Source organism: Euprymna scolopes, chromosome 21, assembly GCF_053919585.1.
Source record: "Euprymna scolopes isolate OS-2025 chromosome 21, ASM5391958v1, whole genome shotgun sequence".
NCBI classification, from domain to species: domain Eukaryota; kingdom Metazoa; phylum Mollusca; class Cephalopoda; order Sepiida; family Sepiolidae; genus Euprymna; species Euprymna scolopes.
Window position 1 is genome coordinate 72,714,232 of NC_136502.1, and position 144,179 is coordinate 72,858,410.

The window sequence follows — 144,179 nt, forward strand, 5'->3', positions numbered from 1 at the left end:
TGTAAATATGGCATGCTAACCAATTGAGCCACAAAGCAAGTTAAAAAATGTCAATGCTATTAACTACATAAATCAGAACAGGTGGCTACTGGCTTGGGTAATCTTGACTATTCTTCCTTCCCTCTTTTCCTTTACTTCACTCCATCACACCCCCACTATCTCTCTCTTTACAATTAAATGTAAATCTGTCAGTGAATTTCAGAAAATTGTCTTATTAAATTTTGGTGATGGGGACCAGTAATTTTATCAAAACACCATTTCTAGGTGATGTGAGAATAATACAATGGATGTGTAATGTGAGTTTTAAAGGCAGGTTTAGTTCTGATGACGTCAGATGAAGATTAAATGTGGATAGTATAGGAAGATGTGTGCTGAATAGGAGACTTTGTTGGTTTGGTCAGATTGAAAAACTAGATGTGATGATTTGGATTAGTAGATGTATAACAGTTGGGATAGCAAGAGAAGGCCAAGGAAAACATGGAAAGAGACAATAGGGATGGATTTGAGAGAAAGGAAGATAAATGAAACCTGGTCAGAGATAGGTTAGTTTGACAGGTTATTTGGAAAAGCTGTCCAACGCATGCCAGCATCTAAAACAGATGTTAAACTGAATATAAGGATGATTTCTTTAATTATTCTTATTCTTCAAATCATCTTTAAAGCGTACAATTTAGGAAGTTTTAAGAGGTTGCATGGAATTCTGATATTCCAGAAGTGTGTATCCCTTGATCCTCTGCATTAGCGAATTCACTAATCAAAAAAATGCCAGCATCTTTTGCTTAATGATTCATAGTTAATTTTAAACTAACTTCACTGCTAGATTTAAAATGCCAAACATTTCATACATTCCGACTGAGAAATCTTTTGTAAGATTCTAATCGTCCCTTTAAGTGCAATTGTTTGTATCTCTCTTGCACTTTGTTTACTGGGTATATTTGCCAGGTAGTTTTTGAGATTCTTTTTCATGAGTTCAGTTGCTCCTATAATTACTGTAATGATGGAGATCTTCCTAAGATTCCAGTTTCTTTTCATGTTATTCATAAAACCTTGGTGTTTTGTTATCTTTTCCCTCTCAATGCTGTTTATCATTGGGCATCATTGGGAACACTAACTTATCCTAAAGTTGTTTCTCTCTCCTTTCTTGTCCTATGTTACCATGTCAGGTTTAATAGCCTCGTTTTCTACATATGTAGTTGTAGCAATTGCATAGTCATAGTTGATAGTGTACAACTTATTTCCAACTGTTTTTTTTTTCTGGTAAAGTTATCTATATATATATATATATATGTATATATGTATGTATATATATATATATATATATATATATATATATATATATATATATATATATATATGTTCTCTATAAAAGAACAGCTAGCAAATCTATTTGAAAATTGAAAGTTTATTCTTGTGTAAAATTTTCTAGGAAAGACAATGGAAGTGATTTTTAATATCTAAATACCACTTTAAGGGAGTTATGAGAGCAGAACCCTCATTAAAATTTCAAATATACATATCCTGTTTTAATGAAATGTGAGGCATATGTAGAAAACACTAATTTAGAGTTTTCCAAAATTTCAGCTTTTTTCAACCGTATTAGTGGGCAAAAAAAGGACAGTAATAAAGAAATGGGTAATATGATGGTATGTGTTTGAGAAAAAGCAGATGGTGTTCCACATTCAATCCCAGCCAACACTGGGTCTTCCTGCTAGTTTAATCAAGAGTAATGAATAAAATTTCTGATTTTTCTCCAGTTATACTATTATATTAAGTAAAAAAAAAAAAAAAAGTGAATTATAAATAAGAACTGATATACCTCACCCCCAAATCTGTCCTTTATTTCATGTGATACGACACCAGGTAACGCTTTCAGTAAACATTAATATTACTTGAACGCTTGGCAATCTAGTCTCTTGCTCTCGCTCTCACACACACACGCACACAATAAATAGAACATTTTATGAATTGATTTTCTACGTATTTGTACATCTTTAATGTCACAAGATGTTTTATCGGTTAAATGGTGTAGTGGTTGGCAAAAAATAAAAAGGATTCACAGTTGTTAGACTTAAAAGAGTGTAATATGGGTTATATTTATTTTAGTTTATGTAAAACAAAAAGGGGTGGCATTTCCAAAAAAATTCAAATACATTTAGTTTTGTAAAATTTTAATAACACATATTAATAAATATTCCCAAAATTTCAATTTCTTTAGAGTATTTTAAAGGGTTTTTATACAGCATAGCATATGCACACCCTCCAATTTGAAAATTCAAATATTTCAAATTTGCATTAAATTTGATTCATAGTCATTAGACATAAATTGAATAAAATTCATTGAGTACTTTATAAAACATCTTTAACTGAAGCCTTGAAGTTTAGACATTTTCTAGAATGAAACCCATGAAAATTAGAATAAGGATTCTAGACATAAAGTTTATCAGCATTATATCTTAATTTTAATCTTCATAAGGGAACATAAAATGTGACAGGTATTCTAGTTTCTCTATATATAAATTTGCCAGCATCTTAATTATTTACTTATTCTTTTAGTTTAAATTAAAAAAAAAAAAAGATCCAAAGAAAACTTAAATGACATTTCATATAACGTGAGTCATGTCTGTATCACTGTCAAAGTATTTTCAGTAATTAAACCATCATTTTGAATTTTCTACGCACTAATACTGTTTGTAAAGGTATAAATACGCGTCAGCCCCCTCCCCTCCCTCAAGCTATGATTAAAATAACAACTTGTGATTAATTTTATATCGTTTCAATAAAGTTGACACCCAAGTTCCTGTTATCATCATCAAAGTTAAGCGACGTTGGCTTTGACTAGTACTAAACCAGTGACCATCAGGTGCTGTATGTATAACACTCTCTGCTTATCCCGGCAATGTTTCTAGTTGTCTTGGATTTTTCTTTGCCACTGTACTCAAGAGATGCCAGTTCAGGAGGGTTGTAGTTGGTGATTGTACAACCCTTGCTTCACAATAGACTCTCTGTGCAGGCACTCTTTTTTAGAGAGATATCCATTGTTTATTGAGACTGAATGGCAGTCCTAAGATATTATTTTCATTATTTGGCATTACGTAATCACAAAAGGGTTGATATGTCGTGATATGTGTAAACCTGACGTTCTGTTTGTCTAGAAGCAATAAGTAATTTATTGAACACAATTGTTAGTGGATGGGAGGAGGTAGTATTTTTCTGACATTATTTAATTAGAGATAATTAATAAAATTGATTTTCTAATTGTTTGTTTCTATATTGATTTGAAATGATGTACTTAGGCTTGAAAAAGGCGTGTCTTCTTTTTGCCTTTCCTTTTTCTTTTTCTAACATCATTGGAAAACATGGCGATAAAATTATCTCTCGACTCAAATCAGGAGAATAATAGTAATTAGTACTAGCAGAATGACCCAGCATTGCTCAGGTATCAAATCAACGTTTTGAAAGATGTTTGAGTTGGATTTTTTAATCTTGGCACAATCAACAGACATTCTGAATATTGGAAGACTAAAATAAGGAGTTGGAGTTGGAATTTTGAAAATCCTTAGAGTCAGTTACACCTTATACCTTTTGACATTACCAGCCTATGTCAAATACGTTGAAATATTTCGTGTAAATTTACACAAATACATTAAATTCCCTAAAATTATTTACAATTTGGAAATTCATTAAAAAATGAAAATTACTGTTTCATATATATATATATATATATAAGCTGAATGTCTGTGTGTGTGTGTCTGGTCATGAATAGGCTCCTATATGGTTGACTATTTTAAAAAACTGATTACATATAATGATAGAAGATGTATCGAGATACAGGAATGGGTATGTTTGATCTTACAGAACAGTAGTTCATTAAAATTGTGGGGTCTGCGTTCGCACCTGGTCCACAAAGTATGGAAATAAAAAATTTTTAAATTAAAAAAAAAACGTTTACAAGTGTTTTTGATATAGATGTACATAAGAATACTTTGATAAGTATGTTTTAACTTAAATAGGGATGGTATAATAAAATTGTGGGGTCTGCGTTCGCACCTGGCTTCCATAGAATGGAAATAGGCACAAACTTTAATAAAGACTTTTCATATTTATCTGTGTAAGTATACTTTGATAATTATGTTTCTGTTTGAAGAAATATGGGGTGTTAATATAAAATTATGGGGTGTTTGTTCGCACCTGACCTCCATAGAATGGATATATGTCACAAAGTTTAACTAGGTTTTTTAATATAGATCCACAGAATATTGTGATAAGTGTTTCAGTGTGAACAGGTATGGTATAATAAATTATGGGGTTTATCTATTTTATTTTTACTTTCATCATATTTTGCTTTGGTTTTGATACCCCCAAATTCAACCCAAATTTACAACCCTTCCTTTTCATAACCTATCATACTTTCATAAATCAGAGTCCATTTTCTGTAGGCTGTTTTTGAACCCAGTCAACGACGGGTACTTTTACTAGTATACATATATAACTATTTCATTTACTCACATAAATTAATATATGAAAGTATACATTTATGCGTAAACTTTAAGTATTTACTTCAACAGTGCTCAATACGTATATATTAGTGATGGGACGATTCCAATAATTTTCCTGATTCTAATTCTCTAAATATTTAGTTATAAGGTTTTTTTGTTTTTTTAATTTTCAAATTACTGTAAAATGTAATATGTACATAGATTTTCGCAAACATAAAACTAGTATAGGTTGGTGATATATAGATTTTAGTTTTACTAGTAGTTTAAAATCAAGCCATGTTCATCATTTTGTTATTATTACCAGCAATGGAAAATGAAGTTAAAAAAAACAATAAAAAGAATTGTTTTTGGCATTGGAAAATAGGCATACATTTTTTCAATACTGATACCTATATGAATAAATATTACGCTCGTATTTAAAAAATTTTCTTAATAATCGAGCACTCTTCCGAGGTTCTCTCCCACTAACCTTAGATATTATGTGTGCATACATATATATTTTAGCAGGAAGATCAAGGAGTGATTGAAAAACAGTTTTTTTGCACTCAGCCTATAACATCATATTACCTTCTTTATTCAATTTTTGGGGTGAAACCAAGGATGTATTTGGTATTGATTGGATGTTACAAATATAAGTAAAGTGACATTAATTAAAATAAATTTGTTAAATTTAAAACTTCTCAAGGGACACCCAACATTTGTCTGAAATGCATGGGAAACACCCTCTTGTGGTCTCTTCCTTCAAGTCTTGTATTTGTATTTTTTTTTACTTTCTATAATTTTATTTTAATAAAATAAAATGTTTTATTTCATTTTTGAAGACGCAAAGACGAATGTTGACTTTATGATAATGCTGTATCCTCTTTGATCTAAATGAATTATACTTATCCAACTACTCTGAGTAATGTAATTTCAGTGTGTGTATATATATATATATATATATATATATATATATATATATATATATGTATGGTTAAGAGAGGAGGGATCTTATCTCCGAACAAACAAGAACTACAACATATATATTTTGTCGATTCTGTTGGGTAAAAAGAAATCCAATAGAGTGCTTTATTATTCTATAATGGCAGAATATTAATTTATCATTTTACGCAAGTTTTGCAACTAAAAATTGCTGCATGGAATCCATTCTATCACTCGTCAGCCATTTCTTTCTTTTTTACAAATTTCTGTTTTAGTTGCAACCTTTGGTACCATAAGATTTCAACTTGTGTAAAATCATATATATCAGTTCCTAATATTGGAACACCCTTGGATTCTTCATAAATGCAAGAATTCAAACCCCCAAATAAGTGGATGCACTTTTTATGGTAAGGAGGGAGATAGAACTTGCACAACTTATTGAAGAGGAGGGGGTTGAGAAAAGAATGTTGATGTGTATATGTCATTTATACTAAACACATGATGTTTTTCTTCTAAAGATTAGATAAAACCATGAAACTGCAGTAAAGTAATCTAAGTGCATTTTGTTATTCACTAATGACATGTATTTGTGTTTAGGTAAATAGAAAAAAGTGTAAATATAGGAAAATTATAAAGAAAGGTAAAATATGAATTAGATATAATAAAAATAAAAATGCATTTGACAAAACAATCATGATGGCTAACTACTGTTCACAGGTTGAGATGCAGGATTAAAAAGAGAAAATGAAATGTATGAGAAAAGAAGAAAATTTGAATTATTGAATTAGAAAAAAGTTTCAAGACGGCTTACAAAGGCAGGCAAGCAAGCAGACAGATTAAAAAGATTAAGAAAAAAATATTTAATAGAAATAATTGCTCTTCCTAGTTTCTTGTATTTACCAATTTTTTTTATAAGGGTTTTGTGAGATCAGCTGAAGGTTTGTCAAAATAAGAAATCTTATTAATATTTATATTGAATTAAAATATTTTATTTCAAAAGTTTTAAGATGAAAATTAATAATTTGGATTACCAGTCTCATCTTGGTTGTTATATTCCCAACGTTTCAGACGATTTTACCTCTGAACTTCTTCAGGTGCATCTTTGTCACAATACTGGAAGTTTTACAGAACTTCAAACTGAACCCTTTATTTAATCCATGGCTGTCAGAATGAGAACAATTTATTTTAGTAGATTAAATAAAAGGTTCAGTTTGAAATTCTGTAGAGATTTCTGAATTCAACTAAGTGTAGTATCTGTTCTGATACTGCACTTCAACTTGTCTAGTGTTTGTCAGTGATTTAGAAATCTTCCTAGATTGAGGCAATTTTATTTTTTGTCCAAATCCAGATTGCCCCTTGTTGAGAACTAAATTTTTCCCCATGATTAACCCAACTGTGTCTTACTCTGCTCTCATGAGGAAGCAAGTTAACAGAAACACAAAGATTTTAGAATTCAAAAAGATGCACCTGAAGAAGATCAAAGGTTATATAGGTTGAAACGTTATGAAAGTAACAACCAAGATGAGAATAGTTACCTGAATAATAATTCAAATAATACGTTTAGTTTAATACTGTTTGGCTGATGTGTACAAATGCATTCCTCTCCCACATCTTTTCTCTCAATTAGACCAAATTTTCATATTACATAAAAATACTTGTTTCATTTTTAGTGTAGAGTTCAGTTTACAATGCATTTCTAATGTAAAACGATTCCTCGATTTGATTTCAGTCACTTTTTTGCCAAAAATTTAGTTCACAAATGCATTTTCAGAATTTTGAGAGGGATTTTATGCTAAACTTGCAGAGCAAACTGAATCACTCTCCTAAATATTAAACAGTTTTTCAAAAATTGTTTTAGTTTGAGAGTGTGGTAGTCAACCAATATGATAATTTGAAGGATATTTTTGTTGTTTGCTTGAAGTTTTTGTTGCTTTGTTTTTTTTACAAAAATATTACGGGGGGGGGGGTATGGAAATGCTGAATATTTGAACAAATATATTTTCTTTAGAATTGACGATTTGTTACTTAATTTATCTTAGGAGAAAAAAAAGTCAAAACAAAGGTGAAGGAGAAAGTGTATGTGTATGAATAAATTATTCAGAAATATTTATTGATGAATTTAGTTAATTTCTATGGGATTTTATTTTTAAAATGAATAAAATCTAATTTATTTTACTTAATTTTATTCAAATTTTCTCATTTTTTTTTCAGACCCCCCCCTCTCTCTTTTTTACATGCATGCATGAATGAATAAATTATATATAAGTAGTTACTTTACTTAATTATATATATATATAATTACTTTACATTTTCTTATTTTGATCAAGATTTCCATTCAAACTTTTAAAATTAAAACGTTTTATATATATATATATATATATATATATATATATATATATATATATATATATATATATATATATACAAATACATAATATCACAAAATAATTGGAATATACAGATGAAATTCTCTTAAATATTTCATCAGATAAATCCCAAAAATGTCTTTATGATTTTTTTTTACCATTATTTCTCAATTCCGTTAGTTTATTCTAAAATTTGTCCACACTAGTATTATTGTTTCAGTATTTATTCTAACAGTGCTCAATAGGAATAGAGCTTAGTAGCAGTATAAAAATATACTTATACAGCCTGGCGATTTCCTTCATAAATGAAACAAACGTTTCTGGGTAATTTACTTGCCATGCTCTTGCACATGTAATTGGGCACTTGGTTATTGCTTTTATTATGACTAAAAATATGATCATTTAAATACGATGTAGTAAAGCCCAATTGAATACATAATGGATTCACGACTGTCTTTGTTCTCGTTGAAAAACATAAATTATAATCTCAACATAATTGTCTCTTCAAAAAATTGGTTTAGAATTTCATCCGATATTTTTACATTTAAAAATACATGAGCAAAATAAAAATGGTGTTAACGTCTTTATGAAATTGAAATGTTTTAAATTCATAAAGAAAAATCGAGTCGGTTTTTTTTTTTTTTTGTTTTTTCATCTTTTTTTTTTTTGTGTTTTCATCTTTTTTTTTTTGTTTTTTCATCTTTTTTTTTTTTTTTCTTTCAACCAAAGAGGGGTACGTTATTGTTCGATCGACATTGCGGTGAGGCTTATAGCTATTGATTTGTCATCTTTTTTTTTTTTTTTCGATAACTCTACACGTTTCTATTAGAATTTTTTCCCCCTTTATTTGTTCGATCTCTCGTGTTTCAGTTTGAAATGGCATTTTTTTTATCGATAAACGGAGATTGAATAGACATCTTTCTTTAAAAGAGTTCAGTTGTCTCAAATAAAGAGCCTATGTCATTTGGTCAGTCTCTTAGGTTTCAAGTTCATCTGTCTATCACACGAAATCAGTCTTAAGTTAAAAATTGAATTTCTCTCAGTCTGTCACACTTGGGTTTTAAATAGAATTATCGTGAGTCTGTCACACGGGTTTTAAATAGAATTATCGCTAATTTGTAACGAGTTTGAAATAGAATTATCGTGAGGTTGTCACAATCTAGTCAGTCTGTCATGCTTAAGTTAAAAATAGAATGTTGATCCTTAACTGTTGAGATTAAATCACAATAAGATTAACCGTTCTCGTCTTTCTAACTAATATGCATTGTCTAGCTCTATTAATCAACAATGCTTATTTATTTTATTTTTTATAGTGTTGTTCTACAATTAGTTGTTGCTGTTATCATTATGGACGTTAATTTGAAATGACCATTTTCAGATTTAAGTCGTCACTTTAACATCAAAAGTAGGAGATCACGTTTAGGAAAAGAAAGAACTTCCTTCATATCTTCTCTTAAACTATGATCTTATGAATATATATTCCTATACTAGTACTACTACTACTACTACTACTACTACTACTACTACTACCAAGCTCTACTCATGTATAGAGCACTCTTGTGAAACAAATACTGAAATAGGATAGGTATATATATTATCTCATAGAAATATATATTTTATGTAATAAATTCCAAACCAAATTAATACAATACAATATCAAATTTGTTTGTATTAACATTTAATCTAATAGTGTTCAATGCACTTGTCTAGAGTTGTAAAATTGAAGATTGAGTACGTTTGTGTAACCACTGAAGCTGTAGTTTTTTGTCTGTTTTTCCCCCCCAAATATCATTGGTTACATATGTGCATACATGTATATATATAATATTTGGTTAAAAGAAATATTTTTCTAGTGGAAAAAAAAAAATGAAAGATTCATATATGCCATCCACAGACTGTTTTGCTTGTATAACGTCTCGTCAATGTAGTTAGAATAACACCTATCAAACTTGCAACCATCTAGTTGATTAGTTGGCAACTCTACGTGGCTACAAGGCAGGCAAGTGACATCTCAATGATTTATATTTACATTGTCAACCACTAGAGAATGCTCCTTTTACATAGAGCTTTGTATTGGTGCTAATAGTAGTTGGCGTTATCACTTACCACAGTGCCCAACTCACGTAGGGGAAGGATCCTTATATGCTCACTACATTAATAAAACTTTATTATTATCATTATTATTATTATTAAAATAAACTATGGTAAATGACTACAGAAATGCGATCCTGTTTTTAACATAGTTCTATGACGAAAACACAAAAGCGTTTGTATAATATTGTGTATATAATGTTGTTTCATTATATTTCTGAGAGCGCATTGAATATACAAGAATCTCTCACATAAGTTACATCTAATATTCATAACAATGTTGATCATAATCTGCTGATTCAAAGAGCAATATAAATTTTAATGACAAAACAATGTCTGGTAAAATCTTATTGTGTTTCTAATTCTTAACAGCTAAACTATCTACTAATTTTCACGTGTAATTATCTGACACTGCACGCCACCTCAACAGTTTGCATTTAAATTTAATTTTTTGAAATCTCTTGCACAGCATGAGGCAAAATTATCTGATATATTTGTTGCGTTTTACAAAAGTAAAATGGACATAAGATGCCACTTTGTTATTGTTCACACAGTGAGAGGTTTGCAAAAGTTGTTCATAACTCAAAATATTCAGAGGGCATCAAATAAAATGGCATCATATGGAAAGTTGAAGAATAAAACTATTTTTCATTATTTGAATTTACTTTTATTAAACTCTATAACTGTTAGATTATCTTTCTCGACTTTGTAAGATTGAATCCCATTTTTTGTGTTGACAGCTTTCTTTCTACCAGGCGCCATCATCATCATCAGTCCAAAGTTATTGTTTTACTGTATCTCTAAATTCTTGTCACATTCTTTTTTTTTTTTTTTTTTTTCTGAGTCACAGGTGTGTCTCTTTGTGATACCAACATTTGTTTTTTCTTACTGCACTAATCTTGTCACCAAGATGGCCATGCAGACAGATAATACCTGTAACCATTAAACTTTGTAATAACAAGTGACAGTCTAGGCTGATAAGGCTCTTGCTCTGCAGTAGAATTTCAGGTTGATGACTCCATCTTTTCTCTCGTCCTCGTCTTCTTGGCAGGCAACCTTATTTATTTACTTACCTTATTTTATTCAGCCATTCACTGGAATTGAACCGCTTTTCCTTTGTGAACTTCAAACCCTCTCCCCTGCTCCAATCAAATATCCAAGAATTTTTTTTTTTAAATCTTTTTCTCCTCCTCTTCCTTTTTAATTTGTTCATGCACTAGATCTGACATTATTTTAACTCTACTAATCTTGCTTCTGTTTTTTCATTATTTTATTTTTTGTGGGTTCAAATCAAAATTGTTGCTTTAACAACTTCTCCTCCTTCATGACTTCTCATTATTTTAGGTCATGTTAAACCTCAACTCCAACTAGTTTTTTCCCCCTCTTTATTATTATTTTTTTAACTTTTGCATTTCATCCCCTTGGTAGCTTTCGGCTTAATTAAAGCCCTTTTTTCTTTTTAAATCAATGACCGTCTTTTGAAGACATTGAAAGACGAAGAAGAAACTATTACATTTGAAAAAAAATCAAATTTAAATTTTCCTCAAACCTATAGGATATGATATCAATAGAAAATAAATATTTTTGATCGGTCATATTTCTGCATTTTCATCTTTTTTCATATTAAAAACAAACCCAGATCATTTTAAACAGCTGAAGAAGAAGAAGAAGAAGAAGAAGAAGAAGAAGAAGAAGAAGAAGAAGAAGAAGAAGAAGAAAATAGCCTTTATCCAAAATTGTATTAATCCGACATTGCCCGGAAGTTTTTTACTTTCATTATTATTTCATTTTTTTGGTACTCATGCAGAGAGTGATCCGTGCTGAAATAATAACGTTATTATTTAAAAAGCCATTCTTAACATGGGGAGGGGAGGATGTTTTGTACCTAACCTTACAATTGAATAAAAAACATATCATAAAACTTTAATTAAATGTGGAAATACGATTTAAAAAATAGCGCGGATCACTCTCTGCATTAGCACCCATTTTTTTACCAAATTATTTTTTATCAAGTAGAATTTTTAAAAATGTTTGTTTATTAAATAATTTAATATAAATGATGGAATCCTTATTTTGATGAAGAGGAAACCAGTCTTCTTTAGCTTGTCTATAATGTCTTAAATCGGGTGGTTTTCTTTTACTTATCTGAAGATCATCATAGAAAATCCAGAATTAAAAATATTCATTTTGATTTTACACATACATACATACATATATATATATATATATATATATATATATATATATATATATATATATATATATATATGTGAATAAATTATCTAGAAATATTTTTTGATGTCTTCAGTTGATTTCTATGCGGAATTTTACCTTTTTTTAATACCTTATTAAATTTATTTCTTAGATGGATTTTTCCTCTCGTTTTTATTTTTAATGTAAAAAAATATCATGCATGAATGTAAAAAAGTAACTGATGCTGATTTTGAAATCTCTAAGTATACGAACCATGCAGGAGCTGGAACTGTGCAGGCATGCGTTTCAGAGGGAAGGGATGAAGGGCAAAGTTGGACTTTTCTGAGCATTCGATCTGCGTCTTTGAAATCTTGTATGGAGGGACTCTGATGAGTCTCAAGGGTCAGGGAGAAGAGTGAGAGAGTCGTGCTCATTCTGGATGCCAAAAGGAAAGAAAAAGATGAAGATAAGATGAATGGCAACCCCGTTGCAATGGTTGCCTTTTGGGGGGGAAGGGGGGAATTGAAAAAGAGAAAAAAATGAAAAAAAAAAAGTTTTTTTTTTTTTTCTTTTTATTATAAGAATAAAAAATGAAGCCGAGTCAAACAAAACTGTCTCTCACCTGTTATTTAAGAGGTAAATCCATCCCAAACATTTTTTCCACTATCAAAAAATCACACCCAAGAAGTCTAAGAAGTAAGGAGTAAAAGATGTTGAGGAAGAGGAAGAGGTAGACGATGAAAGAGAAGATAAATTCCTTTTGGTTTTGTTTTTTGTTTGTTTTTTCATTCATTTCTGTTTTTCTTGGTAATTTAAACATTTTTCCTTTTTTGTCTTCATAATTTGTTTTTCCTTTATTTTAATCCAGTGTGAAATTAATTTTGGTTTTGCCATTTTAAAATCAGTTTCCGTTTTTGGTTTGATATACTCATTTTTGATTGTAGTGTTTTCCTTCCTTATTGAGTTTATTCCTATTTTTCCTTAAACAACAATTAACAAAAAAAAAAAAAAAGAAAAAAAAAACTTTCTTTTTTAATCTAAAAATTAAAGTGGTTATATTTTGATTATTCGATCCAAATTAATATGATTTTAACTAATTAATATTAAAAATGTATAAAAAAATATTTTAACCTCCAACATTATAATTATTCTTTCTACTTTTTTTTCAATATTTTCTTTAAAGTTCGTTTCTTGTTTCATGTGTTAATTATTCAAATATATATTTCAATAGAATATTAATCACAGTAAACAACGAGGTGAATGATTAAAAATAAATTGTCAATATTTAAGAAATATTTTTTGTTGCTTTTCCTTGTGTTCACTTGTTGTTTTTGGAAGGTATTTTGGGTTGTTTTGTCGTTTTTGTTTTATTTTCTCGCTTTCAAGATGTTGGTTTAATTTTCCAATTAAATTATTTTTTAAATTCATTTCATTTTTTTATTTTTTATTAACTTGTACATGCATTCACAAACACATCTGAAATATATATATATATATATATATATATATATATATATATATATATATATATATAATATAAACGGCTCCTTCCAGTTGCAAATCGTCTTCCAGTGGATGTTGGCTTTGCTCTCTCCCTTCCCCCCTTTTTTTAAAATCTTTTCTGAACTGTAAAACAAAATAAAGCATAAAATTAAAAATATACATTTTCTTTTTGCCTTCCATATCCAGCATGTCCCCACAAAGACAAACATTTCTGAATATTGCTAATTCTATTGAATTATAGTGATAGTTACAAATACCTAATTTAAAAGCGGGTTCATTTTTATGAAATTGTCAAAATTCGTTTTGTATTAATTAAATTCATCATTTGCTAGAATTTCTTTATAAGCAGGACTTTCTACTTTTGAGGAATTTGGCGGGGGGGGGGGGATATTTTATGATTATTACAAAAAAAAATCCCAACTTTTTCACGCGAGCAAAAACATAAAAATGTTTTTATTTTTGTAAAATTAATCAGATAAAAAAAATTTTAAACCTTGAAAAATGTTTTAAAAATATAAAAATGGCGTTTCTTAATGTAATTAAAATCGATGTTTAGAACGTCGCATAAATCGATTTTTTTTTCAATAATGGAAACGAAACGGAGTTAAAATTTTCCAAATTGAAATATCAATTTGCTTCTTTTTTTTTTTTTTCTTTTTTTTTTTTTTAAATAAATGTTATATGTTTCCCTGTGCCTGCATTATAACGATGACAAGAGTTCTTAGAGGTAAAATAAATGTTAAGGTGAGATTAAATATGCTGGGGTTGGGGGGATATTTATCTTGAATATTTATTTTATATATAAGTGAATAAAAAAAGTATTTGTTCAATTATAGTCAAGTTTCGTTTAACGTAAAATTATATTAATCCTGGAGTAATGTGTTTCAACCTGTATTTAGCAAAAAAAAAGAAAAAAAGTCACATTAACGAATTCCTTTTCGGAATTACGAGCCAAGGAGTGGGGGGACTGGGGTATCATTTTACGTTACACTTAACAAACTACCGACTAAAAAATCGAACAGTATGACCTTTTTTTCCAGAACATGTTCGCAATTAATGATAATTATCTGAGGATTAGGTGTTCAATAGTAATCCGAAGATGTTTGAATTATGGCACGAAGAAGGTTGGATATGTAAATAACGACTCAATAATACAAAAGGGGCACGGTCGAACAAATGCTGTTTTTTTTGGCTAACAAGCACAACTGAACCCATTGAACCATTTTGCCTTTAAACTTTGAGGCCACAGTCAGAAATTACCTATTAGTCTATAGTTTAAAGGCTTCAAAGTTATTTTCAAATTTCGACACACACGCACACACATTATATATATAATATATATATATATATATATATATATATAATATATATATATATATATATATATATATATATATATATAGCTGTTTTTGTTTACATCTGTACTCTTTGACATCTGAAAGTAACTTTGAAGCAGTTAAAATTGGCAAATAGCTATTAATTTTCTGTCTTGGTCAAGCATTATGGTTCTTTTGTTGTTTCTTTTCAACCAAAAGGAAACAGTATTTTTCGACCGCACATTTGTCGTGCAAGACGATGAGGTGAGGGGGGGGGGAACTTACTAAATTCCGATGCGGAAGAACAACAAATATTATATGAAGGGGAAAAGGGAACGTGAAACTTATGATTAACTGATACGATACACACAAGTAGGACGCACTAAGCTCACAAGACAACATTGTATCTACAGATGGCGAAGAATATGAACGGCATATAATATTTGTTTTTTTTTTTTTTAGAAGACCCTCTTTCAACTTAAGAAAATATTAAGTAATTCAAATATATATAAACTTCTTTTTTCCTTGCTTAAACATAAAATTAAATTAATTCTGCAGCATTTTTTTAAAGATCAAAACAAAACTTGAAAGGATGGGTGGGATAAGAAGATTGTGGAGGGGGTAAGAAAAGAAGAATGAAATGTTTTTTTTTTTTAACTTTTTCTTTTCTCTCTCTCTTTCTCATTCGCTCTCTCTTTCTCTCTTTTTTCTTTCCTTCCATATTTCTCGATTATTTGTTTTGTCTTTTTTTTTTTTTTGTTTTTTTTTGTTGTTTTTTTGATAATGCTTTTTTTCTTCTTTTTTTATCGCTTCTTCTCGCTCCGGTTCTCTCTTTCGAATTGTTTAAGCATCCTTGAGTAATTTGGTGGCCCGCTTGTTAGCCTCGTCGATACGACTCTCGTTGGATTCGGCCTTCTGTTGGATCCGATCAACTTGCCTGTTCTGGGACTGAATCTCGTTACCCATATCAATGGCCATGTTTCTCAGATTTCCGATCATACCGCTCACCTCTTTCATGTTGTCCTCCATCTCGTCCTCACGGGCGTCATTCGTGATGCGGGTCACATACCCGCCCATGGGACCCATCTGATCTCCGACCGTGACCCGAGGTCCGTTCGTGTTGGTGGGGCCATCGTCATCCTTCTTCCAAGCGTTCGCATAATCTCCACTCTTTTCAAACGACTTTGCCTTTTTCCAGGGCAACACACACAGGCCACAACACTTCTCCATCCCTTCCAGATTTTTTTCTGCATCTCTCATATCCTGGTTGATCTGATCGAGGCCCTCTTCGATGCGATCCAACTGTTCCCCTTGTTCGTCCAAGTTGACCAGGGTCTGTATACCCGCTTCTTTGCTTTCTTCGCACATGGTCAACATTCTCCTGGTCGCTTCCAGGGAATCGTCCGTTACTTGGTTGCATTGTTGCTGTAGTATTTCCAACTCAGTCTTGGGGTTTGCGTCGGCAATTTCTCCGTTTTCAGCCATTGTTAATCGTTTGAGGTTGGGTGACGCTAATACAACTTTTTATCCTCAAAGCAGTAAAATTCCTCTAGAACTCTTTCTTCTCTCTCTTTCCCTCGGGTGTAAATAAGTTGATGTATTATTTCTTTCCTGGATTATGTGAAAATATTTTCCCTGTTTCTAATTTTAGTTTTGTATGCAAATGAGAATCGATTCACGAAGCCCCCTTTTTCACCCCCTAAAACACTCACTCTCTCACTCGAACCCAGAAAGACAGAATTAAAAGAGGGGGTAAACAAGGATATTGAAGATCTTTTTTTTTTTTTACAATTCCCCCTTGTGTGTGTGTGAGTGTAAAAATATCTGTATGCGTGCGTGTATAGCTAGATAGATAGGCAGATAACAGAGAAAGATCGAATCATACAGATTATTATAAGCTATTATTATTATTCGCCTGCGTAGTGAGTGTACACAGAAGCCTGCAACACAAACACGTCCGACTGGTGAAACTGAAACTAGAAAAGTGGGCGGGGTTAAGTGAGCACTTCTCGTTTGACGTGACGGCGAGAATCTCGCGTTATTTCACACGAAAGTTAACAGTGGGCGTGGGTGGATATATAACAAGAGCAGACAAATCAATCAAATGGCTTTTGGCCAATAAAATATATCGCGCTTGCTTCATGTCACAAACTATTTAGATTTATTAGCGATCTTTAATTGATCGACGTTGCCCGGGAGTCTTTTTACTTTCATTTTTGTTTCGTCTACCCCCTCTTCATTTTTTAATATATGTTAACTATTTCGCTTATTTGTTTTTGTTAAAAAAAATTTTTTTTTTCAAATAAAATTTAATTTATATCACTTAAATCAACTTGTTGTTGTCACCTCAATTTATCAAATTATTGGTTGTAAATAGTTCAGACGGTTTGAAATTTGAGCCTCGTTTTTAGTTTGGAAAAGGTTCGATCACATGGTACTCAGTCGACGAACAGCATATGGCCCAATATTTTAGGCGGCACTTGAGGAGGAGTGTGAAAGGCTCAAGGTTTTCAGTGGTTCAGTGGTTCACTGGTTCATTTAACCATTAAATTACGTCAAGTACAAATTGGAAGCGAGCGTGTTTTCTGTTTTGACTTTTTTTTCTTTGAGTAAATTTCATTTATACTTTTATTTTGTGCTTGTTTTTGTTTTATTTGTTCATTTTAAATTTATTTTTATTTTGATTCATTTTAAAAAATTTTTTATTTCATTTTTAATTTTAAATTCATTTTTATTTTATTTCCCTCACTAAATATTTTTTTGTACATTTATAATAAGAAAATGCTTGCGCAACTATTTGAGTGGACAAAGAACTTTGATTCTTCTTATAATTTCCTTAAAGAACGAAAAATACTTGCATCTACGATGCAATGTAGTGTTTGTCATCAAGAGATGACTCAAAGTACCGTAACAACACTAGGTGTGGGGAAATTTTTGACACCCTTAACACAGAACTGCGAATAAAATATAAAAAAAAACTCGTAATTTCTCTTTTTAAAAGTGAGTTGTTTATTTTCTTTATGGAATATACTTCCAAAATAAACTATTAAAGTTTTAAAAAAATAATAGAAATATTATTTTTTATTTTTAAAAAACAGTGTTTACAAGGTGCCGGCGCGCCTTCATGCAGCCATTTTTTTTTTTTTTTTTTTACGTAATGAAATCAATTGAATTTTACGAGTTAATTTTGTTTCAATTTTTAAACTTTAAAAATCTATCAAAATTTTTCTATTCGTTCAATTTTTACGATATTTTCAGGGTCAGTGTGAAATTTTATGCTCTTTCCAATAAACTGAATATAATATTTTAGATAAACGTTTTTTTTAATCCCCCCCCATTTTGAAATGCCTATTAAAATTTTAATAATTAATTTACTCACCAAAGTTTTATATATCACAAATTGAAGATAAAAGATCAATAAATAATAGATTGTAAATTAAAACAAAAAAAAGAAAAGAAGTTATTTTTGGAAATTTACCTGTAAAGTCCAAAATGTAAAACCTTTTTTAAAAAAAAAAAAAACACATTGATTTTTTTTTTTTTTTGAAGCCTATGTTCTGCTTATATTGTCCAGTAAGTAATGGACGCTGACGACAATTTTTTCTATTTCATTGAATGTTTTCTTTTTTTTAGATATTTAAAAAAAAAAAATTTCACTCGATAAAGAAGAATGAAAATATAATAAATCAAAAATTTATGTATTTCTTTAAAAAAAAATTTTTTTAATTCCTCGAGTGTTTTTTTTTTAAGGCAAAAACTTATAAGTAAAATTTTACTACTTTTAATCTATGGGAACACATATTTCTTCAGGCACAAGGCTAGATGGCTAACACGAACATGTGGTTTTTACTGCCTTCTGTCCATCCATAGTTCTAAACAAAGACAAACGGCTACTTCCGGTTTTCGATAAAGATGTAAAAATGTTTGCGTAATCACGCTTTTTTCAAACAGTTGTTTAAAAAATTCTTTTATTTAAGAAATAAATGAAATTTAAAATATAAATATGGATAAATTCTGAACAATGAAGAATGAAACTAAACATTCAATAGTATATTTTATAGGTAAGTGATTTTTTCGAATTTATATTGATTTTTTTATAACCGAAGTAAAATTTAGTTGATTTTCTTCAAATCTTTTTTAAAGAAAACCGATTTAAAAACAAATATTGCATAATTTGCTATTAAACCTGTTATTATTTTTTAAAATTTAATCTTTACTCCTTTAATTGAAAAAAAAATTAGGGTTTGAAGTAGTTATAAGCTTGTAAAGATAGGAGGTCGAATTATTCAATTTTTTTTCACCGATTCTTAAGATCGGTTTCTGACACTGCTATCGTAACACACAGATTTTTCGGTGCAAAATTCATAAGAGTCAGAAGACATCCATTAAAAAAGGATGTTGCTTGCTTCATCTGTCACAATGGTACATTGTATGAAATAAATATTCTTTTTTGATTACTCCAAGTTTTGTCATTTAATACGTGTAACAATTTGGAGTTTTAAATCAATTTGGCATTGGGGGGGTGAAAAAGTTTTTCATAGCTAAATAGACCACTGAAAACCTTCTGTGCATGTCCCATAAGGGAGCCGTTTTTAGAAAGCAAATGTTTGCGCAGGGTCCACACTCCTCATCAAGTACCCTTTAGGCATTTATTGATATAGCCACCATAAGTTACTTTTCTACCTAACTTATTTTTAAGTGTTCGAGGCGAATCTCGAGGCACCCGAAACTCCGAAGAATTGCCACCATCTTGTTATTCTTAGTCAACAACTCAACATTACTTGTTTCATACTTTAAAAAAAAAACAAAAAAAAAAAACACCTTTAGTGTTTTTTACTCATTTTAATTTTTTTTTTTTTTAATTCAATTTTCACCCCAAACAAGGCACAGTGACACTTTGAAGTAGGGGGCTACTATCAGGGACATAATTTGCGGAGGCATTATGAAGGGAGATGTGTAGAAAGATGTTTGTTCACATTACGCTTGAACTTCTGCATATCAGTATGGAAAAGCAGAATCCCGGAAGGGAGTTCCAAAGACTTGCAGTTCTTGGGAAGAAACTATTGGAGTAAAAGGCCTTCTTGTACCTAGGGAACTCTACTGTAAAGGGGTGGGACTTAGTTGCTTGTCGGATTTGTCTGGGATAGTTACGTCAAGGAGGTACAAGTGTTTGCAGTTCGTCAGAGCATTCACCATTAAAGTATTTGTAGAACAGGAATGCAACATCTCGTCGATGGGACAGAGGCTGAAGCCTAGATGACAGTTCAGGACCTATCAGGTTGGCGACTCTCTTTTGAACCCTGCCCAGGAGTGAGAGACAAGCAACAGATGCATCAGCCCAAATGTGACAACAGTACTCCATACATGGGTGAATGGTGGCCTTATAGAGGTACAGGATACTTTCAGGCGTAAGTAATTTTCTAGCACAGTAGAGAGAGCCCACCTTCTTTGCAGCAGCCTTGGCAATGCTCTCAATGTATCTATTCCAGTTCATATTCCCTGTAAACGTTAGGCTAAGGAGTTTAAAAGAAGTACTTTCAGGCAATGTGTTCTTGGCCATTGCTATTGGTGGTAGAGAAGGTTTCTTGTAGTTATTGAAGGAAACAAGCTTAGTCTTGGCAGCATTGAATGTGACCATCCACTTTTGTCCCCATTCCACTGCAGATTGGAGGTCATCCTCTAGTGTTTCTGCCATTTCCTTAGATATGTGTTCATTTGTTTTCCCCTCATATCTGTTATAGAGAGTGGTGTCATCAGCAAATATACCCATCTCCAAAACCGTTTTATCAGGGAGGTCATTTATGAATATCAGGAACAATAAAGGCCCAAGGATAGACGCCTGAGGTACTCCCACATTTATGTCATATTGTTTAGATGTACGACCGTTGAGGACAACTTGGATTTTTCTCTTACTTAAGAAGGATTTAATTACATTATGTATTCTTCCAGTGATTCCATATAATCTAATTTTCCTTAGAAGACCATCGTGCCATACCCTGTCAAAAGCCTTAGATATATCAAGGGCTACCGCTCTACCCTCCCCTGTTTTGTCCAATGAACGGTATATACGTTCAGAGACTACAGTTAAGATATCTGCTGTTGAACGGGCTTGCCTGAATCCATATTGTTTGTCAGTCAGGAGTTTAGCAGATGTTAGGTGCTGGACTAGGGCTTGATTAACTAAGGACCAAATATTTTGGTGAAAAGCGAGAGGAGGCTAATGGAGCGATAATTTAGTGGGTCAGTTCTTTCACCAGAATTCTTGAAGACTGGTACCACAGAAGCGGTTTTCCAGCAGTCGGGAAAGCAAACCGCGCTGAAATAATAACGTTATTATTTAGAAACCCACTCTTAATATGGGAAAGATGATTCTATATTTTCACCTAACAATTTAATAAACAAATATATAGTAAAAATTGGATTTAACTTAAACAATACTAGTTAAAAAATAGCACGGTAGCAGACACATAAGCATTGTAAAAACTTATTCAGGTAGAGAGAAAGAGTAACTTATCTTGCCTTTGGCAGCATTTATTTCTTTTATTTATTTTTGTGGAGGGTACAAAGATAACGCCCAAAAAGTCGTAAATAAAAAGAAAAATAAGGACATGAAAAAATGGGAGAGAGGTATTTTTAAAACTCTTATTGAGAAGTGGGGGGCTGAAAGCCCGCACCGATCAAAACAGAGGTGTTACTTGCTGTGACACCATCGACCGAGTACCACGTGACCTAACTTTTCCCGAACTGAAAACTAGGTTCGAATTGTAAACCCCTCTACGCTATTTGCACCAATTAAATTCATCAAAATTCCTTTCAAATGTCGAAGAGTCGTGAAGTAAAGTAATTTACTTTTTTTTTCTTTTTTTTTTTAACGAAGAAACACATTAACCTACATAAGTTGTCAGTTTTATTAATGTAAAGATTATTCCCAACTCTTCTTTCGTGTAAAAATGGAAAATAAGTTAGGTTCATTAAATACTTAGTATCTTCTATAATTCAAAATGGTAAAATCAAATTTTACTTTTGACGTAAAATTTAAGTTGAGAATTCAAAACAACTTTATGTAATGAATTCCTACTTTGCGTACAATGTAACAATCACTTTTCTCTCGAAACGTGGTCGCGTGGTTAACGACACGAACTGACAATCTGGGTATACCAAGTTCGAATCTAGTTCGTTCCACAAAATCACTTACACTTAGAATATTGGCAACCTTCACGGCATACAAAAAGACGAAGGGAGTTCATCGTAAACTGTTTTATAGCTGGTGTGACATTTTGCAAAATCATAAACTAACACGGTGTATCAGAATTTTTTGGCAATTTTTGACACCCCTGCCACAAAACTGCGAACAAAATATTTAATTGTAATTTAATTGTAATTTCTCTTTTTAAAGTGGGACCTTTATGGAATATACTTCCAAAATAAACTATTAAAGTTTTAAAAAAATAATAGAAATATTATTTTCTTATTTTTTAAAAAACAGTGTTTACAAAGTGCCTGCGCGCGTTCATGCAGCCATTTTTTTTATGTAAAAAATTGAATTTTACGAGTTAAATTTTTTTCAATTTTTAAACTTTAAAAATCTATCAAAATTTTTCTATTCGTTCAATTTTTAAGATATTTTCAGGTTCAGTGTGAAATTTTATGCTCTTTCCAATAAACCGAATATAATATTCTAGACGAACGGTTTTTTTTTAATTCACCCCCCCCATTTTGAAATGTCTATTAAAATGAAAACAATTAATTTTCTCACCTCAAATTTATATATCACAAATTGAAGATAAAAGATCAATAAATAAAATAAGCTGATTTAAAACAAAAAAAAAAAAGAACAGTTATTTGCAAATTTACCTGTAAAGTGCTTTCTTCGGGTGTTAATTGGATGGAAAGTGTATACTCTGTCACGTGGTATTGCTTTGTCTTACGTCCGCACGAAGAGACAAAGTTTTACTTTTTTTACTTCTATAGAATTTGCGTGGGTGAATATGACAAATGTACGCATAACTGAAATGCTACTTATCCATCCATTTTAATGTCTCTGGCGTATCGCTACATGGTTTTTGTCCAAAATTCAACCGAATTTAAAAAAAAAAATACAGAAATATCTTTATGGTGTACGCCACGGATCGAAAATACAATATTCCAAAAATCACGTAAATCAATTAAGTAAATTTATTTTATATAGAAAATCTTTTTCTTTCTCTTTTTGTATACGATTTTTAGTTACTAGTATATCATGGCCAGTAGAAGGCTAATTTTGAAATCTCGGTAATTCGAATTGAGTAGTCTCCCTTTATTTATTAAATATGGCAAATCAAGATACTGTTCTCGCTTCCTTATAAAATTCGATTTTCTTAGTTTAAAGAAAGAAAAAACAACTACTTGAATTATTTATGATTTTTAGAATATGACATTGTCGTTCTTTGACGGCTACATACATCACAAAGATATTTCTGTATTTTTGTTTTTTAATTAAGTTGAATTCTGGACTTGCACCACTAACTCATCAAACTAATTCCATTTTAAAACCCCATTTTTTTTTTTTTTTTTTTGATTAAAAATAAACGGAATTTAGATGGTTTACATTTTTTTCTTTTTAACAACATACACATATGCTACACTTCACCTTTTCTGTCCTCGGTCAGTGGAGGAGAATCCTTCATGACTGAGACAATTTTTATTTTTGTTCCTATCCAAAATCAAAATCGATTTTGTGTCTAACTCTACCCTCGTGGGGAGGCAAGTAAATAGGAACATATACATAAAAATCATAGGTAAATGCCCCCTCCCTCCATGGAATTCTACTTTTTTTCTTTTTTTTTTTTCTTTTTCTTTTTTTATTCCTTATAGCGATTAGGTGTGAACACTCCAAAACTGGCGGGGGGGAATTCGTATGATGTTGAAAGTGCATTCGTTCACAGTGAACTACCTTTTCTAATCCAGTTATATCTATTTTTATTCCTTTTGGACTAGTTTGCTGCATTTACTTATGATGTTTTTTCTTTTTTTATCAAATACCTATTCTGTAACCATGTCAATGTTTTATGCATAATTTCTTTCAGTCGATGTAGTTACTTCTCTTCCCATTTTTCTTTTCTCACAACTTTTTATTCCTTCTTTCACTGCTCTCTCTACTGTTCATCTTCGTGTTGATTTTGGTGGCAGTAATCAACCTCTCAAGATTTTGAGTTTCTCTCGTTCTTCAATACTTACTAGTCCTCTTTCTCTTCCTTTCTTTTTTATACAGTCAGTATTATCTTTCAGGTAAAGTGGTTATAAATATACAGCATAATCGCATTCACAGACGGGTTCTTGTTAGATCACCTTAAACAATATTGAGTCTGGTCAATACCAGATGAGTGCCTATTTGGAATATCATGTATTATATGTAGGAAGACTTCAATACTTCCCTGCAAGAACTAGAAAAAAAAAACTAACTTTGTTATCTCCCCTGACTCGAATATAAATGCAACTGGTGACCTTTTGTGAATTTTATATTCACTAGAAACTTCCTCTTTTGGAGGGAGCCTGTTCAACCTACCTAGTTTCCAGGTATCTAAATTCTTTTGTGTAGTTTATGAAAGATCCAGAATATCTTACTGATGATATTGCTCAAGTATTTATTCCTTTTATTAGGTTTCTACTATATAATTTAGTTTCAAAGAGTTTGTTGTTCTTTTTAGATATTCTCTTCTAATCTTTGATTTGATGGTATCTGCTTCCAGAATGACCTAGTATTCATAGTTATCACGTTCACCAACTGCTTTATCATATTATTATTTGTACTCACTAGTGTGACAGTATCATTATATGTAACGATAATGATGATGGTAATGATGATAGAAGGAAAGAGCATTGTTAAGAAAGGTTGGTATGGTATTGATTTAATGCACACACAATTATTTGTAGATTTAATGAATTAATAAAGAAAAAATCTGTTTTCTTCCCTAATAATTGGGATAACAGCCAACAGCCATTAAAAACATGCTAACTAAAAAAGCTGGTGTCTTAGATTATAAAATGTCTCCAAAAAATGTCAGAAATAGCACCTTTTTTGGCAATTTGACAAATCTTGTCTCAATGCCACCCTTGTTAAGAAAAACTGTTAACTTAGTTCTTTGAGGTGGTCGAATTTGTTTGGAGATCACCCAAAATATAGGTCACCTGTTATGAGTTTCCTTGGATAGGAAAAATAAGATAGTGAATACAAATTCAAGTGGCCATTAATTGTTCGAGCCTTAGAGAGAAAGAAACTTGGTTATCCCAAAATTTAACCAATTTACTTATTTTTTTACTTATACAAAGTGGCATTTGGGAAACCGGTTGATGACACAAATGAAGCTCAAGAGGAGGAGGGACATTCCCACGTGAGTTATGGTGAAAGGTAGAGACCTAATGAAGAGTGAAATGGGACCCTCCTGTTGAGAGTGGTGGTCAGCGATACAGATTTGAGGAAGAAGAGAAGGGAAATTTTTTCTGAGCTTGGGAATTTCAAAAACTTTAAAATTGTGAAATAAAATTCTGTGGATTAGCCCACCTGATTCTCAAAATATAATGAAAGGCAAAAATAGGCTGGAGAATACATTCTGCTTGACTCCCAGGGGACCCACACCATTGAGAGAAAAAAAAAGCCCTTGACTTAAGTTTCACTCGGTTCCAAGTGACGGAATCCACACTGTGAAGAGGCAAGCCCCCAGATTTAGGATTGACTGTCCCAACTTTACTAATAGAAGCCATCAGTCTCCAAGCATTTGCATCTTGAATCAGAAATTATGAATAATCAGAGTTTTGTAACTTTCAATGAATAATTATCCTGCCTTTTTAATACAACAAGCCCAGTTATCTACTTGTTATTCTTTTCTTCTTTTGGCTTGGAATGACTTCTACTTTCCAGTTACACTGACTTGAGAGATCAAGGCTGAATGGATTGTACACTCTTATCAAAAGCAACATGGTGAGAGTAACAACCTGTCCAACTGGATCCTCTCAACAACCAGGACCCTCGTTGAAGAAACAGCTCTGTACCAGTGACCAAATGAGATCCAGAGCAGACAAATCTAGTGACATCACTCACTGGATGTCATTGGAGAGAAAGAGTACACTAGGAATTATCACACAGGCCATCATCAGAGATTGCTCACCAATCTGAACAGCCACTTGCCATTAACTTCTAACGGGCAATGACCACTGATCTTCACTGGAATTTGGGTGGCAATAAGCCTCCCCAAGGTTAAAGTTCTCTTTGCACTCACCAGTGGAGGTCTGATTAGTGCTTGGTCTTTCCATCCTCCTTGACCCTTATTAATTATTTGAGATGATGCCATATTAGTTGATGCCAGCACTACATTTTTTTCTTTTTGGCGAGGGACGGGGGGGGGGGGGTCTTAACTTACGTACAGTTTCAATTTTCTTGGTTCCATATAGTTTTCCTTTATCTTTTTGCTTTAGTTCTGTTGCATTTTTTATATGGCTGGTTAGCATATGTAGCTCAGTCTTTGCATTCAAAGATTTTCTTTAATATTTGAGCTGTTTTCATTATTACTATCCGTTGTGTCTTCTCAGCCATCCCTCTGATACCAATTTCTCCCATTCTTTTTTTGAAGTTTTTCGGAATTGTTCCTAGTGCTCCTACGATTGTTGGTGTTATGTCGACTTTCTTCATCTTCCGTATCCCTTTCAGCTCTCTGGCTAGTTTTATGTCTTTGCTTCCCTTGCTTTCATATTCACATTGTGGTTTGCTGAGACAGCAAATTCTATTATCTGGCTGCACTTTTCCTTCTTTTCTTTGTTAATTATTATGACATCTTGTCTCTTTATTTGGATGGGTTTATCTGTTTGTACGTCCAAGTCCCATAGGATTTTATGATTTCAACTTATCCTTGTTTGAAGGATTCTGTCATATGCTTTCTTGTAGTTGATCCATGCCATGACTGTTCTTCTTTCTACTTTTTACCTCCTTCAGGTTACTTTGGTATGTGTATAGTAGATCATATTCCTCTTCCCTTTTTAGCATCCTCTCTGTTCTGCGAGAAGTAGTCCGGTTTTACTTGTACTATTTTGATTTGCATCCGTATTGTTTTAATCTTCTTTCTTTTGCTTCTATTTTTTGCTTTAGTTCTTCATGTTTCCCTGTGAGAGAGATTTCCACTTTTCCGACTTTTTTGTCCTCACTTAACACTTTGGCTTCTTTTTAAGTTTGTTAATCTGGGTTTTCCAGCATGAGCTCACATCCAGGTTTTGTCAGTCGATTTTTTTTTCGACTTTGTTACTGTTTTAACTTTCATACTTACCATATTGGCATCTACATAAATTAAATTGTTTAATTCTGTAATAGTCTCTGTTAAAATGTATGGGAGGAGTTTGTTCACTTTTCTATTTCTACTTTTAACTTCTTTCACCTTTGGTTTCTTAGGGATTAGATTTTTCTACGTTTAAGTCGTCTGATGTTTTCTACTTCAGCCTTTTCATTCTCAGTTCTGTTGTTTCATAGTTCTCAGTCTCAACATTCACAGCATTTATGTTTTGCAGGTCTTCTTCGTATGCAGTTCAACTGACGGGTGTTTCATCATTTATTTTGCATTTCCATTAGTTCTAGCTTTGAAAGCCAACTTTTTTTGATAAGATTTGCCTGGTCTGCAATTCTTTGTTCCGTTTTATAGTGATCAGTAGACATGTTCCATAACTCTTTCATTCGCTTTCGATAACCTCATTCTTTAGGGTGGCTTCTGTACTATCACTCCATTATTTTCTTTTGTTGTTCATTTCTTCTTCCGTGTTTTTGGTACATGATGATGATTATTATTATTCATTAATTCACTAAGAGTTCTCATACAGACCATCAACAACGCTCACTCACTGGCAATAACCTGTGGTGTTCCCTGGAGTCTGAATGATAATAAGTCTTCCCAAATTTACAGTGCTATCCATCTCTTTTTATAACCAGTGCAGACGACTTCACATGATCTCAACAGCTGCTTACAACTGATTTTTTGCTGGCATCAACCCTTGTTTATCCATTGGGAAACTTCTCCCTGAGATCCCAGTTTTCTTCACACTCTTCTAGAGGAGGTCTGGTTAGTGCTCTCCCAGACTCTTAACAAGTCTTTCATGTGGTGCGCTCCAATGTAGACGCCACCATTTTATTATTATTATTATTATTATTTACTCACTAGTAGTAGTCACATAGGCCATTATCTAAGACTTCTCTTTGAGAATAACTTGTGGCATTCTCTGGAGTCTGAGTGACAACAAGTCTCTCCAGATTCCTATTATTTTATTTTTTTTCTTTCTTAGATTTTTCACACCAGTAATTTCTTTCTGATGAAAACCAATGCCTTATCTGAGTAACAGTAAGTCTTTCCAGATTTGTTCTTGCTCCAGCTGTTTAATAATGGTTGTTTGTTTAGAAGCCAATAATTTTCCCTAGAGTTGAGTGACAATTTGCTCCTGAAAATTTGAGTCATTTGTTCTCCTAATTGGTTTGCTCCTAAAAATTTCACTCACTGGTTCTCATACAAATCATTAGCAGTGATTGCTCACTAGTAATAACAAGTGGTATTCCCTTGAGTTTATGTGATAAATCTCCTCAGATTTTCAGCACTTTCCATCTCTTTCACCAATCATTGTAACTCATATGGTATTTTATCACAATAGCCGTTTACCATTGATTCGTTGATGACAGCAACTGTTAGACTTCTGAAATTTGAGTGGCATTAATTGTCCTAAAAGTTCAAGTACTCTTCATGCCTTCCCACTGGATACACTCCCTCCTCAGTCTTTTCATCTGGCTTAACCCTTTATGACTATTTTGTGTCGAAGTAGCCGAACATGTGTGCATGCATGTTTTTTCTTCTTTTGGAGGGAGTCAAATTATTGTATTTCTGTCAGTTTCAGTTCCCTTATTTATATATTTGTGAACTTTAGCTAACCAGATTTTTTTTGTTTTCATTTTTGGAAGTTATACTTGGGAAAAGAGGAGACAATCCAAAATTGAATGATTTTAAACTTTTAAGATATTTTATTAAATTTATCTTTTAATTTATAATTTAACTTATTCAAATAAAGTTATTGAAAAAAAAACTGCAATCATTTCAAAATATTCTAATTTGACTGTCGTATTTCACATCTAAATATTTATAATTTCTGAAAGCAAGTTATTCTAAACTTAATCTTATATTTTATTTTCACATTTAAAAAAATATATATATTAAAATTAATTATTTGTTACATTTTATTAGTAAATTTATATAATAATTTGAAATATTGTGTAAAATTTAAAAACATTAAATTCAATAAATGTTTCCGTAAGTAATGTTTTCTGTTCTGTTACTTCGTTTTTAGTGAACTTGTTTTGAATTATGATACATTTTTGGTTTGGAAAATCATAAAAATTTGGATTGTCTCCTTTTCTCTAGTATAACTCTAACGAAAAATAAAACAAAAATACTTCCAGTTAGCTAAAGTACAGTTATGCTATTTATTTTTCTACTTCAACCTACTTGTGACCAGTTGGTGTTTGTTGATTTTCACATTCAGGGAATCTCTTATGTTTAGCATCAATCCTCCCTATTATTCCGATTTCTTTTAATCTTTCTGTAGTTTTTTCTTTTTACTTGTTCCTAGTATTTCTAGAATTATTGTAGTACAATATTTTATGTTCATATTTCTTTTAGTTCACTGGCAAGTTCCAACTATTTTCGTTATTTATTCATGTTTATCTTTTTATTATTTTTAAATTTTAGTTCCTAGTGAAGCCCTATTTTTTTTCTACCACAAATTGATAATATTTATTATGAGATTATTTACTTCCTTTCTTCCTGAGATTCTTATGGATGGCTTTGTTTTCGATGTGAAATCGGCTCTAAACTTCTTGGTCTTTCATCAAATCGATTTTGGAGTTCATATTAAATCCATTGCTCGTTTTATTTCTCATAAAATCAGTTTTTTCTATCACGATAAACAATTTCTCGCACTTGAGGTTATCCTCTATCTCTACAAATTTCTTATTAGATCAGGTATGAAGTATTTTTGTCATCTTTGGGCTGGTGAATTGTCCCATTTGAAGGCTCTTGATAAATTGCAGAAAACATCTGTCATTTGATTGTCTCAATACTTCTTCCCTGCAACTAATCTCTCACAGATCTGATGTTTCTAGTCTCAATCTCTTTTATAAATATTATTATAGCACATGTTCTTAAGAATCGTCTGATCTATTCCCTTATTCCAGCAGGTTTGACTCGTTGGTCTAGTGGTTTCCATCATTTCACTGTTTTGAGACTTCATTATACAGCTTCTTATTCTAGCAGTTTTTGAAGCACTGCAAGGTTATGGAACTCTCTTCCTGCTCACCATTTTACTTTCTACCTACATTCTGGTCTTTTCATAGCTAAGATTAATAGCTTTGTGATAATCATCTTTTGTTCTTGTAAGTTCCTTACATCAAGTGGCTTCATGCGTTGTTACAAGCGATTTCCATTTAAAAAAAAAATAATTTGGTTACCTTCCTATATAACAAATTCTATTTGCACAGGAATTCCTAGCCACACTGATGACGATCGTTAGCAATAGAAAAGAAATGGACAACATGAGCTGAGGGAAAGAAAGGACGAAGAAACCAAGAGATTACACAATGCTCACACTGGACAGTGAAGAGAAAAAGATAACGAAATTGCACACACACATTTAAATGAGGGATATTTTGATATTAATTGCAATTAAAAGAGAATTAAGGAATTGATGCATCCGAAAAAGGACAGAGTCAGTGAGCATGTGAATAAATTTGTATAATTTTCAACAACGAAAATGCTGCACAAGAGTTCAATTAAAAAAATTTTTTTATTTTTTATTTAAATAAAATAAAGGAAAGCGATTTTTTTATTTACTTGATTTCGGTCTTGTCTGTCAATGATTTTCTGCCATTTCCATAAAAATAGTCCATATTTTATGCACCTTAAACAAATACTTTTATTAATATTTTTTGACAGTGTCAAACTTATGAGCAACCGAGTGGTTGTTGAAGGTTGTTCAAGCAATGTACAGAAATGCTCAAAATCGTGTTAGAATTAACAGCACATTTAGTGACAAGTTTAATATTAAAATAGGTCTACAACTAATCGGATTTCATTGTTCTTCATCTTAGAAATGTTGTCCAGTGAGTTTTGTTGGGAAGATATGCTTTTTTTGCTGATGATCTGCGCTTGTCTGTGAAACATTGGAAATCCTGTTAAGTTGAAGGTTTGGGAGAAAGTTATAGAAAATAAAGGTCTGGAATGAGGATGAGTGTCTGTAATGTTGAAAAGTCCTCAGTTTAGTTTGTGAAAAGAGAGTTCAATTTTTGTTGGTACTTATAAGCGTCGAGTACACAAAAAATGCAGTGAAATTTTGTCTACAAGTGTGAAATAATGGAGACAGATGAGAACTCGGATACGGAGAAAGTATATTTGAATGATGAAGTTATCGAGGTTGTCAAAATTTTATTACCTCTGTGATAAAATTTAAGCACAGAAGAGTTGGTACTGAAATGCCAATAAGAAATTGCTGCTAAGAGGTAAAAATTGAAAAAACAGTTGACCTTGTCAGGGTCAATTGAATAAAACATTACTCTTTCTGCTTTGTGCATTTATAGTTCAAAGTTGCTTAATTTTTTAAGATTTTGTATCCATCTATTGGTAGCTCAGATAATAACGATGCTGGAGTGCTGAACGTTCTAGTTTTAATTCTAGCAGATGGTAAGTACCCAAGTCATATCTTTTATAACTTATAATAATCAATAGAGAATTGGATTTATTTATGCAGATTTTACAATCAGGCAAGGCAGCTTGCTAGTTTACATACATATATATATTTAATTCTAGCAGAGGAAGTTGTTAATTTCCCTAAGTTTCATAGACAGATGAGCTTTTAGCCTCTAAGCTGATAGTTTGTGTTCAGTTGGAGTTGTTTTGATTCAAACCAAGGTTTAATTACAAGTCTATCATTTGATAGAAAAACTAGGTGCCATTGTAACCTCAAAATAAAACATTGTTTTAAACTTGTAATCTTATTTTGAAAAAGAAAAAAAAAAATCCTTATTGCAACAGTGACTGAGATCACATGATAGATGACACTAAAGCTAACGTTGAAAACAATGACCAGACAAACACAGCCTGTGTTGCGAACACACACAAATGATAGTTCACACAGGAAATTTCTGCTATTACTAACCAACAGACTGTTATCATTGTCGACCAAGAGAATAGTCTATTATCACACGACACACACAGAAATGATAGAATCTTCCCTTGATCGACAGCAGTTATGCCGTTTGGGTTAATAATGTCAGAAATTCCCTGAACTTGCTCCATCAATGAGATGAAGCCATAAACCACTCAAACAAAAGAGAAATGATCTTCCAACTCTGCAATTCATTTTTATTCTTTTCACTTTTGTTAGCATAAAGCAAACTTTGATATGAAAGTTACAAAAAAAGATTGCAGCCTTTGATCAAATGGAAATATTGTTATTCTTTAATATTGTTAGTTATTCTTTAAGACTGATGGTGGTATTGGTTTTATCTGAGCTTTCCATATCACTATCATTTGTTTTTTTGGTTTTAATCTTTGTAGCAAAAGGTTAAAAATGTAACAATTCCATATAAAATTTGTTTAAATAAAAAGATGGAATTTTCTTAACTTCGATCGGTCAAACTCCAATCTATCTCCCATCATCGCTATGTTGCATCTGTTTGTTAATAACTAAATTAAAATGAATTTTCAAAGCTTTTATTTTTAAAAACAAAATCGTATTAAAAAAAACAAAAAACAAACACTTTAAATATCATTAATTAGTTGAAAGATGATCTTACTACGAAAGAATTTACTAAAACTTGCTTCATTATATATTTCTGAAATAAAGTTTATACAAAGTTATAATCTAAGGGAGTTAACTCGTTTCTTACAATTTATGGGAAATAACTATACATTATTTACTGATATCTGAATTTTTTTTTTTTTTTTTAAGAAAAAAAAAAGTAATTTCCTTTACTGAGAATTATTTTGTAACTTTTCTTTTAAGAACGTTGTTTCACTGATTAAAACTTAAATTTGACAATGCTATATGAAAAATCTGTAAGCTTAAAATTAAAGTAATCATGAAGAACTGGTATTAATACAAATCGAAAACAAACTTGAAAATATATTTTACCAAACGAAGTAACGTTTTTATTTTTAACCGATCTACATAGTTTTAAAGTTCTAAAACTGTCTTAAATTTTTTTATTATTTATTTCAATATGATTTCGTTGATATGTTTGGAAACTAAAAATCCAATATGACCAACCAATATGATGTTTGTTTTTCATTCTTTAAAAACAATATATTAATAAAAAACAAATAATATTTAACCACCTCTGGACTTAAGGTTAGTGTTATATATACTTACCCTATCTTTTAAGCCTGAAATTAGCAAAATTATTTCCAAACAAAATCAGCCACCATTTTGGTTGACTTGTGTTAGACCGTTTCCTCACTTTAAAATTATTACAGATAGGTAGAAAACTAAATTTTAATGTGTTGGTAAAAATTATTTGTATATTGTTTTTGATTCCTCAACTGCTAACTATACTGCATGATGGCCCAAATTTATTGATGGAATTCAAAATATGCTTTGTTTTTATGCCAATGAAATTTATTATGTAGTTAATTTATGTTTGTCCATACTTTACCACCTTTCGTGCACATTTTTAAATGAGATCGTCCAGTTTGCAACTATAGTGATTAATCTGATGTCCAAAATTGATTCTAAAATGAATTGGGTCAAAATGAAATTATGCTGTTCTGTCTCCTAAAACAGTACAATTTTAAATACATTTCAAAAAGTGATATTCGTTTCGTTGATTTAAAAAGAAGACAGAATATTTGTTTCAAAGAGAATTAAATTGCTAATGAAGAGGCATTCGTTTTATTTAAGAAATATTTAGGTGACAATTATATTTTCAAAATATACATTTTCTTAATACTGACAAAAAAAAAAAAAAATTATTAGCAGTAAAATATACAAATTGACATAGAAATCACCATGAAATTCCCATGAGGTTTTGCTAATCCTTTATTAATATCTCTTGCCTGAAACACATTTTGAATTAGAATTATCTACTTACGATTTTGATCAGATGCTAACAAACAAAAACAAAGAATAATTCAATGGATGCTACTAACATTGGCTTGGCAAACCTCTTAATTTTTAAAGTAATTTCTTTCAGTTGTAAATTGTTTAAATAAATGATTATTTTCAATCTACATTGAATCGTTTGTTTTTTTGTTTCGTTTCTCCAATTCTGTCTTCATATTTGTGTCTTTCTACTTACAAATCAAATTCATATGATTTTTTTTTTTTTTTTTTTTTTTTTTTTCAAAGCGTATTGAAATCGGTTTTAAATGTTAAGGAGTTTCACAGTAACATGTATGTTTTTTGTCATTCCTTCTAATACTTAGCAGAATGTGTAAATAATCCTGGCATTGAATGTCTGGCTTCTTTTTTTTTTTTTTTCAATCCGCAGATCTGGCAAAATAATTTGGCAAGCCTAATTCAACCCTTGCATAAATTTTTTACACTATTAAAAAGTTCTGCATTTATCTGTTTGTACACAAATGAAAATGCATTTGAGAAAAACAGGAATAGGCAGAGTACACATTACTATAGCAGTAATTTTTACAATATTACTAGCAGAGTTCGAATCTCACTGAAGGCTAAAGGATTTTTTAAATTTTAAATGGATATGTCTTATAAATCCAAAGAAATTAACATTAAAAAACAAAAGTTTATTAATTTAAGTAACTTTTGATAATCTGCAAAACACAAGTAAAAGAGTGCTTGATATTAGTTCAAAAGGGAATTATTTTTGCTTAAAAATAATCAGATACTGTGCCTCCACCAATGAGCAGATATAAATTAGTTACTTTTTAATTTCATATAATTGTTTCTTTTGGTAGAGATTTTTATAATTCAGATTAAATCTTATTATCTAGGAAATATCCATCGTTTGAAGACTTTTGCAATGTGCATTTTGATTTGTTTCACAATTTGCAGTAGAAATTTAATGTTATCACCTTTGTTTTTAAAAAGTGTTTGTCTCTTTGGGCATCTCATTTCAACTTTTAATATGAATTAAAAAAATAAATATGAATATACAGAAAATTTTCCATCAGCAAAAATAAAATTTCTTTTAGAATTCATTAAATTTAATCTTTGCAATGTTCTACAAGTTCTTTTTTATTATTTACTATATTTTAATTATCAAAAAAAAAAAAAAAAAAAAAAAAAAAAAAAATTTAGTTTTATTTTTTTAACATTTTCCTTGACAATAAATCCCCAGTGTGGGGAGAAGTATCATCAATATATAGAGAGAAATTGATCACATCTTATGAAGCATCATGCATGTGAATATTTATAGAAATATGCTATTTTTAATTAAATAGTTAATTTTACTTTTAAAATGTTAAGACTTTCAATATATCCTCCTCAAACCATTTGTTGGTTTTAACCGCAGTAAAGAAAAGATTGGATAATCAGTAGGGCTATGACAAGAGAATATTCTTTTCATTGTTTTGACTCTCGAGTGTGTATTCATTGATTTCTTATATGCTTTTATATAGAGTGATGTGGTTCTCTGTTGATTGTGTCTGTGTCAGATATATACTCGAGAGTCAACACAATACAAAAAATACTCTGTTGTCATCGCCCTAATAATTAGCAAGTTTGGATTACAATCATTAAATTAAAATTTTCTTTCAGAACTGGCTAACTAAAAGTTATTTTAGTAAAAATTAAAATAAACATTGCAAAAATTCAAGATATGCATGTAGTATTGGTTGCTTACAAATCGGTCAAAAATGATTTCTTTTTTAATCTCATTCTGGGGGTATCTATTGTATCCAAGATAAACTTGGAGAAATAAAATGACTACAGTAGATAAAAACAGAATTTGATCAAAGTGCCTTACAACCTGTAAAATTTGTTTTTGTTCACAAGGAGACAAGGAAAACGATATGAACAATTTGTTCATTTATGCAAGTGTTGTTCTTTTTAACAATGTAACAATTTTAAACTGGAGGTATTTTTCTGATGTGTAAGTAGTTCAAACTTTATAAAAAGAAATATTTAAATTTGGAATGTTGTATTAAAAGTGTGCGGGGGGGGGGGGTCTTTATATATATTTAATTTGAATTGAAAATTTATATGAACATTGTTTAATTTTAGTTCATACTTTTTTTTTTGGTCTGAAAATATTTTTCTTGAATTTTTTGACTGATAATTATTTCATAAGTTTTTCAACATACTACCCATCATACAAAAATTGCTCCAAACAAATAACGATGCACATGACTAGGGTAATGATATGCTTTTTTTTTTTAGGGAGGAGCTAACTTAATAAAATTAGAAATTTAATTTTTTGTTGGAAAAAGAGAAGAGAAAACTGTTGAAAGTTATAAAAAAAATTTTCTGAACTGCAATTTGAAATGTCATTTTTTTTGTTGTTGTTTGTATTAAAAAAATAAAAATCAGAATAAAAGACATTTTGTTTTGTCTGCTTTATTTTTCCAATTTCAAAAAGAAACAAGAATTTTCCCAGATTCAATTCTTGCAAATCACCAAATTACTTTATGCACAGACATATGTATTCACAAAGGACAGTAACTCTGCTAAAAATATATTCATGAGAGATTGCCATGAGGTGATAACCATGACAAATTTCTTTAATAAAGATGGAGAGGGGGGGGGATAAAACTAAAATGGGGGGGGGATAAATCCTGTTATGAAAATATATTTCTGAATTTTTTAGATGAGGATTGATAATTCGTATTACTTGGACTATTGTTCTCATATGGAGTGTTATTTGCATAACTTTTCAGTCACAATAATCTTTGACCTTCTCGTCAAACTTGAGAACCTGCATTCTACCAGAGTGGATTAAATAAAGGATTCCATTTGAACAGAAAGATATAACCTCTGCTCTTCTTTAGGTATATGTCGACCAAAACTGTGCAAATAATACTCAAGATAAGAACAGTAGTTCAGATAATACAATATATTGTATTAAAAAATTTATTAATAAAAAACTATCAAAATGCAATCAGCCATATCCTCATGTTTAAAAAAATCCTGCCTTTGAAAAGAAAAAACTTGACAACTTAAACATAAATATCTTTATACAAATTATTTTGCTAAAGAATTGATGTTTTGGAATTTTTTTAGAAAAAGATAATTTGTGTTATTCGATGCCACCATTGCTCATCTTGAGCATTACATCCAACCAAACATTGTGAATATAAGAATCTGTGACACAATGGATAGAAGTGCTAAGCGGGTATTCTTGAGAGTGATAGTTCAATCCTTAGTATGAGCAACACAATTACAAATTACTTCTACTCAGTCATGGCAGATGGATTAAGAGCTAGCTAACTCAGGCTTTCATTCGACAAGAACCTGAAGATTGGAGGTTACATTAGCCGAAACAGAACAGTAGTTAAGATAATCCAAAAAGAGTTGACATTCTTGTCAGTCATGTAATTCGCACTTGAACCCGTTTGTCCAAACCTACAACATTTGAGATAGAAAAAAATTTTTTATAAAAAAATTCTTATTCGTTTCAAACAACTTTTTCCTTTTGATTCTTTTGACATTTTATCTCCAAGTTAAATTGCTGAAGAGATAAATATTTGTAAATAGTTTGTGCTTTCCCCACTTTCTAATTTTAACTCAGAAAGAATCAGAAAGAAGAATTATCAGGAAGCAAAAATTGTTGATGGGAAGATATAGTGCACGAATAGATACAAAAAAAAAAAAAATGCAAAGAATCTTGTCATTGGAGAGGATCCATTGATTTGGGTTTGTATGCAAATTCATGGAAGACAGCTCAAACAAACCATGTGATCACTAACTGGATAATAATCACTCATCCAAATATAAACCAGGCTCAATGTTGCTTAACTTCAGTGATCTGACAAGAACAATTGTGCCAATATAATTTAGTTATAAACTTGGGGGGGGGGGGGGGATAAAAAAAAAGTTTGCCGGTAATATTTGGGGGGGGGGTATGGGGGTAACTGGAGACACAAGAGTCAAAGCCCAAATTAGTGTTTACGTGTGGCATGTTGGAAGGAAAAATACTTTGCAACAGAACAAAAAATGTGATGGCTCAAACGCCAATTCCACTTCTCATAGAAAATGAATAAATATTTTGTTTTATTTTTATTTTTTTTTTTTTAAATAATTTTCCTGATGGAACAAAATGGCAAATTGCACACAAAAAAAATCTCTTCATATTAAAAATAGCTTTTTCATATTAATGGGGTTTTTTCTGTGTTTCATTTTAATCAGGGTGTTTTATTTGTTTGTTTTTTTGTTTTTTTAAGAGTTAATGGGAAAATGTGTTCTTTCATTTCTTTTTCTCCTAGAAAAATGTAACAATTTATACGAACGCATGTCATTTGGCTTCATTTTTCAGATGCACGAAAATATGCAATTTGTGGATAATTTTGGTACTCGTTAAACTATGTTGTACATAATTGGGATGTTGGGCTTTTTACACATTTTGATATTTGGGAGATGAAGTTACAGAAATATTTAGTTTTATTTTTTTTTTTCATTCTTTTGTACATAGAACAGTGATGCTTGCATTTTGAACGCAACACACTTTATGTTGGACGATAGAGACAAAGCACAACACGGCGAATTCAGATCCAGGGACAGGCAATTCTTCAAATGTTACAAAATCACGCAACATTGGTTGGTTTTTCGAGCCTGAAAATAAATCAAGTAAATCAATTAACAAAAAAAAACAAAAAAACAAAAAAAAAAAAACAAAAAAACAAAAACAAAAAAACAAAAAAAAAAAAAAAAAAAAAAAAAAAAAAAAAAAAAAAAACAAACTAGAACATATACAGTGTTTTTTAAAAGGTAGCAAACACTGAATTGACAACTCTGTTCTTAAATTGCTGATTTGGCAACTATCGGTTGTAAATGTAAAAAAAATTTAAAATAAAATAAAAAAATCACCCTATATATGCGCGCATATGTTTAAAAAAGTTAATGCCTTGTTTTACTTGCTTGTACATAAATGTAGAAGTCCTAACACCTAATATTTTATTGAATTATTTGTAGTTAATTTTTTGTTTTTGATAACCAAAATGTTTCAAGTCGAAATGCAATTTTTTTTTTTTTTTTTGAAAATCGAAAAACCAAATACAATTAGCATGTGTGTTAACATCCACAAAAAAAAAAAAAAAAAAAATCAAAGTCAGAGGTAAAAAATCTGCAAATATTTCTTTTTTTTTGTAAGTATTTTTGCAATATTTTTTAGAAGTTTAAATATTTCTGTTAAAACATTATCAGTTTTTTTTTAAAGTGAATTACCTTATTTCAAAGAAAAATTAAGTAACTTTTGCTACAATTATTGATTTTTATTTTTTCTGAATCTTGTAAGCAGAAAAATTTTGTTCATTTGGTATTTGTTTTTTTTCCTCATAAAATAGATTTTATTGAAAGAGTGAAATCATGACAAAATTATTTTGTACGAAAAAAGGTGCTTGTCCATAATTCAACCTAATTAATATATATACAGAAAAAGCTTTATGTACCTAGTCATCACTGAACGAAAATGTCAAAAACCATGTAAATTGATCAAGTTCTTTTAACTAAAATAAAATTTTATAAGTGAGAGTTTGTGTTTTTATATGTCATGTTTTAAATAATTCAAACTGAGATTAAAAGCAGTCTTATAAAGGATACAATTTACTATTAAAATTGCTAAAAATCAAATTATTCTTTATATGAAAAAACTTGATCAATTTACCTAATTTTTGGAATATGACACTCATTCCATGAGCGGCATGTATACCATAAAGATTTTTCTGTATTTTTGTTTTTTTAATTAGGTTGAATTCTGGACAACAAAAAAAAATTAAAAATTTATTTCTAATCATTTTAGTTGCTTGGAGGACTCATTTTCAAAAAGTTGATTTCAGTTGAAGAATTTTCTATAAATGCACACACGCTTAAATAACTGAAGGATATTTTTTATTTAATTTTCTATAATTTCATAACACAATTTTGAAACAAATCTTTAATACGATGAAAAGAAAAATGTGTAAAATTTTTGTACATATGTTCAAACTCAGTCTTTATCACTCTTCTCAATTAGCCGCTAATCTAAACAGAACATGTGGGGAAGGATCCACAAATCATTGGACCTTACAAAGGGGGTTTTGTCATGATACCTTCAAAGTAGAAAACAATCATGGAATCTTGACAAACATTTGAATGTAATTGTTGAACGAAACCAACATTAAAATGTCTCATTTCATGTCAGTACTTCAGTAACTTGTCATTTAAAAATGAAAAATCCCCTAAACACGTTTAGCATGAGCACAATAAATGAACATTTGATTTCGAAATTGATAATGTTTTAAGGCATTTCATATTCATATGTACATTACTACCTTTTGCACATAAAAAGAAAAATGAGATCGTTCAATTGATGTTGCTAAGATAAAAAAAAATCCTGATTTTACCCGAAGATGAATTGTTCAAAATCAAATTGCTGTTCTGTTGGCTAAAACAATACAACTTTACATAAATGTCAAAAAGTGACATCCATTTTGTTGATTTGAATATCTGGTTGACATTTATTTTTATGGCAAGAGAGGATATTTAAATTGGTACAATTTTAAATAAATATTTTATTCATTTCAAAAATATTTAGTTGGTAGTCTGTTATTTTTAGGTAAGGGATGGGGGAGTAATTTTTAAAAAATAGTATTAACCCTGACAAACATATTTCAAAAAGATTATTACAAGTAAATTATATAGACTGAGCTAGAAATTATCACGGAATCCATACGGGTTGAGTTAGTAAGTTTATCAAATTAACCCGAAACACGAGAAATATCACTGAAATTTCACCATTTTTATCTGATTTTGCTCATCTTAATAAATCATTAAAAAACAAAAATTAAAGCAAAATTTCAAGATGGCTAAGCATCCCTATAGCTTTGCATTTGCATCAAAGTTTGAAATATTTAAATTTTATGAATGCACAAATTTAATGGACAAAGTTAAATATTTGTTATCTTTAGGACTTTGTTCTAATATAAACTTCCAAAATTTGCACCATCGCCAGTTGAAGAAACCAATCATTTTAAATAGGATATTACTTTGATAAAAAAATTTTTTTAAAAAAGGTTACATTCATTGAGTTGAACTTTGTAATTTGGCACACACAGTGAGGATCACACCCACTGACAAGTCAGTATAACATGCTTTGCAAATGAACTAGTTATTGGCTAACCAACCTAAGAGCTAAAAACAAAGCCATTTTTAATAAGTGCTGCACATGCAGAAGGGAAGAAGAGGTGGGAAATTACTCTGGGGAGGGGGGGGGCTTAGTATTAAAAGAGGTCTTGAATGAATGCTCTCCAACTGACTTTATGAGTGTCAGCTATTTGCGATTTCATCGTTAAAGGCTGTAGATATGAAGGTAAATTTTCAGTTTGCCAGTGTCGACATATGGAAAATCTGTTAGCAGAAGCATTTAGAAGATGGCCAATATCAACATAGATTTCTATTTACATGTTTGCAGTGATATTAGAGACAAGAAAGAAAAGAGCATAATCTGAGGATGTGATGCAGATAGTAATGGTCAAATACTTTTTGTATGCAACAGCCACGTGTGAACATCATAGAGAAGCAGCTGTTCAGAGAAAGGCTTTGTATATTCAGCTCAATTTTGGAAAGGGGCCAGAGTCTATGAATGATGAAATATTTTTTCAGATTCATTCCACCCAGGCAATTATAAAGGCTGGCTGTTTCAATTGTGTAGAGGATCCAATTAAATTATCCCTACCTTAGCAAGCATTTAAATTAAAGGAGGGATAGGGGTAAAGTAGAACTTCTTCAGGGTTACAGCAGAGAGAGAGAGAGAGAGAGAGTGTGTGAGTGAGGGAGCTAAGCAATATACATGATGCCAGACCATGAAGGAAGCATGAAAGAGTAGATCGTAAATATACGATTCTGCTGTGTGAGCATTCTAATGCTAGTCAGAAATCTAGAGCTACAAAGGGGAGTAGGCAGCAGTTGACAGAGAGAGTGAGAGAGTGTAGCCAGCCGGATAGAAAAGACGACCTACTCTTTCGATGAGGGATCGCACCCGAGAATGAACCGTTCGGAAACAGGCAGAGATCGCCTGCCAGCAGGAGCAGAGACAGAACGCAAGACGCTGACAGGGATTGCCGTGATCATTAGGAGAGAACCGAGTATGGAGAAGAGGTCGTCTTTGCACTTTAAGTAATGGCGCAATAACTTGGGGAGGGGTCTCGGTAATTGTTGGGGGTGGGGTGGGCAGGGGTGCGGATGCTGTAGGTTTCACTTTTACCTGGAACACAATAACCATGGTTAAAGGTTAAACTTCAAAAATAAATTAAAATAATTTTTTTATAAAATGGGCCAGTGTGCAGCATAAAATGGGAGGTTTGATTAAAAGAAAAAGAAAAAAGGCACAAACATAAACATAAATATTAAACAAGGTATTTGATAAATTTCCATGGCTTTTAGATGCATGTTTGCATCTCCATGGAAGGACGTGGTTCAGTCTTCATCGCTTGATACGCTTAGACACATTACCAATGCATAGAAATGTGTATATGTCCATCAATCAGTTTGGCTGCATTACGTTTGAAGTATCCGTTTCGTTCTCTCTCACATGAACTGCTAATTTATGTTCTATAATAAATACATTCTAAATATCTATAAATAAATATTGACAAAAACAAAAAGCGTAATCAAAATCAGCTTTCACGTTAACATTAAAACAAGACAAATTAATTGATCGTAACATTTTGTGCAGATGAAAACTTGAAACTAATTAAGAATTTTATTTACCTCCTCATCAAAAGGTTAGAACAGGTCAAACGTGTTTTGAAAATCCAATGCACTAAGATTCTCTGGCCTACAAAATCTTGAGCAGCTCTGTTGGCATTCCTTGATTCAGTCTCAGCAGGTTCAGCGTCCCAGACTTTGCCTTCTCTTTGAGAAGGAGTTTCTCAAAGAGAAGGTAAAGTCTAGGAGGTTAAACCTGCTAAGACTGAGAATAATACCTCAGCCCAACATAACAGGGCTAGGAAAAAAACAAAACAAAAAAACAACCTACACACTATCAGATTGATTGTCAAGGACGTATCTTTGATTGGTACAAACAAAACATACACAAGTCCTGTCAGGTAAGTAAGAATAAAATTTCTGAAAATATTCTATTCTTATTGTTTATTGGGAATATATTGGCTCAGAATTTATTGGGTGATGGAAATGAAATCAATTTGGAGCCAATTTCACAAAGGACATCAGCTGAGTTTTTATTTTTTTTTTTGTCTGTCTACCAATGAAAAAAGACTCAACTGGTTCACAAAAAGATAAAGAAAAAAATATATTTTGCACAAAAATATGTTCATGTTAAAAAAAAAAAAAAAGAGAATAATTGACTCAAAAATGAATTGAATTAGAAATGAAAGTTTTGTGTATTATCAATTATTATACTAAATGCAAGTTGATCAATAATTTTTTTCCCCCATATACTCAAAATACATGCTAAAATATGCTTTAGTTCTGGGATTAAGTTAGGTTTGGAAAAAAATGTTTTCATTGTTCTAATTAGCTGTAATTTATAATTACCTGAACAAGTCGCTCATCTTTCTCTTAGGTATCTATTTCTTTCACTCCCTCTCATTTTGTTGATTAAACCACTATTTTTTTAATGAAAAAGTGATGCTTTTCTTCAGTGTAGTCATCTAATTTAACTGTGCATCTATACACATTACAAACATAAATTACAAAATGTTTATATAAGAATAAAAAGAATACTTAATATAGAATTTTTAGTTATGCGCTGGTACATCTTAAGTTATTTCATAGTTTATGAATTTTTGAATATATATAGTGGTGGTCATAACGCAATGGGTCACGAGTCATCTTAATATATATATTCTGTTAGTATACCTAACAATCAGTGTTTTCCATTTGACAACTTTTTATACTTTAAAATAATTTGGATTTAAAATTGTTTAACGTCAAGTTTTTCTTCACAATATCAACATCGATATTTTTCTACTAAATAAATCTTAAAATTGTTTTGCTTTTTTACTCTCTCAACCACTTTGGCACAAACTCCTGATTTTCCAAGAAATATCTGAAAGCTCCCAATGTTGTACATAAAGCAGATACCTTATCCTATCAACTATTTTAAAATTTCGACATGCTCTGGAAACTTGTATTAGCTTAGTTTTTTTTAGTTGAGCAATTCTCTATACAAAACCTAACAATTACAAAGGATCAAAAAGTATTATCTGTACTGATACTAAACTTCCTCCGTTTTTGACATCAGTAAAGAAATCTTTCTAGACTGAGACAATTTTTATGTTTATCCCTAATCGATAAGTAAATGGGTACAAATTCTACAAAGATTTTTTTAAATCATCACCTTCGATAATTAAGATTCTTAAAAAGAAACCCAATCAACTTTTTGAGCATAAAACAAGGGATCAGTTATTTTTATCCAAATTCATAGTTATTCCCAGGATATCTATAAAACACCATTCCCAGAAAATAAAAAAAATAAAATATTGATAAAATAAGTCATGTTTATTGAGAGAAAAAAATAAAAACTGTTTTGTAAAAGTTTTATGAAATAGAAAAAAAACTTACAGTTTTGTAAAAGGCTTTCGATTGAGTGCTGAGACCTTCTGATTTTTCCACAAGATTATCAAGCGTTTCTCCTCGTTGCAAAACAGCATCTATCGTGTTGTGCTATGAAAAAAAAAAAAGTTTCACTTTTATTTAACTTTCATCGAAGTAGCCAGCTTTTGTTTTTATATGGACACATTTACATTTTGGAAAGTCGAATACAAGATGTAATTGGCTGAGGTAGAGGAAACAATTCTTTGATGATTTTATGTACTTTTTAATAATAAATTATTTGATGTTTTTTCCAATTTCATTAAACTTTTTCAATACTTAATCACTCTTGACCACTTCAATACACTTCCCAATTTCCTCATTCCACCACAATGTTATCCTATGTCTTAGGAGACCTTTTGTCCAACCACAAGTCTAGTTTGTTACCTAACAATGTCTCTCAACTACTTCGATTATGAACTAGCAGAATGCTACCACTGTCAACCAAGACAAGAGTCTAGCAAGCATATGTGTGCAGTGTAATAATGTATGGAAGTGAAATATGGGCAGTGAGGACATGCGTTGCATGAAGAGAAATGAGATAAAAATTATATGCTCAATGTGTCATGCGAGTCTTGAAGAAAACATTAGATTTGATGACCTCAGACAAAGATTAAATCTGGATAGTATAGGGAGATGTGTGTAACACAAGAGACTTTGTTGGTTTGGTTACATTAAAAGAATGAAAATGATTAGGTTAGTAAAAGTAGAACAGTTAAGGTAGCAGGATCAGTTGGAAAGAGATATAGGAATGAATTTGAGACAAAGAGATTAATATCATGAACTTCCAAACTCTCCAACACATGTAAAATAAATGATTTTTTGGCTAAAAATGTGAACATATGAAAATAAGTTATTTTATTAAAATTTGCTTTTACAAAAAAAAAAAAAAAAGCATAAATTTTCTAGGAAACAAATGGTATCTTGCCTCAGAAACTAATGTTAAAGTGGAACTGAGAGGATAGAAAAAAAAATGTAGAAATTATAACAATCTAAATTTTTTAAGAGATCTATTTCTTGAGATGTAATAAAACTATAGATTTTAATTTTCTAATTAATTTATCATACCCACTCCTTGTGCAATGTTGGTACAGTACCTGGGTAACTTACAAATTACATCTTTACCTAGCTGCTACTACTTTATAGCTAGTACAAACAAAAATATTTTTGTAAATATGATACTTATTTGCATCAGAAATGACTACAATGAATGTATTTTATATTTTTTAAAGAACAAAGAACTTACTTTGAACTAACGTAAATACTCTTTGTATCTGTTTTTTTATAGTTATGTTTTCTTTAAATTGATAAAATATATATCCAGTTAAAAAAATCCATTAAACTTACAAACTTGGGTATTGATGTTGGAAAAACTATTGCCATAATAATGTGTACTCTGCCTATTCCTTCTTTGTCAACCAATCATGTATTTCTTTTTGCATAAAAACAAACTTTTGAAGAATATAGATTATAGCAGATTTATTTAAATTTTTTCATTAAATACAATAAAAGTTCCAAAAATTTGAAAATTTAAACCAAAAAAATGAGCCAAATTAAATTTTACATTCTTAAACTGAAAGAGTTCATTGTTGAGGTCTTTAGATGCCAGAAAGCTTTCTACTCTGATAATTTCTTCCTTTAAACTTTGAGACTTTGGAATTCCTTTGCCATTTCCTGCTTTTCTAACTGTACTAACCTGCACAAGTACAAATCTTTTTTTAGTTGTTGTTTCACAATGTTTCGGCCAACTATTCCTCTGGCCTTCATCAGGTGGTGACCGCGACGGGATAGGAACTCAGAATCTCCTAACTGCAATTACTGCCTTCCGTAGTTGTTACCACCTGACAAAGGCCAGAGGAATAGTTGGCCGAAACGTTGTGAAACAACTAAAAAGATGATAATAGTCCGCAAGAAAAAAATTTTTTTTAATACTTCTGTCGGACTTTCTGTGAAACTGCAGCAAAGTTAAACTTATTAAATATAACTCGAGTTTAGGGCTTACAATCTGTGGCTTTCATGGATTGTATATGCTACATCTGATTGTGTAAAAGTATTATATAATATCTCACATTCAATTTAATCTTCAGTTTGATCGTTTTGGTTTTTCTGATTGATGGCATTGACTTGCCTGGGTTATTTGTAGTTGAACCACTATGGCTGAGAGGAGTAGATAAATAAAGCAGTCATTCACCATAATTCGCATGATCTGTTTGAAAAACTTTTGTTATGTATGACATGGTAACTTAAACCTTGTATTTCAAATTCTGAGTGTGAATGTGTCTTGTTAAACAACCAAATGAAGGGCAAGGGTTGAGTGTAGGGCTTTCAATCTGTATGTGTTGCCGTGTTATATCTGATTACAGAAAAAAAAAAAATTGTTTATAATATATAGTAGAACCCCAGGATACGGTGGCCCAAAGATATGTTTTTTCAGGTTACGATGTGGAATACAATGTTTTTCCGGTCTCTGGTTACGATATTTACAGTGTTATTTATAATTTTATTTGATTAAATACATGTGCATTTTATACTGTATTGTATTTTATTACTAATTTTTAATGCCGTATCCCAGGGTTCTACATATACGTGTGCATACATGTTTCTGCTGAAATTTATTTAGAAAACCACAGCATCCTCAAGCCAAATTTTTTTCACAATGAAACGAAATTCTAGCCTGTGGATTCTGGTTCTTGCAAAGAATTGCAACTGAAATGTGTATGCACATATGTAGTCAATGTTTGGCTAAATAAAAATTATAACGTTCTGCTTGTCACTGAGCACTTTTTGATAAATGTTTTAGTGGATCTACATCTAGGCACTACAGCTAGATGGATGGACGAATCCCTGAAGACCTTTAGTTTGGAGAGTTTGCCTCCAAACTCCGCTACAAGGATATTTGTAAGCGTAACCTGAGGGCCAGCAGTTTTAGCTCCTCAAAGCTCGAGATTGCTGCCTCAGACCGTGAGGGCTAGCGGACTACCATCCGGTGTGTGGCTGAGACATCTGAGAGGAGAACCACACATTGGCGGGAGAAGTGGGCCCGCAGAAAAAAGAGGACAGATTCAGCTTTGACCCCGGCCCAGGCAGAGAGACAGAAAAGCTACATCTACAGCAACTGTGGTAGGTCCTGTGGCTCCCGCATCGGCCTGCAATGCCACACCACAAGCTGCAACCCCTCGACTGAATCAGGATGTGGAATTTCATGATCTCTCAAGATCGGAGCCAACAACTACAGTAATACAATCATATAGCACTAGTATGATGCAATGGTAATAAAAAGAACTTACCAAAATAATTTTTGTTTCGGCCAAGTCATTTTGAATTTTTGTCATAGCATCGGATTCGTTTGGGTTCTGTGTTTGAAAGAAGAAAAATAAAAATGAAATCACATTAAAATTAAATCACATTTTAAAGATCTTTTTGCAAATTTTAAAAAAATTTTCAATACTCATCATTTTGAAATCTTTTTTAACAATAAAAAAACGAGTGGTCAAATGAATTTCGGACACTCAAAATTATTAAAAATGACATCTCTTTTGGCTAATTTCCAAATTTCATTAAAAAAATTCTTAACGGAAACATGGTACAAATGTTTACAAATAAGGGGTGGGGGTCGTTACAAAATCTTACCGAAAATGTTTTATGATGTTCACATTTTTATCACTTTATTTGCTTAAAACTCTAAAAATATATAATGTATGTTATTTACTAATTCATTTGAAAGTATATTCATTTCTGAACAAAACTGGTATTTTGAAGACTTAAACTGCTTTGGTTTTTAAAATATGACTATTTTAGCAGAAACCCTTTGAAATCTGATTATCTAAAGCGTTTTAACGGCCATGTGTAGTGCTAATTTATTATATCATGTATTGTATAATCGATTGTGGCTAAATTAATTTTAGTTTCATTAGTAGGGGATTTTTGTCCATTAAATCACAATCCAATGATTGCAAATTAAAAATCTAAAATTTATAAAATATAATAGAAACTGAAGAAAAAAAAAAAAAAAAAAAATTATATATATATATATATATATATATATATATATATATATATATATATATACCAATACTTGCCACAGGACACCTTTGCATCACTTTTATATCCATTTACAAAGATTAAAAATCAACATATAATGACAGTAAACCTTATATCTAGAATCTTTATTCTAATTTTGATTAATATCTATTACAGGATTTTAATTTAGACTTCAAGCGTCTTCAATTGAAATTCAAGAAATCTTAATTGATGTCAAATGACCATAGAACAAATTGAACAAAAATATGAAATATATTTTGAACACTAAAGAAACTGAAATGTGAAAAATATCTAATACCTATTGTCACAATTTTATAAAAATCCGAAGTATCTGAAGTTTTACAAAGGACTTCCACCCACCCCCTTTGCTCCTAAAACTAAATTAAACTAAATAGTCCATATTACAAACTTTTACATCTAGCAGCATAATGATCGATTAATTCATATTCATAAGAGTAGTGGTTGATGGGCAGAAATCAGAACCCCACAGTATTAATGCTGGTGCCCCTCAACGGTCCATCCTGGGCCCAACTTTCTTCCTAATCTACATCAATGATCTCCCAAAACACATACTTAAATCATTTGTTGACATCTATGCTGATGACGACAGCATCTATGGCAACACATCAAAGGCTGTAAATGACAAAGTTCTCTCTGATTCTCTCTCCTCTGATCTTGAGTGCGTGGTACAATGGGGGAAGAGGTGGCTGATTACTTTTAATGCATCTAAAACCAAGCTTCTATCTTTACATCAACACTGATCCCCATCTGGCATCAATTGAAATGGATGGCTCTCGTCTTAGGGAGGCTTCATGTTTTGACAAGCTTCTGGGATTGACCTTTACTCCTGATCTGAAATGGAACAAGTACATCAAATCTGTTGCCAAGGTCGTCGGATGGTTGGTTGGTTGTTTGTTTTACGGCATATCAACCCTTTTCGGGTTATTTAATGCCGAATCCAAAGATTTTGAAGAAAAATTTTTTAGTAGAATATATTTGTTGTTTTCAAGTCGGTTTCTATTTAACCCATAGTTCGAACCCTAACAGGTACTACCACTCCGGGTCAGAGTGGACCTGGGAGCAATGGTAATTAAAGGGTGGCTCCACACTCCCCAAAGCCCGCAAGCTGGGGCCTCACCACTGGATATAGTTTAAGGTCATATCCAGGACCCCCATTGACGGACTTTTACCCTCTGCAGGGGGGCAGTCGGTGTATTCTAATGCCCCACTGACAGGGCCACAAGGTCGTCGGAAAAATGGTGGGATCCTTCTACCGTTTCAGTAGATATCTCACTGTTGATGCAATTCTCTATCTATATAAAAGCTAATATGTCCAAGGATGGAGTACTGCTGCCATATCTGCCTTGACAGAGTACAAAATAGATTTCATAGCCTAGTGGGGGATGCCTTTTTCTCTTCCCTGCAACCTCTCTCCCACAGAAGGGACGTTGCGGGCCTGTCGTTTTATCGTTATTTCTATGGGAAGTGCTCTTCTGAGCTGCAATCTTTGACAATAAACACCCGTCTAGCTGAAACCATTGTCATTAATTTTCCCCACTCTTTATCTGTGCCTAAATTAAAATGTAGATTCCATGACCAAAGCTTCTTTCTTAGATGTGCACACCTGTGGAACTCTCTTCCGTTTGCTAGTTTCCCACAACATAAACAAGTTCCTGATGAACCGCCCCCTTAAGACACTTTATCAGATCTCCATTACTAGCGATTACTATGATATTATCCCACTGATTACTGTACATGCAATAACCCTTATCGCAAGTGGTGACTTCCTTGTAAGAAAAAAAAAAAAAAATAGTTTAGGGGCAAATCCCGTACATACAAATATATGAACATCTAACTTCATATCAATAGAGATATATTCGATTAAAGAGGCAAATGTTTTATTTTGAATATCAAAGATATGTGGTATTAGTTTTTAATGTGTTTTTGGTTGGTTTTTACAGGAGAAAACTTGTAAAAAAAAAAAAAAAAAATTGGTTAGATTATTTAAGAATAAAAAAAAAAAGAAAAAAAAGTAAGCCTTTTCTTACCTGGTATTCTCTTAAATACTGTTCACATTTTTGAAAAGCAACATCACTAAGCAAAAAAAAAAAAAAAAAAAAAAAAAAAAAAAAAAAAATTAGCATCAGTGATGTTTTTTTTTTCAATCGATAGTTTTGCAAAGGAAAAGGGGGGGACATCAATGTTGAGTGCATTTTAAGTCAGGAATTCAGTATCTTCAGACAGCCTGATCTACTAGCATCAGAGATAAATACAGTATATATTTTGGTTTAAACTGGTTTAAGGAAAAAATACTTATTTGTCAAATTGGCACCATACAGACATCAGTAAATATATTTCCGATGATTGTTATATTTTTGATAACATAATAGGTTAGATATGATGATGTCATTATTACAATAACCAATATCTCCGGCTGCTGCTACAAGATTTTTATTAACATTTCCTTTCCCCAGACAATCTTGGGAACAGAAGTCTTGGACAGGGTTCTGCGCATCACCAATTGCTGACTACATCAAATATGTCCTCTCTCCTAACATGTTACCTTGATCAACAAATCAGAGGCTTTTGTATCCCACCATATCTGCCTTCACCATTTAACTTGCTTATCATCCTGAATGCAGAGGATACCGAAAGATTTGATAAACTCACTAGAGTAGCACATCAGTTTTTCGGATAAGATCAAAGTGTAGTATCTACTGTCCTCAGTAGGATTTCTCCTCCTCCTGACTAAGTTGATGTAATTTACTTTTGTCATAATCCAAGTTGAATTTTAACTCGCATGAAAATCTGGCCTTAGTATCTAACTTTCCCCTCATGAGGAAACAACTAAATAAAGACAAAGAGCAAAGTTTAGTACCTGTTCTAATACAACACTTCATCTTTTCTGTCCTTAGTGAAAGAGAAATCCTTCTAGATTGGAACAAAAATTAAATTTGCCTCAATCAGGACTACCCCTTTTGAGGGAGCTGGATTTTCCCCACATCAAGAACTGACCATGTGTTAACTTGACCCTTTGGGGAGGCAAGTAGATAGAGATAGACAGACGTGCATCAACAGCTTTAATTTACATCGCATTGCTGATCCTTATTTTTAAAGAACATTTTCAGAAATTAGGTTACGAAAATATGATTTGATATGCTCATCCTAGAATGGCAAAATAAAAACACTAAACATCCAAAAACCATTCAAAAAATAAAACAAACAAAAAAAAAACAAACTAAGATTTCAATTATAATTATATCCATTTTATCATCTCATTTTTCTTGAGCAGAGGTTAGATATTCTCTGGCAGCCTTGGTGATCTTGCCGTTTGATTCCATTCAAATTCCATTGTCTAAAATTCTTGATGGTTTGTATCCAAGTTCTCTTTGCTTGCCCCACTTTTCCTTCAGCCTTTCACCTCAAGGTTTTTACATTTTCTTATTTAATCGCTCCTATCAACATGGCTAAACCAACATAGTTGAATGACTGCCAGCTAGTGAAGCTAATGAAGCTTTGGTAAATTCAGCTTCACCAACAGTGTATCAGTGCTGATATCTTAGGTCTGAGCTGACCAGACATTGTATATCCATATGATCACTGGTTGGTAATTACACTGCAGAGAAGACTCAGCACTCATCTTCATACATTATGCTCATAATATAGCTGCTAAATACCTACCCTTCTGGTAGTGAGGATAGCTCACAGTATCAGGACTGGCAAAACTTCAGCACTTAACCTCAATATGCAATTATTTAAAAAGTAATCAAATATTTGAATACAACAAAACTAAATTTACTATGAATAAAAAAAAAAAAAAAATTAAAAAAAAGCAAACTTTTTCTGTTTTATTTAATTAAATATTTGAGTCACAAATTATTTTGTATTGAAATCTTCATTTTTTTCATTTTAAATAAAAAGATTTTACATAATTCAATTAAAAGATTTAGGTTGATACACCTCTTGATATTTTGTTGCTTTTTACAAAAATGTATTTAGATTGGCAGTTCATAGCCATCAGCAGGTTCAAAAAAAAAAAAAAAAAAAAAGATATGTTAGGGATGTAAAACCGTTTCTCTCAACATTCGTGACTCCAACAGTTTGCTGTACTTTTTTGTCTTTATTTCTATTCTCGCTGTACACAGATTTACAAGTATACAGAAATAATTTTTTTTTTTAAATAACGCAATAACTTATGGGAAAACACAATCCGATATATTGTTTATAAATGAGTTATGCTAGAGTGTGTGATAAACGACACCCCTTAAACATTAATGTCTATATCTTGATTAAGTTTCAACATATTAAAACAAAAGTGAGAACTTTTCTGTTGAGACCATCATTGTTGTTCAGTTCAAGTCAGCTCATCTCCGGTCTGTTAACACTACCAGATCTGCTGCGAACCACAAACTGTCACAAACTAACTCAAAACTTCTAAATATATTTTCTTACAATTGGAAATCCTATATCCGGTCTTTGGTCTTGATCAATGCCACACCTGATTAATAGAAACTGACTTTCAGCCACTCTCAGGTGATTAATCATCTTATTTCCGAATATTCATTCTACTGCCTTACTTCTGACAATTTTTTATTTTATATATAAAATCACTTTCTAACATTTCTTGGAGTCCCGGCTCTCGGATATCCATAGTATCATGGGAAGAAAAAAAAAAAGGTAATCAAGTTAAGAATTGACAATTGGTAGAACTGACCTCACATGGAAAAAATAGTTTAATTATTGAGACTAAATTCACAGGATTGAAATGCAAGAACAACTAAAATTTATATCAAAGATATTGATGAAAACATATCTTCTTTTTTATAAGACTTTAATGCTGATATACAATTCGAATATTTACCTTTCATTAATTGTTGGCCATTTTTCTGCAGGAATAACAGCTTTAAATTCATCAAGAACCTATCAAAGAGGGGAAAAAAAAAAAAAAAAAGATTTAAATGAAAAATGCTGCCAATTTTAATCTTAAAACAATCGTCTCATTTGAAATTAGCAGATATACCTGGCACTGCACATACATCATATAAAAATGATACCAGCAAAGACTTGAAAACTGAATTAAAAATTTCTCTGGTTATATATATTATACTAAAATACCTCCTAACATAAAATGGGCAAAATTCCCTGAACAAAAGTTTTGAACCAGTTGTGTCTCTTTATGAAGATGAAAATCAAGAATGCCTAAAATCCTATTTTTCTAGAAAATATCTAAAATTAAGATTTCAGCTTAAGCAACTCCTTAAGAAATTGCAATCTCTTGATTGGCGTTTAATAACTCTGGATCAAATTCAATAAAAATCTGATATTTGAATTTAACCCTTTAAAATACTTCAAAGAAACTGAAATTTGGGAATATTTATGAATTCATATTTATATTAATTGTTAAAATTTCATAAAATTTGGAAGATCCGAATTTTCACAAAAAAGTTTCCAGTCCCATTTTACCTCCTTTGCATTAGACTAAATTAAACTAAATATAGCTCATATTTGGATCCCTTATGCTTATCAGCTGCGTTTCAAAATTTGATCAGTTAATTCATTCAGGAGTGAAATATATAAATATCAACATTTGTTTCTTGTTGATGAAAACCTAGTTGTGAAATACGACAATTAAAAATAAAATGACCAGAAAATTTTATAAAATACCTTATTGAAAAATATTAGTATATATCAAAAATTACAGAAAATAATGAAGTATTTAAGGAATTCAACTAATGAATCGCAGTTTCAAACCACCGCCACTTTTTATCAGAAATTTTCATCTTAATAACTAAAGACTTTGCCTTCCTGGTGTCATAATAGCATTTTAAAAAAAAATAAATAAATAAAAAAAATTTTTTTATTTTTTTAAATTCTAGTCGTTCATTTTCCATAATTTTCAGTGGATGCCAATATTTTTGCAATAATAAATATTTCAAAAATTTTACTGTTATATTTAACAACTAAGTTTTCATAGACAAGCACTGGCTTTTTTCTTTGTACTTTAATAACATAAAATGCATGCTAAAATATATATTAGTTCTGGGATTGTGCTGTGTTTGAAATAATATAGTGGGCTTAAAAAAATTCAAGTTGAAAACTTTAGTAAATTAAATTTTTTCTCCAACTGTTTTTGCAGGGTCCATGTAAGTTTTAAATTGATTTACTATTAGTAAGAAAAAAAAAAAAAAAAGAAAAAAAAAGCTAGCTTGATCTGTGCTAAGAATCACACTACAAAAGTTCAATGTGTTAGCTATTAAAATGAATCTTATATGAACAATTAAAGTTGTATTTCTGTGTCATTTTTGTAGGCGTTTTTTTTTTTTTTTTTTAAAGATAATAGGATTTTGTTCAATGTTTAGGCTTGATTGATTTAATAATTGTTTCCATCAGGATTTTCTTTTACCACAAAATAACATTCGAAAGGATTTTTCACTTGTTCAAAATTTACATTTTTAGTTATACACTGAAATTTGACTTTTGGATCAATAGTACACAAGACGGTAAATTATTTTCAAATTCGGTGGCTAATCGTGCCACCAAATTGAATAATTCTGTTTTGCAAAAATCTATGTACTCACACTAAAATCTGAATATATAACAAAAAAGTTTTTGTCATTACTCTTTATTGATAATAGTCATTAATTTATCTGTCGAATAGAATTAAAATTTAACTTTAAAACAATTAAATTTTTTAATTTAAAAGACTGTATTAAGAAAATAGTACAAGTTATGCAAGAGAAAATTTTACAAAAAGAAATATCTCTCTCTCTCTCATATATATATATATATATATAATTAAGAGAACAGTAGGCATGTTTTATCAGAAAATGGTCACCAATAAATGTAGGTTTTCATGTTTTTATGCATCTTACCTTTGAAAGCAATGAGTGTGCAACTCTTTGTGGATATTCATGATCTGCTATTAATACTCCAGCAAGAGAATCACCTCGAAGATAAACATGACACAAGTAATCTGTAATGGAATCACAAATGGAAAATAATAAAATATAGATTTTGGACATTGGCTTTAATTTAATATAAACAAAGGGACACAACTTTTTTAGTGATAAAAAAAAGTTATATTCCTTGCTATTATTATGACAATTTTATGAATAGATGACTTGAATATTCCTTGCTATTATTATGACAATTTTATGAATAGATGACTTGAATATTCCTTGCTATTATTATGACAATTTTATGAATAGATGACTTGAACATGCTATAAAAATTTAACCTTCAAGATAACCAGACATGGAATTTGTACCTATATTAGCGACATTTGCCCTCTATTTACCCCACAATGATAGTTATTTTTAAAAAGCATCTGAGAAAATTGAACATATCTTCCTTTGATTCTTCTGCCAGCATCCATGCCTGTGACTTTAATCTTCACGATCGTTGGGTGGTTAATTCACTTAAACAAGGCCGATGATGTAGAGAAGATTTATCAGAATTTTTCCTTTGCCTACGACCGTACAGATTAACAAACTTACTTGCATGCCCGATTCTGACAGTTTGCAAACCTCTTTGATCTCTTCCTAGTAATTTGCCCTATACAGTACTCACTCATCGCTTAATTGTCTCAATCAAACTCAAAACAAAATTCAATAAGATCTCTTGTCTCTTCCCACTGTAGTTTGTATAAATACTGGAGGGTTCATTCCTGCACATTCCATTTCAAAAAAGAATGTAATATATCTCGTATAACCAATTGGTTAATTACTGATATTGAAAGCTTCATGCAATCCAAGAAATTTCAATAGAAAATAAATAACCAACTGTGGTACACCTTTGAATGGGTCACCACTATTTCTCACAGAAATCACTATTTCAATTGCTTCCAATGAAATAGATTCTCTGAAAGCCATATTTAGAACTTCTTGAAATCACTTGAAAAAGAGTTATAGAAAATGTGAAATAGTTATGCTCAATCTGTTAAATTTAGAGTGACTGAGCAGAAGATAGGTTCCCAATAGGTGGTTCTGAATAAATGTAAGACCTCAATTCCAACTATCATCAATAAACTCAGAATTTAATAAAGTCAAACTTTTCAAAACAAAAATCTTTTCACCAAATTTCACTTTTTGTGATTAGAGCTACTCTTGTATTTCTCCCTAATGCTTTGAGTAACATTCATATATCTGTCCAAGATATTGCCAAAATTATCCAGAATCACAATGTCAATAAAGCAAGTGGCCTTGACAACATTCCAATCATAGTGATTAACAAGTTGCAACTGGAACTAGCTCTTAATCTTAGAGAGTTGCTCAATTGACGTTTAAACAAGAAAAACTTCCCATCACTTTGGAAAACTTCATTAATTTGCCCAGCATTTAAAAATACTCTATTATTATTATTAAAAAAAAAAAAAAAAAAAAGATCAGTCTTCTTTGAGTCATGAACAAGTAAATTGTTTGAATTTATAATAAATCAATTTGTTAGCTACCTCAGCAAACCAATCTACTCTGACAAATATAAATTTCATCCTGCAAGTTTAACAGCTGAAGTGTCAACTGTAATATCGCACAGGATCAGCGAATCTATTGATGAAGCCTTCATGTTTAGAGAAATAGCTCTTGCTATATCAAACACTTTTTATAGGGTTTGGCACAAAGGTCTGCTTACTAAGCTTGCTAGTTGAATATCTAGAAATATCTTTACTATCAAATCCTTTCCTTGATAAGTTCATAAAAAGTTGTTAATGGTCAAATGTCTAGGTTTAAATAGCCTATGAAATCTGAAGAATATTCAAATTTAATCCTGCAGATTTTAATCAAAACATGCAACATGAAATTAAAAAATAATTTTTTGGATCATTTTTTGTATATTTTTCATTCATATTTATATTCATTTTAAAAATTGGCCCACAATTGTTTAAGCATATCAGTTGTGAAATTTTGTCGATGTCTAATGAAAAGATTTAACACTAATACATATATAAGTAGCAATACTATACACCATAACATTCAGCGTTGGACAAGGCACACAAATACTTAATACTATTTAATTTGACACTCAGTTTTTAAACCAGTAATAAATACATTTTTCCTACCTCCATTAAAATAAAACTTATATAACTGGATTCATAATAAAATTTACTTTAAAATGGTATTTTAATATTTTTGTGATTTTTATAGTCAAAGAAATTGCTATTTAAATCCAACTATTAACGATGAAGCATGCCAGCATAGCATGCATGCTAGCGGTAGATCACTTTTTGCAAGTAAGCGGTTGGGGTGTGTTCACATAAATACTTGAAGTGGAAGTTGTACCCGTCCATGACATTTCTAGTCGTTTTAGCTAATCAGGGAAAAGAATTGTCTTTGCTAAAGAATCCGAACAGAACATGTATATCTTTCCAGTCAAAAATTAGAATATCTCAAAGTTAACGCTTTGTAATACAAAGCTAATTAAAGATATAAACGGTGTTCAAATGCTATGTAATAGCGGATATTTTAATTTCTTTTGTCATAAAATTTGAAAAGAATTGAATAAAAACTTTATGCACAAATCGATAGAAGTAGTGACATCCACATATAAACATGAGAATTTTGTGCGTCATAATGCGCATAAAAAAATCTGTAAACAAAGTATTCGTCAACTAACTTACGAACATAAAGTATTCATTTTATTTTTGCTATTTAGAAAACATAAGTTTTTAATCATGGTAAGGAAAAGATTTTTTTTTAAATATAAATTTCTTTGAAAAAGACTGACCGACAATGACCATACTTTTAAACGGGTTAAAACACACAAACCATTATCCAGTTAAGTAAAAGAATAACTTTTATTGGGGTTGTTTTACAATTCACAGAGGTATGAAAAAGTGGTAAAAAAAAAACAAATATAACAAATAAATGTTACCAAAGGCAAGTTACTCGTCTACCTACCTCAATAAATTTTTGGTTTTGTAAATGTTTATTCTGTTAAAAAAAACAAAGTAGTGTCGAGTATTACATGAGAACAAGAAAAAAATGGCTGCAATGTCTCTTGAAGTCTCGACAATGACTTAAAAATAAAAAATTATACAAAATACTGGTAGAAACTCACCTGATAATTATCACAGTAACTTGAAGCCCTTAAAATGAAATTTAAATATCCTAATTAGTTTAATGTACTTGAAAACAATTGTAATCTGTACAAAATTTCCTTTCATTTGATTTACTACAAGCCATATTTTGTTAATAATTTCTTTGAATTGCGCCGTGGTGGCAATCTTGGATTTCCTGGTCACCATCTTGGATTTTCATGGTGTAATGATGACAAATGATAATGTCCATCAGAATATTTCGCATGATGATAAAGCCTTACCTCCTTTTTTTTAAACTATTTTTTATGATGCTTCTACTTAAAGCCGTTAAAATGAAATTTAATTATGCTAATTAGTTTAATGTACTTGAAAAAAATTCTGATCTGTACAAAATTTCCTTTAATTTTATATGCTACAAACCATATTTTGTTAATTTCTTTGAATCGTGTCGTGGTGGCTATCTTGGATTTCCCGGTCACCATCTTGGATTTTTTATGATGTTATAATGATAAAGTTCATCAGAACAATGATAAAGCCTTATTTAGCATTTTTCTTAGCCGTTTTGATGTTCCTACTTAAAACTGTTAAAATGAGATATGCTAATTAGTCTAAGTTATCAAGTGAGATGTCGTAAGTAAAGCCAACTGAACCTTCATGGTATTATGACATGTTCAAAATTTCATATGTTAAAAAGATCTAAAATTACAGCTTTTTAAAGATAGGTTAGTCTATAAATTGTGCAAATTTCCTACCATTTTCAGTCACAAGCTTATATGTATTTGAATAGGACTGACTTAAACCAAAATGTCCAGTAAACCACATGTTTGATACTTTGAATGGTCATAACTCCAGTTCTAATGGGCCAATTGAAAAAAAAAAAAAAAAAAAAAAAAAAAACTAAAGATATTTCTTTGCTTTTTATGCTCTTTTCAATAATGCTTGATTTGAGTTTATTCAATCTAAAAAAAAAAAAAAAAAAAAAAAAAAATATAAGCACCATGTATATTTCATGCAATAAATGTCATTAAGATATACTTGAATATTGTGACATTTTGCAAAACAAAAATACAAGCTGGGCAAAATATCAAAGTCGCACAACTAGAAACAACTCTCCAAATGACAGGTTAAATGTTTCAAAATTCCTTTAAAGTAATTTTTCTAATGAAACTTCATCTTAAACGGTCAAAAAAAAAAAAAAAAAAAAAAAAAAAAAAAAAAAAAAAAAAATTATATATAAGTTAAATGTTCAAATTCTTTAATTTGGAAGAACCACAATAATTGGCAAATCCAAATTAGCCAATCAAAACATCTGATACCAGTACATAAAAAAGGCTTATTAAATAAAATTTGGTTTTTAAAGAGTAATATAAGAACTTAAACTGTGGGAGGATTAGCTCTTCCCACCTTCTCTATAATATAATTAAATGAAAAATGTCAATAAAATTAATATTAAAATCGTTTTAGAATACAATTTTGGAGTTATAAATAAGTGGTGAAAAGAATTACATATTTTTTTGTATTAAATAAGGTTGTTAATAAAAATAAATAACACAGAAAGTGGTTGATTCTATATATAAAGATGCTAAATGACTTATTTCCATTGCATAAAAAAGGGGTAGGAGAACTTATAACTTGCCCTTACCTTGTTCTTTGACAGAAGACCTGGAAAATGGGGCTGATCGTTCGACAATGATCCGTGTTGTAAATTCCATAAATTCTTTTACTCTAAAACCAAAATATACACACATATATATATATAAATATTCTCAAAGTTAAAATAGAAAGTGGTTTATATTGAAAATCGCAAAATAATGTGGTCAAGTGTTCAAAAGATGTTTGGCTAGATATAGAATTTTATTTAAGTAATTTTAATTTTTGTTCATTGCATACACAGATGCAGTTTTCACATTTGTTACCATTCACTAAGGAATTATTAAATATGAAAATTATTTCAAAAGTTTTTTTCATAGTGGCAAGCACCATAAAATATTAGTGTTTAAGATGGTGTTTTAAATGTATTAATAGGTCCAGATTTAAGTTATAGACCATGCAAATGAATACTGATCAACATATACAATATGTGATAGTGTACTATTATTTCTCCATATAAGATAAACACTATTCTGGTGACAGGATCACAGGTAAAATAATCTGGGGTCTGGTGTTGCCACATCAACAAAATCATGAAAAAACATCAGATATAAAAACTATGTGGATTAGAAGAAAGAGGCTCCTTTGGTAACAAACACGGGAGACCTGTGCAGCATCCTGGTAGCAGTATACAACAGACCAAATACAGGTAAATAAGTATGATCAGCACAAAAAGATCGGTCAGAGGAAGAAATGGAACAGAAGGGAAATTAAACAAGTTGTGAAACACAAAAAAAAAAAAAAAAAAAAAAAAAAAAAAAGGCTCCTTTACAAATTTATTTTTAAATGAGGTCCTCAATTGTTTAAACATATTTTGAAAATAGCCACAAATAAATGTTTTTAATCAGAGAAGAAAAAATGCATTAAAAAATTCCAAAGAGTTAAAAGCAACTGAGAATCATACAATTAATGCAAGTGGAAATAAAAATTGTACTCACGTCGACCTCTGAAAATAACCAAAAGACGTAAGTTCATAGGAACCCTTCAATAAACGAGCTTTCTCCTCTCCTTTATAAAGGACTGACAACGCATAGAGCTTCATTTTGAAAAAGTCTGTCTTGTTAGCTTAGGAAAAAAATATCGGATTCAGATTATGAAGAGGATAGAGAAGAGTGATAGTTCCTGTGGTATAATCCAAGCAAAGGGGGGGAGGGATCAACCAGCAATCCCAGAATGCCACAAACTCCTCCAATTCCCCCTGCTTCTTGGGAGATGGCCTTCAAAAAGGGTCACAGTAGTAGATCTGTGGTTTTAACAGAGGATACTGGAAAAAATAAAGAATATAGACATTAATGAAACAAAACATAAGAGAAAGAAATAAAATGTAAATAAATGTTATTAAAAAAAAAATAATTGTTTATTCATGAAATTTATCTTAATGTTTTTTTTTCCTGGATTTAAATTTTAATTTTTTAAGTTTTGTAAAAATTGTCCAATAATTATTCATGATTATTGTTTTCATTTTTCAATTAATTTTTTGTTGAATTAGCTTTGTACTGACAGAAATATTTTTAACTAAAAAAAAAAAATAAATAAAATTGGCCAGCGTTTGCAATAAAAAACCACAAAGCTTCGGCACCTTCTGGCATTTTCCATAAATCACTCTAGACAATTCCGACAATAGCATAGTTCTTATACTGTATAAGTACGAAATGAAAAAAAATTAAGACTGTAAATGAAAATCTTTAAGTCGCTTATCTGAAATGGATGGGATTCACTTCAATAATGAAAGTTGTTCATTAATCTGTGGTTATTGGTTGAAAAATATAAATCAGAAAGGGCAGACATTACATTCAGCAATTATGCAAATGCTTTCATATGGGAGAGAGTGGGGATTAAAAGAATAAAATTAGAAACTCAGCAAACCACTTAGCATTAGTTTGATAACATCACATATGAGAGGATGGCAAAAAGTTAATTGTTGAGTTTTACAACATGTCAAAGATTGTTGGGTCAACATTTTGCATACAAATAGTTTGTTTTCTAAGCCTTTAATCCAAAGAATGTATTTATCAGAAATGAGCAGACGTTTTTTGGGGGCAATCATCCAAAAAATATATTTGAAACACAAATTAGAAATTGTTTTTTTTTCTTTACACTTGACTACATTCCTCCCAATGCCAAATAATGTCAGTGGTTTTTCAAAAGTGAAAATTTTCCAAAAGCAAAAACCGTTTTTATAATCCTTTAAATAAAACTTGTCATCAACTTGGAAACAAAGACTAATAGACAATTCCATATTCTTTCTTCTTCCACAATTATTTTTCACAAAATACAAGTTGAAATAACTCTACCGAATCAAAGATGAAGAAATCTATTTTTAAACTAAGAAAAAAAAAATAACAGGTGAAAATTCATTGGGTATTTTTGTGATGCAACAAATGGTTTCCAATTTGATTGGTTTTGGAATTTGGAGACAAAGATTATTTGTATTAATTGGATCACTGTTCTCGTTGATCCAACCTCTGATCTTCAAGTGCATCTTGTCACAGCTAATGGAACAAGGCCAAACTACTCCTATGAATTGGATATGAGGTTGTTTGAAATTTTGTACAGATCCCTGACTTTAACTAGATGCAAGCTGAAGGTTACATTATCCAAAACATTGTGAAAATAAGATCTAAGATGAGAACAAATAATACAAATAATACAAAATGATTTCCATGCAAAACTTAGCTAACAATTTTCAAGCCAGCTATTTGTAATTTGAGAGGAAGCACAATTTTGTCCAAATTATTTTGATAAAGACATTTTAATAACTACTAGACTACCAGTGACCCATTGGGTTAGTATGTTATATTAGCTATTGAATTAATGTATGAGTGTGACACTTGTGATGTAAAAAAAAAGTTTTTGTGACATAACAGAAACATTTCTATGAAAGTATATTAAAATGAAAAAAGAATATAGATAGATTTCTATGAGTCGTTCTGTTTATGATTTTTTTTTTTTTCAAAAATAAACAATCTACAGCTATTGAATTATAAGTGGTTTACCATACTTATAGGTAAATGTGCACTGAACAGTTACCATAATACTTAAAGTTAAATTCAAATTTTGATATATCTTAATTTAAACACAAAAAAACAATTGGAACACTGAAAACGTACACAGTAAAACAATGTTTTATTGTTGCGTTGATTATTTGTTTATGTACGTATGTCCAACCGGAAGTCGTAAACCGGATGTTGGGTTACAACACCCGTTACAAGGTCATTTGAATTTTATAATTATATAGATTAAGCTCAAGAAAAAGAAATGAGAAAACAATCTAAACAAAAAATTGAACATATTGTCATCAGCTCCTTGTGATCAAAGAGTGGGGAGGATTAATAAATCATTCAGTTGTCATTAAGTTATTTCTGAGAAAGTGGATAAAATGCAAAAATTTACGATCAATACAAGAAGTTCTCATAATCGACTAATAAAACCTAAATAAAAAAGCCTACCTCTTATACGGGTTAAAAAAAATAAAAACTTTTAAAAGCCTCACCCAACCTCCTATATATATTCTTTTAATCTGACAGCTTTTAGAAAGTTCAGCTTCCAGCACTAACTCCTCCAAATACTGCCAACCCTCACCTCCCTCCAATGACAAGTTTGGGGTAACTTTATTTGCAGTAGCAATTAATGTTAATTGGTTACACAATGACGCATTGATGCAATACCAGCTTAGGAATGAGGGTAGCAAGAAAAAATGCTGATAACCATTTCTTTCAGATTCCCAGTTGATACGAATTGATTTTCATTTAAACATCAGTTGAAAAAGTTTGTTTTTTTTCTTTTCAAAAGTTGTCATCAAAGAAACAAAAACGTTGACATCCGATTCTTCTTGTGAAAAAAAAAAAAAAAAAAAAAAAAAAACGAAAAAGAAAACATGGTTTCTCTTGCTACAACGCAAAACCAGGAAAGCAATATAATAGCATTCCCATCTTTTATATAGTACAAGAGAAGGGGTAGGGTGGATCAGTTTGGAATGTGCTAACACTCTTGCATAAATACCAATGGCACCTGCTACTTTCTAAACTTCAAAAACTGACACTTTTGAAACGAAAACGAGTTCAGTGTTATTGTTTTTAATGAAGAGAAACTTATTTTGAAGATAACAAAAAAAAAAAAAAAAATTATATATATATATATATATATATATATATATATATAAAAGAAAAAAGTGGACAGATAAAGAGAACACCCTAAAATATTTTCCCATGAAAAGACAAAACAAAATAAACACACCCACACAAATATAATAAAAATTCTAACTAACAGAAGCTAAAAAAAAATTTAAAAAAATGTTCATTCAGCCAATTTGCATAACTAGGGAAAAAACAGTTGAAATTCTATAAATTGCACCATGAAAAAAGTTTTATTTGTATTTAAAATCCATTGTTTTTTCTTTTTTTGTTTTTTTTAAATTACCTTCACAATTTGAAAAGATTAATTATCTATACAATAGTAATAATATGTCTAGTTTGTATTTGGAAGTAATGACTAACCTTCATTTAATCTAACAATCTACGAGCTTGCAACTCGTTTTTTAAAAGACCAGATCACTTGATCACAAAAAATGCAATACAAAATAAATTCATTTTCTTTTATTCATTTCACTTGTGTCAAACATAAAACTAAAATACCCTTGTTTGACTTTCAGGCTATGATCAAAGTTTCTATGTCCAAATATAGTACAATAATATTGTAGGGTCTCTGTTTGCACTGAACGTCCATAGAATAGAAATATGTTACAAACTCATACAAGGATATGTGATATTGCAATCAAAGGGACACAAATCCCAAAATCTTTATTCCAACTAAGAAAACTGTTAGAGTGGAGGCATTTTTTTTTTTTTAGTTATCAAATATTGTTAAACATTAAATAGAGGAAAGATTTCACAATCGAATGCACTTCAAGGTCATAGACAGGAGCCATATAAGTACTTCCACTCAAAATCAGAGTGTCCTGGGAGTAATGGTAACTTGGGACTTAACATTCTCCAAAACCCACAAATTGGAACCTCACTACCAGATGCTTTTTAAATTTGCATCTAGAACCATATAAATTAAAAAGATAACAAATAACGTCTTATGTACGACATGAAAAGAAACTCTTAGGAAGATCTCCATCATTCCAGTAATTATATCAGCAATCGGACTCCTGTAAAAAAAAAATTCAAAAACTACCTGATAAGTATACCCAGTGTACCAAGTGCAAGAGAGATACAAACAATTGCACTTAAAGAGACAGAGTCTTAAAAAGGATCTCAGTTGGAATATAGGAGATAGTGGGTCATTGTCTGGCATCGGGTAGGATACCAACTAGAATAAAAAGAAAAAAAAAAATATTAAAAATATAAATAAAATAGCAGGGCCCATTAACCAGCTTTTCCCAGTGGAAGCCCCCCCCCCTCACACTTATAGAAAAATTAAAGTACGGTTGTTGCTGTTTTTGTCCAAACCCGCAATCTCCTCATAGTTAGAACGGCTTTCAGATCAGACACCCTCCAACCTCTTCATGTTAAGAATGGCTTTCGGAATAGTCACCTCATTTTGATAGTAGAGGTAGCTGTCAAAATACTTGCCACAAATTTAACCTTGATGATCGCTGTCAGGATTTCTACGCGCAAATACTATGAACCAACAAAGAAATTTGAGGTGGCAGTGTCAGTTGGATATAATTAGATTTGCTCTTCCCTGCGCATGGTCAGATATAATTAGATTTATATCCGTGGTTGGATATAATTAAATTTGTTCTTCGCCCGTGCATACTACTCTGACAGTTTTCTTAGTTGGAATAAAGATTTTAGGATTTGTGTTCCTTTGATTGCAATATCACATATCTTTGTACGAGTTTGTAACATCTTTCTATTCTATGGACGTTCAGTACAGACAGAGGCCCCCACAATATTATTGTACTGTTTGGACAAAACAGATATTACACTTTGATCATAGCTTGAAAGTCAAACAAGTGTCTTTTAGTTTCATGTAGCCAGTGATATAAAGTGCTTAATACAGGGCTTTACATCACAAAAGCTTGTATCTGCCAAATATTAGCATTACAAGTTGATTTTTTTCTTTTTAGATAATTGTTATTTTATCAACTTGCATGAAAAGAGCTATGTAAAAGATGCTTAAAACCGTTTGAATTATGCAAATACAATTAGTAGTTCAAAAGTTATGAGAATTTTAAGTGGCAAAATTTAGGCTTTTCCGTGGACATTTTTCTTTAAAAGAAATTGGGCTCAATTACAGACCTCAACATATCAAGAAATTTGGTAATTTCGCCACCATTTATTTATTTTTTCAAGCTATTTTTATGAAACTTGGTACTCTTATGTAAAATTGTGTGCTCTTTCTGATTATGCAGTCAAATCTAATGTATCTCTTTACCATAAGCCATGAATTATAAATTAAGATGTACAAATTTCAATTTTTTAATAAGCTGGCACATGAACAAAACTAAGTATTATACTGGTATTTAAATATAGCTTTATTGAGAGTAGGTATTTACCTGCCTCCCCACCAAAGGAGAGCTTAATCTGAGGTGTAACCATTGAATGCCTAAAGAGCATTCATGGCTAGTATTTATTACTCTCCTCAAAGAAAAGAAAAAAATTGAGTAGATATGAATTAAACTCAGAAATAAATCGAAGAAAATTTTTCATATAGATTTTGGATTTCTGTAAAAAATGGAAATTCTCATATAGTCAACCAGAACTTATGCATTTTGAGACCAGTCCAATTTTCAATTTTGTAAATCCTCTCTATTTCTGAGATGCAACCATAAATCATACTCTACATGAATCCTTGATGCACCTTTCACAATACCAGCAATCCTCATAAGCAACAACTATATATTCACCAGTTGATGATAATTTTTGTCATTTCTATTCTGTTTTACTGAAAATTCAACTATGTAAACAAAGAAATAAAACTAATTTTTTACCTGGTTTCCACCTTAGCATTTTAAACGATTACTTTTATAGGTTTTAGCGTATGCTGAAAATGAACATCGCATTTAAATTTTCTGCAAATAAATAGTTTTCTGGATATTAAGCAATGTCATTTCTTATGTTAACGCTGGTGGGCATCTTGGTATGCACGAACACAAACGTGCGTACCAAGATAGCCACCAGCAATAACATAAGAAATGATATTGCTTAATATCCGGAAAGTTACTTATTTGCAGAAAATTTAAATGCGGTATTCGTTTTCAGCATACCCTAAAACTTTAAAAGGTAGTCATTTTAAAGAAAAATATTAAGGTGAAAACAACGGTAAAAATTTACAAAATGCATCAATGAAATTCTTTATTGAATTGCCTAATTATTATTGTTATTTAGATATCCTCAGTTAAAAAAAAATAGTTTGGTTTTATAGATTCGAAAAACAAAAAAAAAAAAAAAAATAGGTCTTGACAAGGAGTTAAAAATAAAAAAAAAACATACAAAACACAGTTAGAAACCCAATAAATGTCACGAGGACATTTATTGGGTGGGTTTCTAACTGTGTTTTGTATATTTTTAAGTCACTGTCGAGATTTCAAAGAAATGAGATACCATGTGGCTATTTTTCTTGTGCTTGTGTAATGCTCGACACTAATTTTCGAAATAAACATTTTACATTAAATAAATACACTAAAAACTTATCCAACTAGGTAGAAGAGTAACTTATCTCGCCTTTGGTAATATTTATTTGGGTGCTTATGCACTTATGTTACCGTGCTATTTTTCAAATAGTATTTTCAAGTTAAATTCAAGTTTCACAATATCTTTTTTTTTTTAATTTAATTGTTAGGTGAAAGTACAGAAGTCAACAAAACACTCTTCCCTCCGCATGTTAAGAATGGGTTTCTAAATATTTCAGCATGGTAGCATACATTGTACTAAAGGCGTTAAAAACAACAAAATATTTTTGGCTCGGTATTGTTTGGAAATAAAATTTGAAAAACTTTTTAAAAAATTTAAATTGACAAACTCCGAATAAAAAATGACTAGTAAAACGAACCCCCAATCTCCTCATGGTAAAAACGGGTTTCAGAATAGACACCCCCAACTTTATGTTAAGAACGGTTTTCGGATAGTCATCCCCAACCTCTTCATGTTAAGAATGACTTTTGGAATGGTCACCCACATCCCCTTATTAAGAACGACTCCCAGAAAAGACATCCCATCCTGTGAGTGGGGCTGAGGTTTGTCAGAATATTTGCTCCAAATTTAACCTTGATAATCGCTGTAAGGATCCTGACACGCAAAGACTATGAACCAAAAAAAAATAATCATTTTAAAGAAAAGTGTGTCTATCTGCATGTAATATTTGGGCATCAACTTCATTCTAAGCAGTTAATGCAGAAAACGAATAACAACGGTAACCATAAGTAATAATGTTCTGTTTCACGTTTCGATGTTTGTTTTGCGCAAGTAGGCGCGTGAAAAATATGTGCGCTTGCGCGTACAGAAATGGCCACCACTGAATTACATGGCTTAATATTTGGAAAACTACTTGTTTTTCATCTAATTTTAAATTTTCGCCAATACTACACTGTTACAAGGCAGTTAGGTACACAAGTGCACATTTAACAGCCTTCGTTTATGCTAGCACGTAGAGTGAAGGAAGGCTAGGCTGTGAAATGGAAAATAGTCCTAGAGTTCAGGGGTTAATATCATGGAAATGGTAAATTTTCAATGGAAACGGTTATCATATTTTTTTAAAGCACACCGAAATCTACAAACAAGCTGATCGGTGTGCGATTGGGAGCTTGGAGAGGCACCACTACCCTTCTAGCTCATTTCTGCTCAAAAAGAATTGGTCAGAGATACAGGCAAAGGTCGAAGCCATGGTCAGCTTGTAGGTTAGAAGGAAACTTTCTTTAAAGGGCAGAGCAGAGGCAAATCTGTGTTCAACGTCCATGTGAGGGAGGCTTAAAACTGCCCAACTTGGTGTCACTGAGATGCCAAGAGACTGGCTTTCTCGTCAACCTTGACAGAAGAGTATGTGGAACCCAGCGGTCGATGGTGCCATTCCTGACCTCAGTTGAGGCTCATAATAGGGCATGGGGTGACATACAATCCATCAAAAAGTGTAGACAGCACTCAAGAAGCTCCAAAGGTCCAGTGAGATCTCATGGCTTTCGAGAAAAGAATTATCTAGAAAATTAGTGATTGCCACAGACTCGCTCATCAAGTGTTTGGAGTTGTCGAGGGAGGAGATCCATTCCCAGTGGAGCTCGACACTAGGTTAGAGTCAATAACAGTTTTTCTTGACCTGGCAATTGGCCCAAAATGTGTTACCCTTCAACGCTATACAATGCAATGCCAAATTAGTGAGGTCACCCAGATGTCCCTGTGAGGGGACCCCAGCAGAGAAAATACCAGAACATGTGTTCTCCAAATGCAGCGTAGTCTGGTGGTGCTGGCCATATGTCCACAAGGTGACGGTTTCATTTTCCTACCACACACATACTCATCCATCTTTGTTGGAAAATATTGTTGATCACTTTGTATTTATAGAATGAATAATCATTGAGAGGAACAAATCTGAGATGTGGCTGCCAAGTCTCAGAATGAGTTTGCTTTCATATCTTCATGTGTTATTGCACCTTAAAATTGCAAACTTTCATGCTTACAATATATAGTATGGGAGATTGTAATGCATGGCAACTGGGTTGATTTGTTTCTAATTGTTTGTTTATGATTAAGATCTAGGCGGAACTCCAGGTTCGTTTCCCTAATGTAGTTGACTTTTATGCAGTTGGTGCAATCTATTAAATAAGCGACATTGAGACTATCACAGGTGAGACGGGGGAATTTAAAGTCATCTGGAGAGGCGAATGCATCAATAGTGGTGATGTGTTGGCTTATTTTGCATCTAAATATGTTGCAGGTTTATTTTTTTCTTGCAGTGTGAAGGTGGGTTTTGGTGGATGTTAATAATCGATGTAGGTTTAAGGCTGTTTTTTTGGAATGATGGGGGTTTTGTAGTTTGATGTTCTGGTTGAAATCGAATACCGTTGGTATTTGTGAGGATGATTTTTTGTTAAACAAGCCGTGCGTATGTGGTCCTTCTCTGGTGCTGCATGCGAGATGACACCACAAAAAATAAAGAAATGATGAATGTGAGAAGTGTGAAGGGCCAATGTTGCCTTCACATTTTCGCCAAGTTTCAGAAAAATCTAATGGATAGGGCAAAAGTTATGAGGTAAAAAAGTGTCATTTTTTTTGCAATTTGGGGACATTTGTGACCCCTTTTGAGCTCCTGGGAACACCGAATCCCAGTAAAAATGAACAAACGGTGCAGTTTCATGCCTTAAGACATGTATATTTGAATTCAGTGCCATGGAAAACCACTATATAGATATACATATCAAGTTTTTGAGCAATATGAAAAAAGAGCTCCAAAAAGGCATGTTTTTTTTAGCACTAAAAGTCCCCGGGGATATGAACCAGAATTTTGCCCGGGTCACTCATACTGGATTTATATTAAGAACAATGGGCTCCACATTTTGGCCAAGTTTCAGAAAAATCTGATGGATGGATCAAAGTTATGGGGTAAAACGTTTCATTTTGGGCCATTTTTGACCTCTTTTGAGCCCCTGGGGATACAACAGGAATTTTCAAAAAAAAAAAAAAAAAAAAAAAAAAAAGTTTTTTTTACTGTGCACATCTATTTAATGAAATACAATTTGTGGCAAAATTTCAGGAAAAACTAATGGACGGTTATCTGGCAATCACATGGACATATGCCACTGAAAACATAGGTCCCTCTCCAATAAATCGGGGAACCAAAAATATATCAAACATTGGCCACTAAAATGTAAGGGGCTTCTGTGATATGGGCCAAATTTATAGTGGGTTACCTAATTGGGCAACAAAGAGTTTTATTCACATTATACAAATTTCTGCACATTGGTACAGCCAGAGAAATGGGGAGGAGTGAGATTCCATATAATCGTTTCATTTTTTAATACAAGTTTATATTACATTACTGATATCAGGTACTTTTTTTTTATATTACCCGACCCAACAACATTGGGCAAATATAACAATGTTAAATATATTTCAGTACTATATACTAAATGTGTTTAAACTTTTTTGTTGATGGATTTTGAAGTTTTTGATGCTAGGTTTTTGAATGCAAGAAAAAAAAAATATTTGAAACATTCATGGGCCCCCTCTCTGATCCTTGTCATTTATCTATTTTTTAATTTTTTGCGATTCTGTATTTTATACATTTTGATAACAAAATTATCCAACTGGGCACAAGTAAAAACAAATATCAGACTCGTGTAAATCTAGAAAGGTTTTAGCGTTTGGTTATATATGCCATTTACATTGAAAATGGCAAAGTGTCAATCCTTTTAATAGTTTGGTAAAAGGCAAAGTGGATAAAAGGTTTATATTTCAGGAAGAAAAACAAAACTGTCCGTTTTGTGAATAAAATTTTGGTAGTGACTACATAATAATGATCGGAAGTCCATGAATACATCTGATAATTTGTACAAGTAAATTTGAATCAAACTTTAATATTGGACTTATGACCTAACACCCAACATTATTTAATTTCAGCTCTTCACATTGGCAGAAAAATCTCCAAGACTAGCAAGGATTGGAGGTGAAGTAAGAAATGATCAGTTCTTTTTTATTTTGGCAGTTATTTCTGACTGTTAAGGTGTTCAAGATATCTACAATGCATGCTGTGCACCTATTTCTCACAATCCAAGATTGACAAGTTGTTTTGAATGTATAGAAATGAAATCTGGATAAAGAGTGTTAAAAGCGTGTTGTACGAAGAGGCATGATATGAGGATTATATGGTAGATGTGTAACGTAGGTCTTAGACAGGTTTAGATCTGATGACTTAAATTCGGACAATATAGGAAGATGTGAGCAAAACTGGAGACCAAAGTTGTGGCCACATTGAAAGAATGGATGAAAGTTCTTGTGTTAGTAAATGGAGAACAGTTGAGATAGCAGGATTAGTTCACAGAGGAAAACCAAGGAAGCCATGGGGGAAAGATAAAGATGGATTTGAAACCTGTCCAGAGATTAGTTTAGAAATCAATTTCTAAAAGCCACCCAACATATGTCAATCTATGTAACAGAAAAATTAAATAAAATATGATGATACTTTTCTCTGAGACAGATTGCTAAAACAGTCATGTAGGAAAGAGAGGGCTATTTCATTTGTATAAAAAATAAAATTAAAGAAATAACTTAAATATCAATCTGTTTTCATTAACAATAAATTCCTCTTGGAGGTAGCTACAAAATATCCAAAGCTTTTTTTCTTTTTTTTCTTTTACAGCTAATTTCACCTCAAACAAAGCACAGTACTACTCGGATGTAAGGACTACTATTTAGGACAAAATTTGCAGGGAGTTGAGCAAGGAGATGTCTGTTCACATTACACTTGAACTTCTGCATGTCAGTACAGTCAAGGAAGCAGGGGCCCAGGAACAAATTTCCAAGTCTAGTAGTTTGGAGAAAGAAACTATTCGAATAGGCGTTCCCGTATCTCGGGATCTCTACAGTGTTAGGTTGGGATTTTGCTGCTTGTTTGGTTAGTTGAGGGTATTTCTGTAGAGGGGGGGGTACAAGGGCTTGGAATTCATCTGAGCACTTTCTATTAAAACACTTGTAAAATAGGCACAGTGATATAACATTTCACCGATGGAGTTTGGTCGACAGTGCAGGACCTAGTAGGTTGGAGACTCTTTTTTGAATCCTGTCTAGGAGTGAGAGACTAGTAGCAGATGCATCAGCCCAAATGTGGCAACAATACTCCATGCATAGGCGAATGGTGGCTTTGTAGATGTACTGGATACTTTCAGGCACAAGTAACTTTCTAGCATAGTAGAGAGGGCCCACCTTCTTTGCAGCAGCCTTGGCAATGCTCTTAATGTATTTGTTCCAATTAATGTTCCTCGTGAATGTTAAGCCGAGGAATTTGAACAAAGAGTTTTCATGTAGTGCATCATTAGCCATAGCCACTAGTGGTTGAGAAGGTTTCTTGTAATTATTGAAGAAAAGAAGCATATATTGTTTTCTCACTAAGATTTAAAGTGTAACTGAAATCAGACTTCAAAAACCAATGTCATAGAATAAAATTAACCAATCAAGTGATTGGTAAACTTAGAATCAATCATTGTCAATTATATCCAAGTAACATTTAAGCATTTGACAAATATCTATACTTAACTTCAAAAGCATATTAAAACACTGACAATTGTCATTCAAAAAAAAAAAAAATTAAAAAAAATAAAAAAAATTACTATATAATTTTACTAATAAAATTACTTTTTAATAAATTTTAATAGTAAAATTAAATAATAAATAATAGTAATTTAAAAATAGTATATTAATTACTATTACTACTAAATTACTAATAAGTAATAGTAAATTTAGTAATAAAGTAAATAGTAAAATTTAGTAATAAATAAATTTTAATAGTAAAATTATTCAAATATTAATAACATTTTATTTCAGTATTTAATTTATGTATTTCTGTTGTATTAAATGCTAGCTTTAATTTTTTTTTTTTTTTTTTTTTTTTTCTCGTCCATAAATGTTTATCTACCAAGTTGATCTTAAATATTGTATAATCAATCCATTATATTATCATTTTCAGTCCCCCACCCCTAATTTCTGGCTCCCATCTTATCTCGCAATTACTTATAACGTCACCAACGAACTTCGGAAGAACCCCCCCCCCATCCGATTTTGTTTTATATCATAAGTTACTTAAAACGTGATTAGTTAAAGTTCAGAATAAAATCACGCTTTCTCTTAACGGTTAATTTAAAAAAAAAATCTTCTGAACGCTATTAAAAGTTAAATTCTTCACTAGTTTGGAGACGGAATGCGTTGTTGTGATAAGTGATTTTCTCTATTAATTCGCACTTTTTATTTTAAGATTCAAATATTAATAACATTTTATTTCAGTATTTAATTTATGTATTTCTGTTGTATTAAATGCTAGCTTTAATTTTTTTTTTTTTTTTTTTTTTTTTTTTTTTTTTTTCTCGTCCATAAATGTTTATCTACCAAGTTGATCTTAAATATTGTATAATCAATCCATTATATTATCATTTTCAGTCCCCCACCCCTAATTTCTGGCTCCCATCTTATCTCGCAATTACTTATAACGTCACCAACGAACTTCGGAAGAACCCCCCCCCCCATCCGATTTTGTTTTATATCATAAGTTACTTAAAACGTGATTAGTTAAAGTTCAGAATAAAATCACGCTTTCTCTTAACGGTTAATTTAAAAAAAAAAATCTTCTGAACGCTATTAAAAGTTAAATTCTTCACTAGTTTGGAGACGGAATGCGTTGTTGTGATAAGTGATTTTCTCTATTAATTCGCACTTTTTATTTTAAGATTCAAATATTAATAACATTTTATTTCAGTATTTAATTTATGTATTTCTGTTGTATTAAATGCTAGCTTTAATTTTTTTTTTTTTTTTTTTTTTTTTCTCGTCCATAAATGTTTATCTACCAAGTTGATCTTAAATATTGTATAATCAATCCATTATATTATCATTTTCAGTCCCCCACCCCTAATTTCTGGCTCCCATCTTATCTCGCAATTACTTATAACGTCACCAACGAACTTCGGAAGAACCCCCCCCCCCCATCCGATTTTGTTTTATATCATAAGTTACTTAAAACGTGATTAGTTAAAGTTCAGAATAAAATCACGCTTTCTCTTAACGGTTAATTTAAAAAAAAAAATCTTCTGAACGCTATTAAAAGTTAAATTCTTCACTAGTTTGGAGACGGAATGCGTTGTTGTGATAAGTGATTTTCTCTATTAATTCGCACTTTTTATTTTAAGATTCAAATATTAATAACATTTTATTTCAGTATTTAATTTATGTATTTCTGTTGTATTAAATGCTAGCTTTAATTTTTTTTTTTTTTTTTTTTTTTTTTTCTCGTCCATAAATGTTTATCTACCAAGTTGATCTTAAATATTGTATAATCAATCCATTATATTATCATTTTCAGTCCCCCACCCCTAATTTCTGGCTCCCATCTTATCTCGCAATTACTTATAACGTCACCAACGAACTTCGGAAGAACCCCCCCCCCCCATCCGATTTTGTTTTATATCATAAGTTACTTAAAACGTGATTAGTTAAAGTTCAGAATAAAATCACGCTTTCTCTTAACGGTTAATTTAAAAAAAAAAAATCTTCTGAACGCTATTAAAAGTTAAATTCTTCACTAGTTTGGAGACGGAATGCGTTGTTGTGATAAGTGATTTTCTCTATTAATTCGCACTTTTTATTTTAAGATTCAAATATTAATAACATTTTATTTCAGTATTTAATTTATGTATTTCTGTTGTATTAAATGCTAGCTTTAATTTTTTTTTTTTTTTTTTTTTTTTTTCTCGTCCATAAATGTTTATTTATCTACCGAGTTGATTGCAAAAATAGATTACCTAATTGTACTCATTTTTAGTTCGTGGGAGGGGAATCTATCACCATACTTTCCCTTAAACAGGTCCGTTGGACTTTTATTAAGTACAATACTTAATAGTTTTTTTTTTTTTTAATGGAGAGTAGAAAACGCATTGTGGATGCGTTATCGGCAGCTCCTGTTACTCTCGCTTCTTCTTATTTGTCCCTCAGTCCTCATTTTTAAATGAGTGATTTTTCTGACAAAGGGAGAAGAAAAAGCTGTTTTCTAGGTTGGCAGTATTTTTGCGCGAACAGTTGGCAGAGTTGGTGGAAATTTTCTGTTTCTATGTCTATCCTTGTAGCCATGTCACTAGTAAGGGTGCTGGAGGTAAACGTTTTGTCTGGGCTGACGTTATCCGCCTGATAGTCAGGGACCCGAACCTTGGATTAACCACTAAGGAGGCTGTCCTATCAGCAGGTGCAAAGTACTGGGGCTGCTGTATTGCCATTTGGTGAATGGAATCTGGACCATGCAGTAGCTTCTGGTGGGGCCTCTCGATGCCATACTAGTGGGTAATTGTTACGGCTTTACCTTATCATGTGGTACAAAAAAAAAAAAAAAAAAAAAAAAAAAAAATTCTTCGTTTCTTTTTCTCTCTTAGTTTCCCCTCTCTGTCCTGCTCTAAGTAAATCTGTCGACCTAGTCCACAAATTCCAAAATTTCATCATGACAAGTTTCAAGAAAAAATACACGATTAAACCCGGTTCTCCAACTTCCAACGTAGACCCCTACTACCATGTCTCCTTCTCCAACATCAGGGGTCTACGTTCTAACCTTCCAGAGGTTGAAACCCAATTACAGGAGACTAAACCAGACCTTTTATTTTTAAGTGAAACTGGCATTGGACAGGCTATTTCCCTTGATGAGTTTGCAATTACAGGATACTCTAACTTAACTTCTAAATCTGACCCCCAAGATCGCCATGGGCATGGAATATGTGCCTATATTAAAGATAGCTTTCCATGTGGGAGGGACATCTCCAGGGAAGATCCTAACTTACCTTATATGTGCTTCCGGGTTGCTTTAGCTCACACTACTGCATTTATATTTACTCTCTATCGCCCCCACAACAGCGGAGTTACTATCTTTCAAAGCATATCTGAGAAAATTGACCAAGTCCTTTCTACTTATCCTTCAGCTAACATTCACGTATGTGGAGACTTCAATGTTCACAACGTCGAATGGTTGACCCACTCAAACAAGACCGATGATGAGGGGAGGTTCTGTCATGATTTCTCCATTGCCTATGACCTCACTCAGATTGTTCAGGAACCTACCCGTGTGCCCGATAATGACGGCCAGTATGCGAGCCTACTAGACCTTTTTCTCACAACTTGCCCTGAACTATGTTCAGTTTCTGTTCTGTCGCCTCTTGGATCTTCCGACCACTCTGTTGTATCAATTAAGATAAAAATGAAATGTAATAAGTCCCCAGACGTACCTCTTCATCGTACAGTATATCGATACACTAAGGCTGACTGGGATAGCTTCCGTACATTTATATCTGATCTACCTCTGCATTCCATGTTTAAAAAGGATGTGTCCTCTATAGTATTAGACCTAACTGAATGGTTAATTGTAGGTATTGACCATTTCATACCCTCTAAAAAGTTTCAGCAAAAACCTAACAGCCAGCCATGGTTCTCTCCAGAATGTGCTGCTGCCATTGCGCACAGAAATCACTTTTTCCACTGCTTCAAACGTAATAGATGTATGGAAACTAAAGCCGTTTTCAGGACTGCCAGCAACCATTGTAAGAAAGTAATAAGGAACGCAAGAGAGTTGTATGCTCAATCTGTTAAGTCCAAAGTAGCTGAGCAGCGGCTTGGTTCCCACCAGTTTTGGCAAATAGCAAACAGAATCCTGAACAGAAGCGTGTGCTCCATCCCAACTATTATCAATGGATCTGAGGTAATCTCGTCAGCATCAGACAAAGCCAAACTCTTTGTCAAGAACTTTGCAGCTAATTCTACCCTTTGCGACCAAGACCGCCAACCCCCAATATTTCCTCTTGTATCAGAAAACACGCTATGTGATATACGTATATCTGTACGTGATGTTGCCAAACTAATCAAAAACCTTGATTCCAGTAAAGCAACTGGCCCTGATTGTATTCCAATTATAGTACTCAAAAAACTTCAACCTGAACTAGCGCCCATACTTACAAAACTGTTTAAACGTTGTCTTAAGGAGAATAGTTTCCCATCTCCCTGGAAAATCTCATCAGTATGCCCTGTATTTAAGAATTCAGGTGATCGCTCATCCCCCTCTCAGTACAGGCCAATAAGTCTCCTGTGCGTCATGAGTAAGTTGCTAGAATCTGTATTAAATACAGAAGTAATCAAACATCTCAACAAAAATAACCTTCTTAGTGACACTCAATATGGTTTCCGTTCTGCTAGATCTACAGCAGATGTCCTTACAGTTATATCGCATAGGATTAGCAAATCTCTCGACGGTGGCAATCTTTCTAGGGCAATTGCTCTTGACATATCTAAAGCCTTTGATAGGGTATGGCATAAAGGTTTACTTCATAAGATCGCTAGTTATGGTATAGCTGGAAAAGTCTTCTCAATTATTAAATCATTTCTTTCTGATAGATTCATAAGAGTAGTAGTTGAGGGGCAAAAATCAGAAGCTCACAATATTAATGCCGGTGTCCCTCAGGGATCCATCCTGGGCCCAACTCTTTTCCTGATCTACATTAATGATCTTCCAAATCATATCCTTACATCATTTGTAGACATTTATGCTGACGACACTACCATTTATGGTACCACATCTAAGACAGTAAACGAGCAAGTTCTCTCCAATTCTCTCTCCTCTGATCTTGAGCACGTAGTACAATGGGGAAAGGAGTGGCTGGTTACTTTTAATGCATCTAAAACCAAGCTTCTCTCTTTACATCATCAACATTCTAATCCACATTTGTCATCAATTGAAATGAATGGCTCTCGTCTTCAGGAGGCCTCAAGTTTTGACAAGCTTCTGGGCTTGACCATTACTCCTGATCTTAAATGGAACACGTATATCAAATCTGTTGCCAAGGCCGCTGGAAAAATGGTGGGATCTTTCTATCGATCCAGTAGATATCTCACTGCTGATGCTATTCTCTATCTATATAAGAGCCAGGTACGTCCAAGGATGGAATACTGTTGCCACATCTGGGCAGGAGCTGCTAGAAAGAACTTGTCCTGCCTTGATAGAGTTCAAAATAGACTTCGTAGCCTCGTAGGAGATGTCCTTTTCTCCTCCTTGCAACCTCTATCTCACAGAAGAGATGTTGCGAGTTTGTCTCTGATGTATCGTTATTTTCATGGAAAGTGTTCAACTGAGCTTCAATCTATGGTCCCCCCTCGCCAAACTTTCACAAGAAACACTCGTCTAGCTGTAAACACTATCAATAATTTCCCCCACTCTTTATCTGTGCCTAAACCTAAACGTAGATTCCATGAACAAAGCTTCTTTCTTAGAACTGCACGCCTGTGGAATTGTCTTCCGTTTTCCTGCTTTCCGGCTGACTACAATATGGTTTTGTTCAAGTCTAAAGTAAATAAGTTCTTGATGAGCCGTTCCATATAAGTTATTAAATTTACCAAATTTTCATTACTAATGATTACTAAATTGACCAACTTCTACTGTACACTCTTTAACCCTTATCCTTGAGTGGCCTCTGGGCCTTGATAATGTGGTGATGCCTTTGTAAAAAAAAAAAAAAAAAAAAAAAAAAAAAAAAAAAAAAATGAATTTCTGAGTAAAATGAAATGGTGCTGTCCTAGACAGGGTTTGAACTCACAGGTTCCAAGTTATAAGATTTTTATTTTATTACACCTCCTCCCATTCACTTTCATTATCATATGAATGGATGAAAAGATGCATGCACACACACACTACTTAACTAGGTATTGATGTTTTTGGGGGTTTTTTACTTTCAGTTTGGTTCCTCCTATTAACTTTTTGGTCTTCTTATAAAATATTTACACTTTTATAAAGATAATTCAATGAAGAAAGGTTATAAAAAACATTTTAAAATCTCTTTTGCAATAAAATAGATTGGACATCTTTAAATCCCATAAATACTTTCCATTTTCTTTCAAATTTGTTTAATAGATTTTTGGCAATTGTGCATTATGATTAAAAAGTTGCATGGTTTTCAGTTTTTACACTTTAACTTTTCAGATTTTGTATTGTTGCCTCAAAAATTTGTAAAAAAAAAATTCAAGATGGCGCAACATTCAAATTTTCACATCAAGTAAAATATAATAATCTTGAATCATTGTTTTTTTTTTTTCCAAGCCTCCGAGGCATCAATACAAAATCTGGAAGAAAAAACAAAAAATAGTCAATAGATTAAATTCTCACTCTTGTATTTGGTAGAAGTCTTTTTTTTTTTTTTCTTTTGTTGTTAACTATAATGCAGGTTTGCCGGATTGTACATGATAAATGTAATTATTAATAATACCAAGTGTTATTGAACGGAATTGAAAAAGAAAAAAATAATTTGGAAATGGTAGTTAATTTAGGATTCAAAAAAGATAAGTCTAAATAAAATAAAAAATTGATATAAAGATATAGGGATCAAGTAAAGAATAGATACCCCGTAGCAGACAACGCCACCTGGCGGTGCCAGGCGCACAATTCAACTAACACCGGTGATTCGACCTTGACATTGGCACAAGCACACGCATCAGTTGTTTGTATACACGTCAAATAGCAAACATGCTCGAATATTCACCAGCATTTTTTTTTTAAATATATTTACAAAACCTTTGAAGATTTAAAAGAAAAAGTATATATTTACAAAACATTTAAAATAAGTAACAAAACGAACGTATTTAAATTAGGCACCGCCAAAAATGGCCACAAAATCAAGTTGTTTTTTAAAATGAAATTACATTTATTAAAATCCATTATTTCTGAGTAACTTTTTTTTTCCAGAAAGATAAAACCCTGAATTTTATCATATAGAAAACAGAATAATGTAAAACTTTTTCTACTATTTTTAATTAAATTTTAAATGTTAAATTTTCCCAAAAAGTTAACAATTGACATTTTTTGTCTTGCACAAAAAACGTACATAAATATTTAAAAAAAAAGGTTTTTGAAATAATTAATTTATTTATTTATTGTCTAACTAAGATTTAGGATGATTTTCTAAGAGAATATGCAAAAATATTATAATATAAGTACCTGAATTTCAAATAATTCCACTTATTCATATAGGTAACCAGCTATTTCGCGTCGATCTAGAGTCTAGAGCGATACTGTTTACGTTTGCGTTTGATAAGAAGAAAACTATGGAAGACCAAACAGGCCAAAAAAACTTATTTTTCAGTGACGAAAATTTCAATGTATTATTAAGCTGAGGCTGGCCAGTACCAGATGGGTGACCATTTGTATGAGTGGTTTTTAATGTGTATGTGTGTGGGGGCCAGACTCAGCAAAATGGGGGGGGGGGCAATTTAAAGCAGAATAAAAAAAAATTATTTCAGCGTGTTTGGTCCACCGTAGTCGAAAGGCGGCAAACGTTTTCAAACGGGATAAAAAAAAATGATGCTATTTTTAACACAAAGGGCACAATACTTATCGAATTTTTTTTTTTTTGTATCAATTATTCAAAGCATGGCCTGTTTAATAATGGTCATGCATTATTCGGCTCGCTAAAAAAAAATTGTTGATTTATTTATCAAAAATTTTTAAATGGCTTTTTTCGTATAAATATTAAAAAAATTTTTTTTTTGTTTTGCTTAACTTAAATTAATTATTTTACTTAACATATTCACCGAATTTCACACTTCAAAACTCAAAAGCGGGATAATTAAACACAATCGAAGTTCTGATATTCAGACGTCAAAATAAGGTATGCAAACAATTTTTTTTTTTTTTAATCTATAATTCTGTCCCTTATAACAACACAATATCTTGTGTTCAGTTTCAGATGATTATTTTAAGCATATTTGTTCCCACTTCAAAACAAGGGGGGGGGTTGTAAGCAAAAAAAAATATATATATAAATATCGTTTATGAAAAATAAGTACACTGTTATAAAGTTCATTCTTCTCCTAATAATCGCTGAAAATTTCGTATTGATCGGATAATTACCTGATTTTTGGTAGATTTTTAAAAAGACGGTCCGCCAAAAAGTACTGACCTGCCCCCCCCCCAGTTTTGCCGGTGCCTAATTTAAATAAAAGATATTTAAATAAACGGGTGTCTCTTTCTGTTTTGGATTTTTGCGACCAAAATTGATTTTTATGTACCGTGTTTTGGGGGGTTCTGTGTGCGTTTTTAAGACAATTCAATATTTATTCTTTAAAACATTAACTTCAGCGACAATTAATATATTTTCAAAATAATATTTTATAAAATATCTATAAAGTCTATTTTTATGTCTGTAAAAGTTTGTTGAAAGTTCAAATAAAGTTTATAATTTAATTGAAAAAAGACCCACCTTGTCTTTTTTTTTTTTTTTTTTAAATAAAACTTTAATTTTAAAATTTCGAAACAGTCCATAATATATATGTCATTATAAAAGTTCTATTTTTGTTTGATAAAAAGAATAAAATAGTTATTAAAAAGTTCTGTAAATATATTAAACACGCACTCAGAAAGACACCCATTTATTGAAATATCTTATTTTAAAAAAAATCTTGCTCGCGAATATTCGTAAAAATGTAATATTTAAAAATATTATTTTGAAAATATATTGTCGCTGAAGTTAATGTTTTAAAGAATAAATATTGAATTGTCTTAAAAACGCATACAGAACCCCCCAAAACACGGTACATAAAAAAATGTTTTGTAAATATATACTTTTTCTTTTAAATCTTCAAAGGTTTTGTAAATATATTTTAAAAAAAATGCTGGTGAATATTCGAGCATGTTTGCTATTTGACGTGTTTAAAAACAACCGACGCCATGTGCTTGTGCCAATGTCAAGGTCGAATCACCGGTGTTAGTTGAATTGTGCGCCTGGCACCGCCAGGCGGCGGCGTCTGCTACGGGGTATCTATTCTTTACTTGATCCAGATATAGTATGGTAGAGAGAGAAGTAATTAAACGCCGCATGTAAGAAAAGGAAAATGGCTATATACTTTTGGTATGTTGTGCAAGTGAAGGGGGAAGAAGCCTCTCCCCCTCATTATGTAGTAATTCTATATTTTTATCTTTTCACTCACCTCATTTTACTGTTATCCAATGCAGAAAAAAATTTAACTGAAGTTTAAAGGTTAAGTAAATAAAAGTTTTAAATAAATTCCATAAAATGCTTTTTGTGTCAACCAAAAAGAAAAAAAAAAAACAAAGGAAAATACATTAGGAAATACGAAAATTTTCAAATTAAAATTTTTAAATTAAATGTTTGACTTTTTTTGTTTCTTTTTTAGAGATTAGAAAGAGTTTTTATCTTCAAATGTCCAACTTTTACCACATTGCACTGTTAAGTTAAAAAAATTGTTGAAGCGACATTAACAGAAATTTTATTTAAATCAGTTTTTCGTAAAAAAGATACGCATGTTAAAAAAAATGAAAAATTATGAACTTTTAGTTGATAATTTTTTTATGCATATGTGAAAACAAGACAAAAATGTAAATTTTTTTAAAGCCAGAAGTGAAAGAAAATAGATAAACTGTATATTTCAAGATAAAATTGTTTTTAAACAGGATTAAGAAAAAAAGAAAAAAGAAAAAAAAGAACGACCAACAAAAAAATACAAGTAAGTATGACAGACTGATTTCTGTAGAAATGCAAAGACACAAAGTACAAAAGCTTAAAAAAAAAAAAAAAAAAAAAAAAAAAAAAGAAAAAAGAAAAAAAGATGCAAGCTGTGACAAAGTCATTACAAAACTATGTGACCTTTTCACATCTTTAAAAATGTCACAGATAATTCTTATAGTGGTGAAAATGAAAACAATAAAACATAGATCATAAACAGTTTAAAAAGGAGAGAAAATTATGAACTGAGTTTTATAGTATGTCGATTCTTGTTGGATCATTTTATGCTGGAACTAAATCTATACATATACAGCAAAGTTATGTGTTAAGGCATCACATTAGGCAACATTCTCTTTCCCATGACCAAACAATTCTTCATGTCAAATCATACGTATTGTTTACGTTGAAGAAAAAACATTTTTAATGGATAACAAAATATTTCTTAAATGTTCACTAATTTATTTTACTTTAAGATTTTAAAAAATTTACATTTGTTCTTTTATTTTAGAGGAGCAGGAATATCTGGTGTTGCCCGGACATACATGCAATATCTTCATATCTACCTCTCTTTCTCCCCTCTCATGCCTTCGTTTTAATGCATTGCAAACAATAATGCGAGTCATTCACCCCTCTTATATAATAGAGGACATTGGAATGGTTGAAAAAAACGAACTCCTAAATGAAATTTACCTAATTGATTCTCAAAAAATGAATAACTTCTTTTGATTATAGATACTATTTATCCAGGATAACATCAAAGATGTACCAACTTTGTGGATGTTTGTTTTGTAGTTTTTGACTTTTAGACAAAACACAAAAACAGCTTTCTTTTATACAACCAAATTATTTTAGATCTATGTGGAGAGGTAAAAAATACCTGCACCGAATTCATTTAAGTAGATTCAAATGACAAAATATCCATCTGGATAAAATCTCACTTTTCAGTTCCAATATTTTGTCATTGTAGGGTTGAATCTCACACTAGGTTTGTTTGGATTCTTTTTTGCTATAACATTCCAACTATTTCCTAGTCGATATTGATCATCATAAACCTAAATAATTCCTTTTTAATAAAAATAATGGATAAAAAATTTAATCTATGTTCTTATTTTCTAATCTTGAATATAAAATTTAAGAAAAGCTGAGAAATCCAACACACACACACACACAATACCTGTCCTGTGCCGTCACAAGATGGATATTCTGATAGTTATAAAACTAATTCACCAAACAGAATAATTTTGCATCATTTACGTCTCCTTTACACCGATTAAAAATCAAGCGAGATATATTTGACTTAACGCAGCATTCACTCAAGATAAGTAGAATCAGCTCATCCCACACACAACATCCTGAATGAATGCAGATCACACACGACGGTCCACAGCAGTCAAGATTGGGAAGCCAATCACAGGACCAGTGGCAAACACCGTAAACCTGTATACTGGAACTAGATTCGACATTAATGCTGTGTAACGATGCCTTCAGCTGACCCCCTGGACATTTTCGCCAACCTTTGAGGGGTCCTGGAACTAGATGAATTCAGAGTTGCGTTGTGCTCGAATCTTCATGAGATTTGTAGAGATGGACGATCCTGCAGTGTCTATTTGGGTACTGAAGATAAAATGGTGCCAGCAGATCCACAGAATTCGGTGGAAGCCATATAGGTCAAATACTTTTAGTCTTGAGATCTGCAGCTTTTATTGGCTAAGTTTAAGAGTTGTGGAGGAGGATCATCTGAACAAGCGCTTGATAGATCCAGTCTTTCATACCTATTATGATCTCGGGTCAAGATTACAGATAGGGTTGTAGGCGACTAAAGGCATATCGAGCATTGTTGGTTTTGACATCAATGTCATCATACCTCTGACGACAAACATAGAGCCCAAGTACTTTAAGTGATTGATCTCCTCTAGGATTTCCCCTGTTGAGAAGAATTGTGCTTTTCTCAGAGGGTAGGAATTCCTATCCTCCATATCCTGTATATTTTACTAACGGGCAAGTTTTTGACCTTGAATTAGTATTTTTATTTATTTTTTTTATTCTTACATCAAGTGGCTTCATGCCTTGTCTAGAGCGAATTCCATAAAATAAAATAAAAAATCCTTAATACACTTGATAACATTTCAAATTATTTTGCTTGTAGAAGAAATCTCAATTTGAGCCTTAAGAAATTGAAATTCAGGAAATCTGATTTAATTGATGTCAAATAAAAAACATTTGAATTTTCAAATGAAAGGCTGTGCCTGTCCATATGTTCCTTAATAACCCATCAAAATACTCCAAAAAAATTGAAATTTTGCAAATATTTTTTGATACCTAATAATTATGGGTAAAATTTCAAAATTGCAAAGGGCTTCCAACTCTTATATATAACTAAATTCAACTAAATATAGCCAACATTACCCATCCTTATGCCAAGCAACTGTGTTCCAAAATTAAAAATCAGTGAAATAGTTTTCCAGTCTAACACAAATATGATCATTTTGGGTCATTTTAACCTCCAGGGGGAGGAATCAAATTTGACTCGATTTTTCAGTCAAAATGTCATTAAAAAATTCTTGAAAAGTTAAACCTTTTCTGTGACAAAATCAAAAGAATAATGAATCATGACAAAATCAATTTCTTTCTAATTCACATTAACAAAAAAAAAAAAAGTTTAAACATGTATAAGCAATGCAATTTCAAGGTTAAAAGTTATAAAAGATAGATATAATTTTCTTTGTTTTAAATTTTTACAGCCAATTAACTTGGTTGACAATCAGTTGATCATGAGCATGTGTGAAAATACTCATTTTTAAGAATTCATGTTCAATCGAGTAATTTGGAGTTAAGTGTGCCATCATGAAGTTAGTAATCCTCTTGTATAAGCAGTTATGATTAACAAAATAATTTTTTTTAGATTAATCAACTTTGTATTTTGCTTTATGGCACATCAACAATTTTGGTGCAAAAAAAAACTTGTCAATGATTACTTGCATGATTTATCGAACATGTCGTAGCCAAGGGGAGGAAACTGAATTCATACCTTTTTAACATTTGTGTAATTGAGTACAATAGAATTCAAACTTGCCTATTAGACACTATCCTTGGTTTCTAAGGTCTCTCTGTACATGCGTTTGATATGACAATCTGGCATGAGAATAATTCCTGTGAAAATAAACCCTGACTAAATATTCAAAATAATATAGTATTCACAGCACAGATAAGATCTCCTCGGTATGGCCATCTACACTGGCTTTTATGTACCTTCTCCAATTGATGTTACCTCAAGTAACAGCACAAAGCTGGATACTCCACCAGACTAAATGAATTCTTGTCCTGGAATCCAGTAAGACCAAGAGACCACAAGAAAGATGTACTATAACATTAAAATGGTCAATTGGGAAAAGGAAAATTATGTTCTCAACTTCTTTATTAACTCAGTGTTTGTTAAAGAAATTTAATGGAACATTCGAATATCTATATATTTAATATAGAGTTCAAGTGTTAGCCCCAGGTAGAGAACTCCGACTGAAGGAAAATGAAACAAAGAGAGAAACATGCAGAGTCTCATTAAGTGCATTCCCAAGAACGTGAACGATCATCATCGGTTTGATACAAAATTATGACACACCTCCCTCCTTTACGTCTATGGTTATATCACGTTGTTGATATACAGGTTACTGAAGTTAAGCAATGTTGAGTCTGGTTAGTACTTAGATGGGTAACCATTTTGGGATTCAAAGTAAGCAAAACATTTTACACATGCGTGTAGAAATGGGCACTAATCTTCCTGGAACTGATAACAGACTACAGTGCTTTTATATTGGTGGTTTAGGCCATCCGTTCTGCTATAACATTTGAGTTATGCACCGCTCCTGGAAATCTTTAAGCCGGTTAATTATTTTGAATATTTGTTCACCTTTTAACGAAGATATTTGCTGCGAATAAAATAATATGTAAAAGAACTCCATTGTTTTTATTGAACTTTAACGTTTTTCATAAAATGTTATTTATATATTTACAGATGTGCAGCTCGGCTTTGTTAAACAATAATAACAGATTGTGATTGAGGGTTCAAATCTCATTGTGAAAGTTGACTTATTTTCTTTTAATGTGCCACCGCTTATCAAAGTTCAAAGCCACTCAAGAATAAGGATTAATGAGCTTGTCAATTGGTGATGAACACCTTGAAATAGTCAGAATTTAATTATTTAAGCATATCAATAGAAACTTAATATTGGACTTGAAAACGACCATGTTGTAGGCTCGTCATGGAAAGCAGGCTTGTGTTGTATTCCACAGGTAAGAAGTTCTTGGAAAGAAACTTTGTTCATGGAAGTTCTATTTAGTTTTAGTTAGGTATATAAAGGAAGAAAGGAAAACTATTTTCAGTGGTTGTAGCTAAACAAGTTTTTGCTGTAAATGCTTTACAGCGTAGTACTTATAAAAATAACCATAGAGTAGAGAAAGACTAGCAACATCTCTTCCATGAAGTCAATTTTGTATTTGATAAAAACAAAAGTACTCTAAGTAGCATGCCCCCAGATGTGGCAACATTACTCTATCTCAGATCGTGTCCGATTCTCATCCAAGTAGAGGATTGCAACATACATGAACATTCTAAGCATACTTAAAAATGTATGGATCGAAATCAATTTTTGTTCTTTTTAAATTTAATATTTTGTTTAAATTGTCAATAAAATGAAGGGATTTATTATTTGGATACACAATATCCCACCTCCATCACCTCCAATTAAATTTTTTTTTTTTTTTTTTTTTTTTTTTTTTTTTAATTCTTGGAATTACTGTTGAACTAGCAAGGGGTACCCGGCATTGCCCGGGTGTTTTTCGGGGTATGTGAAAAAAAGCCGAAGCGTTGACGACGCGCAGTTGGAAAATAGTAAAGTGTTTTTTTAAAAAAAAACAAAAAAAAACAGGTGCGCGTTTTTGATTGACGTGACGGCGATAGGTATTCAGCAGTTATTTTGTGCAGGACAGTTTTGAATAAATGGGTTTGTTTGTTTTTAAAAACCCGCTCCCTCGTCTCGAAATGAAAGCTACAGTCTGATATGACGAAGTCGACATTGAACAAACTGGCGCTGGGCCTGTGATTAGAGTCGAGGTTCGCTTTTTTATACCGAAAAGCGAATGTAACGCGTGCCGATGCGGGAAATGTGGAATAATTATGGTTTGAAAGTGAATAAAATTAAATAGAGAGGCGATCTCCGTGGATAATTCGTAGATATTACAATTTATAGATGATATAAAAAGTTTTAAAAAGTTGTGAAGCGAGCAAGCGCTTGTTTGAAAGAAGCCTTTCGTGAACATCGAGGAAAAGCGAACATACATATATACATTTTCGCTTTTATATTTATAGATAACAAAAATACTAAATCATTACAATGTTTAATGATTCCATCCTCCCTCTTTGCATCAAAATTCCGAACTGACATACCAACAAATAAACAGTACCAGAGGGATACATTGGAATTTCAGTGTATCTGCTACATCAATCTGTATAATTTACTATTAACGATATTCCTTTGGAAATATTTGTCTGTCAGGATTAATACTATCAAGACAAAATTTACTCTTTCATTTTTTTCTAAAAGTAATTGTCATTTTCAACTAAATATCCTTCAAATCCTAAAACAAACTTTTTTTAAATGCATTTATTGAAATTGCTGTTTCAATTGATGGTATGACAATTTGATATTGGAACAATTCATTTTAAAATGAGTAAAGTCTGAAGCTTTTAACATAAGAAATCAAAATAATCACCAGTTGACTGAGACAATCTCATAAGTTTTTGTTAATAATACAAACATAAAATGCCTTAGCATATTATATAGGTCATAATTAGTGTTGGGACGATTCCTAATTTTTTTCCGATTCCAGGAAAATGTTGATTAACGATTCCGATACCAAGTAAGATTCTGATTCCCGTGGAATTGTTGCTTTGAAATATACCATTATATAATCGAAAGATTTTGTGTAGCAAAAAAATTTGGTACAGTAAAAAAGTGGAAACACAATTAAGTGAATTTTGAAAACGATTTGATCTTTTTCGTAAAATTTCTTCCATTGAAGATAAATATATAAAAGCGAAAATGTATGTATGCATATGTTTGTGTGTCTGCTAAAAACTTTCGACAGACTGAACAAAAATTCACAAATTTGGTCTCATATGAAAGCCCCATCCTTCGCCCGATAAATCACTTTTCTACAGGGGGGGGGGTCAGCAAAAACCGTCCTCTCATGACGAGATCAGTTCTACGCATGCGTCAAATGACGTCATAACCTGATTTAGTTTAAATAGTTGAAGAACTGACACAATTTTATGTACGTCGTGTTAGCTCAGTTGGTTAGCGCGTTGGGTCATTATGTAAACGTTTTGGGTTCGAATCATGGTGTGAGATGCCTTTTTTTTTTTTCGATTTTTTAAATTTTAATATTGAAGCAGGGTTATTTAAGCCATTTTTCACATAACGTTCGTTTTTCTGTTTTTTTTTTTTTTACTTTACTTATTCTTAGGTTTTCATTAACACCCCCCCCCACCGACCACACACACCCAAAAACACCTGGGTACCCACCGATTTTTTAAATTTTAAACAGGCTTATTTAAGCCATTTTTCACATTTTTTTTTTTGGTTTTTATTTTTCAGAAGTTTTAACGTTCGTTTTTCTGTTTTCTTTTTTTACTTCACTTATTCTTAGGTTTTCATTAACACCCCCCCCTCCAACCACACACACACACCTCCAAACATTCGAGTAACGCCGGGTACCCCCCCCCCCCCCCGCTAGTTGAAGATAAAAGTCAAAACAAATTAACCATGAATTAAACATGTACCATGAAATTAATAACAATCAATTTCAGGAGTTATTTTATATATTACAAAATATAAAGAAAAAGTAAGTCATGATTAATTCAACAAAAATACAATAATATCAAATTTCAAGGGAATAACATGTTTTGTTTATCTTTTGATATTCATTCTTTTGTTTTATTTTCTTTATCTTCGATAACTCCTTAAAATTTAACATTTTTTTTGCAGCTTCAATCGCTAACTGATTTTTATTCCACTTTCTAGAATATTCTTATTTCTAAATGAAATTTAAAAATAACTAAATCTTTGATAAAATTTTTAACCTTTTATATTCAATTGTCTCAAATTATTCCTATTTATTTATTTATTTGACTTTTAAAAAAATATTTTAAACAATTATTTTTTAAATCTAAATTGGTTTATTTCTATATTTTTATTATATAATTATACATGGTAAATATAGCGATATGCTACAACAGACCACTCTAATTTGTTTTTTTAGGGGTAATTGGGGTCGCTGACAACGAATTTGATAATCAAACCAGTCCCAAATTTACCGTTTGCATGGCATTGACCTCTGAACCCAGGGACTATTTTCTGCCATTTTACAGCTTACGCTATGCACGGTAACATAAACTGCTGTTGAATGTGCCTTCACGTAGCAAACTGCCTTTTTACATGGCAGTACGAATCTTGTGGAACATTTAAAATTATATGAAAAAGAAAAGCACTCCAAGTGGGGGGGGGGGTAATCTCGGAAGACTTCTTTTTTTTTCAGAATGGGGGCGGTGTTGTTTACCTTATATACTTATCGTCCTTTAATGTTTATTTTTATTTAATACCTTAGTTTATCTCTTTATTTCTATATAAAATAGTAAATTTTTGGTAATTGTTTATTTCTATTGTTAAATAAAAGTCATTTATTGAACTTTGGAAATCGTCTCCACCTTAATACCGTTTTTGACAACCTTTTTATTTTTTGTTAGGGGTTGGGAAACATTTACCTATGCTCACATCACGACTGTGATACTAGGCATCAGTGAATGTCGGCCAAGCCCCTACAGTCCTTTAGTTGAACGGCTCTGAGTGACTAGTTATTTTGCAAAGTTAGGATTAAAAAAAAAAAAAAAAAAAAGCTTCCTTTTTTAATAAACTAGCGGGGCTACCCGGCATTGCCCGGGTGTTTGGAGGTGTGTGTGCTGTTAAATAAAAAGAAACCGGGTGGGTGTAGGGGGGGGGTAAAGTTGGTAGGATCGAACCTGAAGCCCTGAGGCGAAGTTTGAAAATAAAATCGGCCAGCCAGAATGAGTTACTGAAAGATGTTTGAATTTATTTAAGTAAGAACCAAATTGACAGGTGCGCGCATGGAAGTCGTAGAGCGTTACGACGACGTAAGCAATAGCTATTCAGCAAATGAGGTCAATGACCAGGTTTGTTTGTTATAAGCGAAGTAAAGAAAACAAAAACGAACGTTAAAACTTAAGCGGGGATGGGTAATCAAAACATCGAAAAAAAAAAACACAAAAAAACTAACATAAGGCAAACGAACGATGTTAAATGTAAAAATCGAAAAAACAAATAAGAAAACAGAAAAACGAACACGTGAAAAATGGCTTAATGGCCTGTTTCGATATTAAAATTTAAAAAATTGGTGGGTACCCAGATGATTTTGGGTGTGTGGTCGAGAGTGGATAAGCAAAGTGTAAAAAAAAAAAAAAAAAAAAAAAAAAAACATTACATGAAAAATGGCTTAAATAACACTGGTTCAATATTTAAATTAAAAAAAAAAAAAAAGAAAAAATAGAAAAAGACATCTCACACCACGATTCGAACCCAAAACGTTTAGATAACAAACCAACGCACTAACCAACTGAGCTAACGTGACGTACATGAAATTTAGTCAGTTCTTTAAGTATTTAACGTAAATCAGGGTTAAGCCATTTTTCACGTGTTTTTCAGATTTTTTAACGTTCGTTTTCTGCTTTTGGTTTTCATTAACACCCCTACCTCCGCCCGCCACATACACCCAAAAACACCCGGCCAACGCTGGGTACCCCCCGAAGCAGGGTTATTTAAGCCATTTTTCACGTTTTGGGTTTTTTTTAACGTTCGTTTTTCTGTTTTGTGTTTTCTTTATCGTTCGTTTGCCTTACGTTAGTTTTTTTTTTACTTCGCTTATTATGCTTTGATTTACACCCCGTAACACTGCCCGAGCACACACACCTCTAAACACCCGGCCAACGCAGGGTACCCCCCCCCATTAGTGTAGTAATAAAGTGATAACCTAATGATTTTTATACGTATTTGAAAAACGCTAACTCATGTCACATGATCTGACTCAGCAAGCTGTAATGGCGGTCTGTATATAAAAACATTGGATATAAGATAAGGTTGTTATCAGTAAAAAATGCAACAATCATACAAATTAAAATATGAACTTACGTTATGCAAACGTTACCAAAGTTATTAGCAGGTTAAAAATAGTAAAATCTGAGACTTAAACCAAAAATAGTAAGCAAAAATGATAAGTAAATAAAAAATAAAATTACGCTTAAAAATATTTAGCATCAGACGACCGATGCCTGTTTTCACAACAACAATAAAAAAAAACTGGCCATTTTCTATTTTATATTAGTAACACTATGACCTAATTCTATTTAGAGGGAGGAAGGTGGGAGGCATAATATAAGTTAATTAGCGTTTGTTTCACTACACCCTAATACTTACACATATAATATGAAATGAGAGTTAATGGATTTGGTGATATCCCAGGCATAAATCCTCCTTATTTTCGAGTAACGTTTGTTTCTCTACAGCATGAGATCCCAGGTATAACCTCCCCCTTATTTTCTTAGTGGGGGTGGGGGACGAAAGATAAAACCGCTTGAATTCTAGTTCTAAGAACAGATACTACACTTTGATCTTAGCCAAAAGACCAAGTAACAACTTAATTTTCTACCGACCATTATATTCTATTATAAAAAGATGCATAATTTATATTTATCGATTACTAAATTGAGACAAAATGTCATTCTAAAAATCACATTTGAACTAAAAACATTTAGAAGGCCATCCTTATTTTCGAGTGACGTTTGTTTCTCTAAAGCTTGACATGCAAAGCATGACTTTATTTTCTTAGGGGGGAGAGGGGCGATAGATGAGACCGCAAGAATTCTACGAACAGACACTACACTTTGATCTGAGCCAAAAGGCCAAGAAAAAGATGCAAAATATATATTTATAGTATACTACATTGAGACAAGATGTCATATTCCAAACATCACATAATATAATATGTAAGTGACGTCCCTTGAGTGTAGCTTCATTGTTGAATACCATTAGATTGATAAAATCACTGTCATAATATGTAAGTGCCCTCCCTTGAATGTAGCTTCATTCTCGAATACCATTAGATTAATATAAAATCATTGTTATAATATGTAAGTGATGAATGTAACTTCATTGTCCAATTCCTTTAGAATAATATACAATCATTGTTATAATATGCAAGTAACCTCCCTTGGATGTAGCTTCGTTGTCAAATACCATTAGAATAATATACAATCATTGTTATATGTAAGTGACCTCTCTTGGATGCAGCTTTATTGTTGAATACGATTAGATTAATATGCAATCATTGTAATATTATGCCAGTTAAGTCTTTTTGATGTGGCTTCATAGCTGGATATTTGTACTAGCAGAATACCCAGTGTTGCCGGAGATTGGATAAGAAAGGTGGATATATGTACTAGCAAAATACCCGACGTTGCCTAGGATTGGATGAGATAGGTGGGATGTTTCCTAGGAGAATACCTGGGATCGGATAAGATAGGTGGATATTTGTGATAGAATACCCTATATAGGAAGATCGGGCGATTATGTCGTAAAATCATGAAAAATTATTGTCACAATAAGTAACATATCCAAGAATTATGAAAAATAGTGAAATGCGAGTTATTTGATTGGTGTGTTTGTAATGAAATAACTAGCCTGACAACGTCTCAAATGTATTTTTTGTAAGAGAAAGGGGATTATATGGGTTAAATAATGAAAAATGATTGTCGAAATTAGTAACATATCCAAGAATTATGAAAAATGATAAAATGCGAGTTATTTGATTGGTGTGTTTGTAATGAAAAGAAAAAACCAGCCAGACGTCGTCTCAAAGTTATTTTAGTAAGAGGAAGGGGATTATGTGGGTTAAATCATGAAAAACAATTGTTGAAATTAGCAACATATCCAAGAAATATGAAAGTGGTTAAATGTAAGCTATTTGTGTTTATAATGAAATAAACAGCCCATATATAATCTGAAGTGATTATTTTTGTAAGAAGGGGTCAATTATGTGGGTTAAATAATAAAAAATGATCGTAAAAATTAGTAACATATCCAAGAATTATGAAAAATGAGTAAATTTGAGTTATTTGTTTGGTGTGTTCTTAATGAAATAGAAAGCCAAGATGATGTATCAAAGTTATTATTTTAGTAAGAATGGGGCTATAATTAGTGTTAAATCAAGAAAAATGATTATCAAAATTAGTAAAATATCCAAGAATTATGAAAAATGAGGCATGTGAGTTATTTGATTAGTGTGTTCGTATTGAAATAGACAGCCCAGACAATGTCTCAAATGCATTATTTCAGTAAGAGGTGAGCGATAATGCTGGGTAACTCAAGAAACATGTCAAAATAAGTAACATATCCAAGAATTATGAAAAGTTACGAAATGTAAGTTATTTTATTTGTATGTTTATAATGAAATAAACAGCCCAGAAAAAGTATGAGTTATTTCTTTAGTAGGATGGGGGCAATTATGTGGGTTTAATCATGAAAAATTACTGTCGAAATTAGTAACATATCCAAAAATTATGAAATGTGAGTTATTTGATTGGTGTGTTTGTAATAATATAACTAGCCAGCTAATATCTCTAAGTTATTTTAGTGAGAGGAAAAGGGATTATTTTGGGTTAAATCATGAAAAATGATTGTCGAAATTAGTAACATATCCAAGAATTATGAAATATGATAAAATGTGAGGTATTTGATTGGTGTGTTTGCAATGAAATAACCAGCCAGACAATGTCACAAAGTAATCATTTTAGCAAAAGGAAAGGATATTATGTGGGTTAAATTATAAAACGATTGTCGAAATTAGTAACATATCCAAGAATTATGAAGTTTTAGTTATTTGATTGGTGTGTTTATAATGAAATAAACAGCCCAGTCAATGTAGCAAATTTATGCTTTTAGTAAGAATTGGGCGATTATATGTGCGCACTCATTAAATTTGATTGTCGAAATTCATAACTTTTTTTTTTTTTTTTTTACACAGTGATCACCACTTATCAAGGCCCGGAAGCCACTCATGGATAAAGGTTATTGCAAGTACATTACATTAGTGTGGAGATTTGATGAAGTGTTTACTTAAGGGGGCGGTTCATTAGGAATTTGTTAACATTGGACTTGAACACATCCAAGTTGTAGTCAGGTGGGAAGCAGGCAGACAGAACAGAGTTCCACAGGCGTGCAGTTCTAAGAAATAAGCTTTGTTCATGGAATCCGCGTTTTGATTTAGGCACAGATAAAGAGTGGGGGAAACTTTTGACAGTGGATTCAGCTAGACGGGTGTTTTTCGTGAAAGATTGGCGAGGGGGGACCAGAGATTGGAGTTCAGACGAGCACCTGCCATGGAAATAACGATAAAACAAGGATAGGCTCGCAACCTCTCTTCTGTGGGAGAGAGGTTGCAGGGTAGAGAAAAGGGCATCCTCCACTAAGCCACGAAGTCTATTTTGTACTCTGTCAAGGCAGGATAGGCTGTTTTTAGCAGCTCCTGCCCAGATATGGCAACAGTATTCCATCCTTGGACGTACTTGGCTTTTATATAGATAGAGAATTGCATCAGTAGTTAGATATCTTCTGGAGTGGTAGAAGGATCCCACCATCTTTCCAGCGACCTTGGCAACAGACTTGATGTACGTGTTCCATTTCAGATCAGGAGTAAAGGTCAAACCCAGAAGCTTGTCAAAACACGGGGCCTCACCCAGACGAGAGCCATCCATCACAATTGATGCCAGCTGGGGATCAGAGCGTTGATGATGTAAGGATAGGAGTTTCGTTTTGGATGCATTAAAGGTAACCAGCCCCACATCTTCCCCCACTGAACCACGCGCTCGAGATCAGAGGAGACAGAATCAGAGAGAACTCTGAAATTATGAAAATGATGAAATGTGAGGTATTTTAGTGATGTGTTTGTAATGAAATAAACAGCCCAGAAATGTCTCATTATTTTAGTAAGAGGAGAGGGTATATGTGATTGAACTTAGAAAAAAATGACGGTTGAAATTAGCAACATATCCAAAAATTATGAAAAATTATGAAGTGCGAGTTATTTGATTGGTGTATTCGTAATGAAGTAGACAGAACAAACAATGTATGGAAGTTATTTTAGTAAGAGGTGGCGATTATTTGGGTTACTTCATTAAAAATAATTATCGAAATTAGTAACATATCCAAGAATTATGAAAAATGATGTGAGTTACTTTGTTGGTGGGTTTGTAATGAAATAACCAGCCATACAATGTCTAAAAGTTATTATTTTAATGATAGAATGGGGCGATAATGTGGATTTACTCATGAAAAATGATAGTAGAAATTAGTAACATACCATAGACTATGTATCAGTCTTTATTTTAGTAAGAGTGGGGGCATAATGTAAGTTAAATCATGTGATATGGTTGAAATTAGTAACATATCCAAAAATTATGAAAAATGATGAAATGTGAGTTATCTGCATGATGTGTTTGTAATGAAAAACTAGCCAAGACAATGTCTCAAAGTTATTATTTTAGACAGGTGAGCGATAATGTGGGTTAAATTGTCGAAATTTGTAACAATCCAAGAATTATGGGATTCAACGAGATACGTCTACATATATACTTACAGATTACCCGGAGTCACCCTGGATTCAATGAGATACATGCAAATGTATGCAAGCAGAATACACAGTCACCTGGGATGTAATGAGAGATGCAAATATATACTAGCAGAATACTTGGCGTTGCCTTGGATTGAATTAGATTGATTGAAATATATACTAACAGAATACCTTGCGTCGCCCAGGATTTAATGAGATTGAGATATATACTAGCAAAACACTCAGCATTGCCCGGGATTGAATGAAATAGGTGAGAATATATATATTAGCAAAATACCTGGCATCGCTTGGGATTTGACGAGATAAATGTGTTGTATATTACCCGTCCTTGCATATACATGCTGTAAATTACCTACCCTAGGTAAGATACAATTATTTCATAATACCCGTCTTATGTAGGTAAAATATTCTTTTGCTCGAAATAGCAAATGATACATAAACATACAAAATTCCTCTCATAAGAATAAATATATTACAAAACTAAATTCAATTTTTTCATTGTTCATACGGTCCCGAGCAACGCCGGGTAGCCCCGCTAGTATATATGTATATATATATATATATATAAAAGGCAAAACTGGCATGCACGTTTTTGTATGTCCGCGAAAGGCTTGGGGAGGGGGGGGTCTCGAGAGGGTTACTATTTTGGAGAACTTTTTATACACTCCCTAGATTATAATATGTACGATTTGCGAACAGACGTCATCTCTACATTTATTTTAATCGACTTTTATAAAATACCCTCTATTCCGTCCTTATATATATATATATATATATATAAAAGCAAAAATGTGTGTATGTATGTATGTATGTATGTGTGTTCGCTTTTTGTGTATGTCTGTAAAAGGCTTTTTTCGCTGGACTTTTTTGGTCAGCTCATTCCTTCTTAAAACTTTTTATATCACGTCTAAATGATAATATCTAAGAGTTATGAACGGGGGGGGGGTCGACTGTCTATTTAATTTGCCCGACTTTCACGCGCTATTTTTTCCAGATTTTTAGAGCGTCCTGTGTATCTTTCGCTTTTCAGTATAAAACAAGCGAAAACTGGCCTTGCAGCCGCGTCATGTTTCAAGGTCAAACATCACGCAACTTAAGGTTCTCGCACCTGTTAATTTCATTTTATAAACGTTAAATTAAGAGGTTTTCATTCCTCTTTCGTGGCCGAGATGGCTAGGTCCCAGGGTTTTTTTCCATTTCATTTCCATCTCCACATCAAAGGTTCGGGGATTCAAGCCTACTTTCCTACTAAAACTTTTTTTTTTTCTTTTACACCTCCAAACACCCGGCCAACGTTTTTTTTAAAACAGGGTTGATTTGATCACCACCACCCCCACAACACACACCTACTAACACCCGGGCCACGTCGAGTACCCCCCCCCCCCGTTAGTTTTCATATAAAAGTGAAACTAATCAGAACGGTAAAGTCTGGCTTTCCGGCTGGGACCTCCAGAAACACAATTAGCTTTGATCAATGGTAGAGAAACCTTTCATATGAAACAATTGCTATTCATTTGGAGAGCTCCCCCTTCTTGGGGGAAACTGATTTTCCCCAACATCATGGGGAAGCAGAAACTGGCCTGCAGCCAACCTTCATTTCTGCACCTGTGTGATTCTTAACATAATCACTTCAATTTTTTGATTGACATTGATAAATTTGAACGCTTTTAACTTCCTCTCGCGTCTTAGCATAGCAGTAAGATCTCAACTTTTCTTGCACTTTCTTTTTCGCCTTCGCGTCACGGGTTCAAGCCTGCCTGCCTACTAACACCCCCCCCCTCAACACTCGAGCAATGCTGGGCACCCCCGCTAGTCATAAAATAAATCGAAGTTGAAAAACTTCAGTAAATGAAATTTTCCTGTTGTCAAATTGTATTTCTGTCTGTTTTACATGGTTCAAATTTGATTTTTTTTTTTAATTCATTTACTACTACTACTACTATTAAAAATCTAGTTTGATTTCTACTGTGCTAGGAATCATTATGGAGATACAATGTATTATAGGTACGGGCAATTTAATAGCTGCTTCGGTAGGGGGGCATGGTTTTTAACGCCAGCTAATCATAATTTTTTCATTTTCAATTAGTTTTTTTGTGTTTGAAAGATTATAGTTTAAAGTTTGTGAAAAAAAAAATACATGGAATAATTTTATCTCAAATCTGAAAACTCCTAGATTTCACGTAAAAATTCATTATGACAAAGATCGTGTTTACATTTTTCTGGCAAGAAAAATATAAGTTTTCTGGAATTATTTCCAAGTATTAAGTTAAAATACTAAGATAATGAATTAATACAATAAATGTACTTAACTTTTGCTAAAACAAGTAATAATTATCCAAAAATGTGACACTAGTAAGAACGAGACTTGTTTATCGTATATAAAAAAAAAAAAAAAAAACCTCTGGTGGCAAAATTTAAATATGTATGGAAGGACAAATTAGACAATTTATTTCTTTAACATTATTCTCGCATACTGAGCGACTTTTCTTTTTAGTCACAGACCCCTTTCCTTCATTTAAAAATACATAAAAGTTAATTAAATTCATTAATTATACTACTGATAATTTATTCATTGGAAAAAAAAAAAAAAAAAAGTTAGCACCATTATTTATCAATATTAATACAGAATTACAATTGGTTAAGAAAACAATTTATAATCATTGAAAAAATTACACACTAAAAAAGTACAAACCTACGTTAAAATTTTTTTATGTTTACGTGAAATTTAAAGTTGATAAACACAAATAGGCGGGTAGTTGAAGAGAGGAGGGGGGTGGGCAAAACAGACTGGTTTTCTTTTCAAGTCTGTGCATCCGTACTTACAGACATGGAACCTTTGTATTTTTCTATGTTCCTGTCTTTCAATTTAATTTTAAAAAAAAATTTTTTTTTTTACTTTATTTTCCAAGATTATATGAACATTATCTTACATTGATGATTGTATGTTCATGTGTGCAATGGAAATATTAGAATCTTACATGTAAAGATTATGTTAAAAATGTAAGCATTAAAAAAAGAAAAGTAAAAATAATTTTTGCAATTATAATTTTTTGTGCGAAAATATTAAATAAACAATGCTTAATTCAATGATAATATTGGTAGTTTGAGATGTTAATTTTTCTTAGAGTTATATCGATTTCATTAATACGGAGTTTAGGAGCTTTTTTTTTTTTGTTACAAATTACGATGCTTTATTTACATAAAAAAAGCAAAAATAAATTCTTGCGTTTTTTTATTTACTACTGAAAGCCATAATTTTAGTAATAGTATTTTTTGTTTAAACAAAATAATACATTTTCACTAAGATTTTAATAAAAAATAATTAGTTTATTATATTCCGTGATCATTTGATAAATACTGAAAATTTCATTAAAATTGGTTAATTTCCTGATTTCTGGTGAATTTTTAAGTAAAGGCGTCAAAATTATACATTTTGAGCATCGGCATTCATTTTGCCTGTACCTAATGTATTAGTTGCTGTAATCTTACATGGAGAGTATTTGTTGCACTTATATGCCATTTTTGTATGACTTTTCTTTTTTTTTAAGAAAAGGGATTTTTGCTAAATGCTTAGGGTTATCTGATCTAATGATTATTGCTTACATCATGATTAATTTTCATTTAACACAAAATGACAATTCATTTTAAAAAATTTTCATAACCACCCAATACTAATGATTACTACAATACTATCTCATTGATTACTGTACACGCAATAACCCTTATCCCTGAGTGGCCTTTGGGCCTTGATAAGTGGTGAACCTCATGTAAAAAAAAAAAAAAAAAAAAAAAAAGCCTGAACTTTTAATTCTACACTGATAATTGGTTCCGGGACCAATAACACACAAGACTAAACTTTCAGATTTCTAATAAATTTTGAACAGTCATAATTTGGTGGGTAATTGAGCTACCAAAAATTTGGTATCAATGTTTTTGTTTTGCAATAATCTGTTGCCATTTAAAGCTTTTAGATATAAAAAATAAAATTTTGATTTGGGATACCGAATTAGATTTTTTCAATAGAGGAAAAGTCACCGCTTATCGAGACGTAAATGTTACTCGAGGATAAGGGTTAATGAATGGGGGATAGACAGTGAGACAACACGGTGATGATTGGTAAAGGTGGAACTTGGGTAGAGTTTGATTATTTAAGAGAAAGCTCAACAAGAATTTATTTACATTAGACTTAAAAACGACTATGTTATAGTCAGCTGGGAAGCAGCCCCACAGCATTTTGTTCCATAGACAATTCTAAGAAAGAAACTTTCCTCATGGAACTTTTGTTTAATTTTAGAAACCGAGTAAGGGAAATTGTTGACAGTTGTTATAACCGAGTACTTATTGCAAATGTTTAGCCGGGAAAGCACAGGTTGAAGCTCAGTCGAGCACTTACCAAGGAAATAATGATAGAGCAGAGATAGACTCACAATATCTCTTCAGTGAAAAAGAGGAAGTAGGAAGGCAAAAAAGTCCTTGCCCACTAAATTTTGAAGACATTTTTTTTGTTATTGATCAAAGCAGGAAAAGGTACTCTTAATAGCTCCTCCCCAGATGTGGCAACAGTACTCTGTCTCAGAATGTATTTGGTTCTCCAAGTAGAGTGGACACATGTAAAATTGCCATTTCAAACTTAATTGTGGCAGATTGATAAAGCTTCTTGTAAAGATGCAGGAGTGAATCTAACAAAAAATAAAATAATGCTTAAAAAAAAATTTAAAAAAATAAAATAAAATAAATAAGTAAATAAATAAAAATCGATTCACAGAAATCATTGGTTGAATGACTAATCCCCACCTTCACCAAATCCTTGGGAGAGTTAGTGTTTGGTAAGAGATAGGATGTAGAAATTACTAACACCTTAGAACTAGTATCTATACATGCAGAGAGAGAAAGAAAAGTGTTTTGGGGGGTTTTTTTTTGTGTGCTTTTTTTTTAAAGGTAGAAGAGGTGGGATTTTATTTACAGAAAACAATTGTGTCATGATGGAAGAAAAGAGAAAATTTAAATATCACTAAAAAAAACTATGAACAACAACAGGCGCGGCACAAAGAATTTGATGAATTAATGGGAAGATGAATCAACAGACATGTATTCCGTTATTGGAAAAAAAGTATGAAAAATATAATTATAAAAGGCGGATATAAATCCATTGCTTGTGAGCACATCAGTGACAACATATGTAAATTTATGCGCGCGCACACACACACACACACACACACACACACACACACACACACACACACACACTTCCCCAAAACCTCTGGCCTTGATGGAAGGGAGACTAAAACTTGTTGCTATGGTTTCAAATGATCTGAAATAACAGCAAAGGGAGACTTGATTCCAAATATTTCTCATACGTTTTGGAAATAGGGTACAATTATGAATATTTCCAGTATCAAATAATACTTATATACTATGAAATTTACTTTATGTATGAAAACGAAAGAAGGGAGATGTAACATAGGAGAAACAAGCCACGCATGCGTGGTCCCCCTCTGGTGATGCATGTGAGATGACGCCACAAAAAAAATAGTGAAAAAATGATGAATGTGAGAAGTGTGAAGGGTCAACATTGCCTTCACATTTTCGCCAAATTTCAGAGAAATGTAATGGATAGGGCAAAAATTATGGGATAAAAAGTGTCATTTTGTTGCAGTGAAAATGGACAAACGGTGCAGTTTCACGCCTTAAGACATGTATATTTGAATTCAATACTATGGAAAACCACTATCTACGAGGGGAATGCAATAAGTAATGCCCCTGACCCACTTCCAGTTGTCTGATCTAGCTGCAATTTTGCATGTGCAATGATTTATATCTCTACAGGTTATGTGGCAAATTACAGCTCTGAACTAATTGTGGTTTCTGTTTACAGGTGTTTGAACAGAGTCAGGTGTGAAATGGAGCCTGTTGAATGTCGAGCAGTGATCCAATTTTTGTATTTGAAAGGACGCACACCACAGGAGACTTTTGATGAAATGAAAGAAACTTATGGTGATAATGCCCGATTATATGACCTTGTAAAACGCTGGTATCGTGAATTCAAACATGGCCGGAAGTCTGTGGAAACAGCTCCTAGACCTGGTCCCCCCACCTTCTGCCATTGATGAGGCATCTGTCCGTCAAGTTGAGGCTGCCATTTTGGAAGATCGGAGCATTACTATTTGCCAAATAGCCCAAGATGTCAAGATTAGTACAGGGTCTGTGAAAACTATCATTCATGACCATTTGCATATGCATAAGGTGTCTGCCAGATGGATTCCCAGGTTGCTCACATCATTCCAGAAGCGACAACGTGTCGAGTGCTCGAGGATGAATTTGGAGATGTGCCAAAAAGATGAGTCAAAGTTTTTCAAAAGACTGATTACACAGGATGAAACCTGGGTCCATCACTATGATCCAGAGACCAAAGCCCAGTCAATGCAGTGGAAGCACTTGGACTCACCACCTCCAAAGAAGGCAAGGGTGCAGCCCTCCACTGGCTCTTTTCTTCACGCTCAGTCTTCTGGGTCCAAGACGGAGTAGTGATGACAGATTTTCTGGCAACGGGTACCACAATTACAGGAGCCTATTATGCTTCACTTCTGAGAAAATTAAGGGAAGCTATCAAAATCAAGAGGTGGGGCAAGATCAGCAAAGGTACTCTCCCCCTGCAGGATAACGCTCCGGTCCACAACTCGCATGTCGCCAGATCAGAAGCACAGGCGTGTGATTATGAAATCCTTCCCCATTCTCCCTACTCTCCTGACCTTGCACCCTCTGATTTTCACCTATTCCCAGCCATGAAGTTGTTTTTGAAAGGAAAGCGTTTCCTAGAATGATGCAGCCTTGAATATCTGAAGTCACGTCGTAGTTGGAGGACCAACCTGGGGTGTTCTACAACGATGGGAGAAATGCATAACTCTGGGTGGTTCCTATGTAGAGAAAGACTAATAACTGTGCCAAGTTTCGTTGCTCTACTGCTATGGGAAGTGGGTTAGGGGCATCACTTATTGCACACTCCTCGTAGACATACATATCAGGTTTTTGAGTAATATGAAAAAAGAGCTCCAAAAAGGCATTTTCTTTTAGCCCTTAAAGTCCCAGAGGGATGCGAACTAGAATTTTGCCAGGGACACCCATACTGAATTTATATTAAGAAAAATGCCCTCCACATTTCAGTCAAGTTTCAGGAAAATCTAATGGATGGATCAACACTATAGGGCGTTGCCCTATAGTGTTGATCCATCCATTACACGCCGAATCCCAGTGTAAATGGATAACGGTGCAGTTTCAGGCCTTAACACATGCATATTTGAGTTGACCACCATGAAAAACCACTATATAGTCAGACATAAGTTTTTGTTGAGAAATATTAAAAAAGAGCCACCTATACTGGATTTATATTAAGAACAATGGGCTCCACATTTTGGCCAAGTTTTAGAAAAATCTAATCGATGAATCAAAAGTTATGGGGCAAAGCATGTCATTTTTTGGCCATTTTTGACCTCTTTTGAGCCCCTGGGGACGCAACAGAAATTTCCACAAAAAAATGTTTTTTACTGTGCACATTTAATGAAATACAATTTGTAGCAACATTTCAGTAAAAACTAATGGACGGTTATCTGGCAATCATTCGGATGCACGGACGCCACTGAAAATATAGGTCCCTCTTCGATAAATCGAGGGACCAATATTTGGAATCAAGTCTCCCCCCTTTGTTGTTATTTCAGATCATTTGAAACCATAGCAAATTTTACATCCTCCTCCAAGACTAGAGGTTTTGGGGAAATATCAGATATTTTGTAATTCATATGCAAAACTAGAAAAACAAATGACCATGATTAAAATATTTTATGGCTGTAAAAAAGTTCCAAAAAGTAGGCTTTGGATGATGGATGATGACCTTAAGTGCAAATATCAAATAGCCCACTGCACAATTCAGGTCATTAGCTTTCCAACAAGCCTTCGTGTATTTATGTATATACATCTGTATACTCATAGCCAAATTGAATATTGAAATGCTCATATGTTTGGTTCTATAGGATTAAACTACATGAAAATTTACAGGCTTTTTGAAGATTATAGTACTATTCTATGGTTATAATTTTATGACAATTGGTAAAGAACCTATATTTTCCAACCAATAAAATATGCCCAAATTTACCTACATTTGTGTATATATATAGGCAGCTTCAGTTTTCTCGTCTATGGCCTTGCCAGGCCACTAATATATAATATATAAAGATAAAATAAATTTTTGGATTTTACCGTCATTGGATACTTTACCTTTCACGTGAAATCACCTTTTCCTTCACCCTATTCCCTATGCTTCATGTTTTGTTATCAAGTAAGATCTTTGACTTACTTGCAGTTTCAAATACTTTTGCATGCAAAATCCAATCCCACATTTTGCTAATTCCTACCCTCTGATGAGAAGGAAAGTATTTCTTCAAAACTCCGCAGATTAAGGACTATCCACTTATTTAGTGTTTCCTTTTCAAAGTGTTTTTTAACATGTTTTATCAACTATTTGCTTATATATATATATGTATGTATATATATATATTTATATATAAAATGGCAGTAAGCATCACTTGTAGAACACAGCTCAGATATTTAAAAAAGTTGAATGGTTTCAACCGAGTTTACTGGTTGTGACCAACTACATTAGCATGCTCTCTCCTTATATGACAACCATGTTGATACACCAATTCTCATTAGATCAAAGTTAAGCAACGTTGAGCCTATTCAGTACCAGAATTGTGACTATCTGGGAAATAAGGTGCTGTATGTAGGAGGACGTTGACACCTTCCTGCAAGAATGGTAAAAACAATGTCATCTCCCTTAATCAGTATATACATGCACTGGGAACCACTTGTGAATTTGATATACCTAGACACTTCCTCTGAGGGAAGCCAATTTAATCCACCTGTGATGAATGCTGCTGGATACATTTTCAGGTGGTTATTTTGACAAGAGAAAGGCAATTTATAAATTCTAATAGTAAAATAATCTAAGTGTCAATGTAAATCTTGCAGTTATTTTTTAATTACTCCATGGAGAAATCATAGCAAGACCTACAAATCTCTTATATAAAAGTCACTAAGCAAGCGAGTTCTTCATAGGTCCCAAAATGACCGAGTTTATCTTTTGCAAATTTCACACAAAGCTAATTTATGTCTGCCAGTGTTTGTACAGAAATTCGTCTAAGTATCAAAAATCCAATCGTAAAAATTTTTTCTTATAGATAAAAAGAATTTTTATAGGGCAATATTTTACGTTACACTAGCCAAGGGAGATAAAAAAAATCTCAGCAAATCATTTAGTCTTAAAAAAGAAAATTATTGCTATCTGGATATATAGCTCAGTGGTAGAGTATTTGACTGCAGATCGAATGATCCCCTGTTCAAGCCCGAGCGTACCTCAACATTTTATTTTAATTTTTTCTCATTATGGAGTTCAATTTACGATAAAAGAGGTACAATTTAAAACCGCCGCAAATAATTTCTTCATTTGCATATTTTAAAACTAAATATTAATCGGAAGTGATTTCATCAGGGCGTTCATATTCTCAAGCCCAAATATTAGCTGACATGATATTGTAAAACACACAGAATTTGATGAATGACATTCTCATTTTTTTTTGCGAATTAGTCTACTGGGCAAAATTCACTTTGTAATATATAATACTCAGAGATTTGTTTCTATAATACATATGCAATCCATATAAATTAAAATATGTTTAAGCATATTGTATGACTGGGCAACATTGGGTGTCCAGCTAATCTCTAATATAAGTGTTGAAGCAATTTCAAAAGCCATAGATATAAAAAAGTGGCTGTACAGAATTCCCCGATATTTAAAAAAAAAAATCTGTATGTACCTGTGACGGAAAGAAAATATACTCTAACAGTTACATAAATTGATCAAGTAGCTTTATTTGTAAATAAATCAAATTTTATTGCTAACTTTACAAGAGACGATCTCGCAATGCTATCTTGAAAACAGACTGAAAAAAATAACTCCAAATAATTCAAACTTCTGAAATTTTAAAACACCATTCTTAACATGGAGAGGAGGGAGGCATTGGAAACTGAAATTCACTTAAAAATGGTTGTCTTTATGTATAAAAAAAAAAAAAAAAAAAAAAAAAAAGTAACTACTTGACCAAGTTACATGATTTTCAGTGTACAATATTTATTTTCCATCATGGGTACATACATATATATTTTTATTTTTAATATAGGAGGAATTCTGGACAAGCCCCGATATAATAGCTATTATTTTACTTGCAACCCTAAGGGAGGTAATTCAATAAATGAATGCTAGTATTGATCAGCTGATTGAAGTATTATTTTTAAACAAGACAACTGCATTTTTCAAAGTGACATTGAGTATAGAAGTTCTAAGTTGAGAAGCAAAAAAAAAAAAAAGTATACCACCATTTCCGATGTAAGGCAATAGCTATTTCATATCGATATAATAAAAGTGAATGTATGCGTGTCTGACTTGCTTCAATAATCATGCATGCAAATTTTTGTGAGCAATGTAGATAAATCTCAATATTTGACAAAGGATTTCTTTCACTTAATATACATACAAAAAAAATCACATTATTATTAAAACAGAATAAAGAGCAAATTTTGTCTGCTTTTTCTTATTGATTTGTTCTGTTTCAATGATTTCAAGTAGTAAATAGAAATTCAGAAGCTAGTTAAGTGACTTTTCTTCCTATTTGGGTTTGATAAAAGCAAACAAAAAGAGTTTAATGCAATTTATGTAAATTTTCAAAATTAAAATGTTTTTATTGACAATGAACTTATCAATGAAAAACAGTTTCAATATAATGAAGAGTGCTTTTACATAAAAAGGAGTGAAAATAAATGCAGAAAAATAAGTGTTACCAAAGGCAATCGAAGTTACTAGAGTTCGAATAAAAAATAAAGTGGCTTAGTCAAACCTTGATAATCACTCAAAAATCGAAAGTTAAAAACACTGATGGAAGCACATCTAATAATGTCATTCATCATGTGAAAATGGAAGGTTCTACTAGTATTTTGTTTAATTTTTTAACAATTATTGAGGCTTGACTTATGGCTCGAATCTGACCATTTTGTTTTTCATTCTAACAGGCTTTACAGTACCTTCATTTTTAAGTAAAAAAATAAGCACCAAGTTAAAACAAAAATACTTATCCAGGTAGGTAGAAGAGTAACTCAGGTTGTCTTTTATGACATTTGTCATTTTTTTTTTTATTGGTTTTTCTGGAGGGGAGGGGGGAGAAAAATCACCAAAAAGTGTTGTTTTTATTTTATTTTTGAGTCGACTAAACTTTTCCAATTAATCTTACCCTAAAATCAAAATTTTAATAAAGCACAAAAAAAAGCAAAACGTGCTGACCTCAACATGATTGTCATTAATATTAAGTTGCTCTAATCTAATATATAAAAGTCTGCCTGTCTATCCGTCTCCATATTTACAAACTATCTCTTCTGAAACTAAAAGTCAGAGCGGTTCTAGGGGCCTCAAATGATTGGATATTTTATGGACCATTCTTTTATGGAATTATATTTTATGGACCATTCTTTTATGGAAAAGAAGTTAAAATAGTTTTCAAGGAGTCAAAAATGAGTAAAAATTGAAAAATCGTTATACATTTTATACATTCATCTTTATTTTTAATCAGTTCATATGTGTGTCACCTTGATAGTGGTAACGTCACCAGCTTTGATACAGTTTTGCTTTCTGCTTTTGATTCTGGCTGATGGCACCCAAATACTTTCTTTTTTTTTTTGTCAGTTTTAAAATCATGACTATAATATATACGAAATTTGGACAAATTAAAACATATTTAAGCGTATTTTAGGACCGGGCAAAGCCAAGTGCCCCCACTAGTTAGGATATAATCGATTCTGCAGAAATTTGGTGAGAACATGTGTGAGGGGATAGGATGCAAACAGTAGATTAAAGTAATTAGAGAATGTCTATAATTGTTAGAATTTTAATTAGAAATGCCATCAGATTGTCATCTATAACCATAAAATGATCCTGTTACGAAAGAGATTGAGACATATGTCTGCCAACAGAAATATTCACATTTCCCTAAATCAAATTAGGATTTTTAAAAATAAAAATTTGATCTAAATAACTTCATAAAGATATCTCACTTATAAGAATGTCTACAACATTAACCTCAGATTATAATTTTTTTTTACCTTGACTATTGATTTATTGATGTAAAATACAAAAAAATATATATAAAATAACACCAGCAGGACCTACATCAATCTCTATAATTTACTGTGATATTTCTTTTTAAATAATGTTTTAAGAAAAAAAATTACTTCCTTAAAAATAACTCAGCTAAAAAAAAACTCACTAAAATGTCACTTTTTTTTAAATATATTTATTTAAAAAAGTGTCACCATTTTAGTTAATAGGATGACATGACAATTAGTTTTGGAACAATTTATTTTAAGCCAAAATTTTTTTACCTTGGTAACCTCAAATTATACGCCATCTTTACTAATCAGACAATGTTTCTTTTTTAATGTGTATATGAACATAAAATGCTCTTGTATATTATGATAAAACTGGTAAAATAAAATTAAAAAAAAAAAAAAGGTTAAATTACAAGAGATTAGTAAAGAATATATATAAGGCAAAAATATAATGTATGATTGGATTTTTTTTTCAAGTAAAACAAAAAATGAACCAATTTGTTGAAATTTTAGTGGGATTAAAAGTCATTTGTTTAAAAAGGAATTTGTAAAAGTTTTTTATTTAAACTTGAACAAACAAAATACAATTTTTACAAAGAAATTCATTAAAATTGGGGAAGATAAGCTAAATTAGACGATGTTTGCCATGCAATAACTTCGGACTTTATTTTTGTAAATTCTCAGTTATTTTTGCTTTTCGGAGGAACATTAAAAACTTATTATAGATTAACACCCTCCACTAAATCTCCATCTATTTTTTGTAAGGCAACAAGAAAAAAAAAAAATAATTTAGAGTAGATTCAGTTTTACATATAAATTTAATAAAATTATTCCATTTCTAAGCTGTTAATCAAATATTTGAATTTTTTTCTTCCGTTTTTAAAAGGCGATTACATGTGGTTTTACAGCCTTGCCAGTCAGATTTAGGGTTAATGGTAAAAAATTTGGTTAACCGACATGAAAAGCTAGAATGCTCTGAAAATAAATCATTTTATATTGAATTTGTATACAAAACTGATCCACTATTCTAAAGTTTAAAATAAATTTTTTCAAGGTGTTCATTAGATATTACAATCTTAAAAATATAATTTATATTGAGTAGATGATACTAAGCAAAAATTGAACTTTTTTTTTTTACCAAAGTAAAATCATTTGTTTTATGGCATATACACCCTTTTCAGATCATTTTAATCCGAGTATTTATAATTCAAATTTTTAATATTTTAAAATCTTATTTGCTTTAAACTATTCATGATGTAAATGTATAGCACTGATTATCTGACATATGTTCTATTTCAATGAGAGATAAGTCAGATAGGTAATACCAGTTCCAACTAAAAAAATCCAAATTAAAACAAAAACAGTGCTCATGTGAGGGGAAGGAAACAGGAAGTCATTCTTTGATGAAATAAAAGTCAGCAAACTCTACATCAGTCATGAATCATTATGAGTTTTAACTTCTACAACATAATTAGCATTTTCAGTTTTCAGAGAGAAATAAACAATTTTGACAACCTTAGCGTCATCATTTAAATATTGTCTGCATCAGAGTTCTCATCTAATTCTATTGTTTTACACTTCTTGTACACAAATTATCCTTTTAACCTATCAGTAATTCCACTGCATCTCTTGTGTACCCAATGCTTACAAGTACTACAAAAGATACAATTGTACCTAATTCCCTTTCCACAAAATGAGCACGGGAATTATCCTCTGTTGGGAGAATTTTCAAACATTACAACCACTGATCATCACTTATGTCTTGGTAACATTCATTCTCAGACCTTTACTTCTAAAGAATTCTTCTAGGTCTTTAACTTAACAAGTAGAGATTCCCTTGTTTAACAAGCAATTATTAAATCATCAGCATCTCTTCCGGACAATGTATACAAAACTTTCTGAACAATATTTTTAGGACACAAACGAAAAGTAACGAACTCAGTACAAAATGTTGATGTTCTCATATCTTAACATTAAAGCTGTCACCAAATATGCTGCGAATTTGAATACAACTGAACATTTCTGAACATTGCTCGAATGACCTTCACTAACTACCCATTTGACTAATTTATGTAAAGCCTACTAGGCAATCTCTTTCGGAAATGTCAAAAGCTTTTTCTAAATTCACAAAAGCAAAATATATATATATATATATATATTTTTTTTTTTTTTTACATTTTCACCTCAAACAAGGCACAGTGCCACTTTTATGTAGGGGCTACTATAAGGGACATAAATGTATAAGTTGAGCAGCAAGATGTCTGTTCACATTACACTTGAACTTCTGCATGTCAGTACAGTTGGGAAAGCAGAAACCCGGAAGGGGATTCCAAAGTCTAGCAGTTCTGAAGAAGAAACTATTACAGTAGAAGGCTTTCTTACATCTAGGGATCTCTGTGTAGGGGTGGGACTTTGCTGCTTGTTGGGTTTGACAGAAGTATTTATGTCAAGGAGGTACAAGTGCTTGTAGTTCGGAGTATCCACCATTAAAATACTTATAAAACAGGCAGAGGGATACAACATTTTGTTGGTGATACAGAGGTTGAAGCCTAGATGACAGTTCAGGACCTATCAGCTTGACGATTCTCTTTTGAACTCTGTCCAGGAGTGAGACCAGTAGCAGATGCACCAGCCCAAATGCATGGTGAATGATGGTCTTATAGAGGTACAAGATAATTTCAGACGTAAGTAGCTTTCTAGCATAGTAGAGAGAGCCCACCTTCTTTGCAGCAGTCTTGGAAATGCTCTTGATGTATTTGCTCCAATTCCTGTTCCCTGTGAACGTTAAGCTGACGAGTTTGAAAGAAGTATAGCTATTGGTGGTTGAGAAGATTTCTTGTAATTATTGAAGGAAATAAGCTTAGACTTGGCAGTATTGAATGTGATCATCCATTTTTATCCCAATTCCACTACAGATTGGAGGTCTTCCTCTAGTGTTCCTGCCATTGCCTTATATAGGTGTTCATTTGTTTTTCCCTCATACCTATTATAGAGCATGGTGTCATCAGCAAATATACCCATCTCAGAGACAATTTTATCAGAGAGGTCATTTAGGAATATTAGGAATAATAAAAGTCCACCCGTATTTATATCATATTGTTTAGATGTACAAACGTCAAAGACAAACTGGATCTTCTCTTATTTAAGAAGGATTTCATTACGTTAAGTATTTTCCAGTGATACCGTATGATCTGATTTTTCTAAGGCCATCATGCCATACCCTGTCCAAAGGTTTAGATATATCTAGGACTACTGCCCTACCCTACCCTGTTTTGTCCAGGGTAGGGTAAATTACAGTTAGGATACCTGCTGTAGAACGGGCTTGCCTAAATCTACATTGTTGGTCAGTCAGAAGTTTAGCAACTGTAAGGTGATGGACTAGAGCTTGATTAATTATGGACTCAAATATTTTGGCGAAAAGAGAGAGTTATAGTTATTCCAAGACGATCAGTTGTTCCTATTTACTTACTTCCCCACGAGGGCAGAGTGAGACACAAGGTCGGTTTTTAATGTGGGGAAAATCCAGCTCCCTAAAAGAGGCACTCTGGATACAAACAAAAATTAAAATTGTCCCAGTCATGAAGGAGTTCTCCTCTACTGACCGAGTTAAAAAAAAAAAAGGTGAAGTGTAGCATCAGAACAGATACTACACTGTGATCTTGGCCTGAACTTGTCTTGCAACAATATTAAAGGCTGCAGATAAAGCAAGAGATACTTCTCTTGTATTTGTTTCAAGATAAAAAAAAAAAATGAATTTTATCTATGCATTTCTGACTATTTCAGAACACGATTCTACCGAGACCGCCGAGATACGCTTTTGTAATTATCTTTATCAAGTGCTTCCCTTTACCCTTGCAGCAATTCACAATTGTACTAAGTTCTCAATCTTTTATGTAATTTGTCAATGCTTTTAATATTTTTGCAAGACAAGTTCGGACCAAGATCGCAGTGTAGTATTTGTCCTGATGCTACACTTCACCCTTTTTTGAAGTAGAAGAGAAATCCTTCATGATTGAGACAATTTTAATTCCAGAGTGCCTCTTTTTGGGGAGCTGGATTTTCCCCACATTAAAAACCGACATTGTGTCTAACTCTGCCCTCGTGGTGAGGCAAGTAAATAGGAACAACTGATGGTCTTGCAATATTACTCTTAACCACACTCACAGCATCCCATACAATTCTGTTTCTACCAATTCTTATAGTTGGACCGTTTCTGCAAATTCTAGTTGTTGACTGTAATCCAATTTTTGTTGAGTTCATTTTTGCACGGAGGTAGGGGAAGTGCAACTTAATACAGTAGTTGAGCTGACATTCCCAACAGGTTACTCATCTGATACTGGCCAGGCAGAACGTCACTTAACTTTGGTGAAATAACGAAAACCGTTGTGTCCACATAAAACGAAATTGTTAAGCACCTCCACCCTCAAAAGAAAAGCTAAATAATTAAAATTATTTTTATTCATAATCTGATTATTTAGAGAAAGAAACAGAGGAGGAGGCAGTCGTACTCGTACACAACAGACCTTTGTTTATTTTAAAAGGCGTCGCCCGGGAGTTTTTATTTTATGTTTTGCCCAACGTCACCAGCACTCCAACCCGTCGTTTTTCATAATTTCTTGTAAGATAACATTTTTGAAAATGAAAGAAAATGTTATTTAAAAGAAATCGGATTTGCAAAAAAAAAAAAAAAAAAAAAAAAAAAAAAAATGACGTTAAATCGTAGTTTCGATTTTTATTTTAATAAATTATTTTTTTTAAATAAAATTGTGTAAACAAAAAAAATAAATAAATAACAGCGAATCCGCCCCCCCCCCAAGAATTTTAACCGATATTCTGCAGTTGGTATATTTTACGACCTAACCCGGCGTAGTAAACATCCCCAACCTCTCCAAGTTAAGAACGGCTTTCGGAATAAACACCATAACCTCGAAAACTATACTACATATTAAAACATACTATAAAAATTCGCGGGTGATTCTCGTTCAGGTCCGTCAAAAAACTTTTACAAGAATTGTAACTAAAATAAAGAAAATGCATTCTGGTAGATTTAATTTCATTTTTTCTAATAGAACTTAAATTAGTTTTCATTTTATGCTCTTACATTTAAAAAAAAAATATTTCAATAAGATGTCGACTGTAAATAAAAAAAAAATTTAATGTACAAGTTATGTAATAGAAAATAAAAAAACACTTGCCCACGTGAATCTTTCATTTCATTCAAGAGATCCATCCAATCTCCCACCCACATTTGTTGACTCATAACACGCCACACGACGGTAATAAAAATCCGATTCAACGTCCTAAGTCACGAGGGTGTAACAGAAATAATAAAATATCATTCGGTCACGCATGAATCTTTTTTTTTTATGTTTCTTTTTTATGTTTTTTTTTTTTGCACTAGTAGTAAACGTTACGTAGGTTACACATGATTAAAGGAAATTATTCAATCTTAAATCACAATTGAAATAAAAAGAATTCGTTGTTGCATAAGCTTTAAAGAAAATCTAATTTAAAAGGTTTTTAAAGGGAGAAATTAAAGAAAAATAAAAAGGGGTGATGGTAAAAATGAAATGGTTTTCCCTCCCACACATTTTCAGGTTTTCGGTTATTACCTGGGACAAGTTGGATTTAAATATTTATTTTCACGAATGAAAAGTAATAATTATATATGTATAGATAGATAGAATCCAAATCAACAGAGATTATCAATGAAAAATCAATAATCAAGAGTAGATTAATTGTATGCAGCAGGTGTTTGATGAAAATAACTGTTTGAATATATAAAAAATAAATGTTTTTTTTTTGTTGTTTTTTCAATAAACGATCAACATTAATACAATTGTTTGACATTTTCGAGTGTGCGTGCGTTTCTCGCATTCATTTTTCATGAAAGAAAAAATGTAACAGCGTAAATACAGCGAATTTTTTAAAAATATCTTATTAAATTAGTTAAGGAAGTAATTAAATCCACCAACATGCCTTCGTAAAAATGCCATCAATTATAATCTTTTAATAGTTGAGAAAGAAAAAAAAAAACCGCGACGCTTTTTTTTTTTTTTTTTTTTTTTTTTTGAAAACAACTGTCAGCTGTCGAATTGAAAATCATTTAAAGTTTAAAAAATTCCTCATTTGAGTTTTTTTAAACCATTTACATCCTACCATTTTGGAAGGAAAAAAAGTTTCATAATTTGAGGTACTTATGCAGAATTATGCTAATTTTTAGATAGGATTTCCAAGTTAAATTCAAGATTTAACGTGTCTTACAATGTTTATTAAACTGTTAGGTGAAAGTACAGAATGGTTTTAAATAAAGGCCCCCTCTTTCTAATGTTAAGAATGGGTTTTTGTTATTTCAGTAATGTCCGTATTCTGTATAAGTATCCAATTTTTATTAAATAATTTAATATCAAACCATACCGTAATAATTAAATATAACTTAAATTCTAAAAAATTTTACCTAATCGTTTAAAAACAAAGTCCTGAAAAAAAAAATGGAATTAAAAGACTCCAAGGTAACGCCGGATGTATACAGCAGCAGCACTATCTAATAATCAATTTCCAGTAGTAAGCCCATTCCTTAAAAACACGTTCGAGCCGAAAGTAGATAATTAAAGCTAACTATAACTTAATTCTATACTAACTAGAAATACTATTTCGTTTGTTCTGTACTATTGAAATAAGAAAATCTGCGACTTCACACGGAATGGTAAAGGAATACACAATGAGCAAGGCCACCTTAAATGCGTGTCAGCAAGCACCGCTAACTTCGAGCAGGTAGATTGTAATGTATCATCACGTGTTTTTACACGACACTGAAAAATGAATTGTTCTAATATTTAAGTTTAAGGAAAAATGATTATACAAATTATTTAGTGAGACGGACTACTACTCATCATTTTTATATTCACATTTCGGCCGTTGTAATCTCCGACCTTGTATGGTAAAAGTGCAGAATGGTTAACATTAGATAAACCATTAAAATAATTGACACTGGCGTATCCCAAACAAAACTAAATCATCAATCGACCTGTGTACTTTCTAAAATGCTGAAACTTGATATTTTTCATTTTTTTTTATATAAAAATTTATATAAATATAACTACTTTTTTTATTAAAAATATTAGAAAGTAAGGAAATATATTTTGCCGACGTTTCGATGATTATTTTCGAGATTCTTCATCAGGTGTTTTGATCAACCCTCGGTATATTTTCTAGGTGAGTGGGAAATAGGTTTAATTTGAAAACGTAGCTCTGTCCTACGTTAAGAGTACGCGGTAATTTACAAATATGCGGTCGCTAATTATTTACAGACATCAAATTGGATCGCGTGTACCAATCAATTAATTTAAAGCTTTTTTTTTTTTTTTTTTTTTTGTAAAACGTAGAGTTTAAAAGAAACTGGGGAAGTAATGTCAAACCCCATTTCACTGTAAATAAAAGACCATACATTAAAAGACGCTCTTTTACAATTTATCATTGTGGTGAGGGAGAACTTTTAAGACATTCGTTCATTTTTAATCAAATTTAGGACGCTCAAATCTACGATACTTTATTAAAACAAAAGCTCTGAGACGAATTTTTTACTGTAACAAAGTTGATAATACAAAATGTAGTCTTTACACGACTATTAAGAGAATCGTTTTTGTTTTCATATAATTTACGACGCTAAAAACCAACGATATCTTCATTAGATGAAAACATTTAAAAAAAAAAAAAAGAAGGGTACTCATGATCCGTGCTGAAATAACATTTAAAAAGCCATTCTTAACATGGGGAGGGGAGGGTGTTTTGTACCTATTCTCTACTTTAACCTTACAATTGAATAAAAAAAATTTTTTTAAATTAAACGTGCAAATACGATTTAATGGATCAGTCACTCTCTGCACCTAAAAAAGAAACTGCGGCAACTTTTTTCCTACATTTTACGACTACTTTTTTTTTAATTAAAAAGTAAATTGTGGTAAGGTTTTTTGGTCGATAGGGACTGCCAAAAGTCACCACAGAATTACCCCCCCCATACGTAAAACTGTAACTTTATTATAAATTATCAATATAACCTTTGTACCATTTAAAACTAGTAATTTTAACAATTTTTTTTCATCGTACGAAAATAATGAAATTGCAAGACGAAAATCGTGTTTACATAATTGACGCTTTAAAATAACGTTCCCATAGTAAGCATTTCGAACGTGAAAACATACCCGTGTTTAATAAATCTAGCAAAATTTGAACTTTAAAATGGTACTGCTACAGAATTTGAACAGAACCGTTTTTTGGGGGAGGAGGCTGTATTATTTTAACCTTAAATAGATTCTGGAGGGGGGGGGAATAAAAATTGTCTCAGTTTGGAAAGATTTCTCCTTCAGTATCTGTGGCAGAGGATGGAAAAGATGAAGAAGTGTCCAAAATGGCATTTTAGGATGCTATTTCATGGAATGGCAGGAGTTTTTAATTACATTTTTTTTGTTGTTTTGTTTAATAGGATTTTGAAAGTTAAATTCAATTATTAAAATATCGTTTGGTTAATAAATTAAACCGAATTGTTATAAAATTAATTCTGTTAAGATAATTAGTTCTGATTGTGTAGTGAAGCCTGAAGCCAACAAACGAAAAGAAAAAGGGTGAAAAAGTTCAAATATAAAAAAATAAATGTTACCATAGCCAACAAAAATTACGGTACTCATGCAGAGAGTGATCGGTGTTGAAATAACGTTATTATTTAAAAAGCCATTCTTAACATGGGGAGGGTGTTTTGTACCTATTCTTAAAATTGAATAATAATAATAATAATAATAATAATAATAATAATAATAATAATAATTAAAAAATCATAAAACTTTAATTAAACGTGGAAATACGATTTAATAAAATAGCGCGGATCACTCTCTGCATTAGCACCAAAATTACTTTTCTACCAACCTGACTCAGTTTTTGTTTTTAAGTAGTTTTATTTCATCGCAAATATTCGTTTTTTACAGGTTGTTAGCCAACAAGATAGCGACCGGCTAATTAGTTATATGAAAATTTGCTAAGAATGTAAGGTACTTCTGCAGTATACAGACCGTACTATTTTCTAGATAGGGTTTTCAAAATTCGGGTTTGTATTACTGTACACATAGATTCGAAAAAAAATTGTCAAAAAACAAATATGTAACAAATAAATGTTATCAAAGGCAAGATAAGTTACTTTTCTACCAAACTGGATATATTTTTCGTGTTTTTATTCAATGTAACATGTTTATTCAACTCGAAAACCATACAGTGTTTACCGATGTATTGGAAAATTCAAGATGTCGTCTGACTCCCTCTTTAACACGGTAAGTTTGGGAAAAGGTGTTATAAATAAATAACTGGATAAAATACTGTTAAAAAATCGCTCAATATATGTTACCGTGACATAGCTTGACATATATTCGGCGGGTTTTTAATAGTATTTTTTCTAGTTTTTTATTTATAACATCTTTTCCCAAACTTACCGTGTTAAAGAGGGAGTGAGGCGCCATCTTGAATTTTCCAATACATCGGTAAAACACTATGTTTTTCGAGCTGAATAAACATGTTACATTGAATAAAAACACGAAAAATATATCCAGTTGCGTAGAAAGGTAACTTATCTTGCCTTTGATAACATTTATTTGTTATATATTTGTTTTTTGACAACTTTTTCGAATCTGTACAGTAATACAAACCCAAAACTCTATATTTACGGTATCATTTTATTCTTAAATTGTTAGGTAAAAAGTACAAAACTTTTAAGAAAGCCTCCCGTCACATGTTAAGAATGTCTTTTTTTAGTAGTATAATAAATGTTTAAGTCACGTAAAAGTGAGAACAGTAGGCACCGCCAAAAATGGCCGAAAAATCAAGTTGTTGTTGTTTTTTAAAACTAAATTACATTTATTACAATCCATTATTTCTGAGTAACTTTTTTTTTCCAGAAAGATAAAACCCTGAATTTTATCATATAGAAAACAGAATAATGTAAAACTTTTTCTACTATTTTTAATTCAATTTTAAATGTTAAATTTTCCCAAAAAGTTAACAATTGATATTTTTTGTCTTGCACAAATAACGTAATTAAATATTTAAAAAAAAGGGTTTTTGAAATAATTTATTTATTCATTTATTGTCTAACTAAGATTTAGGATGATTTTCTAAGAGAATATGCAAAAATATTATAATATAAGTACCTGAATTTCAAATAATTCCACTTATTCATATAGGTAACCAGACATTTCGCGTCGCCGTAGAGTTCAGATCGACTCTGTTTACGTTTTCTTTTGATTGAGACGAAAACTATGGAAGACCAAACAGGCCAAAAAAACTTATTTTTCAGTGACGAAAATTTCAATGTATTATTAAGCTGAGGCTGGCCAGTACCAGATGGGTGACCATTTGTATGAGTTTGGTTTTTAATGTGTATGTGTGTGGGGGCCAGGCTCCCCAAAATGGGGGGAAGGGGCAATTTAAAGCAGAATAAAAAAAATTTATTTCAGCGCGTTTGGTCCACCGTAGTCGAAAGGCGGCAAACGTTTTCAAACGAGATCGAAAAAAATGATGCTATTTTTAACACAAAGGGCACAATATTTATCGAATTTTTTTTTTTTGTATCGATTATTCAAAGCATGCTCTGTTTAATAATGGTCATGCATTATTCGGCTCGCTAAAAAAAAATTGTTAATTTATTTATCAAAAATTTTAAAATGGCTTTTTTCGTATAAATATAAAAAAAATTTTTTTTTTGTTTTGCTTAACTTAAATTAATTATTTTACTTAACATATTCACCGAATTTCACACTTCAAAACTCAAAAGCGGGATAATTAAACACAATCGAAGTTCTGATATTCAGACGTCAAAATAAGGTATGCAAACAATGTTTTTTTGTTTGTTTTTTTTTAATCTATAATTCTGTCCCTTACAACAACACAATATGTTTTGTTCAGTTTCAGATGATTATTTTAAGCATATTTGTTCCCACTTCAAAACAAGGGGGGGTTTGTAAGCAAAAATATATATATATATAAATATCGTGTATGAAAAATAAGTACACTGTTATAAAGTTCATTCTTCTCCTAATAATCGCTGAAAATTTCGTATTGATCGGATAATTACCTGATTTTTGGTAGATTTTTAAAAAGACGGTCCGTCAAAAAGTACTGACCTGCCCCCCCCCCCAGTTTTGGCGGTGCCTAGAGAACAGTGTTTTTAGAACACACATTTAGAAATGGTCACAATTTTATCAATATATATATATATATATGAGAGAGAGAGAGAGAGAGAGAGAGAGATTGTTTTTCAAAAATTGTAGGTCAATTTTTTAAAATATCAGATTCTAATTCTTTGTGTTGACGTCGAAAAAATGTTAAAATATAACGACAGTATAAAGTTTAATAATTAGACTTTTTTTTTTTTTTTTTTTAATAAAAGAGATATTTTTCCAAGTTGTAGTTTTAGTAGTTTGAACGATTCCGTATGTTATGAGTCAAAAAGTAGCCGAAGTAATGTCATTCCAAGCGTGTTAAGGAAAACAGATAGTAAAAATAATGAGTTGACAAAGTGACATCTGTCGTTCTAATTCAAACCGGGATAAATTAAAACATATAAAAATAAATAATAATAAATTGACAAGCAAAACACTTACCGAAAAAAAAGTATACAAGTACAAGAAACTACTCAAGTGATATTATTGATATCCACAACCGGAAGTGGAGTTAAACCGGAAGTTACACGCCACAAAAAAAAAGTAACTTCCGCCAAAAACCATTTTCAACATTTTTTTTTTTTTAAACTTATCGAGTATTTGATTCTTCTAGTACGACAAGGGTGCGTTAGAAAATTTATAATTTCTTACAATTTTGGAGCAGAAATGAAAAATAATACTTGGTAAATATCCAGATACGCTACGACAGAACACTGACCACTCTAATTTGTTTTTTTATAGGTAATTGAGGTCGCTGACAACGAATCTGATAGTCAAACTTGGGGCAAATTTACCGTTTGCATGGTATTAACCCCTGAACCCATGAAGTACTTTCCACCATTTTGCAGCTTCCGTTTGCGCGTGCGCGCTGTAGCATAAACGACGGCTTCAACAAACAAACTGCCTTCTCACTTAAATTTAGGCACCGCCAAAACTGGGGGGGCAGGTCAGTACTTTTTGACGGACCGTCTTTTTAAAAATCTACCAAAAATCAGGTAATTATCCGATCAATACGAAATTTTCAGCGATTGTTAGGAGAAGAATGAACTTTATAACAGTGTACTTATTTTTCATAAACGATATTTATATATATATATTTTTTTGCTTACAAAACCCCCCCTTGTTTTGAAGTGGGAACAAATATGCTTAAAATAATCATCTGAAACTGAACAAAACATATTGTGTTGTTGTAACGGACAGAATTATAGATTAAAAAAAAAAAAAAAAAAAAAAAATTGTTTGCATACCTTATTTTGACGTCTGAATATCAGAACTTCGATTGTGTTTAATTATCCCGCTTTTGAGTTTTGAAGTGTGAAATTCGGTGAATATGTTAAGTAAAATAATTAATTTAAGTTAAGCAAAACAAAAAAAAATTTTTTTTAATATTTATACGAAAAAAGCCATTTTAAAATTTTTGATAAATAAATTAACAATTTTTTTTTAGCGAGCCGAATAATGCATGACCATTATTAAACAGGGCATGCTTTGAATAATCGATACAGAAAAAAAACATTCGATAAATATTGTGCCCTTTGTGTTAAAAATAGCATCATTTTTTTCGATCCCGTTTGAAAACGTTTGCCGCCTTTCGACTACGGTGGACCAAACGCACTGAAATAATTTTTTTTTATTCTGCTTTAAATTGCCCCCCCCCCATTTTGGGGAGCCTAGCCCCCACACACATACACATTAAAAACCAAACTCATACAAATGGTCACCCATCTGGTACTGGCCAGCCTCAGCTTAATAATACATTGAAATTTTCGTCACTGAAAAATAAGTTTTTTTGGCCTGTTTGGTCTTCCATAGTTTTCTTATTATCAAAACGAAAACGTAAACAGAGTCGATCTGAACTCTACGGAGATGCGAAATATCTGGTTACCTATATGAATAAGTGGAATTATTTGAAATTCCGGTACTTATATTATAATATTTTTGCATATTCTCTTAGAAAATCATCCTAAATCTTAGTTAGACAATAAATAAATAAATTAATTATTTCAAAAACCCTTTTTTTTAAATATTTAAATACGTTTTTTGTGCAAGACAAAAAATGTCAATTGTTAACTTTTTGGGAAAATTTAACATTTAAAATTGAATTAAAAATAGTAGAAAAAGTTTTACATTATTCTGTTTTCTATATGATAAAATTCAGGGTTTTATCTTTCTGGGAAAAAAAAAAGTTACTCAGAAATAATGGATTGTAATAAATGTAATTAAGTTTTGAAAAACAACAACAACTTGATTTTGCGGCCATTTTTGGCGGTGCCTACTTAAATTAGATGAAAAAGAAATAAAGCAAGAAAAGAAAAGCTCGTGCCCCAATGTAAACAGTAAAATCTTCGAAAAATGTTAAATGGTGTTCTAATTGGTAAATGTCGGTGCGTTACTTACAGAAAAACTGTTAACTAAACTGCAGAAGCACCTATTAAGCCACATAAGTTCTATAATTGAATCCGCCTCCCGCAAAAAAAAAAAGAACGAAAAACATAAAAGTGTTTGGTGCTTATGTTTTTGTAAACCGCATTAAAAACTACGTGAGACAAAGAAAAAAAAAGGTCCCCCAATTTGTTGTACTTTTCTTTAATTGTAAGATTAAAAAATGTCAGTCCGTAATTTTTTGATTGATACGCCATCTGATAAGGCAGTTTGCTAGGTGAAGCAAGTCGTCGTTTATGCAGCAGCGCAGCATAAACGGAAGCTGCAAAATGGTGGAAAGTACTTCGTGGGTTCAGGGGTTAATACCATGCAAACGGTAAATTTGCCACAAGTCTCTGTGATAATCATCTTTTGTTCTTGTTAGCTCCTTACAACAAGTGGCTTCACACCTAGTCTGAAGCGTTTTCCATAATAAAAATAAATTTCAAAAATATTTGGGTATTTCACCTAATTTTGAATGGAGGCAATTTCCAGGAAGGAGAAAGAGGGACTGCAAATTCACTACCATGTCTGACAATAGAGATAACTTTAATTCAAGTATTCTATGAAGAATTTGGATACATATCCGTGGGGTCAACTAGCCTTTGTTCTCTCTGGATCAACACTACAGCTGAAACACGGACACAGACATTTTTTTTTTTTTACACCACTTATCAAGACCCAAAGGCCACTCAGGGATAAGGGTTATTGTGTGTACAGTAATCAATGAGATAGTATTGTAGTAATCATAAGTATTGAGGTTTTGATAGAGTGTCGTACTTAAGGGGGGCGGTTTGTCAGGAATTTGTTTATGTTGGACTTGAAGACGTCCAAGTTGTAGTCAGGTGGGAAGTAGGCAAGCGGCAGAGAGTTCCACTGGCGTGCAGTTCTAAGAAAGAAGCTTTGCTCATGGAATCTACGTTTGGATTTAGGCACAGATAGAGAGTGGGGAAAATTATTGACAGTAGTTTCAGCCAGAAGGGTGTTTCTCGTGAAGGATTGGCGAGGGGGGGGGGCAAGGGATTGGAGCTCAGATGAGCACCTGCCATGGAAATAACAATAAAACAAAGACAGGCTTGCAACGTCTCTTCTGTTGGAGAGAGGTTGCAGGGAAGAGAAAAGGGCATTCCCCACTAAACTACGAAGTCTATTTTGTACTCTGTCAAGGCAGGATAGGCTGTTTTTAGCATCTCCTGCCCAGATGTGGCAGCAATACTCCATCCTTGGACGTACTTGGCTTTTATACAGATAGAGAATTGCATCAGTAGTGAGATATCTTCTGGAGCGGTAGAAGGATCCAACCATTTTCCCACCGTCCCTGGCAACAGATTTGATGTATGTGTTCCATTTCAGACCAGGAGTAAAGGTCAAACCCAGAAGCTTGTCAAAACATGGAGCCTCCCCAAGACGAGAGCCATCCATTTCAATTGATGCCAGATGGGGATCAGAGCGTTGATGATGTAAAGATAAAAGCTTGGTTTTGGATGCATTAAAAGTGACCACCCACCTCTTCCCCCATTGTACCACGTGCTCAAGATCAGAGGAGAGAGACTTAGAGAGAACTTTGTCATTTACAGCCTTTGATGTGTTGCCATAGATGGTCGTGTCATCAGCATAGATGTCAACAAATGATTTAAGTATGTGTTTTGGAAGATCATTGATGTAGATCAGGAAGAGAGTTGGGCCCAGGATGGACCCCTGGGGGACTCCAGCATTAATACTGTGGGCCTCTAATTTCTGCCCATCAACCACTACTCTTATGACCCTATCAGAGAGAAATCATTTAATGATTGAGAAAACATTTCCAGTAATACCGTAGCTGGAAATCTTGTGAAGTAGACCCTTATGCCATACCTTGTCGAAGGCCTTTGATATGTCAAGAGCAATTGCCCTAGAAAGGAAGCCTTTGTCAAGAGATTCACTAATCCTATTAGATATAACCGTTAGCACATCTGCTGTAGATCTTGCAGAACGGAAACCATATTGCATGTCACTAAGAAAGTTGTTTCTGTTGAGGTGATTGACTACTTCTTTATTTAATATGGATTCCAGCAACTTACTCATGACACACAGGAGACTTATTGGTCTGTACTGAGAGGGAGATGACTTTTCTCCTGAATTCTTAAATACAGGGCATACTGATGAGGTTTTCCAGGGTGTTGGAAAGCACTTCTCCTTAAGGCAACGCTTAAACAGTTTTGTAAGTATGGGGGCAAGTTTTGGTTAGAGCTTTTTCAGCACTATAACTAGAATGCCGTCAGAGCCAGTTGCTTTACTGGAATCAAGGTTCCTGATTAGCTTGGCGACCTCACGCACAGATATTTGTATGTTGCATAGTGTGTTATCTGTTATAGGAGGAAATACAGGGAGTTGATGGTCATTGTCGCATAGGGTAGAATTAGCTGCAAAATTCTTGGCAAATATATATGTATATATGTATATATATATAAAGATCATTCAATAATCTATAAAACCAAAATAAAATATAATTCAAAACTACAACGCATTTACAATGAAACTGACTTTAATTATAGCCACCACATGCATTTAAAATTGACGCGTCAACCATTGAGAGCTGAATGTTTTTTAGCCCAGGATCGAACCCGAAACTCTGAGGCGAAGTTTGAAAATAAAATCGGCCAGCCAGAATGAGTTACTGAAAAATGTTTGAATTTATTTAAGTTTAAGTAAGAACCAAATTGACAGGTGCGAGCACGGAAGTCGTCAAGCGTTACAACGACGACGACGACGACGATGGAAGCTATTCAGCAAATGAGGTCAATGACCAGGTTTGTTTATTATAAGCGAAGTAAAAAAAAAACATAAAAACAAACGTTAAAACTTAAGCGGGGGAGGGGGGGGGTAATCAAAACATTGAAAAAAAAACACAAAAAAAATTAACGTAAGGCAAACGAACGATGTTAAATGTAAAAATCGAAAAAACAAAAAAGAAAACAGAAGAACGAACATGTGAAAAATGGCTTAAAAAGCCTGTTTCGATATCAAAATTTAAAAAATCGGTGGGTACCCAGGTGTTTTTGGGTGTGTGGTCGGGGGGTGGATAAGCGAAGTAAAAAAAAAACAGAAAAACGGACGTTATGTGAAAAATGGCTTAAATAACACTGGTTCAATATTTAAATTTAAAAAATCGAAAAAAAAATAAAGACATCTCACACCAAGATTTGAACCCAAGAGATTTAGATAATAAACCAATGCACTAACCAACTGAGCTAATGCGACATATATGAAATTTAGTCAATTTTTCAACTATTTAAAGTAAATCAGGTCATGACGTCATCTGACGCATGCATAGTCACGAAAGGACCGTTTTTGTTGACCCCCCCCCCTGTCGAAAATTGTCAATTTCGGGGTGAAAAAATGAACGTTTTTGGACAATTTTTCAATATTTTTCGAGCGAAGGGTGGAGCTTCAATATGATACCGAGTTTGTAAATTTTCGTCATGTCTGTCGAAAGTTTTTAGCGGACAAACACACATACATACATACAAACAAACATACATACATGCACACATTTTCGCTTTTATATATATAATAAATAGATATGTGTATATTTTAAATGTTTTGAAGGTTTTAAATTGGTCATTCGAAAAAGATATTCGATCGTTCGTGAATAGTTTTATTCATCGCATACCGTCATTGTTTACGTTGAAATGTTGCCTAAAAAAGTATATTTCGGTGCAGTATTCATCTGAAATTAATTTAATAAAACGATAAGACATTAATATTAATTTTATGTAAGATTATATGTCATATTTGCCAGGTATATTTTGTTAAATGAAGATTTTTGTCGCGAGTCAATTATGGAAGAAAGCTGCCATCATGGCGAATTCATGCGTTACTGTACTGTTTATTTACGGTCGTTGATTAACTCAATTTTGTCTCTTTTCGAAAACGGTATTTCTGTTATGAATAACTATACTAACATTTTCTTCACCTACTACATATATTCCACTTTTCCAAACTGTTTTGTTTTTTATTATTTTTCAAAAATTATTTTGTAATAACAATAATGGGGCATTTTTACTCAAGTTTCAAGTTGAAGTAAAATATCTTGAAAAATACACCGCTTACACTATTTTTTAATATTATTTAGGCTAACACCTGAATACAGTCGCAGATTTATAACATTATTGGCAACATAATGTTCTGCAGTGATGCAGGGTATCAGGATTTACGATAGGGAGTTTAACTGAAGACCCCCAACCCAATAAATGCAATTTTCCGGGGCACAGTGGGTATAAAACTCTGAAACCAACATTGCTTTATTTGTTTGTTTTTCTATTAAATAACAATAACATGCTTATTGTTTTTGTCAATCTGATTGCAGAAGGCATTACTAAATGAATATATGATATTTTTCTGTAAATTAGGCGCATGTATACATATGATCATTTCTCCCGACTATAAAAATATTGAAACTGATAAGAAAATATAGGGCGTAATTGATGGAGCAGTTATCCAAGTATTACCTTGACAGAATGTGACAAATAGTGGATTTCTTTTAATTTTGTTTTTCGAGATGATGATGTACAAACCCATTTACAGCAATGTTTCATGGCAAAAGGACGTGGGAGGAGGATGTCATTACCTAAAGTGGAATGTTCCAATAAAATTATTCTTCAAGTTTATTTCTTGAAGGAAAAATATGAGGAATCATGGGTTACCACTATCACCTGGCTTCAAAAATTGTTCCCAGTTTATCCTACCGATAAGTGGAAAACCTTAGTCGAGAGAATTTTAGTGCAAGTTCAGGCTTGCTCAACAACAGATCGTCCAGCATTCTACACCAATGTCATCAATATAGACTTCATAGGTAATTACTGTAAATTTGACATGGATATTTGAAGTTCCTCCAAAAATGTATGATTGAATACACAGTAAAAATGCATTTCTATTTTCAAGTGAAAGTTGTCAGAAAATAGGATTAACGTGCAGTGTTGTTTTGAAACCCATGCTTGGGCGTAAACTTTCACCTGCTGAAGTGACAAATGGTGTGTCACTTAAACTTTACAAACTGTTCAGTCGAACTCAATTGTTAAGTTTGTTCAATGAATTGTGTCCTGGTTGTTCTAATAAAAAGGATCTAGTGGGGCATTTGAAAAGAATGTGGATAACCTATAATAGGTTGAGGAAGGAAAAAAAGAAAACTGTGAAGGTAGAAACTTTCCTACAGAATCCTTTTTTTGAGAAACCTAAAAATAAAATCACTGCCAGTGATGCAAATCAAGAACATTCAAATGAAATAGATATATATTTAAAACAGCAAGAAACTGAGAACAGGACAATCCTAAAACAACTTACGGATGCAAAGAACATGTGTCTGACTTTGCAAGAAAAAATGAAAATAATGGAGGAAATATGCATGGGGGAAAATGTACAAATGGAGGGGATTTAGCATGAAATAAACAGTGCAAAGGAGATCATAGTAAAAAAAGACATGCTTGTTATCAAGCAGACGAAAGAAAATCTAAAAAATATCAATGAGAAATATCAGAAATTGAAAAATGAAATTTCCCCCAGAAAGATCAGAGCCATGAAAAGAAAAGAATCCTATTTGAAACAAAAACAAAGATTTTTTACAAAAAGATTATTTAACCAGTGTGCAGCTGACCAACAAAATAAACATAGTGACAGTAACAAAGTCATGCGTAAAAAAATTCTGAATCTCCAGAAAAATTATAGTGCACAAAAATTGAAAGCTAGACAGAGTTTTTGAAATTAAATTGATCTCAGAAAGATCTTGCTCCAACAAAAATTGAAGTGGCCAATTTAGAGTCAGTAGTATTGGCTCTCGAATCAAAAGACAAACCAGACAGAAAAATGTATAATGCACATTATAGTGAAAAAATAGAAAAATGTATCATGGAATTAGTTGGAGAGTTAGATGTGTCCACTGGTAAAGCTGCTCTAGTCATACAGACTGTTTACAAATGGATGCATAATTGTAATTTCAATTTAGATGAACTTCCCTGTGTAAGCACCATTAAACACATGGTAGATAAGGCTCATATATTGAGCGAAATTCAAGTAGGGGAAGCTGTTAGGAACTGTGGTAGCTATACACTACATGGTGATGGTACAAGCAGGGATGTTAAAAAAATTTTAGGGCATCAAATTAATTTAAACTCTGGTCAAGTTTTTTCAACCAGATTCACATATGTTGCTACAGAAGACAGCGCCACCCTTCTTGATAATGCTATTTGTATGCTCAAAGAATTATGCGATGCAATGGGTGGAGAAAGTAAAGAGGATCTGTTGAAAGAGATGTTGAAAAAAATGCTAGCCACAATGTCTGACAGGTCAAGTATGAATAAATTATTTTAAAAAAATTTGAATCTTTATAAAGAAGATGTACTTGGCTCCAACAATGATGTGCATACATATTTTTTATACTGTAATGCTCACTTTCTCCTAGGGGTGTCAACCGCTTGCTCTTCAGTTTTGAAATCAATAGAGTCAGAATTTGGAGGATCTGGTCTAGGGAGAGATGTTAGCGGGAAATTTAATCATTTTAATTCCAACGGTGAATCAGCCACTGCAAGATATATACAAACGACATGTGATATTTTAGGGCCTAGAGGAGATGAAACAAATGGCTGCAGGGCAAATTGGGAGGCCTTTTGTAGTGATGTGATTGGACTTAAATCTTATATAAAAAGTTTCAGAATGAATAGATTTAATAATTTTTTTGAGGGGGCTACTGCCTTATTTTATCAAAGAAATAACATTTTACGTTTTTTGAATGAGTGCCAAGGGAAAAGGAATTTGAAAGTGGAAAGTGTATATAATGATGCTAAGTGTAACATTCTGCAAGTTCTTGTGAGAGCTCTGGGGATTATATATGCAAAGGTTAGTGGCCCTTTTTGGAGTATGATCAACTCCAATATTGAGTATGTTGATCTATATCTCTTTATACAGAAAATGCATCAAAGCATCAAAGTCCTGGGCAGTCGACAGCACCCTTTTAATAGATTGTAATGTTACATGAAAAGGAGGTGAAAATATTTTTGGTGAATTCGATGTGTCACCCTCTCCTGTTATGCATGCTCTTTTTGATACACCAAATGAAGATACTTTGGAAATTACCATTGCCGCATTAAAAATTTTTTCTTCAGAATTTTTAACTGTGACTGAACGGCAACTTGTTAATTTCCTTGATGGTGGAAAATTTGGCAGGGAACCATCAGCAAAGGTTAGGGAGCATCTGCAGCACTGCAAATTGATAAACCTGGTGTCTGGGTATGAATTTGATCATTTGGATTGCAGTCAATTTAGAAGGCAGATAGCATTAATGCATTATTATTCAGCAATTCAAATGATCAAAATGAACAAAACAATATCTCCCAAAAACCCAAAGAAGAGCAGACAAGATAGATCAAAAGTTCACATGAGCAGGCAGTAGATCTGCGAAAGCAGCAACTAGCATACGAATAGGATGTCCGTAAACAAATAAAAAAACGGTTAGAGAAAAATTTTAGAAAAAAAAACAGGAAGCAGATGCTATAAAAATGGAACAAAAAAAAATTTGTGGAAGCTGTCAGGTGCCATGGAGAGCCTTGCAAATCAGGGAAGGAAATAGACTCGCATTTGAAGACGTTAACAAATCCACAAAAAAATGAACTTTTTAAAAAAAGAAATTAGATATTTAAAAGTTGTCCTCGACATAAAGGATAAGAGACTGCTTTTCGGGAAAAAAATTATTAGTGAATTGGCCTTGGACTGGAAAGTCATTATTGATTGCAAGACTGATGAAACACCTGCTGAAAAAGAACCCTCTACTACTGAAGTCTGTGTAAAGCTCCCTCGTTGAGAACCTAAGCACCCAAAAAAAACAAAAAGAAAAAAATACATATGAACACACTTCCTAAAAAAGATATGTTTTCATCACTTGGGGCCTGGCTTGCAGTTGCTTATGAAGATATGTTCTTCATTGGACAAATGATAAAATTTGAAGATGAACAACATGCAGTTTTGCAATTTGTAAGAAAAGGTTTTAAGGACATTTTTAAATGGCCACTTGTTGATGATATTGCAACTGTAGATGCCAAATTTGTATTTGCGTCTGGGTTCAAAGTTCGGGCTTCCAGTCGAATGCAGAGAACTTGGATAGTGCCAGAATTAGATTACCTAGAGGATCTTTACAAAGAATATGCTCAGGCTTACTTTAAGTTTTTTTTTTTTGCCAAACCTCAAAATGAATAAATTAAAATTTATATTTATAACATCCATAAGGACTCTATGGACTTTGTTTTCCTAATAATGATTTTGTCCCTCACTTTTCTACCCCTAATTTTTAACTAAATTACAAATAAATCCACACACTGACTCACTATGAAGACTTAGAACTGACTGGATGTTTCTTCACCTTTCACAGATGAATTGTGCCCTGGTTGTTCTAATAAAAAGGATCTAGTGGGGCATTTGAAAAGAATGTGGATAACCTATAATAGGTTGAGGAAGGAAAAAAAGAAAACTGTGAAGGTAGAAACTTTCCTGCAGAATCCTTTTTTTGAGAAACCTAAAAGTAAACTAAATTACAAATAAATCCACACACTGACCCACTATGAAGACTTAGAACTGACTGGATGTTTCTTCACTTTTCATAGATAGTCTTTCTGAAGATGCTGATTAAACTTGGCGAAATGTATAAAAGATTATCGATATAATTAATAAACATGTTCTGAGATATTTCAACACCATCTTGTTATGTTTTTCACAAGCGCCTTTTTATTCTACTACACTCAGTATGCAACATTTATCTCTGTGGCATTTTCTGTAATGATCTACAAGGATCATACCCGTTTGATACCCTATTTATATGTATAATTTTCAACTTTAGCCTTTTTTAAATGTGCTAAATAGAAAGAGCACCCCCAAAATAGCTAAATATGAACTTCTATATTTGTATTCGATTAGGTATATATTTTCTGGCTATTTTGCTACGGCTCACATTTAGTCGGATTTGAGAATTTTTATCACATTTTGACAAATGATGAAAATGCACTTTTTTCAAAACCTAAAGTGTCATAGTTGACAAAGTATTCATTCTATTACCTCCAAAAAAATAGGCTTCATCGTGGTATTGTCTTAATGTGGTATTTGAAATATCGGGCTGATATGACTATTGTTCTTGGTTTTATGGGGGCTCAAAATATGGGCTTTAGGTCATTTTCATATTATCCGGTCAGATTTGTTCAAGATGACTTGCATGTTGCCGGTAGGGATTATTGAAGAAGTATGAGGTTATACCATCAGCATTTGCATCCTCAATTATTCTGATGCACATTGAATAAGGGTGTTCATTTTGAGCTGCTATATTTCATTATTTTACCAAATATAGGACTTCAAATATGGCATTCTGTTAGGATGGAAAATGGCCGAAAAAATGACAAAGACCAGCACGTGTAAAAAAATTAAACAAAAATCTGTTAAAATTCAATGGTTTCAGATATTTTGATGAAATAAAAAGTGTTAAATTCCATAATTCATGCACATTCAGGATATCTAATCAAAATACAACTAGCATTAATTTAAAATTTTCGTCTGTTATACCTAATAAAACTTTGAACTTCACATAAATTTCAGTCTAACATACCAAGTATTGTGTCAAGAATCAGTGCAAAACATGAAAAGTGTTTGAATACTTGACCATAATTGTCCATTTTGAACTATTTTAATTTATAATATATAATTTATATGCATTGCATTTGTTGCTGTTACATTCAAATACACGTGAGTCATGTTGTGTTGTCTTTTAAATTTTCATTATATTGAAATATTGAAATTCGGTTATACCGAATCTCATGCAAATTTCTTTCATTATATTCTTTTGTTAAGTAATATGTACGTCTGTATTTGCATTCTGGCATGTTTTTAAATTGGAAGAAAAATATTTTATATTTTTATTAAACGACTTCAATTATAATTGTGTAAACCTACCATTTCCACGGACTATTATCCAGTCACAGCGGGTACAAACTAAATGCGATACTCAACCACAGGATCAGAAATATAACATCATCTAGTCTTGGATCCCTCAAATATATTCAGGCACTCACTGGTTACTGGAACCACATATATAATATCAGTTTTAGCTCCGAAATGCATAAAACGTGCAGGCTACTAAGTCCGAATGGCAACACAATTTTCACACCAACATGATTTAGCTGAAAGCCTTCGTTGCTGGAAAAGTCTGTTTTTTTTATATCTAACTAACTCAAGGAAATTTCTAACACAGCCGTTTCTGAGTACATAGAAAAATGAACACACACACACACACACACACACACACACACACACACACACACACACACACACACACACACACACACACACACACACACACACAAAGTGCCTTCTATAAGATAAATCTCACCTGTCTGTTTAAATGTATTTATGTATGTATGTCTGTATGTATTTTTGTATATCTGCCTAAAACTTTTGACAGAGGCGACGGATTTTCACAAGATCAGTATCGTTTTGAAACTCTACCCTTTGGATGATAAATATCGAAAAATTGGCTAAAAACATTAATTTCTTCACCCTTAACTGGGTACTTTTCTACAAGGAGGGGTCGTTTTTTTCGCTGATATTTTCGAAAGTCATCCTCTCTTTTCGATTGAGTAGCCTTAATTTAAACCTTTGTCATTTCCGGTTTGGCGATGGATGCAACAGCAAAGACGTCACGTTTTTGTTTCATGTTCTTTTCCTCCTTCACAGTATGGGTTCAAGCCCGCCTGCCTACTACCACTTTTTTTTTTTTTTTTGCTTAACGCACACCTTGAAACACCCGGTCAACGCCGGGCATCCAGGCTAGTTTATATAGAAATAGAGATTAAAAAATTAACTAAAGGGAAGTAATCAACAAAGATTCTTATAAAAGTTATTTCCCCTTTAAAGAGTTTTCCTGGTTTGATTTGAGTTTAACCATGGCCACCGATATATAGAAGTCCTATTAACTGAAAAATGCCTGCAGCTAATGTAAGATTTAGCAAACTATCACTGTCGATATTATATGAGGGAATTTTTAAAAAGAGATTTAAAACATGCTAAAAAAGAAAAGGAACCCAATTCGATTAATAATGAAACTGAACTTTATTCAATATAAAATATAAATAATATCTATGTAAAATTACGTAATTTTAAAGCAATATACAAGTTAATAATAATAAAACTGAATTATGAAGTTAGGAAACAATTAAAGGAACATATTAAACACAAACATTTCTTGGCCTTTGGGACAAGATCACAGTGTAGTATCTGTTCTGATGCTACACTTCACCTTTTCTGTCCTCGGTTAGTGAAGGAGAAATCTTTCATGACTGTAAAGGACTAGGATACATAAATCCTAATCCCGTTACAAAAGAAAATAATGAAACGAATGGAACAAAGGAAACAAAAACTCAATTGCTGGATAAAATAAACGTGTCGTTTATTTACTGTTGAAAAGTGAATGTTTTAGGTGTAACACGTGTCCATGTCCGCGTTCGGGTGTAACCATCGTTCGTTGCGGGACTGGTGAAATAGAAAGAAAAGGAAATGTGTGTTCATCTCACGTTCGGGTCACTATCGTTTGTTCGCGGTTGGGAAGAGAAGTGAGTAATATAGTGGAAATGGGAATGATAGTCCAGCGTGTAGGCAAACACAAAGAGGGTTGACAGTCAGCTACGCGGCGGTGTTCTCCGGCACAAGTTGTAGATAGAGAGAGAAAGTCAATCCAGGTTATGGAGATAGAAAGTGTATAAGGTGTACATACTGTTTCTTAGCTTTTTGCCCCACATGGTAGCAAGTGGCGTGAGGCGCGCGCCTCCCAAAAGGGAGGCGGCTGGTCCGTTGAACCGTTCAGCTCAGAAGCTGGTCTGAAAAGGAGAAAGCAGCTTATTGCTCTTGCTTTTATAGTTATTTCCGGTGGTCTTTTGTGCATGTGTGGATTTCCTTTGCAAGGGAAAGTGACGTTGCCCATGTGTGTGTACGCGTGCGCGTATGTGAGTACATGTGTGTACGTTAGCGTGCGTGTGTGTATACACGTGAATGTGAGTGTATATATGCGAACATGAATATATGTACGTGTGTGGACGTGCGCGCGTATGTTTGTGTGCGCGTATGAATATGACAAGTAATATAGCTTGAGATGTGAATGCATGTTTTTGTGTGAGACTAGAAAAGGCTCACGCATAACTGAGATTATTTTTGTTCCTATCCAGTGTTCCTTATTGGGAAGCTAGATTTTCCCCACAAGATTATATGTTGAAATATTTAAATAACTATTACTTTAAATACAGAAATTATATTTAAAGTTTTGGTTTTCTTTCTATGTCCATTTTTTCCCCATGTTTTTCATCAAAATGTGTAGCGTATTTTCATCAGTTACATGATTAGGAATCCTATACTCTACTATAGTTTTAATGTTCATATCAGTGCAGAATACATGAATATGAAAATGAAGGTTTTTTGGGTTTTTTTATAACATTTTCACCCCAAACAAGGCACATCACCACTTTGATGTAGGGGCTACTATCAGGGACATAAGCTACAGGGGTACTATGTAGGGAGTTTGGCAGCAAGATGTCAGTTCACGTTATGCTTGAACTTCTGCATGTCAATACAGTTGGGGAAGCAGGGTCCCAAAAGGGAATTCCAAAGTCTAGTGGTTTTGGGGAAGAAATTACTGGAGTAGAAGGCTCTCTTACATATAGGGATCTGTACTGTGAAAGGGTGAGATTTATCTGCTTGTCGGGTCTGTCGGGGTTATTTACGTCGAGGGGGTACAAGTGCTTGCAAGTTTGTCAGAGCATTTACCTTTAAAGTACTTGTAGAACAGGCAGAGGGATGCAACATTTTGTCGATGGAACAGAGGCTGAAGCTTAGATGACAGTTCAGGACCTATTAGGTTGGCAACTCTCTTTTGGACCTTGTCCAGGAGCGAGAGACTAGTAGCAGATGCACCAGCCCAAATATGACAACAGTACTCCATACATGGGAAAATGGTGGCCTTATAGAGGTACAGGATACTTTCGGGTGTTAGTAGCTTTCTAGCATGGTAAAGAGAACCTACCTTCTTTGCAGTGGTCCTGGCAATACTCTCAATGTAATTGTTCCAACTCATGTTTCCTGTGAACGTTAGGCCGAGGAATTTAAAAGATGTTCTTTCAGATAAAGAGTCTTTGGCCATCGCTATTGGTGGTAGAGAAGGTTTCTTGTAATTATTGAAGGAAACAAGTTTAGTCTTGGCAGCATTGAATGTGACCATCCATTTTGTCCCCATTCCACTACAGATCGGAGGTCATCCTCTAGTGTTTCTGCCATTTCTTTAGATATGTGTTCATTTGTTTTTCTGTCGTGTCTGTTATAGAGGATGGTGTCATCAGCATATATACCCATCTCAGAGGCAATTTTGTCGGGGAGGTTATTTATGAATATTAAGAATAATAGAGGTCCAAAGATAGACCCTTGAGGCACTCCCGCATTTATATCATATTGTTTAGATGTACGACCGTTGAGGATAACCTGGATTTTTCTCTTATCTAAGAAGGATTTAATTATGTTAAGTATTTTTCCAGTGATACCGTATGATATGATTTTCCTGAGAAGACCTACGTGCTATACCTTGTCAAAAGCCTTAGATATATCTAGAGCTACCACTCTACCCTTCCCTGCTTTGTCCAGTGAATGGTATATACATTCAGAGATTAGGATATTTGCTGTGGAACGGGCCTGCCTAAATCCATATTGTTGGTTGGTCAGAAGTTTAGTATCTGTAAGGTGATGGACCAGAGACTGGTTAATTATGGACTCAAATATTTTGGCAAAAAGTGGGAGGAGACTAACGGGGTTGTAATTTACTGGGTCGGTTCTTTCACCAGAATTCTTGAAAACTGGTACTACAGAAGAAGTTTTCCAGCAGGTAGGAAAGCAAGATTCATTAAGGCATTTATTGTAAAGTTTGGAGAGAACTGGAGTTACTTCGGCGGAGCATTTTTTTAATAGCACAGCCGGGATGAGATCAGGTCCACATGCTTTTGAAGTGTAAAAATTTTTTGTGATGGCATGCACCTGAGAAGGGGTGATTTCCAGATCGTCTAGTGTGGCGTCTATCCACAAAGGAAAGTCAGGGAGAGGGTGGTTAGCAGGGTCCAGTGTGGAGTTTGAGGCAAACCGACTGGCAAGCATGTTAGCCTTCTCGGTTGCTGAGCAAACAAGCTCATGATTGTTGGATAGTGGGGGAATAGTTGATTGCCCGTTATTTACTACACTGTTGTAGATTTTCTAGAAGTCATGGGTTCCTAATTTCTGTGCTTTGATGTGTTTTTTAGTGAGTTCAGTAAATTCTCTTAGCTGTCGCTATTTCTTTCTTACAGTTACTTCTGGCTTCTATATACTTCTGCCTGTTTGAACTGGACATGTCGGTTAAATCTGTGGTATGCATGCTGCCTTTGCGCAATGGCAGCTGCACAAGTAGAAGTAAACCATTGGGGAGAATGGGGTTTGCCATAAAATTTCTGCGCGGGAACATGTGCTTCAATTACCATTTTGAACTATTCAGTGGTCTCCTTGGCGCACTGTTCAGCAGGAAGTGAAAGGATATTTCACCATGGGGCATCCCTGAGGAGATCCCTGATGGCTTCCCAGTAAGCCATTTTATAATATCTTGTTGTTTTGAGCACTGGCTCTTCAGTTTTAGCTCCAGAGTTTAGGGCGATTTCAACCATTATCACTGCATGATCGGCGTTCCCGAGTGGGCTGTGGGCATTCGTTACACTATCATTGGGAACTGTGGTCAGAAACAGATCTAGAAGTGAAGCGTGTTGTTCTTGCTGGTTTGGGAAATGGGTTGAAAACGTAACCATTTGTGATAGGGAATGAGATATAGAGAAGCTATGTGTTGTGCTACCAGCTGCATTTGTGTAAGTAGAAAATACAAGCCAGTTGCTGTGGTGAACATTGAAGTCACCAAATACATGCACTTGTGCGCTAGTGTCGAGGGAAAGTGCTGTATCTATACTGTCAGAGATTTTGTTTATTAGGGTACAGTCCTGGTTGAGGGAGAGTGGTAGAGAAAATAAAAGTAACTAATGTTATGTTGCATGTTAAGTCTAAAGCACATAAAGGCTTGATCGTCCGATTCTAGTTTTGTTTCTCTAGTCAAGGGGAGGGTGTTTCGAATGTAGACTCCAAGCCCGTGCATGTGTCTGTCAGAGTCCTTACGGCAGAGTGGGAGATATCTGGCCCTGTTAAAATAGTTAGAGGTATAGAGGAGCGTAGGTTAGTCTCACTTAGTGCTAAGATATCTGGGGTGTTTGTTAGGAGAAATGCTTCAGCATCATCTAAATTAGTTCTAATCCCACGGATGTTTGTAAATGCAAGCCTCAAGGGAGGAGGCAAAATGGTTTTGTTTGAGTTTTGGCCTGGTTTAAGCATAATTTTTTATTGTACTGTCATTTTTTTTAAGAGTTTCAGTTTAGGTAAGGGGTGCTGAACAAGTAGTTATGCAGAATACCAGACATGCAACAAGTAGACCATCAGTTGACTTTCCATCTACTAGGATTGTGGCCTCAGGAAAGCCCACCGGGATGAGTGCAGGGTCCCTTTCCATACGCGACATGGCACTACAAACATCCCAATATTATTCAACTGTTGATGGAGAAGCCACTCTAAGCGCTACCAAAGAGTTAGGGCTCCTGTACTACCAGTTGGGAACAGCAGCCAGGAACTGTCAATCCGGTACCCTCAACACATCAGACGATGGTCAACCCAATCTACTTGCACTGGCATTACGGCATTCAACCACTCCCAAGTGCCCAGTTTAAAGGGATGGAATTTGTTGGGAGTGGGGAAAACGGCGTTCATTACCCTAGTCAGGAAACAAGATCGATCACTGTGAGTTTCTGTCAAAATCTTGTGATTCGACCTCTACGCCTGGCTAATAGGGAAAGAAGGAGTATGGAAGCCGGGCAATAGACAGTGTCTATCTACTCCGTAAGCAGTTTAGGTTTGCAGACCAACTAAAAGACATTCATACCATAATGTGAACATTGGTTAAAAACTAAGAAAATCTAGTAAACATCTACGATATTAAATCAGGGTGGTAGTGAATTTGGAAAGGGACATTATTATTATTATTATTATTATTTCACATACATCTCAGCTTATGTCACGGTAACATATATTGAGTGAGTTTCAACAGTATTTTGTCTAGTTTTTTAGTTTGAACTTATTTTTCAAAACTTAATGTATTCAACAGCTAGCTTGACACCATTTGTCTTTTTCAAATATATTGATAAATACTATGATTTTTGAACCGAATAAACATTTTATATTAAATAAAAACACTAAAAACTTATCCAGTTAGGTGGAAAAGTAATTTATCTTGCCTTTGATAACATATATTTGTATTTTGACAACTTTTTCGAACCCATGTGTATAGTAAAACAACCCCCCCTTTTTTTTTCATTAAGTTGTTAGGTGAAAGTGCAGAATAGTTAGAAAGCCCCCCACCATTAAGAATGGCTTTCTAAATAACATTATTATTTCAGCATGGTGCAAACAACATTTATTTATAAAATTACACAAGAAAATATGTTAACTAAAATTGAATGTACTCTTCATATCAAAACTTTAATTAAAACTGATTAGTTAATGAATGTTTTTATTAATTTGTGTTGTTTGTATATCTCGGGAGAGAATAGAAAATTTCCTATTTCATTTCCCATTTCAGTCATGTAAATTATTTGCAGCTAAAATGTTATAAAACAAACAAAAACTAAAGTTTTAAATATATTTCAAAGAAATAAATTACGCCCAGTGCTAAAATACTGAATTCATTGATCGTTTTAGTTAAAAAAAAAAAAAAACTGTCATGAAAAATGCTTCTAACTTTAAAATATTTGGAAATACTCAATGAAAAGTTTTATTTATTATTAAAAGAACGGACTGAAAAATATTCTTATATAAAAATTGTTTGTTTTGCAGTAAAAAAAATAAATAAATAAAATGAAATATTCGACTTTCTTTGATAGAAATAAAACTTCAAAAACAATCCACTTACTGTTATATTTTGTTAGATTAAAATTATCCCGATGTGCAATTATAATAATTATCCAAATGGAGAATTGTTCTTTCTCTTTAGAAGAAGAAAATACATAGGCATTTGCACTAGCTTCATAAACTTACCACAGCCATATTTTTTATGCCTATTAGCGTGACTATGTGGTTGAACACAGGAAACTTTAGGTACCCTTTACCTACATGTCCATTTGGCAATCATGTCACGCTATCATGTCCACTGGTCTCCTTCTCTCTCGGAGCCATGGTTTAACTCTTACACGAACTGTGACAAATTTAGCAAAGATGTTTAATAAAAGAGTTATCTGTCTGTAAAAAATTCTTGAGGAATTTTAAAGTTGAGATACAGAATAAGTCAAATGCATCAACTTTAGAATTTAGTATTTATGGATGAAATGATGCTTAAGCAAAATAAGATATCAGAATTTATCTACATCTATCATTTACATTTATCTAGGACAAATATAGCAGCTGTGTCAAGAGTGTTATATTGTATGACAATGAATGCTGGGTCCTCATCCATAATTAGATGGATTTGTAATGTGAAATATCACCAAACACAACAGTTTAGGTCTAAGGATTTGCTGAAAACACTATATTTGGTCTTTTGGTTAAGAGAAAAGTGTAGTATCTGTTTTGATACTGCACTTTGTCTCACTCAAAGGAGAAATCATTCTAGATTTAGACAATTTTTATTTTTGTTCCAATCCAGGGTGTCCTTTTTGGGAGCTGGATTTCCCCGAATTGAAAATTGATCTTGTATCTAACTCTCTTCGCAAATAGATAGGAAAATTACATTTGCCTGGCATAGAGGTTGTCTAAAGGATGAATCAATTATACTGATATGTCCATCCTCCTCGATAAAATGTTGCAGAAGCATAGATGTCTTGGATCACTTGAAGGTCGGTTGGTCACGGAAAATGTGGAAACAAGTTATTAGTACAGAGTGAAATTTGGAGATATTTTAGCGATGTCAGTCATCAGTTTCTAAGGATGTTGGTGATCACCAGTTTTAGGGTTTTACTTTAGGGTGTTTTGTAATGGGAGAAGTATCTTGGGGAATGAGTTGGATTCAGAGAAATATTTTCAATGAAAAAGTTTTGCAGGTTTCATAATCAAATGTGAGACAAACGAGTGGCATGTTATACGGTAATGTTATAGCAAAACAAAATAATGACTAAGGCATATATTCACAAAAGAGATATTTCATATACGTTTAAAATGAAAGTTTACAACAATCGGAAAAATACAGAATGTTCGTGGATATTTTTAGAGTTTTTACAAAATCAATGAGAATTCATTAGTTGAGACATTGAAGAAATCTGAATTGATTAATAGCCTTGCTTTCCATGGGTCAGGAAAATTGTAATGGAAACTTCTCTGCTCATTTAAATAAATTATAATTCATTGAAAGTTGTTTATCAGAGCCAATGTTCATTTGATTTAGTATTAGTAAGAGCCTCCAGTTAGAAAGATAACGATTGAAAATATTTTAATGAATAAAGTTTATGCAGATTGACAGATGATAATGAGTCAATGAGTTGTGTGTGTCCGTGTGTTTGTTAATGTTTGTGTGTGTGTGTGTGTGAGTGGACAGGAATTTCGTAGAGGGAAGCACCCAACAGAGGGGCACCCAGTGACACTGATCCCTAGACTCAGGTCAACTGGGTTCCACTGGTTTATTGAGGAAAAATCTAGTTTTTTAAAAAGATTTAGGTGGCTCCCAGAGAGACCATTTCAAATAAATTCAGAAAGTTCTCTGATTAGTCAAAATATAATTATTTTTTATTCAGAATAGTGTATGCATAGACGACATTCATACAAACCAGTTGAGACATTTTGATTATGGATGTCGATGTGTACACTATTTGATCTACAGAACTGTGAGGACTGAAGAGAGAACTTTCAAAATACAAAAAAAAAAAAAAGACAAAAAAAAAAAAAAAGAAAACGTCTGACCCCAGAACAAGGAAAAAGTGGCATAAGATGAATAGAAGAATTTTGATAAGTGAAGTGCGATATCAAACAATTATTACATTACATATCTATATAAAAATGAAGGTAATTTATAAAAATGTAATAGATAGACCAAATTGAACCAAATTAAAACATATAATGGTGGGGTAATGGGTAGACACAGAAAGAAAATGGCCACTGAGTTCTGAGAATACGTCCAACAAGTCTTGTAAACAATGTTTATGACAATGAGTTGATGTGAACTAACAAAATAGCAATATTCTAACTTGTCAAGAAGCTAACAATATTGAAATGATTCAATGGATTGCCAAACATCGGTTCATAGGTTCAATTATTAGAGGTATGAAATCTGTAATTTACCATGCCCATTGGACTGTTATTCACAATCAATTGATGGATTGGAGATGGAAATGTTCAAAAGATGGATTTTGTCGTTCAAAACAAAAACTATTTTCTTTTTATCAAAGCAACCTTTACTTACAAACAATTATCTTTATAATTGATGTGTAGAGGAAGAATTTCTTTCAGGTTTTACATAAAACTCAAAAACAGCGGCAATTTTCTTTTTAGTAATATGTGTTTCCATTAATGGTGGAATGAACTATTCAGATTCACCTTTTATTAATACAATATATATAAGTATATGTTGTTTTTATATATTCTCATTACATTATATTCTAACTTGTATCAGTGTGGTCTGATAGAAGTTCTGTATGATATGATATTTCAGGAACAATTTCCTTCATTAAATGTGTGTTCAACTTAACCTCAACCATGCATTATAGAGACCATTTTAAATGAGAACTATTTAGCAGAAATTGGCATAAAATGAAATTAAAATTCATTTTAAAAAAATATTTCATATAAAATTCATTGTTATTTTTTATACCTAATAATGTAGGGTAAGAATTAATATTAATATTTCATTTTTTTTTACTGTGCATATTTATAATTTTATTTGTATTTATATTTTTAATATTATTTTTATTTTATTTAAAATTAATGTCATTTATTCTATGCATTCTGACTAAATCAGTTTAAGTTAAAGGGAGACAACTTATGACAATATTTTTTTGTTTTTAACAAAAAAGTGGGTATTTTCATAAGTTTATTGAATTATGCAAGACCAGATGAACAAATTCTCTGCAGCCTGTGACAACTTTGGCCTCACAATTAGCACCAAGAAGACCGAAGTTATGTTCCAACCAGTTCCCAGAAATCTGTATCATGAGCCAAGTATCTCAGTCAAGGGACAGAACCTTCAAGCGGTTGAGACCTTCACCTATCTGGGCAGCACTCTATCTTGGACAGCCACAATCAATCTCGAAATCAACAACAGAATTGCCAAGGCAAGCAGCGCATTCAGGAGATTCAGAAGCAAAGTCTGGGAAAGGAGAGGAATCAGCATTGACACCAAGCTGAAGGTTTACAGAGCAGTTGTCCTCACCACATTGCTCTATGGCTCAGAAACCTAGACTACCTACAGAAGGCATGAAAAAATGTTGAACCACTTCCACTTGAGATGTCTCCGAAATCTCTTCCATATCAGATGGCAAGACAAAGTCCCTGATACACAGGTCCTGAAAAGTGCTAATCTTCCCAGCATAACTACTACCATTCGAAAGACCCAACTGAGATGGGCAGGTCACGTCTCCTGCATGCCAAATGAAAGAATCCAAAATCAACTTCTGTATGGTGAGCTGTGCCAAGGCAAGCGTTCAGTTGGAGCACCAAAAAACGCATTAAAGACAACCTCAAAGTCTCCCTCAAAGACTTCAACATCAGTACCGAGTCCTGGGAATCGCTTGCATCAGACAGACCTCACTGGCGTCACCTCATCAACAAAGGAGCTGAAACAGCTGAAGAGAGAAGAACCCTCAAAACAGAACAGAAGCGTGCAACCCGCAAAGCCAGAGCAACAAGCTCTGTCCCCTTAACACCTGCTCACCACTGTCCAACTTGTGGAAGAGCCTTCCATGCCCAGATCAGCCTTAAA

The 144,179-nt window shown here is 32.4% G+C and overlaps 1 protein-coding gene, 1 long non-coding RNA gene and 2 pseudogenes across 4 annotated transcripts in view; 1 reads left to right on the forward strand and 3 right to left on the reverse strand.

Annotated features, from left to right (window-relative positions):
- LOC145242483 (uncharacterized) overlaps positions 1–14,487 on the reverse strand; it is a 222,145-nt gene extending 207,658 nt beyond the window's left edge. The window contains exon 1 of the long non-coding RNA XR_013862746.1: positions 12,690–14,487. This is a non-coding gene — a long non-coding RNA (uncharacterized LOC145242483). The remainder of the gene's footprint in view (positions 1–12,689) is intronic.
- A 1,121-nt stretch (positions 14,488–15,608) lies between these two features.
- On the reverse strand, positions 15,609–16,929 carry LOC145242481 (synaptosomal-associated protein 25 pseudogene; annotated as a pseudogene). Its single transcript, XR_013862745.1, has one exon. The product of XR_013862745.1 is annotated as a synaptosomal-associated protein 25 pseudogene (transcript).
- A 21,017-nt stretch (positions 16,930–37,946) lies between these two features.
- Positions 37,947–121,281, reverse strand: LOC145242484 (synaptobrevin homolog YKT6-like). 2 transcript variants are annotated; one of them, XM_080105540.1, is made up of 9 exons: positions 121,145–121,281; positions 61,309–61,634; positions 60,363–60,445; positions 55,560–55,660; positions 53,549–53,607; positions 50,736–50,781; positions 47,934–47,999; positions 44,617–44,718; positions 37,947–38,667 (listed from the first exon to the last, which is right to left on the reverse strand). In XM_080105540.1, the coding sequence occupies exons 2-9, from the start codon at positions 61,410–61,412 to the stop codon at positions 38,632–38,634; spliced, it is 597 nt and encodes a 198-aa protein (XP_079961666.1). In that variant the 5' UTR covers positions 61,413–61,634; positions 121,145–121,281; the 3' UTR covers positions 37,947–38,631. The 2 variants fall into 2 exon arrangements, with proteins under 2 accessions (XP_079961666.1, XP_079961667.1); XM_080105541.1 differs by lacking the exon at positions 121,145–121,281 and adding an exon at positions 114,698–114,847 and having other exon boundaries at positions 38,088–38,667.
- Positions 121,282–128,747: 7,466 nt separating this feature from the next.
- LOC145243013 (uncharacterized) lies at positions 128,748–130,728 on the forward strand (annotated as a pseudogene).
- Positions 130,729–144,179: the final 13,451 nt, after the last annotated feature.

Bases quoted from the DNA above. Each gene is read 5' to 3' on its own strand.
- LOC145242484 (XM_080105540.1), bottom strand. From the start codon at position 61,412: ATGAAGCTCTATGCGTTGTCAGTCCTTTATAAAGGAGAGGAGAAAGCT. The intron at 53,608-55,559 runs GTAAGATGCATA...CCTCTTTGATAG, and splicing joins CACACTCATTGCTTTCAAAG to GTTCTTGATGAATTTAAAGC. The intron at 38,668-44,616 runs GTAAGTTTTTTT...ATTTATTTTCAG, and splicing joins CGAAAGCCTTTTACAAAACT to GCTCGAAAAACCAACCAATG.